This window comes from Rhynchophorus ferrugineus, unplaced genomic scaffold, assembly GCF_030347505.1.
Source record: "Rhynchophorus ferrugineus isolate W39M unplaced genomic scaffold, kcgeb_rfMv2 rfM8, whole genome shotgun sequence".
Lineage (NCBI taxonomy): Eukaryota > Metazoa > Arthropoda > Insecta > Coleoptera > Curculionidae > Rhynchophorus > Rhynchophorus ferrugineus.
Window position 1 is genome coordinate 34,789,908 of NW_027472587.1, and position 144,179 is coordinate 34,934,086.

A 144,179-nucleotide genomic window follows, 5' to 3' on the forward strand; every position below is an offset into this window, starting at 1 on the left:
AATACTGCCCTGCAATATTCCTGGATGTCTCACAAGCTTTTGATCGGGTTTGGCATTTGGGATTAATCTGTAAGATGAGCAAATTGTTACCGCGTAACTATTGTCAATTGCTGGAGTCATATCTTTTCGGAAGAAAATTTAGAGTATCGCACGAAATGGCGTTCTCGACATTTGAAACTATTTCGGCTGGAGTTCCACAAGTAGCGTCTTTGGACCTCTCCTATATCTGATCTACACTGCTGACATTCCAACAACAACAGAAACACTACTTGGAACCCTTGCTGACGACACAATTATTATGGCAAAAGATATATCTCTGCCTAGGGCAATAGAAAAAGTACAAGTGGCAGTCAACAAAATCTACAAATGGACGAAAGATTGGAAAATTCAACTTAATAGCTCCAAATCTGTCTACGTTAATTTTGCTTTGCGGCGAAATAATTAAAACTTAATTATATCACTCAATGTATGCCCGATTTCTCAAGCAGAATCAGCTAAATACCTTGGAATCCATATTGACGGTAGATCAAGTAGATCAACCCAAAACAACTAGTCATACAACGCTGTCAAAATAAGGTTCTTGGATTGATTACCAATGCCTATCGCTACGTAACCAACGAAAAACTGCACGATGACCTGGAAATCAAATGGATTTGCGAAGTTATCCAAGATTTTGCCTTGAAACACGAAAGAAGATTACTAAATCATACCAACGTGGAAGTAATACAACTTCTGGACAGCGCGCAGGATGTCAGAGACTGAAGAGACTGTATAAAGTGTATACCTTTAGTGTAAACTATAGCTATAAGTTATTATAATTTTATAATTGAGGAATACATATTGATGTATTTTCTCGCACTTGTCTTGCTTGTAAATTAATCCAAGTACAAATGAAAAGTAGTAATAATTTAATTGTAAATTAAAATTGTACTAAACGTATCTAATAAAGATGTTATAAAAAATGCAAATGAACCTGAAGTCTATTTAATATATAAAAATAATTCTGGATAAAACTAAATTAAAATAAACAAATAAACACATAGCGCATGTGTAAATAAATAAACCTGATATTATTAAAACAGCATATCATGTTATTTAGAAAATTATGAAAATTAGTTGGAACCGGATAATTGAATAATCATTCTATAACCGATATCGCCGAGTATTGCATTAAAATGACAACCAATGGAAATATGATAGACGGCCATTTGCAATTGTTGACCGACAAAATTCGTATTGCGTAATAAACGTTGTTGCGACTTCATCAATTCAAACAGGTCTAATCATGCCGAAGTCAACAGTTACAGTTCGTAAAATATACGTTAATTTTAAATAAAGGTTGGTTCGCGCTAATCGTTTAGGTACACAATGGCGACTGTTTAATAAACGCGCTGGTTGACCACTATCTCGTGAATGATGAATGCTAACTCTTTGGTTAACTAGTTCTGTATAGTATGATAGTAGCTCGATGTGTTGGTAGTATGAGTAATATAATAGTAAATTTTGTATAAAATATTTGTATATAAAAATACAAAACTTTGAAGGTTGTTTCCTTGATTTTTGTGATATCTGTGATGTTCTAATATTACTTAGGTTGAAACCTTCTTGTCTCTGAACGTTAACAGTTGTTGAAATCGTGGTCTTAACACGTGGGCTGAAAAGTCCCAAGCCTAATATATTGATGGTGCTAGTTTTATTGCATTTGCGCTTTTTCAGTTAGCACTAACCTTCAAAAGAAAGCTGTTATTGAGTTACTGTGTAGAGAGTGACACTATTATTTTTATTTTCGAAATAGTGAATCAAGAACAATTTCGTGTTTTAATTTTATATTGCCTCTTGACGGGAAAAAAATCCGTTCAAGAGAGGTAATGGCTTGAAAAATGTGATAAGGACTCCGCTCCATCAGAAACAGCAATGAAACGTTGGTTTGTTGACTTCAAACGTAGTCATAGAGACATCAATAATACAAAACGCAGTGGACATCCAAATGAAGTGGTAACACCAGAAAATATTTAAAAAATCCGCAATATCGTTTTGAATAATCGAAAAGTAAAGTTGCGTGAGTTAGCTAACAACGTAAACATATCAAAAGAACGTGATGGTTTTATATTGCATGAGCATTTCACTGTGAGAAAGCTCTGTTCCAAGCGGGTGTCGCGTCTGTTCACTGTTGACCAAAAACAAGAACGTGTTGATGATTCTGAACAGTGTTTAGTTTAAACGTAAAAAACCGGAATTTTTGCATCGATATGTGACAATGGATGAATTATGGATGTATCCCTTCACTCCGGAATCAAAACGATTGTCATCTGAGTGGACAGCAACTGTCTTTTGTGACTTGCCTATTTTGAGGCAAAAGATAAATCGTTGTACAAAAGAGCGGCGTTGGAATTATTATGTAACTCTTAATGGAGATTACATTGATGAATAAAGCCAATTTTGAATAAAAAATATCGCGTTTTTGACTGAATTTTTATGGAAATTACATATATGATATTCTGTACAGGCTGATTCGACAGACGTTGTCCTGTTGTTATGAGCTATGCATTTACAGTTCTAAGACGAATACACAATTAAAAAATATATGTTTCAACAAAATAGTGTTGATAACATGCTTGTTGATAGACATCATTACTATTTTTGCATTCTGGAACATTCTTTGCCATGGGAACAGTCGATATCTAACTGACTATATCGTGGTATTTAGCTGACCTTTTCATTTACATCACTGGTCGCATTACTGCCAGTATGCTGTTCTTTTTTGTCATTTCTTCAGTTCTTGTCATTCTCTACTTACACTTTCTCTGGCTTATATTGAGGATCAATAAATTTGTTAAATCTTTTAAAACACACAACTTGGTGACCTATTTAAATCACGAGTAAACATCCCTTAAACAATATATACCCTACAGATAATTCAAATTAAACTGAGAGGCAAAATAATTAACAACAGTACAAACAGAAAAGAAGAATCTTTACCCTGTAGGCCAATAAATATTTACAGTCGTATATAGTGATGTCGTATTAGTAAATAAGTTCCATTCATAAAATGGATATTTTCAATAAACAAAAAATATCGTCAAATATTTACGCTAAATATTATAAAAATATTAAGAGAAAACATATACAGTTTGATATATTTGATATTTGAGTTTTCTAATTCTATTAACAGTTTACAATGTAAATTTACCGAACATTTAAATTTTGAGTTTGTGTGGGCTGGTTTTCGCCCAATTAGTTTTACAATTCGTTGTCTTAAAACTTGTTTGGTCATCCGAGCTATTCTTTGCCATTTATAACAAAATAGCCAATTTTAAATGTTTGAATCTAAAACCGACAATAGGGTTATGAAAAAACAACATTACCGTAAGTTTCTAAAATTACTTGATAGGCTTTAGCATCAGATATTTTAACATCAAAAAACAAATGTAATGAATGCCCAAAATACAATTTTCAATCTTCCATTATTATGATATGTTGTTTATATTGAATAGCTGAATAATATGAAATAAAAAACCGCTATTTTATGTAGAGAAATGTTAAAACCATCGAACTTTACAGTTATTTACATTGACACTTTGCATTTTCTCTAACAGCTTGACAAAATTGCATGTGGATAGCACTTAACAGTTTTCCTACATTTTCTGTATCATGTAACAAGTACCTACAAGGTGCAAAATTAACCTTGTGCTAAATGGTGAAGAATAATTTATATAACAGTTTAAAACAAATAACTTGGTCTCCACAAGTATTTTAATTAAACTAATGGCGCTATATATAATTTTAAATCACGAACAAAAAGCCATTGAACAATGTAAACCATACAGATAATTCAAATTAAACTGAGAGGCAAAAGAATTAACAACAGTACAAACAGAAAAGAAGAATCTTTACGCTGTACGCTAACATATATTTACAGTTGTATATAGTGATGTCGGATGAGTAAATACGTTCCATTCATTAAACTTATATTTTCAATAAACAAAAAATATCGTCAAATATTTACGCCAAATTATATAAATATATTAAGCGAAAACATATTTAGTTTGATATATTTAATATTTGATTGTTCTAAATTTATTAACAGTTTATAATGTAAATTTACCGAACAATTAAATTTAAGTAAATTTTGAGGTTGAATGGGCTGCTTTTCGTCCAATTAGTTTTACAATTCATTGTCTTAAAACTTGTTTGGTCATCCGAGCTATTTTTTGCCATTTATATCAAAATAGCCAATTTTAAATGTTTGAATCTAAAACCGACAATAGGGTTATGAAAAAACAACATTACCGTAAGCTTCTAAAATTGCTTGATAGGCTTTAGCATCAGATATTTTAACATCAAAAAACAAATGTAATGAATGCACAAAATACAATTTTCAATCTTCCATTATTATCATATGTTGTTTATATTGAATAACTGAACAATATTAAATAAAAAACCGCTATTTTATATAGAGAAATGTTAAAACCATCGAACTTTACAGTTACTTACATTGACACTTTGCATTTTCTCTAACAGCTTGACAAAATTGCATGTAGATACCACATAATAGTTTTCCTACATTTTCTGTATCATGCAACTAGTACTTACAAGGTGTAAAATTGACCTTGTTCTAAATGGTGAAGAATAATTTATATAATAGTTTAAAACAAATAACTTGGTCTCCACAAGTATTTTAATTAAACTAATGGCGCTATATATAATTTTAAATCACGAACAAACAGCTATTAAACAATGTAAACGGTTTAGTTAATTCAAATTAAACTAAAAGGCTGAAGAATTAACAACAGTACAAACAGAAAAGAAGAATCTTTACGCTGTACGCTAACATATATTTACAGTTGTATATAGTGATGTCGGATGAGTAAATACGTTCCATTCATAAAATGGATATTTTCAATAAACAAAAAATATCGTCAAATATTTACGCTAAATATTATAAATATATTAAGCGAAAACATATATAGTTTGATATATTTAATACTTCAGTGTTCTAACATTATTAACAGTTTACAATGTAAATTTACCGAACGATTAAATTTAAGTAAATTTTGAGTTTGTGTGGGCTGGTTTTCGCCCAATTAGTTTTACAATTCGTTGTCTTAAAACTTGTTTGGTCATCCGAGCTATTCTTTGCCATTTATATCGAAATAGCCAATTTTAAATGTTTGAATCTAAAACCGACAATAGGGTTATGAAAAAACAACATTACCGTAAGCTTCTAAAATTGCTTGATAGGCTTTAGCATCAGATATTTTAACATCAAAAAACAAATGTAATGAATGCACAAAATACAATTTTCAATCTTCCATTATTATCATATGTTGTTTATATTGAATAACTGAACAATATTAAATAAAAAACCGCTATTTTATATAGAGAAATGTTAAAACCATCGAACTTTACAGTTACTTACATTGACACTTTGCATTTTCTCTAACAGCTTGACAAAATTGCATGTGGATAGCACTTAACAGTTTTCCTACATTTTCTGTATCATGTAACAAGTACCTACAAGGTGCAAAATTAACCTTGTGCTAAATGGTGAAGAATAATTTATATAACAGTTTAAAACAAATAACTTGGTCTCCACAAGTATTTTAATTAAACTAATGGCGCTATATATAATTTTAAATCACGAACAAAAAGCCATTGAACAATGTAAACCATACAGATAATTCAAATTAAACTGAGAGGCAAAAGAATTAACAACAGTACAAACAGAAAAGAAGAATCTTTACGCTGTACGCCAACATATATTTACAGTCGTGTGTAGTGATGTCGTACGAGTAAATACGTTCCATTCATAAAATGGATATTTTCAATAAACAAAAAATATCGTCAAATATTTACGCCAAATAATATAAATATATTAAGCGAAAACATATATAGTTTGACATATTTAATATTTGAGTTTTCTAACTTTATTAACAGTTTACAATGCAAATTTACCGAACGATTAAATTTAAGTAAATTTCTCCACAGCATCGCGTACAAGCAAGTCCCCGCCGGCATCGTACTGGGAGAATATATAAATAAGATCGGTCAACAAATAATACAAACAACGGCTACAAAGTTCAGTTTGGGTATTTCTTTGTGCTCGTATAGGTTATTGATTCTTTTTGTTTGACCGTAATTACAGCGGGACGATAATCGTCGCTTTTTCTACTTGATTTTTGTCAGGTCTGATGGCTCTATTTAGTCGATTTCGGTTTATTTTACCACTCACCGATATTTGCATTCTGATTCGTAGTTAAGCAGTCGATGTCGGACTAATTAAAACTATTATGGGAACGTATGGACGCTGTTTTGTTTACAATGTCGGATTGGTGGCGGTCGTTTTGTTTTCATTTTTTAATAAGCGTCTTTTCCTACGATTTTATAGTTGATTTTTGCGTATCGGTTTTAATAATTTAAACAAAAACCATCGTATAGTCTACGGCAATTTAATCAATCAAATAGCTAGATGATTTTAATGCCAATCACTATCAGTTTTTTTAAAAGTCTCTTTTTTACCTACGACGGTTTATCTGGAATGGACCTATAGTTTATCCTGCTCTGAACCACGGTTCTCGGAATTAAGCTTACCGACTGACCAACAACCAACTTAGAAATCATCATAGAAGACATCCGGTCTTACCCAGCCTGGTTACTGGCGTGACTGGGATGGTTATTCCTTGTCGGATTTTCCACTGTTGCCTACAAATAAATTTACAATTACAATCACAAAAATAAAGTACATCCATGGCCCAGCATGATTCGAACCCGCGAGTATCACAGCAGTAGGAGTACTGTCTTGTCGCCGTGACCACTGCTCCAACTGTCTCCAATGTCATTCAATGTGTACAATTTTGAGTGTTCCATGACTAGCGTTTGTATACACTAAAGAACTCAATAATATTCAATGGAAAACTACTATTTTACATGACTAAGGAAACGTGAAAACTATCGAACTTAACCGTTAGAATGCTGCTTACATAAAATTTTGGTGCATTTGTTTCCAAATTGTAAAAGGATTATAATATCTGTTTTTAAAATAAATTAGAGTTAATTTTATATAGAATACTGTATTTAATTAATTTGATATATTTTTGAAAGAAATAACAGTATCAATCAAGAATTACATATATTTAGACTTTTGCAGTCAGATTGTTTCTTTCCTTTCTTATAATTCACAGGACAGTTTCAGCAATACAAAGTAAGGTATTAATATGACTCCCCAAATAATTAATATCAGACGGAACCACTAATAACTGAAGCTAATTTATTTATTATCATTATTTTTTCTTATTTCTGTTAACAAGAAATATAACATTATAACTACATATACATCCTTAATTTAAAATACATTTTTGGAAAAGATATTGATTAAGATATTTCAGGTTATCTTAATATTTATTTATATCTGTATGTTTTGTTACTATTACAAATAATATATTATATATTAATATGTCATTGACTTCTTGAAAATCTGGCGCGGTGACTTTAAAAACATTACTGGTGTCTTAAAAAACACTGCCGTGATATTTTGGTCGTGCCAGCACAAGTGCCGCTGAACGTTTCACATGTGTAGTCGCCATGATAAAAATCCATAAATTGGACTATAAACAGCAACCTCATCCCTCATATTTTTCAGATTTAGTCTCATGCGACTATTTTCTATATTAGAAGATGAAGCCGATCTGCCCACCACAAAAATAGCTACTACAAATGACAACATACGCACACGACACAGAAAAAATATTGCCATAAAAATCCAGTCACAGCATCACTATACCTACAAACCTATCTGGAGCAAATACAATTATGGTTGAGGACGTGACGTATTAAAGCCAATAAAACAAAATCCACCCATGTAACATTTACCCTGCGTAGAAGCACATGTCCACCAGTGAATATCAATCATCGTCAACTCCCCCAAGCAGAGCATGTTAAATATCTTGGTATGCACTTGGATCGATGCCTAACCTGGAAGAAGCACATACTCTCTAAACGGAAACAACATGGACTAAAATTATATCAAATGTATTGGGTCATCGGGCGCAAATCCAAGTTATCATTAGATAACAAGGTATTGCTGTTTGAGTCTATACTCAAGCCTATTTGGTCATATGGAATCCAACTATGGGGTACCGCTAGCAAATCTAACATATCCATTATTCAACGGTTCCAAAATAAAGTATTGTGTGCCATTGTTGATGCTCCGTACTATATTTCAAATAAACTGATATAACGCAATATTCCTCTAGAACCTATAACGAGTATAATTCAGCGTGTTTGTGTGAAGTACTTCGAAAGAGTGTCAGTGCATCCCAACATACTCGCTAACCATCTAAATATGCGACGTGATAGTGAAGTGCGAAGAGTAAAACGTTTAACACCACCTGATCTGATTACTGGACATATATAGACTTTAGAATAAGCTCTAGAATAAGACTAATTAATTAAGATAATATTTTATACAGGACATCGCTTAATGAAGTGATTTTTTACATGCCACGTAGATATAATATAGACATAGGAAATATTTATTGCCTACAGGGCAGATTGTGGAATCACAAAGAGTAAAAAAGAGAATTTGAAAAGTGATAGGGTGGAAAGAGATTTGGATTAAATGAAGAGGTTATCACTGAAACAAGCACCTATTTTGATATAGAGTTTCATAAAACCTGTTATTTGTAAAGAATAGAAAATTTTGAGCAACGTTGGACTAAAAGACTTGAGATAGAAAGAGGTTATTTGGGAAATAAATCACTTTTTAATTAAAAAATATCTTTCAAAAAGTCATTAATGTATTAAATTGTTCTCGTCTATGTCTATTGCTATTTATATTATTATTAAAACTCACTTATAAATATAGGTAAATAAATAAGAATAAGATCAGCATGAAATATTATATTGGAAATAAACTACTTCATGGTTTTAAGTACTTTTTAATAATCGTAGGTTTCATGGCAAATCAACCCATAGAGATTAGTGATTAATACAATCAATTGGGACATATATAATAGGGGCATTGAACTTGATAAGAATTGAGCTATCGGTCAAGTTTAATCTATAATATACAGTAACATAAAAATACAAAGAAAAGTTAGTAAAAACTGCACCTCTTTGTTAGATATTCAAGAGAGGTCGTTAATCCATTAATTTCAATAAAAACATTTTGGTTTCAATAAGTGGTTTAAAGTTTAAATATGTTGAAGAAATGTTTATTGAAATAACTAAGTGGCTTTATTACATCATTGATTTTAGAATATTCCTAAACTCTAGAAGCCGCATTTTTTATTGAAATTGAAAAATGATCCCAGTCACACCAGTAACCTGGCTAGGTAAGACCGGATGTCTTCTGAGATGGTCTCTAAGTTGGTCACCGGCCGGTCGGTAGGCTTAATGTCGAGAACCGTGATTCGGATCCCACATCAAACTGTAGCTCCGGTCCAGATAAATCCTCCTTGGTAGAAAGGAGACTTTAAGATATTAAAATAATTGATTGACTCATCAAGAGCAAAGTAACAGATCCCAAGTGATCTTCTTGCATGATGTTATAGATACGAATGAGAAATGTATCCGCTAGACATTTTCAGGTCAATGTGGCGTGATTTTGTTGGTACATTGTTATGAAAAAGTGAAGAAGTGCGAAAAATGTCAAACATCACTGTCAAACCAATATCTTTTTTCTGACACCGTATCGTCATGTTACCAGAAAGATGTAGAAAATAATTGACAACATTTTCATTAATATATAATGTACCATTTGTTCTCAATGGATGCAATTTTAAAGTGAAAAAAATGATCAAAATACACGCAAACAATACACGCATCGATTGAAATACACGCACCTAATAATAAAAACGTATCATCCGTATTGCATTGTACAATAATTTTTAAATATTTATTAATTATACAGGTAAATAAATCCCAAATATACACACAATCACTAAATGAATTTTATTTGTATTTAGAAAACAAAGCTAATTTAACGTAAAAGATAACTAGCGAATACCTATAGAGAGGCTGAACAAATATATGAGATAAAGTTACCGATTTAAGAAATATTTGAACATAATCATTTTGTAAATTTATATGGCAAACTGTTAACACGGTGGAAAAAGTCAAATATTGATCGTTAAATACTTAAAACTATATGTTTTGCTTAACAAATTTATATTATTTAACGTAAATATTTGTATAAAAAATTGTTTATTGAAAAAAGCAGCGGCTTTGAATAAGTGACATATGTGGATTCTGATTACATACTAATAGCAAATATATGTATAGTACTTAGTGTATCTAGTATATAATGTATATTGTATATTTATATAAATTGCTAGTTGAGAGTTTCTAGTTATATGTACACAGTTTCTCTGAGCACAGGATAAGAGTTTATACTGGAATCTAGACGAGAAAGACGTACATTTGAAATTTGAATATGCTGATTATACGTAATATAGCTGATGCCTGTTTGCCTGGGCGTAGCTTCTAATATTTTACTATGATCAAAAACACCTTTTGTAACACAGGGGTAGGTGAAGTATTAATGGGAGTACCGTCAGCATGGAAGAAAACGATGTTTAAAAGGTGCGTTTATTGTTTTTATTGATTAACCGACTTCGAAAAAGGAGGAGGTTCTATGTTCGGCTGTATAACAGGTCAATTGAAAAGTCCCCGGCCTACCATAGTAAAACACATTTTTTTGGCAAAATTAGTTTGAGCAAAATTTTTTAATCAACATAATTCCCTTCAAGGGTGATACACTGATCATACCGACCCTTGAACTTTTCGATACCATTTTTGTTCTACGATTTGTTCTTTGCTTTAAAATAGGCCTCAGTTTCGGCGATCACCTCTTCATTCGACGAAAATTTCTTCCCAGCGAGCATTCTTGTGAGATCTGAGAATAGCAAATAGTCACCAGTGGCCAGATCTGCAGAATACAGTGGATGAGGAAGCAATTCGAAGTTCAATTCATGAATTTTTGAAACGGCACATTGTCTTAGTGAAACAGCACTTTCTTTTTCTTCAAATGTGGCCGTTTTCGGCGACTTCGTCCTTCAAACGGACCAATAATGCTATGAAATAGTCCCTGTTGATAGTCCTTCCTTCTTCAAGGTAGTTAATGAAAATTATTCCATGCGCATGCTAAAATACAGATGCCATAACTTTGCCAGCCGACTGTCGCGTTTTTCCACGCTTTGGAGCGGGTTCATCGTGTGCAGTTCACTCGTATGACTGTGGATTGGACTTCGAAGTAAAGTGATGAAGCTATGTCATCCATTGTCACATATCGATATAAAAACTCGGTTTTATTACGCTTGATCATCTTCAAACACTGCTCCGAATCATCAATCCTTCGTTGCTTTTGGTCAAAAGTGAGCTCGCGGGGCATCTACTTTGCACAGAGCTTCCTCATACGGAAATATTCGTGAATGATATGATGTACACGTTCAATTGATATCTTCACTTAATTTAGAGTCATTCAAAATCATTTTGTGGGTTTTTTAAATGTTTTCATCGGTAACAACTTATTTTAGGAGTCACCGCGTTCACCGTCTTCGGTGCTCATTTCAACACGTCTAAACTTACCATACCAATCCTTGATGGTTGATTTTCCTGGGGCAGTGTCCGGAAACTCAGCGTCAAGCCAAGTTTTTGCTTCAACTGTATTTTTTCCCTTCAAAAATCAATATTTTATCAACACGCGAAATTCCTTTTTATCCATTTTTTTCACAATAACAAAAGTTGCTTCACTCAAAATGCTATAATTCACAAACTGATGATCCGATAGCTGTCAAATTTATACACGTATCTTTTGAGGGTTAGGACTAGGTAAACAACATTTAGATTTAATTCTAGTAGCGCCAACTATGTGTCAGGCCGGGGACTTCTCAATTAACTTGTCAGTTTGTTTTTTAAGCACTAACTATAGCATATAAAACCTCGTAAAAATATTGTTGACAACTGCTTCTATTATTCTTCAATTTTTTGAGCGAAAACTGAAGAAGGTTTAATTAAAAGTTCTTGTTTTGTAGAGATAACGATGTATTGATTAGGGCGATAGTGTGCAAGATGAAGATATTGCTTTGAGATAGATGAATGACATATACAAATTGTTTTCTGAATTTTTTTGTAAATAATATTAAATAATATGTATGTAAATATATTTCAAATGATCTCTATACTATTGTGATATTTTTCACCTCCTTTTTCTGCAGATTTGCAATAAAATTGTCTAATAGAATGTTTTCCAAATTCTATTTACTTCATACAAAAATTACAACACTGACAAAATGCGTATTTTAATTAGTATTTAATTTAAAACAATTAATAAAAAATTAGTGATAACTTTTGATATTTTTATTATTGTCAGTTTTTAAATGTGTTCCCAGCACTTTTTTTACTATTGTAACATATGTTTGATTATTGCTTTTTAATTTCAAGGGGCTATGTTTATTTAAAACCAGTTATAAAACAAAGTATATGATCAGAGCGCGTTAGAAGAGCGCTTGTTCCCTCAGATTTTTAATTGAAATGAAAGAAAATGCGCATGTGCTGAACCGAAATTACATTCTGTTTACTGTAGGCTGCAATGTTATGAGTGTTGGACTTTCAAGCCATCTATTAGGAAAAATGGAATTAATTTTTTTCGCTAACATATATATTGTGCATATATTTGAAATGATAAACTGTAGATAGTATAAAACACATATATAAACACATAATATAATGCATAAATATTGGTTTGATGGTACAGCTGCAGTTTTTAATTATGTTAATTCATGAATGTTTATTTTTATTTACAGACAAGACTGCAGATTTTGATAACGATACAAGGCTTAGATACAACTATGTTTACAGTCAGTTAACTTAACGTTTTTTGCGTAATATAATCAAACAACCTTAATATACAAACTATAGTGACTGTATAATTAACTGTAGTTTAAATCCTTCGATAATATATGCATTATATGTAATATAATATTAAGAAATATATATATTTGATAACATTAATATTGGCTCATTATTATACAAAAGTCAAAGTTGACATCACGAAGTTGTGACGCCATAAATTTTGATTTTTCTTTTGGACGGGCTGTATCTGATGCAGCAACAAAAAAGATTGTTTCTGGAATCTAGATGGTAGATTTCCTTTGGTCATTTTCCACTCTATTGGGTTTGACGATGAAAAAACTCTAATAAAGCAATTACATAAAATAAACAAGTTATATTTTAAGAGAAAAGAAATGTTATAAATGGATAAAATAAATCTAATGTAAATAGAACGGTATCAAAGTAAAATTAATATATCCGGCTGATTCGGATATACTATAGGATGGTGTCAGTATTGAATTGAACTGAGAGTAATACCGAGTTGAAAATATCCGGCGTATAACTGAAATATTAATTTTAATATCTGTACATAAAATGGCAAATATGTACATACCATTGACCGTTTTTCTGTTTTATTTAAACAGTTATTAATTCTACTTTGCCTTTTGGTTAAATACGTTATGAGGATTTCTGTTTACATTTTTCGCTTTCTATTAGATTCCGATTTACGTAATAATTCGTGTTCGATCGAATAAATGTTGGAGCGATTTTTTACTAATAGTTTCCTATTAAACGGGACGTACAATGACGTAGGGTTTATTTTCGTAGTGATTTAATTAACTTCATGATTATTTTATCAAAACAAAGAAAAATTCAATAAGGCAAAAAAAGTGTAGAAAGTTGATTTAAAACGAATAAAACTAAGGATACCAAGAATACCACCTATTAAAAACAATTGGTTAGAAACAATAAAGAAAAGGCTGACATTTCCTCTACTGTATTAATGAATGCGTTTGAGCTTTTCTCCACCAGCTTCGTAAATTATCCACTTCAGACCGACCTATGCACTGAGAACATTACTGCCAGAGAAGTTAAATAAATAATAATAAGGTAGAATGGTTGTAAAATAGCCCCAGGATATGATTTAATCACGAAAAAACTACTTGGCAATTACTATGAGATAAGGGTGTAAACTTAACAACAATCATATTTAACACAATATTACGAGTGAATTATTTTCCCAGCATTGGGGAAATAGTACCGATAATACTCAGAACACGTAGAAAAAAAACCAGAATATTTATAATAGAAAAAAGCAACATTATTTTATATTATTAGATTGATATTTATAACAAGCACGGAACTCTAGAACGAGGGCATATATTGGTAAACAAAATAAAAAACAGCCGGCTTGGCTGGTGCAGTGGTAAAGGCAACAGGACGGTCCACCTACTGTTGCGATAGTGTCGGGTCCAAATCCTGCTAGGACATACCTACGAACAATCTAGGCAAAAGTGTAAAATTTGACAAGGAAAATGATTTCAGTCACGCCAGTAACCAGGCTGGGTAAGACCATATGTCTTCTTGGATAATTTCTAAGTTAGTGGCTCGCAAGACGATAGGCTTAATGCCTATAATGTATATATATATATATATATATATATATATATATATATTTCAGAGTTTTAATAAAATGTGGCCCATATTTGTAAAAAAGTGACTTCAAGCAACCATTATAGGCCATTTAACTCCATTACTATCTAATTATACCAACATATTATCAACTGCAAGATTTACGATTAGCGACCGATTACAGGAAATCGTCATCAATTGAATGCCATGTAAGTGTAACATCTAAAATCGTTGCTAAAATGCTGTTTCAAAGGTATGATCGGAAGTAATTTATGCATCGAATACTGACGAGTGATGAAAAATTGATTTATTTTGAAACCCCTAAGCTCAAAAAATCATGGTTATCAGCTGGTGAAGCCGGCGGATCGACTGCAAGGCCAAATTGTTTTGGTTTGGTGGGACCAGAATGGCGTGGTTCATTACGTATTGTTGAAACCTGGAAAACAGTTAATAGTGATAGTTACTGACAACAAATGATCAATTTGAACCATGCATTTATCGAAAAACGTACAGAATGTGCCAGAAGATACGGTAAAGTGATTTTACAGCAGGATAACGCGCCGTCTCATATAGCAAAACCGGCCAAGGAAGCGTTGAAAGCACTTGGATGGGACATATTATCTCGCACCCGCCGTACTCTCCAAACCTTGCCCGTCCGATTATTAAATTTTTGCATCAATGGCGTACATGCTTGCACAGCAGCACTTCGTCAATTTCGAACGAACTGTTTTGCTCAAAAGACAAATATTTTTTTTGGAATAGCATCTATAAATTGCCTGAAAGATGGGCATGAGATGTAGAATCAAATGGTCAATACTTTGAATAAACACGTTTTTCCATTTTCTTGAATATTATGTCGTTTTTTTCCTAAAAAAAAGACAGCAATGACTTACGGTACACTTGGTACTTGGCTGTATATTCTTTTCGAGTCTTGGTGATTTAACATACATTAATTTTAAAATATGGAAGAACAAGGGTAAGTGCAGAATGTAAGGATATATTTTTAAAAGTTACAAAATTCAAATAGAATCACTATTATAAATAGTGGGAATATTAGTTGCCAAATTTATAACAATCAATCAAATCAAATCAACGACAACAAATAGGTATCAACATATGTCAAAATTTAATGATAACAAGAACAGAGAAGAAAAAGATTCTTGTTGTGTTGGAAGTAGTCAAGTCATTAATGAGGTTTGTCCATCAAGAATAATAGCAAAAATTGTAGTAACTGGTAATAATTAGACATTCATTTTAAACAGAATATATTTTAGTAATGATTTAAATATTATTTTGTAGGTAAGATGTAGCTACAATTAGTTGAAAGTGAAAGTCGAAGAATGTGAAATTCAGAGAATCAGAGAAGAAAAATGTAAAAACAGTGTACAGTAATACTATGAAATAATTAAATTTGCTAACAAAAGTAGACATGCATCAAATAAACAAAATATAAAACAATTAACGACATCTTAATGATCTAACGACAAGGAAAATACAATGCATTGTTATATAAGAGTATGGGTAAATAAATTATTGTTTTGTAAACATAATGATGCCTTGACTGAGATTTCTTGCAGCTTACAAGTACGATCATCCATTCGTTTTAGGCTAGTAAATGTACAATATGTTAATCGAAAGCTGGAGTAGTCAATTCATTAATGGGGTTTATGGATCAAGAATAGTAGCGATCATAGTTGATCATATTTGGAGCTTTTTGTGGCTTTTTCGTTTGGGTTTAACCATATTGGCTGGATTTTCCTCTATTTATGATAATGTTTATTTATGTGATTTTTCGAGTTCTTGTTAATTGTTCAAATATGTAAATTAATTGAAATATATTTATATATTTTTAATAAAATATTTTGAGTAATGTATTCTGATAAACCCAAGCCCAAAAACCGATGGGTAATAAAATAAAGACTAATTTGTCGTCCATTTCGATCTAATCGTGATCATCAAATTATACTATAAAAAAACAATTGATAGCACATTAGACTTAGTACCGGGCTTGAAAAAATATTCACACCATTACGATGGAATACGCATTAATTTTAAGGGGGTGACGTTAGCCCGCTTCGCTTCCGGTTCGACGCGTTGCAAGTCACGTGGCCTCTCTGTCGGAGCAAAGGTCACGTGTCTCGAAGGTTATTATTAAAATTTCTGTCGAACGTAACCTCGTATTATTGTTTAATTATAGATAACCGTAGCATCGCAGTTACACAGTACTTCCTGTCACATCGCGTTGTTTTAGTTCATTACTAATGCAGCGGTTATACCATAGATTGGTAATCAATATAGCGTTTTACGGGTTACACGAGAAACTTAACTTAAATTGCTTTGATATTGTTTTGTTATTAGTATATTAGGCTATCACATATCACGATAACAAGCAAGGAATATTCGTTTTGTGAAATTTCGCTATAATTATAAGAATTTTGGACAACGATATTTTATATTCAACGTTGCCAACTTGTGAGAAATTCCCAAATCGGCGAGGAATATCATGTTGATATTTTATGAATTGGCATTATGCGGGGAAAATGCGGGGATTTTAACATTTAATCAACACATTCAATATATTACTGTTTATTTCCAATTAAATTTTTTAAAATTATTTTGTTAATAACGGTATTCAACATTAACGGCATTAACGACTCAATGCTACACATTTTTTAGCTTTAAACAAAATCAAAAACTATTGGATATTTTTGGAAGAAAGCATTGAAAATTTGAAATAGGACGAAACATACCTCGTGCTATTGCGGATTTCTAGAGAGTAGGTCAATAATTTTATATTACATTGACGCCAGATAGTGACCCTTTATTGTCACTTATATCTGTTGTAATCCCATCAGATGCTCAACAGATATAAATTAATGAATTATCTGTACCAGCACAAAAATTAGATGACCAGTAGCGAGCTATTCTAGATTTTGATCAACATGGGCTTGAACATCATGAAGACACCATTAGTGGTGAATGCTACTGTTAAATTCAGTTTAATTTAAATTGAAAAACTTGAAAACAAAGAATCGCAATCGACTAATTAGAGATACTGTAGTGTCTTCAGTTGCAACAGGGGAAGTGATTAAGTAATTGTATGACTGTGCTAAGTTTAATTATTATCAAACAGTGTGACGAATACACTGACCTACACCCAATACATTGGGGTGTTCTGCAGACCAGTGTTCTTGGACCATTGTTCTTATCTATTGTATAAAGCTGAACTACCGACATCAAGAAACACTACTGTCGCAGCATATGCTGACGATACAGCGGTTTTAGCATCACACGAGGATCCAATATTAGCCACAAGAAGCCACCATCTTCATCTTAACAAAGTCGAATTGTGGTACAAAACGTGGCGTATCAAAGCAAATGAGACAAAATCTACCCATGTGATATTCACCCTTTGTAAAAAAGCATGTCCCTCAGTAAAATTGAATAATCATGAACTTCCACAAGTAGACAAGGTTAAATATCTGGGAATGTATTTTGATCGACGTTTGACATGGAAAGAACACATGATGACAAAAGGCAAACAGCTTGGGCTTAAACTAAACCAAATGTATTGGCTGATCTAAATTATCATTAGATAATAAGGGTTTGTTGTATAAGTCAATACTTAGTACCATTTGGACCTATGGTATTGAACTGTGGGATACTACTGGCAAATCTAACAAAGAGATTCTCCGGAGGTTCCAGAATAAAGTGTTGTGAGTCCTCGTCGATGCCCCATATTACTAGTGCGAAGTACTCTGAAAGACTATTAGTGCATCCCAATGCACTCGCCAAACAGTTAAATGTGCGTGATGACAGTGTAGTGCATAGCCTCAAACGCAAACTACCATATGAACTGATTAATACACATAGAGAAGCTATAATAGTTTTTAGAATAAGTTAGGATAGACTTTAGAATAAGTTAGAATAGTATCTAGTATAAGATTTATATTATAAGTTGTACAGTAGATCACTTACTGAAGTGATCTTCTACATGACAGAATAGTTGTATTATATAACTGAAATCATATAATAAGAATATAGATATATAGAAATACCAGATAGTCAGTCAAGTAATCAAGAGAATTGTAAGGGGGCTTAGGAAAGACTCCATTGTCATGAGAATATTGAACTATTGAAACTTTTGGATACCACCAGAGTAGGACACAGTACAGTAATCAAAATAATCAAATCATCTGATCTTGTGTGGTGAGGTGAATATAATAAAAAATACAGTAGTGACATGTATAAACATTGTTTAACCAGAGACAGAGATAGGGCCGATGAGTCTTCCAAGTTATATACCTAGAGTTAAGTTATCATAAAAACAAATTGTAGGTTAGTCGGAATCGAGTTGTCACAACGTAATAATGAAATAATAATAAAATGTATATTTATATTTAATGCTCTGAAGTTGTTACAGTATCGAGAATAATATTACTATTGATAGTTTATTATAAAGTTCAGTGGTGTAATAGAAATTAGATTTAATTAAATGCCATTTAAATAAGGTATGTTTGTTACTACTATCTCAAGGGTAGTTATTATATCTGTTAATATACAGACATTTATTGTATTAATTAACGTTATATATGGAATACATTTCTGATCTTATATTGGACTGTGGTCGAATTTCGACTGTAACCATAAAATGGTAATATCAAAATTAATTATTAAAATCGTGTTTTTATGTCACCGATTACCCAAAATGGTAATTCTTGTATCTTGGGATTTTCGTCCTAATACGTCGGCTGTACAACACGCCTTTTCGTCGAAAACGCCAAGGAGAGGAACAGAAACTGGTCTGGCGGGCCAACACGCATGGAACGCCAACATGCATAGCGTTATGGTCCCATGATTTTATCAGGCCTGTCCCTGATTGGTTGTTTACACAAGGGGAAGGGCAGTCGGACGCCGAGCGACCGCTTCGCCTCTCGCCGTGTATATTTTCCGTTTGAGGTCATACGATATAAATGATGATGCCCCGGCTATACTGTAATTATCGGTGCGGCGTTGCCGCGTTTATCTATTTTCGTTAAAATTAATTGAAGGTCTATACTGAACAAAAATTATTGCATAATTGTTTTGTAGGCTGTTATTGTTATATAGTCGTTCCAATAAAACAGCAAATGCATGTCATAAACACTGGGAAACATATTGCCAAATTATGTATGGAAAAACGTAAAAACCCCTTTAAACTCTGAACATTTTTCTTTCTCATTTTACTAATTAATATTAGTCTAGTTAAGAAGAAGTTCCAAATCAATATTTTATTTACAGTCTTTTTTAAGTCAAGATAAACGAAAATTTAATTTTGGTGCAGCAACGTTACATCATACATTTTGATGACGTGCATTGGCTGTTTTGTTGAAAGGGTATATATAGTCTATTCAAAGTTATTTTGTGCATACGTCATCTAAATGCGTAACGTCAAACCGCAGCAACTCTGAGTTTTGGTTCAGTTTAGCTTTGACGTACAACAAAATTCTAATCTAAATAAAATAATTGAACAAATATGTTATCAAATATAATTTGTTTTAACATTATAGTACATCTAAAAACTACAGTTAATTATACAGCCACAATAGTTTATAGGTTAAAGTTATAACCTCTTATCATTATTGCTTTCAAAAATGTTTGCATACGTCTGACAGGCCGACGACTTTGACAGGCTCATTCGATTACGCGTTCGAACTAATCAGACATCATTGTGTCTCTTTTTAACTAGAATAAAATGGGAAGAAAAATATGTTCTAATTAATTAAACGAATTTACAATTATTAAATATCTTCATGACGTATGTACAAAAAACTTTGAATAGATTTTATATCTTTAATCTATCCAATAAAACAGTGAAGTCGGGTCATTTAAATTAATGACGTCAAAATATCGCGATGTTGTCGTATCTAACTTTCAGTTTATTTTAGCTTTTACATATAACAATATTCTAATGTAAATAAAATAATGACACAAATATATCATAAAATATAATTTATTCTAACATTACTGTACATCTAACGCATAGGCTATCGAAATATTTCAACTAGAGTTCAACATCTTCATGACGTATGTACAAAAAACTTTGAATAGACTATATATCTTTTAATCTATCCAATAAAACAGTGAAGTCGGGTCTTTTAAATTAATAACGCGATGTTGTCGTATCTAACTTTCAGTTTATTTTAGCTTTTACATATAACAATATTCTAATGTAAATAAAATAATGACACAAATATATCATAAAATATAATTTATTCTAACATTACCGTACATCTAACGCATAGGCTATCGAAATATTTCGACTAGAGTTAATTAAACAGCTACAATAGCTTGTAGGTTAGTATTATTTTATTATATTTAATCTTTTATTTACTCTATATTACCTTTTATTACTCTATTACTCTATCATGTCTAACTCTTTTATAAACTACTTATAGTATCCACTTAATTAACAATTTTATATCCAAGCAATGTATTTTGTTTTCATTAGAGAGCATATTTACCTTTTTATGTTTAGTTCTTGTCTTATTTTTGATGTTTTTCCTTGTCAAATCATTATACATTTTAACCAAATGTTCATATATGTTCTGAATAAATAAATCTTTCACACACTACAACAGGCTTTTCTATAGTTATCATTTATTAATTATATACTCTGTGTTAATTGTTTCCACTTTAATCACCACGTCAGGGTAATTGTCAGCATTGAATCATATCACATTCAGAAAGTTTTATTCAGTCACTGTCATATTCTGGATTTGAATTTAAAGTAAAATATTCTTTTGAAAAATCGGGCAACTTTCGGCGATTTTATAGGACGAAATTCACTCACTACCGCGTTAGCTATAATAATATCAGTTGAGGGCGTTGATCACTGATCAGATTGATGAAAATTTCCCACAACTTCAGCGTCACATCATTGATGCCAATGATACGAAATTCTATATGAAATATATATTTTAAAACAAATATTTCTTCTTCTACAAATAGAAATTCGATAGTTCTATAGAGGACATCTGCGCCAGCTTAGCGACAATATGATTTCGACAATTCCTTTTTACATTTTAAGATATTTAAAATTTATTTACGGCTTTTTTTTCGAATTTGTTAATATATTATTACCAATCGTTGCCGACTAACTTAAAATTTGCCTTGAGAGTGAAAACTAGGTACTTATTTAGGAAAATCAATTTGTTGTTATTTAGTTTCTAATGAAATTAAATAAAAGGTAGCAGCACTTTTCAGTGTTTTTATCATTTAATACACTTCATTACAAAACTACACAATATCACACGATTTGTTTATCTCGACGTCCTAGTTCAGTGTCATTCAAGAGTTGCAGTGCTTTGGATTTAACATGAGAGTGGTGTCACTCTCATATCTTGTTCCAATCGCTTAATTTCGTCTATGACAATTGAAATCCGAAGATCTTAGTGTAAGTAATTGTTCTTATAATATCTGGATGCATTCATAATACTTTTAAAGACTTGTGTTTTGAAATATTCGTATTAATTTTATATCACTTCTTCCAGAAGATCCCTGTAATTGTATTGAACAGCTCCATATAGGTCTTAGTATAGTATTTGCTTATATAGCAGCAAGAAATGCATGCAATTTGATATTTATATTTATTACTATATTTATTATGTTTACTGAAAATTACTTAATTATCGTTAAGAAATAGTATATTACACCACAAGGGCCGAAAGTTGACTTTTTTTGCTTGTCATGATTCCCACCGATGACGAGCAGGATCGAGATTTCAACTTTTGGCTCGTGTGGTGTATACGATTTTTTTCATAGCCGGTCGAAAGTATATTATTAACGACATTCAAAACAACATTGATGATTATTTTTAAGGTTAGAGGTAGCAACGTTAATGACAGCGGTAAACAATTTGTTGTAGTGACAGAATAAATAGTCCCTAGTTACGAGTATAAATACGCATAAGAAATTCTTTCCTCCCTCCGTTAAAGAGGCTGCGGGTGTACTTCTCACAGGAAGTAAATGTTTAACTTTCTTCCCTGTTATTAGGGACGAAAGTACGTAATTTTGACCGAGGTATGAAAAAAAAACATATAATTTCGGTATGTTTGCTGAAAATTTTAAGTGCGATTTAATATTAACTCGAGCTAGTGGCAACGTCGCCGGTGCTTTATCGGATGTTGCATTCAATTACGTTGGGAGGAAGGAGACCCCATTTCCATCTACCTACATATACATCCAACCGCCCAGATTGTTCAGTAATTTGATTCCGGTTTGCGCCGCTATGGACCTTTAATAATGGTTTTTGACGGCCGATATCAACCATTTTTTTAGTGCAATGGCGGCCAAGTAGGTATCGCTTATGCTTTCCGTCGCTAGCAGTGGTCTGATAGCATGGAATGATTTGTTTCTTTTTTCCTTTAGGATCATTGACGATAATTATTTTACTAAACTATATTATACTTTTTTATATTTTTACTGTTATTTCATCATGTGAAGGAGATAATTAAACAATGACAAATAGATGTTCTGAAATTCGTGACTGACTGAAATTTGTGACCCAACAAAAAATAAATATATATATATATATATATATATATATATATGTATTTTTTTTTGTTGGGTCACAAATAAGATAACAATGAATTTGATGAAAATCTTACCGTTAAAGGGCTTGGCTATCTCTAAAAAAAGTAATTCATGGGTTTTCTGAGGCACTCTTAAAGCTGAAAAACAAGCTGAATGAAATTCTACCAATCAATTATTTATAATTATATAATATAATATTATATAATATTATATTATATAATATTATATAATTATAAATAATTGATTGGTAGAATTATTTTTTTAGAACATTTCTTTGCATGCTTTACTTATTCCATTGTTAAAAACATTGTTTATTGACATGATTGTCTGACATGTATAAGACAGAATAAAACTGGAAAATCGTTCACGAAATATTGTTGTATGCTCTGTTTTTGGGACAAGAGAGTCACCAAAACCCACTTTGAATTTAAAGATTGGCCAAAAAGTACTCCCTTTGTTTGTGGCAAATAAAACGTTGAATATGACTCTCTTATTCCATAAGAAAATATGATTCTTGCACCCTTACATATAAAATTTGTTATAAGGAAAATTTTGTTAAGACCATGGATAAATGGATATATATAAAGGATTTTTTATTCGAAAACTATTCTCTAAATTAAGGGATGCTAAATTAAAAGAAGGCCTTTTTGTTGGGCCACAAATAAGATAACAATGAATTTGATGAAAATCTTACCGTTAAAGGGTTTGGCTATCTCTAAAAAAAGTAATTCATGGGTTTTCTGAGGCACTCTTAAAGCTGAAAAACAAGCTGAATGAAATTCTACCAATCAATTATTTATAATTATATAATATAATATTATATAATATTATATAATATTATATAAGTATAAATAATTGATTTTTAGAATTATTTTTTAAGAACAATTCTTTGCATGCTTTACTTATTCCATTGTTAAAAACATTGTTTATTGACATGATTGTCTGACATGTATAAGACAGAATAAAACTGGAAAATCGTTCACGAAATATTGTTGTATGCTCTGTTTTTGGGACAAGAGAGTCACCAAAACCCACTTTGAATTTAAAGATTGGCCAAAAAGTACTCCCTTTGTTTGTGGCAAATAAAACGTTGAATATGACTCTCTTATTCCATAAGAAAATATGATTCTTGCACCCTTACATATAAAATTTGTTATAAGGAAAATGTTGTTAAGACCATGGATAAATGGATATATATAAAGGATTTTTTATTCGAAAACTATTCTCTAAATTAAGGGATGCTAAATTAAAAGAAGGCCTTTTTGTTGGGCCACAAATAAGATAACAATGAATTTGATGAAAATCTTACCGTTAAAGGGTTTGGCTATCTCTAAAAAAAGTAATTCATGGGTTTTCTGAGGCACTCTTAAAGCTGAAAAACAAGCTGAATGAAATTCTACCAATCAATTATTTATAATTATATAATATAATATTATATAATATTATATAATATTATATAATATTATATAAGTATAAATAATTGATTTTTAGAATTATTTTTTAAGAACAATTCTTTGCATGCTTTACTTATTCCATTGTTAAAAACATTGTTTATTGACATGATTGTCTGACATGTATAAGACAGAATAAAACTGGAAAATCGTTCACGAAATATTGTTGTATGCTCTGTTTTTGGGACAAGAGAGTCACCAAAACCCACTTTGAATTTAAAGATTGGCCAAAAAGTACTCCCTTTGTTTGTGGCAAATAAAACGTTGAATATGACTCTCTTATTCCATAAGAAAATATGATTCTTGCACCCTTACATATAAAATTTGTTATAAGAAAAATTTTGTTAAGACCATGGATAAATGGATATATATAAAGGATTTTTTATTCGAAAACTATTCTCTAAATTAAGGGATGCTAAATTAAAAGAAGGCCTTTTTGTTGGGCCACAAATAAGATAACAATGAATTTGATGAAAATCTTACCGTTAAAGGGTTTGGCTATCTCTAAAAAAAGTAATTCATGGGTTTTCTGAGGCACTCTTAAAGCTGAAAAACAAGCTGAATGAAATTCTACCAATCAATTATTTATAATTATATAATATAATATTATATAATATTATATAATATTATATAAGTATAAATAATTGATTTTTAGAATTATTTTTTAAGAACAATTCTTTGCATGCTTTACTTATTCCATTGTTAAAAACATTGTTTATTGACATGATTGTCTGACATGTATAAGACATAATAAAACTGGAAAATCGTTCACGAAATATTGTTGTATGCTCTGTTTTTGGGACAAGAGAGTCACCAAAACCCACTTTGAATTTAAAGATTGGCCAAAAAGTACTCCCTTTGTTTGTGGCAAATAAAACGTTGAATATGACTCTCTTATTCCACAAGAAAATATGATTCTTGCACCCTTATATATGAAATTTGATATAAGGAAAATTTTGTTAAGACCATGGATAAAATATATAAAGGATTTTTGTATTCGAAAACTATTCTCTCTAATTAAGTGATGCTAAATTAAAAGAAGGCCTTTTTGTTGGGCCACAAATAAGATAACAATGAATTTGATGAAAATCTTACCGTTAAAGGGCTTGGCTATCTCTAAAAAAAGTAATTCATGGGTTTTCTGAGGCACTCTTAAAGCTGAAAAACAAGCTGAATGAAATTCTACCAATCAATTATTTATAATTATATAATATAATATAATATAATATTATATAATATTATATAATATAATATTATATAATTATAAATAATTGATTGGTAGAATTATTTTTTTAGAACATTTCCTTGCATGTTAAAAACATTGTTTATTGACATGATTGTCTGACATGTATAAGACAGAATAAAACTGGAAAATCGTTCACGAAATATTGTTGTATGCTCTGTTTTTGGGACAAGAGAGTCACCAAAACCCACTTTGAATTTAAAGATTGGCCAAAAAGTACTCCCTTTGTTTGTGGCAAATAAAACGTTGAATATGACTCTCTTATTCCATAAGAAAATATGATTCTTGCACCCTTACATATAAAATTTGATATAAGGAAAATTTTGTTAAGACCATGGATAAATGGATATATATAAAGGATTTTTTATTCGAAAACTATTCTTTCTAAATTAAGGGATGCTAAATAAAAGAACGCATTTTTGTTGGGTCACAAATAAGATAACAATGAATTTGATGAAAATCTTACCGCTAAAGGGCTTTGTTATCTCCAAAAAAGTAATTCATGGATTTTTAGGCACTCTTAAAGCTGAAAAACAAGCTGGAAAAAAATTAAACGATGTGGTGTAGAATGTCTTTAAAAATACATCTCTTCCGTTTCCATTTCGATTTTCTCCCTTAATCTTGGAATGGTGAGTGGCAAATACGGTGAATGCCTTCACCAGGATATAAAAGAGATATAAGGGCCTTATCATTAGAAGATTATAGGAAGTTATATAGGAAGATGGAATAGTAAAATTGTAACAGATTACTGCTGGTCTGTAATGAAAGATTGGAATTTTGTAAGAGGTAAAGTTAAGATTTCGTCATTTTCTTTCAGAATATATGGATCTTTTTTCCATTGACTACTTTAACCTCGGCTATTTTCACTGTCTTCAATTGTTTTGAGTTCACTGGCTATTTGTTAATATATATTTACAATAAAATTAATAATATATATAAATGCCGGCTTGGTGGCGCAGTGGTAAAGGCGATGGGACGGTCCTCCTACTGTTGCGATAGCCGCGGGTTCGAATCCTGCTGGGGCATGGTCGTAAATGTATGTTTGTGTTTGTTTAAAATTTGTGAATATTCTAGGACTGTAAAATCCGACAAGGAAAATGATCCCAGTTACGTCAGTAACCAGGCTGGGTAAGACCGGATGTCTTCTGGGTTGATTTCTAAATTTGGTCACTCGCCAGTCGGTAGGCTTAATGCTGAGGACCGTGGTTCGGAGCCCACGTTAAACTTTACGCCCTGTCCAGATAAACCCATAGTTGGTAAAAGGAGACTTTAAAATAAATACATATAAAAAATATATAATAAATAAATGTGATTTAAAATTTTCATACTGTCTAAAGACTTTATGAAACTTTCATTTATTAAAACTTTAAAATGGTATGTGTTACAAAAAATCCGTTTAAGTCTTTGTGTTTAGCGGGTAAAATTTGACAAAATGCCGTTTAATTTAATGTTATAAATAGTAAGTAATTGCAAATATTATTGTACTAATAATTATGGTGCTTTGCACATTTGATTAATTGTTCTTTTTGATATTAAATTAGATTCCAAATTTTATGTTTTTCTTGTGTTAAAGTAGAAGTAAATATTTTAAAACAAAAATTGAATGACAACAATCATTTTAATTTAATTTTTTGTGATACAAAATATAGTTTAGAATATATGAATTTTACCATAAAAAGTGTAGAAAGGATCTAAATTGATTAAGAGGCAAATGAAAGTTGTACTGAGCCACTTTTTGTGAAACAAGGGTATGTATTTATAGTAGAATTGTTGGGACATCACCTATTTATGCAGACATACATATTATGAAAGTATATATTTTTAGCAATGATCTATAACTGAATAAAATAATATTTTATTAAGTGAAAGCTATTTTATTTCGTAATTACTGTAGTTTTACTTTTAAAATCGATGTATGTTCGATTATAACCACACCATTTTGTTCCAGGAAAACTCCAAATAATTAAAATTAGTAGTAAGTTGCTGTTTAAGTTAAAGTCAAATTTCTAGATTCATATAATCCCATGGATTGCTCAATTTGGAAGGAACTACAAGTTTATATTTTAGTTCCAGGATTATTATAGCATGTTGATCTTTGAATAGTTTGTTAAAATGTAATTCTTCTGTCCGTGTGTATTTTGATGGCATTTTGTGTGTGTGTGTATGTGTGTGTATTTGGATTGATTGGATAATGATTTAGATTCATAATTGGACTCGGTAGGTGGCTGCGATAAGGTTTGAACATTTTTTTTTAATTTCAACCGGCGTGTATCTGTCACAGTGACACATTCATGGTATTTGTAGAAGACAATTAAATATTGTACTGATATATTATTTGTAATATTAAAAGTAAAAGGCGCAGTCTTCGACAGATCAAGCTATCTGAATTCCCATAACATTTTCAACAATTCTTAGGCCCGTGTGTATGTCACTGGACTATTCCTAAAAGTTTCGATATATTTGGATGAATTTTTTTGTCTGTACATTTCAAGAACGGTTTAGATAAAAACTGGTGTACTGTCCCGTAGGTGGTGTTGCGATAGAGTTCCAGGTTTTTATTATATTCCAAATATTTTTCATTTATAATTGAGTGGTATTGCTATCATCTTATAAATATAAATTATTACATTCAAACAAAAAGCCAAGTCTGTTGAGTTCTCTAGTAGGTTTGTAAAATTGAAAATGTCGTGAGATGCATTCTCTTTTTAGACACATTTATTGCTATTTTAAATTACTTAAATGATCCATTATATATCTATATATATATATATATATATATATATATATATATATATATATATATATATATATATATATATATATATATATATATATATATATATATATATAGTGAATATCGGCACATGCTGGTATTAGATTTAAGCTCCGTAATAATAGAGGCAAATGAAACATCAACCCTCGTTATTTGCTTAAGAGATCAAGACCAGTGTGAAGGGTTCTTCCTTTAGATGTTGGTGAGCTCCAACAGTCGATCTATAAGTAGAGTAAGACGACATCAGTTACGTGGGATCGAATAATGTAAAATTGCATGTAAGTAATTTATTATTGTTTCGTTTGACATATACTCATGTCATAAATTTCATTTCATAGTTTGTAGGCATTAGGATATAAATAAGGATAATGATGTGTTAGTATAAACCAAACCGATACTTTATTAGCCACTAATTTACGATTTATTATTAGTTACTAAAATCATCTGAAATTGTCGTTGTTCTGAAATGTTACTGACTTCACTGAATGATTTGTTAAGAATTACTAAGTACATATAACAAGTTAATTTCACAATTTACGTTTTACAGATAAAAGGCTTAATAATATTTACATTTGATGCAAGTGCGATTTTTATTATTTCAAATATGTAATATATGTTGATTGAAAGTTGTTGTGTATTTTATATAAAACCTTTTAAAATTGTTTAGTTATTCCTTTTCCTATTATATGTTACATTAGGTATGCTTTGTTAAAATTTTTAAAATTAATGTATTGATATTGTTTTCTTGGACTTGCATTAGTACATCACATCATAAACATAACAACCATATTTGCACATCATAAACCTGCTTTATATTGATATATTGAAGATTGATATTGCCTTTTGTTTAACATGATGTTAATAATTACCATCGAAATAGATGGTGAGGCATTTCGTCTATTCTGTGTGACTAATTAGGTGATATAATTAAGATTCTGTTAAATCGACGCAATGCAAAATTTACATGGATATATTTCGATCTATTAAGCTGTCTAGTCTCTAGTACATTTGTAGATCTTGTTGACTGCTACTTGTAGTTATTCTATAGCTCTACGCAGATATATTATTAGGATAGGATATCATTAGTGTAAAATATTGCAATGTGACTTTCTGATTATGTATGATTGCTTTTCGTGGCAATTCTTTTAATAATATAGGTGAAATATCAGCAATTCTAGGAGTTTTTTGCCATGTTCCACTGAAGAAACCGGCTTTGTAGCTATTTTGGGGTAATAAATACGTGATGTGTTTCCTATTTGAATTGTATTGTATCTATTTTGATGTAGAAATTTATTTGAAATATATTAGCTAGATGTTGTACGAATAATTCATCTTTTCCTTCATTGTGATGATTTTTTTAATAGACGACACTGGATTAATTGGTCATTTAATCTGTAAGTTGCCTTCCATAACGAATAATTTTGTCTGCATCAGAGCTGAATTCATTGACATAATTTTCGATGTAATTCGGTTTGCGTTCGTTAATCCTTTTTTTAATCCTGATTTTTCTGATAACTGATCTATTAAACATTCTTGCATTGCAGAATTTTGTTTTGAATATAAACATAATGTTGTGATATCATAATTTTTTTTATATTTTTATTAGATACGCTTAGTACAATCTTAATTTACAATTAATTTATGACTACTTTTCCTATGTACTTGGATTCATTCACAAGCAGGACGAGTGCGAGAAAACACGTCAATATGTATTCCTCAATTATAAAATTATAATTACTTATAGCTATAGTTTACACTAAAGGTATAGCCTTTAAATAAGTTCCCGCTGTTCTTTATATAGACATCCTGCGCGCTGTATAGAAGTTGTATTGCTTCCGCGTTAGTATGATCTAGTAATCTTCTTTCGTGTTTCAAGGTGAAATCTTGGATAACTTCGCAAATCCATTTGATTTCCAGGTCATCTTGCAGTTCTTCGTTGGTTACGTAGCGATAGGCATTGGTAATCAATCGAAGAACCTTGTTTTGACAGCGTTGTATGACTAGTTGATTTGAATTTTTAGAGCAACCCCATATTTGCACGTCATAGGTCCTAATTGGCTTTATTTTGGTTCTAATCTCTGTTCTCTAAGAAATTTTAAATATAATTATTATATATATTTATCAAATATGTTTTTAAAGAAAATGTTTCTTCATTACATAATTTGATAAATGCAAAGTTTACTTTTTAGTTATAAAATATTAAGCTGAGACTAAAACAAATAAACGATACAATAAATAAAACAGTGTTTTGTTTCCTGAATATCATTTTAATTACTAATCATTAATTATAATAAATAATTTTATTATTTTATTATTTTTTAACTGTTGAGTCACTTAATGTAAAATGCCAATATAAATAAATATAAGCTAATCTAAAATGTATGCAGCATGATCGTTTTTCATCTTAACCATATTAAGTATATTTGCTGAAAAATTACTCAAAAATACTCGATAAACACGCAGTTAGCTATATATACATATATATTTCTTAAAACAAAAATAGGTAAATAATAGTAAGTATCCAGTATTAATTAATTTTTGTAAAAATTATTATATTTCTCAAAATACATTAAAATATCTTCTTCATAGTTACAATGATATATTTTTTGAAACCCAACATTTAAATATTATTGCGTACAATCGCTATAAAGACTGCTTAAATTTATTTAGTATAATTCACACATGATTGTTTTGAATACATTTCCTAATACCAGCGTCGATGAATGTTAATGCATTCAGTTACATATTCATTATATATATAATATTGTTATAAGAAGGACCCAAATAATTTAATGATGGACAAACATTATCGCGATGACATTTAGAAAAGTCAAAACCGCATAACCTTGAGCAATCACTAATGTAACTTTATTATCTGTAAATCGTTGCTAAAAACATACAAAAATATTTGCACGTAATATATATGCATGGAAATAGGTAGTCGATTTCAAGGCCATCTTCTTCGGAATGTTTTTGAATATTGATGTTCCATTAATGTTAAACTCAGCAAATGGATCAATAACTAAATTATGAAAAAACAAGTCTCCTTATATGGTAATAATATTGACCATGAATGTTTTAATACAATGTGGGGAAAAGTAATTGAATTTTTTCCTAACACATATCTTAAAGTCACATATCGTCGATAATATTTTTCAGTGATACTGTACTATATCACATTTAAAAGTTAACAATTTAGAGAACATCTAGATGGAAATATCGAGTGATTATTTTACGGAATATTTATTGTACTGCCTTTTGAATATTGATATTTGTAATTTTTATCATATTTTAGCTTTTACTTGCACAAAGGGAAAAAGCTGTATAAGGTCATGAGTACTTAAGTTCCGTTAATGGTGGAAGACATTCTTAATAATATCGGGATATCTTTGATATTGCGACATCGCGATGAACTATTTACAAATAAGAACATATCAAAAGAAGCTCGACACTTACTACATCAATAAACACTGGGAATGAATTATTATGAGTATTGATTATTATTTTGTAGTGAAATTGGATAAGAATTGTTTATTTACAGCTGCTTGAACTTAGCTGTACTATAAAGCTGTACAGGCAGCAATGGAGAACTAAGAAAATATTGATTTATTGTAATAATATACGATAGGAAAAATATAGACAAATATATATTTTAATTACCAGTGTCTTGGCTAAGATTTTAGTACAAATAAATGCACACAATTATATACATACGCTTTTCATATGTATATTTCATATATTTCATACATGTATTGGTATGGATGTTAACATATATATGAAATAGATTTAAAAAGTGTAATGGAATTTTTATGCTATTGGTAATGGAAGGTGATATTCCAGACACACTAACCATACAATGTGGTAGAATATTGAAGAAAATGAAGCAGAAAATACAATAAGTATAACACTTGGCAAGACAATTGATAAGTGCAGCCTAAACAGTACTCAATGATAGATATGATAACCAGTTGGGAAGTGTGAAAACAGTATTATTTCAATATATCAAAGTGGTATCGATGGCAGATCTACTAAAAAACTTTATGATGATACATTTAAGATGGATAAGCGAAAAAAATGTATTTGATAATACTACCATAAGACTAATTGCTGGCTGTAATTAATAAGTAATCACAATATATTTTTTTTTTGTTTATATTGATTATATTGATTTGAAATTTGTAAAAAATGTAACATTTGGATGAATAAGATGATGGAATTGTAATTTTGAAGTTTATTTTTGTAAGCAGCTTTTAAAATTTATAAGTGCACATGTAATTACAATAATTCGTCAAATATTTTTAATAAATCTTTGTTTAAATATATTTTAACATATTAAATTAATTGTTATATTCTCAACATTAATTTTTATAGTATATATTTAATTCGTTTCTTTTATTTTACTGGGCTTCAGTGACAACCATCTGGGATTATACATTGTCTATACGTAATTACTGATCGAAATGTTTGAAACTTTTATCTCCCATAACACACAAACCAGGCTGTAAAGACTTGATAAAGTTACATTGCTTAACCAAGTATTTTATATACATGCAACCAGATATTTTATATATTAGTCATTTGTAATCTGGTCTGTTGTTTGGACTTGATTGACACTTTTAAAAGTATTTAATGTATTTGTGTGCTGATTTTGTACACACTTGAGAAACTAAACCAATCACATAATCTTAAATATAATTTTCCATATTATTTGGTAACAGGAATAATAATACAGTTATTGGGTGACACACTGAAGGGACAATATTATTTACCTCGATAGCATGTTTATAAGAACAGTGAAAATATAGTAAAAATAGGAAATATTTACATCAAAATGGTCTTCATGGAAAAACAAATTAACGATGTTGAAGTTATATCTGCTCGTTCTCGTCTTGCAAGATTTATATATATTTCTTTACATTTTTCGGCTTCCAAATATAACTTTCAAATCTCTTTTTTTTATTAGATGTTAATATTTATTAGTGCAAAGCAAACTCGTAAAATTGTCGCGAAATAGTTTTTCAAAATAAGTTACTTTTGTTGTCAATAGATAATGTGATATTAGAAGGAAATTATGTATCATATTTCTAGTCGTTGTCGACTAATCTATGATACTAACATGAGAATGGAATCTCTCATCATGATTCCTTGCGATTCTCTTCGTTCTTTGAGTAATAGCCGGCCTTTGAAGGTCTCAATATTAGTCATCTTAGGGCTTTATTGTAGAAAATGTCAATAAAGTATATTTAATACGTTACTTTTTGCTGAACATCCCCATTATTGAATTCCCTATGCCCATATAAGTTTTAATACTTTCTTTGAACTTAGTAATTTATTATGTACTGATAATTGTGATTTTCTTCCAACTAACCAATACATCTTTCTATATTTCAACTCCAGTTTTTTCTTTTTTTTACTATGTTGTTTCCAACTAAGTTTTGTATCAAGGGTCATTCCGAGATTCTTGGGTTATAGCAACATCTCAGTATAAGGAATGATATTATAGTATTATTTATTGCTGTCGGTGATTATGCGGTCTGATTATAGGTGAATATTGGTGAACTGCACGTACATAAATTTGCTTTGGTTCATTTTTATTTTCCAGGTTTGAGTCTAATTATTTATATTGTCACTGGTCTGTTGTAATTTTCGGGCTTATCTTTCATTGTTGTCTGCAACAGCTTGTGTCGCTGTATCATCAACAAACGTAGCCATTGTGATATTATCCATTTGCAGTATATCATACGTGTAAAGTAGGTAAAAAAAAACGGATCCAATACACTGTTTTGAAGTACACCAGCTTTAGTTTCTGTTAGTATATAGTAGATTTGCATATATTTAATTCTAAACATTCTGGCTGTGGTGTAAGACTTTCTTAGTTCAATATGTTGCTTAATATTTTCTGTAGCTTATGAACGGCGCCTGTACTGCATCTAAGAATAGTAGCTAGTCTATCAACTATTAGTTTTTTTTCTTCCCATAATCGGTTTTATTCGGTTCAACAAGAGTTTTTAAAACGCTTGGCTATTAACGGCAACAGTGAAATGTGACAGATAGTTATATCGATGGCCTAAATAGAGACTAGCCCGACTACTATTTGTAGTTGTGACATAAAATAAAAATGACTTGCGAAAATCAAATGTTCAGTTTTCCCCCTAACAGTAGCATCAGATCTACAGTAGAGAATGTAAGAAAATGTGATTGATCAAAACGACACATATATAATTGGTTAGTGTTTGAAATTCGTACGAATACATTTTTAAAAAATAACTAAATCCGCAAAATTTGCTCAACTCGATACCACTTAAGGCCGAGCACCAAGATATGGAAAATAGACACATTAATTATTCCTACAAATAATGTAAAAAGTAACTTTATATGATCATACTTTCTTAATCGTTAAATCATAAATATCATAACTCTTTAATAGTTTCAGCAATACGAGAGTAATCACACATAATACAAAATCTTAAACAACAGTACTTAAAATTAAATAAAATCATTTGATATTATCTTAACTTCCTCACATTCCGTGTAAAGTACGTACAACAAAAATGATGAATAATCTACTGTATTAGAATTGAAGCTAATATTTTGGATTTATTGCTATCGCTGCTTGTGCGGTCTGATTATAGGTGAATCTTGGTGAACTGTATGTGCACAAATTTACTTTGGTTAATTTTTATTTTCCAGGCTTGGGTCTAATTATTTATATTGTCATTGGTCTGGTATTGGAAGCATCACGTTAGACAAAAAGCAAAACATATTAGAACCAAAATAAAACAACTATACTGGTTAGTCGGAAGATACTCTCAACTTGATCTAAAATCAAAGAGGTTGATCTATAATACAATTATAAAGCCAATTTGGACCTATGGGGTGCAAATATGGGGTTGCACTAAAAATTCAAATCAGTTAGTCATACAGTGCTGTCAAAACAAGGTTCTTCGATTGATTACCAATGCCTATCGCTATGTAACCAATGAAGAACTGCACGATGACCTGGAAATCAAATGGATTTGCGAAGTTGTGCAGGATTTCGCCTTGAAACACGAAAGAAGATCATACTAACGTGGAAGCAATACAACTGCTGGACAGCGCGCAGGATGTCAGGAGATTGAAACGAACAAAACCATACGAACTTGTGTGAACATTTAGTGTGCATTATTAGTGTAAACTATAGCGATAAGTTAATAATTAATAAATAATTACAATTTTATAATTGAGGAATACATACTGATGTATTTTCTCGCACTCGTCTTGCTTGTTAATTAATCCAAGCACATAGGAAAAGTAGTAATAAATTAATTGTAATAATAATAATAATTAAGGTTGCGTATCTAATAAAGATGTTATAAAAAAAATTGGTCTAAGCGTATCTAATAAAATATCATCAACAAACATAGTCTTTCTGATATTTTTCATACGTGGAAAGTAGGTCAAAAAAATGGATCCAATACACTGTCTTGAGGTACACCGACTTTCGTTCCTTTTAGTATAGAGTAGACTTGCTTATTTTAATTCTAAACATTCTGGATGTGGTGTAAGGCACATTTATTCGGTTCCACAAGAGTTTTTAAAACGCTTGGCTATTAAGGGTAATAGTGAAATGTGACAGATATTTATAACGCCAAAATAGAGACCAGCCCGACTACCATTTGTTGTTGTGACACAAAACAAAAATGACTTGTGAAAATCAATTGTTCAGGTTTCCCCCTAAAAGTATCATCAGATTTACAGCAGAGAATGTAGCAAAATGTGATTGATCAAACCTACACATATATCATTGATTAGTGTTTGAAATTCGTACGAATAAATTCGAGTTAAAAAAAAATCATTAAAACCGCAAAATGTCTTTTTAAACCCGATATATATTATTAAGTGCATAAAATTGTTCCATGACAAGAAAATTGAGAATTTTTCTACTATTATCTTAATATTAGTTCATCAAAGTACATCTTACAGCATTTCTGTTGTTCACATTTTAACTCTATCTACGAACGAAGCCATTCATGATTCGAACGAGACTTTCGATACCATTTAAGGCCGAAGACGATGATCGTAAGGTAGCGCAGCCGATATTTTTTATATCTCAGGGTAGACGAATGGCCATTAGCGAGTACAGAGAGCAGATGTCTCTAGTAAATACGATATCGGTGAGTCTGGGTAAAAAGGATGTGTACATAGGACGACGAACAAACACATTTCAGTCTCGCGGATTCTCCCCGTCCTTATCGCCGCCCTACTTCCCTCTCTCTCCCGTCCGCGGCGATCCACACGCCGCCGAGAAGGAGAAAAACTACACCCGGAAGAACGCCGATACGAGGGACACGTAAAAGATCGGCGCTGAACTGCATTAGTGGGAACGTTGCTCGGCTTCGGCGAAATTATGGCGGCAAATTGATTTATTTGCCGTAATATTTAACTGAAACTTAATTTTCTTTTAATGTTCCCGGTCGGTTTGTTTAAGGAAAACACTATTAAAATTATTAATGGACCCGTTCGTGTTATTTTAGCTGAATAGGAGCGTATCGCCGAGGAAAATGGCACCATATGCGTAAGAGTAGCAAGAACGTAACTCGACGAAAGGCAATTAAGGATCCTTAAGGTTCGGTTAATTTGTTATAATTGTACGCCGAGCGAAACTCTTAATGGATCTCTCTAATTGGCTCCGAATCGGTTCATTTGTTCTACAAGGTATCTCTATAAAATAATTCGTTATTATTTTTAAACTTGGATGTCTCACAAGCTTTTGATCGGGTTTGGCATTTGGGATTAATCTGTAAGATGAGCAAATTGTTACCACGTAACTGTTGTCAATTGCCGGAGTCATATTTATTCGGAAGAAAATTTAGAGTATCGCACGAAATGGCGTTCTCGACATTTAATAATATCTCGGCTGGAGTTCCACAAGGTGGCGTCTTAGGACCTCTCCTGTATCTGCTCTACACTGCTGACATTCCAACAACAAAAGAAACACTTCTTGGAACCTTTGCTGAATGCACAGTTATTATGGGAAAAGATATATCTCTGCCTAGGGCAATAGAAAAAGTGCAAGTAGCAGTCAACAAAATCTACAAATGGACAAAAGATTGGAAAATTCAACTTAATAGCTCCAAATCTGTCCACGTTAATTTTGCATTAAAGCGAAATAATAAAAACTTAATTATATCACTCAATGGATGCCCGATTCCTCAAGCAGAATCAGCAAAATACCTTGGAATCCATCTTGACGGTAGATTAAATTGGAAGCATCACGTTAGACAAAAAGCAAAACACATTAGAACCAAAATAAAACAACTATACTGGTTAGTCGGAAGATACCTTCAACTTGATCTAAAATCAAAGAGGTTGATCTATAATACTATTATAAAGCCAATTTCGACCTATGGGGTGCAAATATGGGGTTGCACTAAAATTCAAATCAGTTAGTCATACAGTGCTGTCAAAACAAGATTCTTCGATTGATTACCAATGCCTATCGCTATGTAACCAATGAAGAACTGCACGATGACCTGGAAATCAAATGGATTTGCGAAGTTGTGTAGGATTTCGCCTTGAAACACGAAAGAAGATTACTAAATCATTCTAACGTGGAAGCAATACAACTGCTGGACAGTGCACAGGATGTCAGGAGATTGAAACGAACAAAACCATACGAACTTGTGTGAACATTTAGTGTGTATTATTAGTGTAAACTATAGCTATTAGTTAAAAATTAATAAATAATTGTTATTTTATAATTGAGGAATACATTTTGATGTATTTTCTCGCACTCGTCTTGCTTGTTCATTAATCCAAGCACATAGGAAATGTAGTAATAAATTAATTGTAATAATAATAATTAAGACTGTACTAAGCGTATCTAATAAAGATATTATAGAAAAAAATATTTTTAAACTAGCGTTATTCTCGGTTTGTGATGTGGGATTTACAATATTTTTTTTATTAATTACATCATATATTCTGTTGTACCGGCATTAATACACAAGAAACGCTAGTACCAGATTAATAACTACATCAGTATGTATTTCCCAAATTAAAATAAAACTAATCTACTTAAGCTAAAGTTAATAATACACCTATACAGTAAACAAGTTCGTGTGGTTTGGTTCGCTTCAATCTTCACTGTGCTGCCTCCACGTTGATGTGATTTAATAAACTTATTTCATGTTTTAAGGCGAAATCTTGGATCACTTCGTGTATCCATTTGATTCCGAGGTCATCGTCCAGCTCTTCGTAGGTTACGTAGCGATAAGCATTGGTAATTAATCGTAGAAGTTTGTTTTGGGTGTGTTGGATTATTAGTTGGTTTGATGTTTTAGTGCAACCCCATTTTTACATCCCATAGGTCCACGCTGGCTTTATGACTGACTGATAAACCGATGTCTTTGATCGAGATGAGAATATCTTCCGACTAATCAGTAGAGTTGCTTGACTTTAAGTCTAATTTGCTCTGCTTTTTGTCTAACATAATGTTTCCAATTTAACCTACTATCGAGATATACTCCGATATATTTAGCTGATTCTGCTTGAGGAATCCGGGCTTTCTTCAAGTGATATGATTAGATTTTTGTCATTTCGGCGCAACGCAAAATTAACATTGACAGATTTGGAGCTATTAAGCTGTATTTTCCAGTCTCTAGCCTATTTGTAGATCTTATTGACTGCTATTTGTACTATTTCTGCAGCCTTAGACAGAGATACATCTTCTACCATTATAATATTTATAATAAATTATGTTTTATTTGTATCGACGTTATTGTACTTGATATGTATGTAATTGTAGAGTTTTTCCAAAATGGCCCGGCCAATACTGAAATACTAAACATGAATCACTTTGACTGACTTTGACTGAATGACTCTTCCCCAGATCTATTAAAATTTGTGCGAAATTTTGGATTTTGTTTAGAGTTGGTGAATCGTAATTATTCCTTAACTAAAGGGTAATAGTTTTCAACAATCAACCCAATAGGCAATAGGTATTTCTTATTGTTTAGATGACATGTATAGAACATCGTATTTTGAATTTTACTCTAAAGTTTATATATGTCCATTCATACTTCTCTATAATGTCTTATTGTAGAACATTAATTTGGGTTTCGCAATAAGCATGGAACACCAGAACAAGTGCATAGACTTATAGACAAAATAAATATGGACTTAGACACCAACAGATATTCTTCAACTGCATTTTTAGATATATCTCAGGTTCTTTATAAAGTATGGCGTGCTATTGACGATGATCCGTACTATATTTCAAATGAGTGCGAATGAGTTTCGGTAGAATATCAGTGCATCCCAATGTTCTAGCTAATCAGCTAAATATTAGAAGTGATAGTGAAGTGCGTAGACTAAAATGTCTAACGGCATCAGTTGGATCCTTTTAAGCTATGGAAAAAGAGAAATCATGAGTGTATTATTGTCTTAACCATCTTATATACCGTCATTTTTGTGCTTTATGGTGCGTCACGTATTATGTCAAAAAATTTAAAAATCGCCTAGATAGAATTATAAATACAAAAATAATAAGTAATGGTAATGTGTGGTATTAAGAATTAATGGGTCACCAGTGTAGGAGTCACGAGAGTGGAAAAAATGAAACTAAAAATGTTCGGACAAACGAATGCGAGATATTTGGTTTTCAGAAGAGATACTTGTAAGAGATTATATTTTATTTAACTATTTTTAAGCCTATTTTACTGCCACCTAAAGAATTGTGTATAAGTCAACATCAACAATCGAAAGTATTTTAAATATTTTAAATAAAATGTTTATAATTTCATAGAATTTTATTTTGTATATATTTTTTTAAATTATCTCTTGAAACGTCAACAAACTACCCGTGGGCATTATTATATGATTTCCGTTATACAATATAACCATCCTGACATGTAGAAGACCACTTCAGTAATCCAAATCTTATTCTAGATACTATTCTAACTTATTTTAATGTCTATCCTAACTTATTCTAAAGACTATTCTATGTGTCTATTAATCAGTTCGTATGGCAGTTTGCGTTTGAGCTTACGCACTTCACTGTCATCACGTACATTTAACTGTTTGGCGAGTATTTTGTATAAAATACCATTTAAGTGTCTTTCATGAAACGTAAAACAGTTGTTTTTGGAAGGTGTGACATTCTTTGATGTATCTTAGTGCCCAATATCTGTAGTTTTGTGTATTTGCGGTATTCTATAACCTTACGTTATTTAGTGTATGCTTTCTAAGAATTGATTTTTTAATGGTGCAAATTATTGTTACAACATGACCATTTTCTGTTAAAGCATGCACTACATAAATTTTCTAACAATGGTTTTCTCTATAATGAAGTCACAGTCACCTTAATGTCTTAAATTAAGTCTCACCTAGCGTGTTCATTAGTGAACGATGTGGCATAGCTTGCCTGGAACATAGTTTCATATTGCTGAAGAAGTACATAAGTGGGTCGCTAATTGGATCCATGCCAAACCAACATTGTTCTTTCGATGTGATATCACCATGTTGTCAGAAAGATGAGCTAAAGTTGTAGAAAATTATAGAATATATTTTTGTGCCAATTGTTCTCAATAAAGGTCTTTTTAAAATGCTAAAACAGCGATCAGTATATATGCAAGTACCTAATAAATTGATAATATATTTTGTATATTGATAATTGGGTTGTGTATATAAAGCTGATTAAAACGTTCATTAAATATTTAAGGTTATTTAGAATAAAATGTCTAAGGAATCTTTTATGGGATTATTATTAAATAAACACTTTTATTGATAAAGCTAATATTTAAAGTGTCTAGTTTTCCTAAATATTTTTTACTCAAGGCAGTTTGTAAATATTTGAGTAGAATAAGGAAGAATGATTACGAAACAATTTGTGTTATATTGATCTTGCAATACATATAAAAAATTACATCAACACGATATTTTTATCAAAATGATTATCAACATTTTTATTTGTTGAATCCTACGTACTGGTTCGATGCGATATAAAGGGTTTTAGATATTAATATATATAAGTGCTTGCATTTATTGCGATCATTTTCCCACTCTACAAAGGTAATTCTTTTAAAAATTGCACAATGAATATTAATTAAAATATTTTGCTTAGAATATCGCCTATTAAAAATGATCAAAATCGATAGGTTCGACGTGAAATAGCTGAATTAGTCGTAGAACATTTAGTTAATGTATTTCAATAGCCGAATTTTATAGAATCTGCAATAGATTTAATCCTGTTTAACAGTCCTATGTAGCTTCAATATAACAGATCAATTGAAAAGTCTCCGGCCTGACACATAGATGGCGCTACTAGAATTAAATTCAAATATTTTTTAGTTAGCCCTAACCCTCAAAAGATGCGTGTATAAATTTGACAGCTGTCGAATTATTAGTTTGTGAATTATAGCATTTTCAGTGAAGCAACTTTTGTTATTGTGAAAAAATTGATAAAAAGGAATTTCACATGTTGTTAAAATATTGCTTTTTGAAGAGAAAAACTACAGTTGAAGCAAAAATTTGGCTTCATGTCGAGTTTCCGGACACTACCCCAGGAAAACCAACCATCAAAGATTGGTATGCTAAGTTTAGACGAGTGCCTAGAGTAAGAGCGGTCGTTGAAAATGCATTGTAAGAAAAGAAATAGTGCGCTGTAATATTTTTAGAGGTTTCACTACAAAATGAGCTAATTATTACCGCGGAATTACTGTCGACTACTGGAAGCATACCTTCTCTAAAGAAAGTCTCGCATGAAGGATAATTCTCAACACTTAAACCTATATCGGCTGGAGTCCACAGAATAGTGTCTTTGGACACCTCCGCTATCTGCTCTATATTGATATCCCAATAAAATACACCCCTTGGCATATTTGCCTACAACTCAGTTATCATGTCAAAAGATGTATCTCTGTCTAAGATTGTAGTATAAATGGTCTAGAGATAGTTAAATCGCTCCAAAGCCTTGCTTGTGAATTAATGCAAGTACAACAGAACATCAGCAGTAAACTAATTTGTAAATTAAGATTGTACTAAGCTTATCTAATGTAAGATGTAATTAATTTAAAAAAAATGCCATCATTCTCTAAATAATTTCTAGGGGAAAGACCAAGGAGACAAAAAAGTTCGAAAGCTAAGTTATGTTGGAGATATTCCCATAGAAGAAACATCATTTCGAATCGTTTCACACAGAAAAATTGATACTAAGGGGAATTACACCAAAATCAAATAAACACATATTTTTGTAATTAAATATATTGTGTAGTATTTCCTAGAAAGTTTACATATTTTTCGTAACATTTCCTAGAAGTTTAAAATGTTTTCAATAGAATTTCTTAAAATTTTGGGATATAGTGGTTCCAGTAGAATTCATTATTTTTCAAGGTTTTGAACTATACCAGCAAAAACGTAAAGAGTTAAATAATACAAAGTAGGCTAGTATGTGGAAGACATTTGTTTAACAAAGACCCACTTCTTATTTGTGATTTGAATCGTGAGTCCTTCGTTAAACAAATTATTCTGTCTGGAACAAATGTGTACAAGTATAATCCTTTTAAAGCCATTTTAATGGTAATGGAATGGATTTCAAACTGATGTAACATAATATGGGTTCTTGCCAAACACTCGAAGTAGTTCAACACCAGTGACCAAATTTATTCAAATTCGCCACAATAACTGATGTAACCTAACAAAGCTGGGGGCGAATTTTAATTTGTTATTGAATGAGGTGATAGCTTTCATACAAAAAATATGTTACAACACATTTTACTAATATTTTATACTAGGAAATACTTGTGGAGCATTCTCAATAATATATTGCATTTAGAAGATAACAATTCAGTGCCGTTTGTTTTAGTGGATTGGGATGGTTAATAAGATTGCAAAGGGCACAGAAAAGATTAAAAATAAATGGTCTTAAACATAACATATAGTCCATTTAATAAAGCGGTGAACTCACGTCATCTAAATTAGTATATTACAACCAGAATGTTTAGAGTCAAACAAGAATAAGCTTACTCTACAATAAAATAATCTAAAGCAGGTGTACCACAAGGAAGTGTACTGGGACCAATGCTTTATCTACTCTACATTTGTGATATACTATAAATAGAAAATATTACGATGGCTACATTTGCTGATGATACTGCGATTATAGCTGTCGGAGACAATAGTGAAGAAGCCTCACGAAAATTACAGACAAGTTACAATATAAATAATTGGACAGAAGCTTGGAAAATAAGAATTAGTGAAAGTAAAGCTGTACATATGCAGTTCACCTATAAACAGGCCGTACAAGCACCAATAACGTTAAATAATACTATCATTCCATATACCAACAATGCTAAATATCTAGGAATGAATCTCGATGCAAAACTTCGCTGGAAGGAACATATAAAGAAGAAAAGAAAAACTGGAATTGAAATATAGGAAAATGTATTGGCTAATTGGAAGAAAACCACAATTATTAGTACATAATAAATTGTATAATGTAAGCAAATACTGAAACCTATATGGACATACGGAGTTCAATTATGGGGATGTTCTGCAAAGAGTAACATAAACAAAATACAAATTTTTCAGAACAAAGTCCTGAGAAGTATTGTGGGCGCACCCAAATACTAAAGGACTGACTACCTACATCGAGACCTTCAGATACCCACAGTCAGTCAGGAAATCAAGATAATTACAAGGGGGTATGAGGAAAGACTCCAGATTGGGACCTCCTCCACTTTGGGATACCATCAGAGCAGGACATAGACATGAAATAATCAAACCATCTGATCTTATATAGTGTTGTGTAGTGAGGTGCATATAATAAAAAATACAGCAGTGACATATATAAACATTATTTCACCAGAGGCTGAGATAGGGCCGATTGGTCCTCCTAGTTATATACCTGGATATAAGTTATCATAAAGACAAATTGTAGGTTACTCGGAAACGACTAGTAACAATGTAGTAATTAAATAATAAAAATTAACGGAATTTCTGTGAGAAAAATTTATGGAAGGTTGTGAAGTCGCGATAGTTAGAGAGAGAGAGAGAGAGAGCGAGTCGGCTTATTTCGCACGATGGTATCCGATAACGAAAGCCGGAGAAGGCAGGCGGATGGGCCAGGCGGTCGCCTCGACGTGTGTTTATCGAAGGCCAACACATGCCGCCGCCATACCGGCACATAATTAATTCCCGGAACGCATTTCCTCGGGGCCGTCGGGCGGGCTGGCAGGCAGGCAGGCGGCGGGTCTCGCAGGAACGAACCGGTCTCGCCATAATGTGTGACCATAAACTAGTCTCGCTGTTTGCTTAAGATGGCGGCGGTTCTTGTTATCTTGTGCAACGATAAGGCCAGGTATGCGCGCCGTGTACGGTGTACTTAATAAATTACAGCATCTCTCCCATCTCTGATGTTTACCGTTCGTTCAACACCCTTGTTTAATGGCAACGGGCAATGGAGTAATATTCTACAGGTATTTCACACGACGACTCGTTACCGAACGGGGTTTTAATTAAAGGGACCGGCGGAGGGGGCGGGAATCGATAGCGGATGCGGAGATGAATTTATCACGCGAAACATACATTATCCGTATATGAATACGTGAAAAGACTCTTTTAGAACATTTTTTGTTTATGTCCGTACTATAGCCTATTCAAAGTTTTCTTAGTAATGCGTCATGGATATTCGTGACGTCGTAACATTGCAATGTTGCAGCATCAACTCCGAGTTTTAGTTCAGTTAGGTTTTGACATACAAGAAAATTCTAATCTGAATAAAATAATTGAACAAAAATGTTATGAAATATTATTTATTTTAACATTATAGTACATCTAGTAAATATATTATCGGAAGACTTGAAACTACAAATCAGAAAACACACATTGAACTATTCTCTACAACACCCATGAGGCAGAGTTTTTAGGCTCATTTTTTTATGTTGTGGTATTGCCCTGCAGGCCTAATCCACCTAATTAACAATTGCATATCTGAGAAACGTATTTTACTCTCACTCGAGAGCATGTTTACTTTTTTATGTTTAGTTCTTGTTTCCTTCGATGGTGTGTTTTCTTGTCAAATCATCTTGATATCACTGTATATTTTATTGCTTCTATTACTACTTGTGTACACAATTCTTGATAAAATTAATCACTGAATTCTGACTAATTCATTTATCGTATCTACAAAACAGTTAATATTCATTATCTCCTCATATGTTCTAACCTAATGTTCATGTTTAATTTTCAACAATTACAATCTATCTGTGCACACAAATCTTTCACGCCCTACAATACCATTTTCTACAGTTATAACCAGTTAATTATGTGCATACATTTAGTTGTTTCCACTCTCATCACTCGGTCTCAGCAATTTCCAGCATTGCACAGCATTATCACATATCCTGAAAGTTTTCTTCAGTCACTTTTACTTTCCGACTCACTGTCCAGTACAATCATTAAACTGTTAATTTTTAAACTGTCTAAAATATGTTCACGATTCCACCATTTATCAATTACTTCTTCTGTATGTCTTATCGAGTTCATTTAAACCGAAGGTGTTATGGTTGACAATGCTTCCTTCTACATATCCAAACAGTTTTTGATGGAATATCCTTCTCGATCAGCAATATATTGATATATGCAATTCATTATTAATAAATATAATGACCAAAAAACCTAATCGAATGCTATTGTAACTTTTTTACCTTTTTCCATCAATTTTTGTCAAGACATTTTGTTACTGTCTTGCCAAGAGTATCAGAATGAACCATTTTGAAAAATTCAAGTTTCATCGAGATATACAAATTCAAATAGTTTTTGTTCCATGGTCTTTATGCCTTTAAAAATTGAATTCTTATTAAGGCAATGTCTGGAAGTTCCATTAAACCTCTCCGAGGGTTATCTTTACACCATTTAAACCCTATGCCCTGTAAGAATATATGAAAAGATGTCTTACAACCCTCAAAAAGTTGCTTGTCTCTAACTCTTTGTGTATAATCTCCAGACATATAATTTTCTCTAAAATAATTTTATTAAATTATGTTTATATCGATAATATAGTTTGTGTATGTACTATTCTTGTACATTTCGTATATTTGGTCTCCAATAGAGCCAATATCAAGATGGTTAAGATTCGCCACCCACTTTGTATATAGACGGGCTTCCTGGGTGAATCTATCGTATTATTCTTCACCTTGTAAGCGATGTTATTCACAATACTAATTATAATTAGCTGTAGTTTTCAGATATACTATAATGTTAAATTAAATTATATTTGATAACATTTTTATTCAATTATTTTATTTAGATTAAAATTTTCTTGTATGTCAAAGCCAAACTGAACTAAAACTCAGAGTTGATGCAGCAATATTGTAATGTTTCGACGTTACAAATATCCACCACGCATTACTAAAAAAATTGAATGGACTATAGGTATCGATTATCACTCAGGAAATCAAAACAATCACAAGAACTCCATTTTCATGTTAATATCGTAAATATTGCAACTCTTGGGTAATATCAGAATAGGCCACGATTTGTATCCAAGATCTTGTATAGTTTAGTGAGGTACACTTAATAGAAAAACAGTACTGTAAATAGCCGGCTTGGTGGCGCAGTGGTAAAGGCGATGGGACGGTCCTCCCACTGTTGCGATAGCTGCGGGTTCGAATCCAGCTGGGGCATGGTCGTAAATTTATGTTTGTGATTGTTTAAAATTTGTGAATGTTCTAGGCAAGAGTGTAAAATGTGACAAGAAAGATGATTCCAGTCGCACCAGTTACCAGGCTGGGTAAGACCGGATGTCTTCTGGGATGAATTCTAGAGTTGGACACTCGCCAGTCGGTAGGCTTAATGCTGAGGACCGTGGTTCGTGGCTCACTTTTAACTTTAGGCCCAGTCCAGATAAACCCGTAGTTGGTAAAAAGAGACTTTAAAATATATTTTAAAAAAAGTACTGCAATTACGTAAACATTATTAGACCTACAACTCTTGCGAATATATAGCAGAGTTTAAACTATTGTAGAGACGAAATGTAGGTTACTCGGTAGCAATTAGTCACAATGTAGTAAAGAATAAAAAATGGCCACCACTTTTAGATAATAGAAAGCAAAACTGACCATTGGGATATTACTACAACAGCGTTGCTATAACTTCCTAAAATAGTTCGATGGGTTACTTGATGTAGAGAAATGTCAAAACAATCAAATTTAACACTTGTTTACATTTTTATTTCGCCTTTTCGCCAATAGATATCACTGATTATAAAACGTGTAAGCGCCTAATAGATTAACATTATCGAATATAATATACAAAAAATTAATACAAACACTGTAATGATAGAAAATATAAAAAACTGAAAAACATTATACGTCAAACGATGTATAGTATAATAAAATTCAAACTAAGTGATATATTAAATTATGTAAACTCAAGTCTCGACATATGTTGAAGTTTATTCAACACATTTTCCTTCTAATTACGCATAATATTTATTGGTTTTCTACACATTTGAAGACTAAAGCAAGCATACAAAGTATTTTATTTATTTAGCAAAACCTTAAGAGCGTTGCATCCAATGCCATGTTTATTTTATTCGTTTAATGGAAGTTTTATTGCAAAAATATACCTGAAACTGTGTAGTATTACGTTAATAAAAAATCACATAATATTATGGTAGTTAACTGCTCTTATGGGATCTCACACCTGATTTTTTAATATAAAATACATTACGTATTAAATATAAACTAAGCGCTAGAAATTTTTATTTAAATCTTCTAATAAATTAAGAAGTTATCTTTCGTCTATTATATTGGTTATTTATATTGGTATATCAGCTCCGAAAATGTTGGTACAGTTTATATGAATATGCTGAGAGACTTCGTCAGAACTTGTTGAACATTGAATATCATGATGCTATGATGCTAATTACCGGTTTTGGTTTCAACGATTTAGAAGTGATAGTTTTGAGGGTAATGAAAATGACAACAGTCTGGAAGACTAAGAAGGTTCGAAGCTAATAAATTGCAAGACTTGTTGGACGGAAATCCGGCTAACATTTTCAAGGGTCTGTTAAACAGTTGACTGAATTGACTGTTTCCAGATGTTTATATAGACATACGTTTTTACTAGAAATGTTATTTCGAACCGTGAATATGTTGATTTCATCACTTTCCTAGCAATTGTCAACAATTGTCTGTAGCGTAAAGTGAATTTACAGTCATGAAGATATACGAGCATATTATTAATCGTCTAAAATCACATAAGTTGCTAACAGAATCGCAGAGCGTTGTCTAACACTATTGTCTATGTTTAAACAAATAGGGATAATTAACAACATTGTAAGAGTAATCAATAAATCAAGAAATGTATAGAATAAATACCGCTGCCGTCATTGCAGACATGGAATCAACCTTCAAAACTTAAACAGGACTAGGACCAGGTGGTTTAGCAAGGACAAGTTTAAGCCTAACCCTGTTTATAATATTAATGGATCAAAAACTAATAAAAAATTGTCAAATGGGCTGATTCCACAAGATTGCATCTTAGGACCTCCCCTATATCTGCTCTACACTGCTGGCATTCCAACAACAAAAGAAACACTATTTAGAACCTTTGCTGACGACACAGTTATTATGGCAAATGACATATCTCTACCTAGGACAGTAGAAAAAGTAGAAGTGGTAGTCAACAAAATCTACAAATGGACGAAAGATTGGAAAATTCAACTTAGTAGCTCCAAATCTGTCCACGTTAATTCTGCGTTGCGGAGAAATAATAAAAACTTAATTATATCACTCAACGTATGTCCGATTCTTCAAGCAGAATCAGTTAAAGACTTAGACTACACCTTCACAGTAGATTAAATTGGAAACATACGTTAGACAAAAAGCAAAACACATTAGAACCAAAATAAAACAACTATACTGGTTAATCGGAAGATACTCTAAAGTTGATCTAACATTAAAGATGTTAATTTATAAGATAATTATAAAGCCACTTTTCACACACACTTATGGGGTGCATAAATGGGGTTGTACTAAAAATTCAAATCAACTAGTTATCCAACGCTGTCAAAACAGGGTTCTTCGATTGTTTACCAAAGCTTATCGCTACGTAACCAACGAAGAACTGTACGATGACTTGGAAAACAAATGGATTTGCGAAGTTATCCACGATTTCGCCTTGAAACACGAAAGAAGTTTACTAAATCAACTAACGTGGAAGCAATACAACTGCTGGACAGCGCAAACCAAACTATACGTACTTATATAAAGCGTATACCTTTAGTGTAAACTATAGCTATAAGTTATTATAATTTTATAATTGAGGAAAACATATTGATGTATTTTCGCGCACTCTCGTCTTGCTTAAGATCTTATAAATGGACTGATAATAACAACTGATAGGTCCAAAACAGCTACAGAATATTTTAAACAGAGAATAACCCATTATGATGGTATGCGGTAGAATAAAAATAGAACAAGTTAGGGGTGCAACAAAAATGGACAGGATGAGAAGTAGATAAATAGCAAAGAAACAATAGCAAATCGGTATATGAAACAAAATTATAATATTATTTTTGTATTGTTTGTTTTTGAATTATTACAATAGACAATCAGACAGGAGGACATTCAAACCAGAACTGTCTGGATTTATGGAAAGAGGCATTGTCGAAAATAACACCTTCGATTTGGATGAGCTCGATAAGATATATTGAAGAAGAAATTGACAAATGGTAGAATCGTAGGCAAGTCTTTGATATATTGGATATAAACAGCTTATTTATTCACATACTGAGTGTTTCTGAAAGTGACTGTGATTGAATAAAACTCTATGAAAGTTGGTTTATGATACAATGCTCACAATTACCAAGACAGGATGATGAAAGAGGAAACAACTAAAGGTCAGTATATAATTAACATACTTTAATTATTAAATTAAATGTAATTTTATCAAGAAAAATGTATACAGGTAGTAATAGAACAAACTGAGGAGAAATAAAGTAATATCAAAATGATTTTGCAAGGATACATTGAATCGAAGGAAACAGAACTGAGCGTAAAAGGTATGTAATGAAAGTAAAATACATTACTCAGATATACAATTGTTAATTCTGTGAATTAGACCATCGGGGGATACCACTACATCAAATACGCGCCCAGAACTCTACCTATACTTGTGTGGAAAAAAGTTCAATGTAAATATAATAAAATAACTTTAACCTATAGATTATTGTGGCTGTCTAATTTATAGTTTTAGTATTTAGATAGTATAGAATTTTGTTATATGCCAAAGTCCAAATAAATTTACACTCGGAGTTGGTGCGACGTTTTGACAGATCACGTGGGTTTACTGCTGTTTTGAATTGACTATATGTTTAGGTGGGTATTAAGCTAAATTGTGTGTATATAGTAGAATATAAAATACGTGTAGTAGATAGATGGAATAAGGTTTTTGTTTATTTTTATTTAGTTATTTCAACGATTATTATGTACATATTTTATATTAAAACGTTTTTTTTTGTTAAAAATCTGTTCTAAAAGTTGGTTTAATAAAAGAAAATGCATTAATGAGTTAAAATAAACGTTTACAAATTCATATTTTAATGTTTTGTTGTACGAACGTTATAAGAACTTACGGTAAAACGTTATTTGGATGAAAAAAGCAACGGTTTTTCGTTTTCGGCATTTCCCGTTTTTGACGACTTGTCATACCCAAGATATCGTTACATATACATACACACGACGAACAATGAGGAAATAAAAAGGCCGTCCGTACAATACAGGCGGCCATTATTATTGTAATAACAATTGCTAGCGCGCTTACGATCGAACCGTGGTTGTGACAAAGTGTACTAGATTAAAGTGCAAAGCTCCCTTGTCATTGTGGTCCTGTCACGGTGGCCACTCCATCAAAGTAACCGCGCGGCCCCGGCGACACGTACCACGCACCGAAAACGTCATTCATGCTTATTTTCGTTAATCTGAAAACGGCAACGCGAATATTACTGTCCGTACGGTTTCGAGTGGTCGTACGTTTTTGGCGGATTATGACAAACCGGCGAGGGTGATCGATGAGGGAATGTAAAGAGGTAGTTTAAATGGGTATGGTTTTTGATCGATCTGACAAGAGGTTGGGGATTTCCTTAAACTTATAGGATGCTAAACGTTTCTTATACTGTTTAGGTATTTATTTAAATGCAGTTTAAGTATTTTGTCACTATATCAGGTAGGTAAGAAAAGGGCCTAAAGTTTAGGTAAACCCTTGATAGTGGACGTGATATATCATAACACAGGTCGGCAACAAAAATGCTGCTTAGTATGCTTTATTGGTATGTTTAAAATTACAAAGTACTTATTTTACGATAAACGCTTAGGGCTTAACATCTATGTTATTGTTCTTAATGTGTACTGAATTTTACTAATAAATCCACTGAGCTACTGATTTACTTAAACCTACAGAATGCAAAAAATTATTTATACTATTTAGGTATTTATGTATATTTATTTTTATTGTTTTTCAAAGTACTCGCCACGATGATCGATACACTTCTGCATATGCTTTAATAAATTTTCAAAGCATTTATTCCATTCCGAATGAGGTATCTTCAAAACATGATTTCTGAATGCTTTTCAATAGCTTCTTCGGGCGATGAAAATCGATGACCACGCAGTTTATTCTTCACGGATGGGAATAAAATGAAGTCAGTGGGTGCCAAATTAGGGCTGTACGGTGAATGACCCATCGATTCGATGTTTTGAGTGCTCAAATAGTTCCTTGTTTGTGTTCCTTATTTCACCGAAGACTTCTAGCAAACAAATGGTTGTGTGTCAATCAGAATGTACTATTCTACAATTTTCTAGAGGCACTGTTGCAATATGACCGGTTTTCCCGAAGAAACAGGCCACCATTTTTTTTGAAGTGCTTCGCGAGCCAATGACTTTTGTTGGATTTGGTTCATCTTGGAACACCCATACAGTCGACTGCTGCTTATTTTCGGTCTCATACGAATGGATATACCATGATTTGGCACCTGTCATGATTTTATAAACATCTTTCGAAGCACCGCGATTGAATTTCTTAAGCATTTGATCAATCGACACGAGCCTTTTTTGAGCGATTGTCAAATTGTGTGGGATCCAACGCGAACATAACTTTCGCACAGCTAAGTCTTCATGTAAAATCGCATATATGCTGGTGGAACTAATGCTTAGGGATGCCTCAATCTCACAATAGGTACATCTCACAACAGTCGATTTTGGACGACCTTCACAAAACTCGTCGGACTTCGACGACCACGTTTGAATTCACTAAACCAGCGATACACGGTGATTTTTGATGGAGCTTCATCGTCAAAAATCAAATTAAGTTGATTGATGCATTCTTGTTGTGATAATCCAAGTCGAAAATTGTAAAAATCATCGCACGAAAATGTTCACGGTTTTGTTCCATTTTTTGCCGAGGCGAACTTTCAACTAAATATAAAATAAACAAATAGCGTCCGTGCGACAAAATATTTTGAGTACGTATATCGTCAAAAATGTCAAACTTTACGATAGAACCGTCAGATGGAATCACATGATAACAGTGTTGCCATTTCCCGAAATATAATAGTAATAACTCTTTACTAAACTAGATCAACTAGTTTTACTCTCTTTCAACTTCTGACTAAGCCATAAATGTGCTGATGGAGCCTCTGTTCGTGTCTTCAGACATAGTCCTTGATAACGTTTTCGATAGTTACTACTTTCAGGTCCTTATGCAGTTTGTCGTTACGTATGTACCATAAAGCATCAATAATAGCTGTCAGTATATTGTTTGGCAATATTTGTATGATATTTCTATTGCTTTGGCTGGTACCAGAGGTGAACACCACAAGTACACACAGGGTTCAAGATTTGTTGGTATATCAAAAGCTTGATTTCTTCATATTGTACATATTGCTTCCATCTGAATTTAACATCAAGATATTTGGCTGTATTTCCATACTTGTTGATTTATATATACTTGCATTTATTCTTTTGCTTTCTTTTTATGCCACTCTTACATTTTGTTCATTTCGTATTCATTTTGATGCGTTATTTTTCTGTCCAGCGCAATGTATTTCTGCAATAGCTGTTTGTAACTTTTCGAATGGTTCGGTGTTGTTATCTAAAATAACTACAGTTACCATAGTTCTGTGTAAATTAAAATAGGAAGATCATGGTTGACGAGTCTACCGCGATTTTAAAATTTAGTGAATGTTACTCGGGCAACCAAATTCGCTTCCTTTTTGCGTCTATGTGATAGCAGAGAATGATCAACTCACTGAACCGAAAAGACAAAAAGATCCGAAAGATCGTCTCAATGAACGGAATATACGAAGAATTTAAAAATTCAGTCGGATAGTTTGTGACTTATTTTACACGAAAAATTTTACACTTTTTCATAGGTAGTTTGTAGCTCTAATTAATTAATAATTCGAAGAATATTTTCTGATACTATTTATTTGTTGTTAAGTTCGTAGGAAAGTTGATTGTTTACTATTGAGCGATGAGAGGGAAATAAAGAAAATTCTGGTTCTACTTCTGAGAAAATCTTCAATCTGAAAAGTATTTGTTCATTGCCATAATATCCAAATATTATTAAAAGAAGCTTTTCAAGAAAATGATAAATCAATTCGTCATTTTTAACACAATATCACATTAGATTAAAAGCAGTGCAAAGTGGACTAAAGCTCAAATAACTGTATTGGTTAGTCGAATGATACTTCTAACTTGTTCTAAGATCAAAGAGATTGGTTTGTTAGTGAAATATAAAGCCTGTTAGGACGTATGGGATTGCATACATAGGTTTGCACAGAAATATTAATTTGACTAGTAATACAACGCTGCCAAAACAAAGTTCATTATTAATTATCAATGTTTATCGCTATATAATCAACGAAGAACTGCATGATGACTTTGGAACTAAATGGATTTACGAAGTTATTCAAGATTTCGTTTTAATACATGATATAAGCTTACTAAATCGTAGCAACCTGAAAGAAACACAGGCTAAGGCGAAGGCAATCAGAAGATTGAAACGAACAGAACCACATCAACTTATATAGTGTGCAAGTGTTACTTTTAAATTTAGTTTCATCACTCATCTTGCTTGTGTTTGATGCAGATACGAACAGAACAATGGTAATAAAATAATTTGTAAATTAATATAATACTAAGAATTTTTAATGTAAGATATAATAATTAAAAAATGTAACAAATATTATATACAAATTTCGTTCTTCTGAAAATTTTTACATAACTTTTAACTACGTTATCTGTCACACCTAAGTAATATTCTTAAAAAGACATCCTAAGGTTTCTCTTGACAAGTTAATATAAATATATTTATATAATTTTTTATTGGCTGTTATTTTGTTCAGTTGAAGGTGTACGAAGTATCAAGAATCTAGAGTGCCGTAGGGATTTTTATCAAGCGAGATACGTTTGTTATCAGGTATGAACGCGATAAGAGTCTTATGGCGATAGGAAGGTAACGCGCCTTGGTAATCTATGGTATTTGTATAGGACAATTTCATATATGTTGTTCGTATGGGAATTAAGTTGGCAAGGAACACATTTTTAATCAGATTTGACGAATTTATGATTTCGTAAATAAATAAATCAGCAGGATTGCTCAATAATTTCTCTCCCAAGGTCGACGCCTAAGTTGAAATGTGTTCAAATAAAAAATGTAACTTAATTTATTGATATCGAAAAAGTCAATGTATTCGAATGTTTATATATTACGTTTTGTTAAACGATATGTTAGCTTTTTTATTATTATAATATATATATATATATATATATATATATATATATTATAATATGGTATATCTTGTCTGGTAATATGGATATTTTTGCTCTGTTACCACTTATGTTGACTTACCGATCTTGATCTTAATTTTATGAGATTTTGTACAGAAAATTTTATTAACATTATATATTAGGTGTACATATAAATTTTTTATGTTTTATATAACAAAAAAGCAGGTGTCTAACATATGCGTGAAAATAATGTGAAAATATTGCTCCACATATTCCAACTGACACTAATCACTAGACAAATGTTAAACCAAAGGAAGAAAAACTGCAGTACTTCCATTATAATAGCCAATGCACGTCATAAATAGTGTCGAATATACTGAAAAGTGTACTTTGTAAAAATGAAAAATTCGTTTTAAACTCGGAGCCGATTTTTCTTTCTCATTTTACCCTAGTTGAAAAGAGACATAATGCTGTCGTGTAAAAGGATACACTGTAAAAAGCATTGTTTGCAAATTGCATCCTTTTGGCTAAACACCACCAGACAGACAGAGAAAGAAAATGACAGAGGGTGGAATTATTAACAACTATTTGATATGTTAGAAATTGACGATTAGCAATGGACTTGAACAGTGGTACTGACAGTAAAAGTGACTAAATAAAACTTTTTTGACGAGCGACTATACCCGAATGCTGATAATTACAAACATAGAGTGATAAGAGCAGAAACAACTAAAGATGAGTGTATAATTAATATAGAATAACTGTAGAAAATCATAAAGTATAGTCTATTACAAACAGTAGTGACACGGGAGACCTGTGAAAACGTCGCAATGTTGCCGCAGCAACTCTGAGTTTTAGTATATTTTGGCTTTGACATATAACCAAATTTTAATATAAATAAAATAATGAAACAAAAAAGTTATTTATTATAATTTATTTTAACATTATAGTACATCTAATGCATATATTATAGAAGAACTTTAAACTACAATTATACATACACAATAATTTATAGGTTAGAACTGCTTTTTATATATATATATATATATATATATATATATATATATATATATATATATATATATATATATATATATATATATATATATATTGAACTTTTTTCCACACTAGTATAGGTAGCATTCTAGGCGCGTTTTTTTATGTAGTGGTATCCGCCGGAGGCCTAACCCACCTAATTAACAATTGTATATCTGAGTAATGTATTTTATTTTCATTAAAGAGCATATTTATGTTTTACGCTTAGTTCTTGTTTCTGATGGTTTCTCCAAGTTCTTTAAAAGCTAATTTTCAAAGTACTGCAAAAACCAGTTATGGCTCATTTCTGCATGGTAGTCACCCTTGGACTTAGAGGAAAACACTAATTCTGCATCAGGAATAAAAGCATTCCTATTTCCAGCGTGAAAAACTATATGTCTGCAATGAATTATTAATAAATGTTATGACTAACAAAACCAACGTTTACGTTTACCTTTTTCCTTGAACTTTTGTTGTCTTTACACTATATTTCTATGTCTCATTTAAATATATAAATTAATATAATAATTCTTCCTTGATTTTGTTATGTTTTTAAAAATGGTATTCTTTTAAAAGCAATCTCTGGAAGTTCCACTAATACTCTTCTTTGGGGTTATCTTTACGCCACTTAAATCCTATACTACCTAACAGTGTGTGAAGCAATGCTCTACATCCCTCAAATAGCTGTACATGTTTTGGCTTTTCATGGAAACTTTTTCCAACAATTTCCTCTGAAGTAATTGTATTAAATTATGTTTCGAAAAAACTACTTACTGTTTTTACATTTCGTATATTGGATCTCTTATACAGCTAACAATGAGTTTGCTAGCTTGAGCTTGATTCGTCACCGCATAAACACGATTTCTTATTGGTGAATTTCAGGTTATATTGTTTGACTTTGGACCTTGTCCGTACTAATATTCAGTGCAGATGCAACGCGCAAAAATATTTTCAATAAAAATCATGGCGATTTGAAATTTATTAAAACAAAACATTAAAACATCGTTTGTCGGTTTATAACCCTTAATTATAATATTTTGAAGAATATTGCAGACGTTTGATAAACGAACAATTTTTGCAGGCTCTTTCGGTTATATGATCGAACTCCTCTAACAGCATTGTATCTTTTTTAATAGAATAAAATGAGAAGGGGAATATTGTCTGACTGCAAAACGAATTTACAACTTTAGACAGACACACACATGTTTTGAATTGGTTATAGATTGTGAAATATTTATATTATAGAGAGGGAGATATTTAATACTAATAGTGCAAATATGTTAAATATTTTAGGGAGATTATAGTGATTAAATTTAAATTTACAAAGGAAAGTGTACATCCAGTAATAGAAGAAACTAATGAGAAATCTAAGATATCAAAATATTTAACAAGGTAATACATGAACGAAGGACACAAGAAATAAAGGTAAAAAGGTAAATATGCTCTCTAATTAAAATAGAAACTACATTATTGGATATATAATTGTTAATTAGGCATCAAGGCTATACCACTACATAAAAAGCCTACCTAGAACTCTACCTCATTGATAGTGTGGAGAAAGTCACACTTAAAATAAACCAAAACTTAAATTTGATGTGGCAACGTTGCATTACAAATTTTGGTGACCTACACTCGCTGTTTTATTGGACGGAATATATACACAATAAAGACTTGCCTTAGGACCTAGTAATCGATAAAGTCAGATAAAAATGAAAACAGGAAGGTATGAAAACTCTGTTTCTTTTCATCATCATTTTCATCTTGAGTTTCTTCATCTACCAGACGGACAAGAAAACATTTTATTCGCAGACTGAAAGGGACCAAATCCTAGAAACTTTTTTAATAACTTACAAGTAAAACTGGTATAAAGCCAGTACTTGAGTATAAAGTGAGATAATGATACATGATCTATAGTAAGGCAGAATTAATTTAAAAATGTTGTAAGAAATTAAAAGAAATTGATCTAGGAGACCAGTTTTAACAAAAAATTGAATTTAAAAAAATATATAAAAAGGAACTAAACGAATATTAAGGATTAAGCTCCATTTGTTCGCCGGCTATCTAAATGCAACTGGTGAGGAAAAATGAGACTGGCGCCGAGGGGCTGTTGATTGAGCAAAGTTTATATTATGAATTTTACTGCCTTTTCGTAACTGGTAGCGAGGATTTTAAATTTTTTTTGTATACATTGCTTAATATACTGTTGACTTTTAGTTTTGCGCCAATATAACCGCCATTAAATATACAACGCGATTCAACAATAAAGTCATAATCTCGAACGGATTTAAATTCGCAACTTGGTCGGTACATTATTAATTTTTATTGGTAACGCAAACCGCGTGGCCGATTGCATTTGATTAGTCGGGAAATTATGCGCCGATTTCCTGAATAATGAATCGAGCCGATATAGTATTTTAATTAATGTTTTAATTTTGAATATACATACGTTTTGGTTCTCGTATCGAGTGATGAAGTTTTTCGATAGCTGGTTCATAATTTGTGGATTTAATTACGATCTTTTAAATTGTTTAACTGAAAAAACATATTAAATATGTACTTATACTATACAAATATTGTATTTATGATGTTAATGCTCATATCGATCTTTCATTACAGAGATTAAAATGTATGAATTAATGTTGAGGTATTTGTTAACTACTTGAATGTATTGGTGATGCTTTTTTATATCAATTCTCAATAAGAGTTTAATGGATTAACAATTACAGTGTACAAGAACAAATTAAAATAGAGAGAGACTTTTGGAATCAGAGATACAAAGAGATACAATGTTATCCGGTTGTCAAACGTCTCCAAGATTCTTCAAAATATTAGTTACAGTAACTATAGGTTATAAACCGGCATACATTGTTTTATGCTTCGCTTGTTTCGATAAATTTCAAACCACTGCTTGTTATTAATCTTATTGAAAACTAGCGACTTGCCCCGGCTTCGCACGGGTGCAATTCTGATACTAAATTAAATACACTACAGAAAAAATATGAACGTTGTATATAAAAACATAGCGGCCCGCTCCGACTTTGCACGGGCATAAAATATATATGCCTATGTCACTCAATGAAAACATGATTAAAATCGATCCAGTATTTTTGGTTCATTCATTACTGCCCTTGGCTTGCTCGCATTAAATTTGGAGTAAAACAATTCCTCTTCCCCTATACTTACTATGAAGATTTCCTGCTATCTTTGGAATATCTAAATTCATACAATTTTTATTACATTACACATTTTTAAACGCAAATTTTAAATTTGTAATATCTCCGAAAATATTTGTTTAATTTACATGCTGTAAGGAACCATATTGATCTATATTAATTGCACACTGTATTTAAGGTACTTAATTCGATAAGGATTAATGCCGTATTGCTTAAAATAGCTTCGAAAATAAGCCATTTTCTCACGTAAAAAGTAAACAATAAAAATGGTTAATGTGGGTTATCCCTAAAAGATAAACATATACCATCGCGGACTTTTTTGTAGACCTTTTTATGGTGTACAATACTGTAGTGCATTAATTTGATCTAACTCGTAGGGTTAGGCAGCGTTTTTGCTAATTGCTAAATAAGCCTAAAAAATAGGTTAATTTACGACATCACATTAGAAACCTCTAAAATTAGCAATGTTGCCTTAGTATATTATGCATGTATTATACATATAAACCTTCCTCTTGAATCACTCTATCTATTGAAAAAAACCGCATCAAAATCCGTTGCGTAGTTTTAAAGATTTCAGCGCACATAAGGATATAGGGACAGAAAAGGGGACTTTGTTTTATACTATGTAATGATAACATTTCTGTTTCATTAATTACAATTGTATTAAATACTTTATGAAAATAAAATACTATTTTTATAACAAGAGTTGTTATAGCGAATATTATCACTTAACAGAAATATCATATTAAATTCAGTTCGAAGTTTTGCACACATATATACGAGAAACAATGTTTGCTTTGTAATTATTACGTCTGGAAAGTCAAAAGTGAAATTTAGCAACATTGGGTCAATATTTTCCCTTTAAGATGGTTTTTAAATATGAATAAATACTCAACAACTTATTTAAATCAAAAGGAAAATAAACTAACTTAAATTTTAATTAGTAAAACACCTGGTTGTTATTCTTTAGATGCATTTAATACTAGCTATTTGATATAAAGAAATTAATACCTAAGGTAATGTCACTATGATCAAAAAAAAGCGAGACGTAAAGTTTTCTCAGTACGACAATGTTCTTTCACACATGCAACGCTGGTGCATTAGAACTGGCACCTATAGTTTATCCAAATTTATTTAGTACATACGTGATCTAAATTTGTGACGTCAAAACATAGCAATGTTGCCGCATCAACTCTGAGTTTTAGTTCAGTTTGGCTTTGATATATAACAAAATTCTAATGTATTAAATATAATTTATATTAACATTAGAGTATATCTAAAAATTACAGTTAATTATACAGCCCCAATAGTTTATAGGTTAAAGTTACAACCTCTTATTACTATTGCTTTCAAGAATTTTGAATGGATAACTAATGAGAAATCTGAGATATCAAAATATTTAACAAGGTAATACATGAACGAAGGACACAAGAAATAAACGTAAAAAGCTAAATATGCTCTCTAATTAAACTAGAAACTACATTATTGGATATATAATTGTTAATTAGGCGTCAAGGTCTACCTAGAACTCTACCTCATTGACGGTGTGGAGTAAGTCACATTTAAAATAAACGAAAACTTAAATTTGATGCGGCAACGTTGCATTATAAATTTTGATGACGTACATTCGTTCTTTTATTGGACGCAATATATACACAATAAAGGCTTGCCTTAGGACCTAGTAATCGATAAAGTCAGATAAAATGAAAACAGGAAGGCATGACAACTTCTATTCTGTCTAATTGTGACTAAATGTCTAATTTATTTTAACATTATAGTATATCTAAAAATTACAGTTAATTATACAGCCACAATAGTTTATAGGTTAGAGGTACCTCTTATCACCATTGCTTTCAAGAATTTTGCATACGTCTGACAAACGGACGACTTTGACATGGTCATTCGTTTACGCGTTCGAACTTATCAGACAGCATTGTGTCTCTTTTTAACTAAAATAAAATGAGAAGGAAAGTATTGTCTGATTCTAAAACGAATTTACAAATTGCGGCAGGCGATAAATTAAACGTATTGATGACGTATGTACAAAAAAACTTTGAATAGGCTATATATATTTTTGTAAATATCCTATTCACCCGATTTAGCTCGGTCCAGTTACTCTTTAAAATAAAGAAAGCGTCAGCATTGTATGTCAAAACTTTTACAACAGTGAATATATTTAACTTCAATATGTTTTTTTTATTGCATACATTTTTATATGTTTAGGTGCCGTGTGACTGAAACAGCTATATCTACTTAAATAATGTAAATTTTGAAAAATTCTTGGGTTCAGTTTTAAAAATATGAAAACAATAGATTTGAACTCCTTCAATTCATGTATTTTAGCTAGTGGTAACAATTTTATCAAAATATGTTAGACTATTATATGCGTTAAAATTAAATAATGCATAATTGTCGGTTACAATAACAACATCGTCAACATTCATCACCAGACATAGGTGACGTAACAATTTATAAGCTCGCTGACCTTATTCGTTCACCTTATCAGAACCTATGATATGGCACGTCTGTCGCGTCATTTGACTGCACCATATTATCGGTTTTATTCGATTGAACATTTCTCTATTTTTCTAGCCTAGATATTTGAAAAAATTGATTTTTTATATATTTAAAACTTAACATGTTAGCTGCCGATCTGGGATCAAATACTTACCCTAGAAGCCGACTATATTTTTTCTGATTGCGACAATAAATAATTCCTAGTAACGTTTTTTAACGTGTGTCCAGTCTAGATTTTACTATATATATAACAGTAACCAGGATATCCAGGATATGCACTGCATATATAAATAATGCCTTTTCTTTTTTTTTTTTGTAAGTAACAATTTTTACATTGCTTTCTCAATACCTTTCCTGCTTTCTTCTCTTCTCGTATTTTCAAAACATGTTGTAACTGCTCGGGAAGTAGGTTTGGACGGAGCTTTTAGCAACCTCTTTATGACAGATAATCGAAAGTCGAAAATTAGAATACGATTGCTTGAATGTTTAATGTATAATGTAATTAGGGCATGTTTCATATCTATTTCTCCACGTTTAGGACGAGAGGGCCCTGACATATCGATATTTTTCCCGCCATATGCAATTTTATAATACGTATGAATCAAAAAGGAAAAATCGAAACAAGCACGTAAATGACTCACCCATAGTCTTCAGATAATGCTGATACAACTATACGGGCACACTGCCATTGACCAACTAAATATAAGTCTTAGCAAGCGTTGTTGGCAGCGAGCGTGTCAACTTTTCTAATTTTTTATTTTACTCAGCTGATTTACTTTTCTATATATTCTTCTATCGTATTAAAGTAAAACCATTACAAAATTTAGAATATTAATACTTTTAAAAAGTGTAAAAGAGGTTATTTATTATATCAATCTAGTAAATTAATACTTACTAGTACTGCTAGTTCTAACACTTGGTTTTGAAATTACAAAATGTTTAATATATAGTGAGTTTTACTTATAAATATTGAACTAGATTAAATGGTTTTACTCTCTCTAATCTTCTGACTAAGTCATCATTGTCTAGGAGCTGGAGAACCTCAATATTGATGTGTTGATGGAGCCTCTGTTCACGTCTTTTGACATAGTCCTTGATCATATTATCGACAGTTTCTACCTATAGGTTCTTAAATGGATTATCGTTACGAATATGTCATGGATCATCAACAGCTTTTTACAATCCCAATGTTGAAAGCCATAAGTACACACTGGTGTCAGGATTAGTTGGTCAAGCAAAAGTTTATTTTTGTTGGTGAAATCATTATGCACTGATTTTGATTTTGATCAATTTGGGTGCGTCATTTTTTTGTCCAGCGTTGTAGTTCAGAATATGTAGCAACAACATTTTCATTGCATGTAAGTAAGTCCTGAGCGTACAGCAGATAAAAGATTGACCCCAGTACACTTCTCTGTAACACTGCTTGTGTTTCCTTTAAGTTAGAATACGCATTTTCTTGTTTGATTGTGAGTATCTGTCTCTCATATATGATTATAAAATTGAATGTTGGTTAGGGAGAAAAATATTAATCTTATGCTTTAATTCCTCATAGCACACTTTACCGAAAGGTTGAGCAACATTTAAAATATTGCAGAACAAGCTTTATTTTGTTCTACTAATTTTTCCATAACATTGGTGATTCTGTCAACACGCTCAATATTTTGTTTTGTATCTTTTTCGGTTACAGTTTCATATAATATGAAAATTGTCGGTAATAATAATATTGGCCCGTGTAACTCTGTTACCCCAGATGGCTTTCCTGGTTTAGGAATTATAACTATTTTAATCAACTTCCACAGTTTTGGTATGTATTATAGTCTAAATGGGACATTTATTGGTTAATGATTTTTATTAGTTTTTCTCCTTGGAAGTATTTTTCATATTTTTCCGATAATAATGCCAAAACCAGGAGCCATTTTGTACTAATACCATTTTTAACTTGAAGAATACGATCTCGAAAAAAAGAATTAAAGTTTCATTTTAGATACTCTGTTTTAGATAAAACATCACTTAAACATCAATATCTATACGAAAATAACTAAAATGTTGAAAAATCTTCTTAAGGACATTTTCTTAATATTATTAATAGTATAAATAATTAAAATTAAAATAATCTATGAATAATTTAACAAGATCGATCATTACTACATAAACAGTCTTCAAAACTTCAGCTGACGAGAATATTGTAATTATTCCGCTCTTAAAAGCATCCAAATCGGAATGAAATAATTAACAGCACTTTTAATAAGTAAAGCATGTATGACAAAAGCTTTTAAGGTGACTGCGAAAGATCCGAAGAAAGCTGCCCGCCTTCTCAAGACACCATTTTCAATTTTGCCTCTCGTATTTACATAAGAATTTTTTCCAAAAATCAACTCTAACCGAAAGTGTTTACTTATCCACTTCATGGACTAATTTTAATAAGTTTATTTGCGCTAGAAACTTGGTTCGGAGTTTTAATTAATTAATCTTGAGGATTTTTACGTGTTCCTGGGGGATACATTAGCATTTTAATTACTTATCGGACGCAGTACTAACAATGATAGGTCCATTATATTAATGAATCTCGTTATTTTTTTCCAAAAAAGTTTTTTCGGTTTGTTCCTATGTTATTAATATGTTATAATATAATATATATTAATAATATAATATTGTAATATTGTTATATTATATGTAACTAATTTGGCTATAGAATTTAATAAAATATTTAAATAAAGATCAACCGACGTTTAAAAATAAATAAGGAACTCACTAAAAAGTAAAAAATAATCAAATTTAGATTTTTAACGCAAAAAAAACCTTTTAAAATAAAATATCTATATAATAATAATCGTTGCAATAAATAAATAAAAATAAACAAAAACCTTGCTTAACTTATATACTACACGTAACACATTTTATATTCTATTATATAACAGGTCAATTGAAAAGTCCCCGGCCTACCATAGTAAAACACATTTTTTGGCAAAATTAGATTTTTTAACCTAATTCACTTTAAGGGTGACACACTGATTATAGGGAATCTCCAACTTTTCGATACCATTTTGTAGTACGATTTGTCCTTTGCTTCAAAATAGGTCTCAGTTTCGGCGATCACCTCTTCATTCGACGAAAATTTCTTCCCAGCGAGCATTGTTTTGAGATCCGCGAACAGGAAATAGTCGCTGAGGGCAGATCTGGAGGATACGGTGGATGAGGAAGCCATTGGAATCTCAATTCATGGATTTTTGCCATCGTTTTCACTGACGTGTGACACGGTGCATTGTCGTGGTGAAGCAGCACTTTATTTTTCTTCAAATGCGTCCGTTTCTTGGTGATTTCGTCATTCAAACGCTCCAATAACGCTATGTAATAGTCGATGCTGATGGTCTTTCCTTCAACGTAGTCAATAAGAATTATTCCAGGAGAGAAATGATGGAGCCATGTTTCATCCGTTGTCACATATCGACGCAAAACTCGGGTTTATTACACTTGATTATCTTCAAACACTGTTCCGAATCATCAACTCGTCATAGTTTTAGGTCAAAAGTAAGCCCGCGCGGCACCCATTTTGCAACATTCATCAAGTTCAGCTATTACGTGATATTCTTCATCAAGGGTAGATGGATCTATTTATTATATTACGCCCTAAGCTGGCCGGAGAGGTTAGGCGTGATGCTCTTGAACTATATTATGACCTTGGCGATATTCTTTATTGGCGTCTACATCGAGAACTATAAGAGCAAACTGGGAAAGGAGAAGAAATGTCTGAACGACGCAAACAAACAACTGATATACGAGAAGGTTCAAAAATCAAGTGACGGAGAGAAGGAAGAAGAACAGTCTAACGGTTTAACGAAATAAACAAAAAAAACAAAAAGGAAGACTGCTTTTATTTAAATTTTCCCTTCTCATGAACCCTTTCCAGAAAATTCTCGAGTTTGTTTGTATCATATACTTGAATTGCGGGATTAATACATCAATATATTACGAATCACTTTGGAACCCTGGTATTTTATACAGATTCGATACAAGATACAGCGCCCTCTATAACTTTTCTTCCTCTTTTCTACACTGGCTCTTGTATCGACACAGGTCACATATTTAACACAATATGTATTTCCAAATTAAAATAAAACTAACCTACTTAAGTTACAGTTAAGGCACAAAATACGGGGGAATTAGAAGTGTATCTCCCACATATAACCTGTGAAATTTAGCATTAATTTGCCGCTACAGAGCTTTCTCATACCCAAGTATTCGTGAATGATAAGATATTCACGTTCAGTTGATATCTTTAGAGTGTCTGCTATTTCATTCAATTTAAATTTACCGTCATTCAAAATTATTTTGTAAATTTTTTAAATGTATTCGTAGCTAACAACTTTTTTCGGGTGCCCACTGCGTTCATAGTCTTCGGTGCTCATATCACCACGGCTAAACTTAAAATCCTTGATGGTTGATTTTCTTGGGGCAGTGTCCGGAAATTCGGCATCAAGCAAGCCAAGTTTTTGCTACAACTGTATTTTTCCCTTCAAAAAGCAATATTTTATAAACACGGCAAATTCCGTTTTATCCATTTTTTTCACAATAACAAAAGTAGCTTCACTCAAAATGCTATAATTCACAAACTAGTGATCCGACAGCTGTCAAATTTTTACACGCGTCTTTTGAGGGTGACGGCTATCCAAAAAATATATGGATTTAATTCTAGTAGCGCCATCTATGTGTCAGGTCGGCGACTTTTCAATTGACCTGTTATATATAAAATACAAAGCGTAAAAACTTGTTTTCTAATTTTAAATTGCCCTGCCGGCACTTTGCGGTAGAGCGCTGCCAAATTTACGTCACGTACACGTTGGTAGTCAATTTATGTACAATAGAAACGGCGAATAATCTACCGTATTAGAACAGAAGCGGGCAGTGGCTCTGCCAGGTCCAATGAAAATAGAGACGATTACTTGATTTGAGCGTAATTCGTTTCATTAGAATTTACTTATTTGTAAGGCACACTACACAGAAATGGTAGGCCATAAAATTATTCCTCCGTATATGTTTTAACTGTGCGAAACTTGAAACTTCTCGGTGTTTTGTTAAGCCAAATAATATATGTATTTTTTAGAAAAATCTCAAGTTTATCGCAACTGATGTTTTATTTCATGTAATTCATTAAATCTTGTTAAGATGACATCGTCGGAAATAATGAAAACGCTCGTGTGAAAGAGCCGCGTCACTTGTCAGCTTTAGAAACGGAAAATTGATATCATGATCGAGCGTAATTTACTAAAACCGTTCCTATTCAATAACTTATCGGGATATAATGAGTCGCCCGGTCCGCACTAAATTTTTATTGAGGGGTTGCGGTCACGGGTCTAACACGCGTCCCTTTGAGGACCCACGTCGACTGGTTTCACCCGCTATCCAAATAACATGTCAATCAGATCGCTTCGTCTCGGTCGTGGTGAGTAAGGGAAACTTTTATTTAATTAAATTATGTATAGGTATATGTAACACGTATGCGCATCATAGTTTTGATGAAGAAATAACTTATTGAAAATGTGGAATAACGTTAGCCATCGTGTAATAGTCATTTCTCTCTTAAAAAAGTTGTTTTCTTGGGAATAGTTTATAAAACGTTACGAATTATTGTCCTAGAAATTGTTTAGTAAAAATATATTTGATTTTCATAGCCCTTAGGTGTTAGACATTGTTAGTTTCTATTTTTAACCGACTTCGAATAAGGAGGAGGTTCGATGTTCGGCTGTATATATTTTTCTTGATTTATGCTCGCCGATTTCTCCGTCAATTATGGACCGACTTTCAAAATTATTTTTTATTCGAAGGAGTGTACTTCCAAGATGGCCCCATTGGAACCAAGTCAGGATCTGGTGGGGGAAGGGGAGGAAATCGAAGCAAACGCTCAAATTTCAAAGGTACGAAAAAAGTTTTCACATATTTTTTATCTAATATAGTCAGATGTTTGAATATAATGTTATTGGTAAGCCGTGTGGAGGAAAATCCGAAGTTATTCAGTGCAGAAGCTATACAGTTCGTTTTTCTGAACGCTAACTATAACATATAAGACCTCGTAGAAAAGTTGTTTGTAATAGTTTCTATGTTATTAATAATTAATTGTTAAATCGTTTAGTTTTGTTCTAGTTTAGTTAGAACATTTATGAAATTACCTAGGCCAGGTAGCGGACCCCGGGGCCTGAAGTGCTCCTTATTTCCAATCATTGTTTCTTTAACCCTGTTTTTCTTCATACGAGCTGCACCTCTATTTGGCCTAGCCATTGTAATATTGAATAAAATAAATGAATAAACCGACTTCAAAAAATAAATAAGGAAACTAACTAAAAACTAAAAAAATAATCAAGCTTAGATTTTTAACACAAAAAAAGCATTTTAAAATATAACTTGCATGTAATAGAGGTTGTAATAACTAAATAAAAATATATAAAAACCTTATTTAACCTATCCACTACACGTAATTTATATTCTACTATATACAAACAATTTTGCTTAATACCTGCCTAAACCTATTAACTATTTATATTATATATATATATATATATATATATATATATATATATATATATATATTGTGACATTTACAGAAAATTAAATTACCAATAAAACAAATATAAATTAAGGTTGGTTCTATTTTTTAGAGTTAGTAATTGGCGTTTTTGTTTGTTAATTGTTTCGTATTTTATAGTATCTTTTAAAACGAATATCTTTAGTAAAAAAATACGTATATATATTATGGCATAACATTATATTGATTATTATTATTATTATTATTAAGATTGAATGACATAGAAATTAAATAAACTTTATATAAACATTATAATTAAACAATTTTAGATATAATTAGAGGGATATTTATATTGTTCTGAGTTAAAATTCAGTTATTTTTTTATTAATTAAATCTTACATTACTAAGGATATATCAGTACAATTTTAATTTACAAATGAATTTATTACTACAGTTGTACTTGCATTAATGGACTAGCAAGGCGACTAGAGGATCAATACATTGAGATGTATTTCCCAAATTAAAATAAAACTAAACCATTTAAGATAAAGTGAAGAATACACTTATATACTAAACAAATTTGTGGCGAATATTGGATCTATTTGTAAATCCAATTGATTCCTAGGTTATCATTCAGCTTTTATTGGTTACGTAGCGATAAGTATTGGTAATTAATCGCAGACCTTTGTTTTGCAAAAAAATTTAACAGAATATAATAACATGTCAAATGAAAACTACCCGGCCTAACATGTAGATAGCGCCACTAATAATAAATCCACATATTTTTCAGTTAGCCCTAACCCTCAAAAGATGCGTGTATAAATTTGACAGCTATCGGATGTTAGTTTGCGAATTATAATATTTTGAGTGAAGCAACTTTTGTTATTGTGAAAAAAAAATGGAATTTCGCGTGTTGATAAAATATTGCTTTTTGAAGGAAAAGAACCAATTGAAGCAAAAACTTGGCTTGTTGCCGAGTTTCCGGACACTGCCTCAGGAAAATCCACTATCAAGGATTGGTATGCTAAGTTTAGACGTGGTGAAATGAGTACCGAAGACGGTGAACGCAGTGCTGGCTACCTTGAAAAAGGAAGGATAATCAAGAGCGACTATTACATAACGATGGCAAAAATCCATAAATCTTTGTCTATATCCTGTTCTCATATCTCAAAAGAATGCTTGCTGGTAAGATATTTTCGTCGAATGAAGAGGTGATCGTCGGAACTGAGGCCTATTTTGAAGCAAAGGACAAATCGTACTACAAAAATGGTATCGAAAAGTTGGAGGGCCACTATAATCAGTGTATCACCCTTGAAGGGAATTATGTTGAATAAAAATAAACTAATTTTGCCAAAAAAATTGTTTTACTATGGTAGGCCGGGGACTTTTCAATTGATTTGTTTTTAAGAAAATCGAGAGTTATGAGTACTTCATTCTCATATTAATAATTATTGTAGCTCTTTCATAACAATCGAGAAGGATACAGAATTTTTTTTAAATTAATTTTTATAGGTCTAATATATCGTTTTAAGTAGTCATATTTTATTTAATTGTTTGAATGTTAGTGATAAAAGACGAACTTATAATATTCTAAACAATCCTTCAGCGTTTCCCAAGGAAATCAATTAAGTAATATCCCAGTAATCAAAATCAACCGCTTTGTTATTCGACAACGTTGATACCGAGCGTTAATAATAATACGAACCCCATGAGGAATCGATCTCATTAAAATAAATGAAATGTAGGCACGTTTCTACTAATCTCAATAACCAACAAAAACTTTTCAATTATCAGTCGGAGTCCCCCTTCACGAGAGCGAGTGCCGTGGCTGTGCGGACGAGGTAACTCTCCCATAAAAATCAAAACATTGCCTCGGTATTCCCCACCGGCCGCAGAGACAGTCTTCGGGGATTTCGTTCCGGAGGCGGCGGTCGCTTCTCCTCTATTGCATCTCTCGAACAAACATATTTGCCCGGGCGGACGGGGTTTACGCTCAAGAAAATTGCAACTTGAACGTTTCCGAAAAAATTAATTAAATTTAATTTTTATCTTCATATGTAGATATTGATCCCTTGTTTTCTCGGCGTTGTAACTCAGCATATTTATATTTATTGAAAAGATAATCGAAAAATACCAGTCCTAACAAATTACAACGCAAACCTTTTCAAAAAAATTAATTTATTTTATAACTAGATGTCGAATCCTTGTCCTCTCTTGTCCCCGACCTGACACATAGATGGCGCTACTAGAATTAAATCCATATGTTCTTTGGTTAGCCCCAACCCTCAAAAGATGCGTGTATAAGTTTGACAGCTGTCCGAGCATCATTAGTTTCTAAATTATAATATTTTAGGTGAAGTAACTTTTGTTATTGTGAAAAAAATGGATAAAAAGAATTTCCTGTATTGATAAAATATTGCTTTTTGAAGGGAAAAAGTAGAGTTGAAGTAAAAACTTGGCTTGACGCCGATCAAGGATTGGTATGCTAAGTTTAGACGTGGTGATATGAGCACGGAAGACGGTGAACGCAGTGGAAGCCCAAAAGAGGTTGTTACCGACGAAAACAGTTAAAAAAGCCACAAAATGATTTTGAATGGCCGTAAATTGAAAATTAATGAAATAGCAGATACTCTAAAGATGTCAACTGAATGCGTACATCATATCATTCACGAATTGTTGATAAACTACAGAAAATACTACCAGAACAACACACCGAACTATTAAATCTTACATTACAACCATAATGTTTAGTGTGAAACAAAAAGAAGCATATTCTGCAATAAAAGAAGCTAGAGCAGATGTACCACAAGAACGTGTACTGGGAACAATGCTTTGTCTACTCTACACTTGTGATATACCACAAATAAAGAATACTACGATGGCTACATTTACTGATCATACTGCGATTATAGCTGTCGGAGACAATAGTCAAGAAATCTCACGAAAATTACAACGGGCAAATAACAATATAAATAATTGGACACAAGTTTGGAAAATAAATATTAACGAAAGAAAATCTGTACATGTGCAGTTCACCTACATTCAGACCGTACAACCACCAATAACAATAAATAATACTATCATTCCATATAGCAAAAACGCTAAGTATGTCGGAATGAATTTTGATGCAAAACTTCGCTGGAAGGAACATATAAAGAGGAAAATAAATGAACTGGAATTTAAATATAGGAAAATGTACTGGCTAATTGGAAGAACGTCACAATTATCAGTACATAATAAATTGCTATGATATAAGCAAATACCGAAACCTATATGGACATATGGGGTTCAATTATGGGGATGTTCTGCAAAGCGTAAAATAAACAAAATACTAATTTTTCAGGACAAAGTCTTGAGAGGTATTTTGGGCGCATACAAATACTGTAGGGACTAACTACCTACATCGAGACCTTCAGATACCCAGAGTTACTCAAGAAATCAAAAGAATTGTAAGGGGGCATGAGGAAAGACTCCATTCTCATGAGAATATTGAAATATTGCAGCTTTTGGATACCACCAGAACAGGACATAGACTCAAAAGAATCAAACTATCTGATCTTGTATAGTGTTGTGTAGCGAGGTGGACAAATTTAGGTTAGTCGCAAACGACTAGTAACAATGTAAAAATTAAATAATAAAAAAATTTATATGTGGATATTGAACCCTTGTTTTCTTTTTATTTTTATTGAAAATGTAAATGAAAAATAGCAGTTTTAACAAATTGCAACCTAAACTTTTTCAGAATATTAATTAAGTTTTTTGATATACAAATGTTGAACACTTGCCTTCTCCGTTGAGTCTTTTAATATATTTATTTCTATTGTAAAAGTCAATGAAAAAATACAAGTATCAACAAATTGAAAACCTGAACTTATTCAGATAAATTAATTAAATTTTATTTTTACTTTCATATGACGATATTGAACCCTTGCTTTCTCGTTTTGCTTTTTCAACATAGTTATATTTATTGAAAAGATAAACTAACAACCACATATTTCTTAATTGGTACATTTTTATTATAACAATCAAGGAAATTAATACTAATAACCTATTTATTATTATCCTAATTTACTATGGTTTTTAAATTATTTATATTTATTCGTATAGTCTATTCAATTTTTTTTAGTAATGCATCATGGATATTTGTGATGTCGAAACATTGCAATGTTGCTCCATCATCTCTATTTTAGTTCAGTTTGGCTTTGACATACAAGAGAATTCTAATGTACATAAGATAATTGAACAAAAATGTTATCAAATGTAATTTATTTTAACATTATAGTAAATCTAATACATATATTATCGAAGGACTTAAAACTACAATTAAGCAAATAGCTATAATAGTTTGTAGGTGGTATTTGCTTTGTTTACATTGAACTCTTTTCCACACCACCCATGAGGTGGAGTTTCTAGGCGCATTTTTTATGTAATGGTATCCCCCTGGAGGCTTAATCCACCTAATTAACAATTGTATATCTGAGAAACGTATTTTTGAACATATTTACCTTTTTACGTTTAGTTCTTGTTTCCTTCGATGGTGCGTTTACTTGTCAAGTCATCTTGGTTGCACTGTATTCCACCTGTACCTGTACTGTACAAGTACCTGTACCATTCTTCATAAAATCAATCACTGAATTCTATCTAATCCTTTTACCATAGCCACAAAACAGTTAGTATTCATTCTCTCCTCATATGTTTTAACCTAATGCTCATATTTAATTTTGAATAATTACAATCATATCTGTGCACAATAATCGTTCACGCCCTACAATACCATTTGCTACAGTTATATTCTATTAATTATGTGTATACCTTTAGTTTTTTCCACTCTCATCACTCTGTCTCAGGTATTTCCAGCATTGAACAGTATTATCACATGTCCTTAAAGTTTCCTTCAGTCACATTCACTTTACGACTCACTGTCCAATTCAATCACTAAACTGTTAATTTCTAATCTGTTTAAAACATGTTCATGATTCCATTATTTATCAATTACTTCCTCTGTATGTCTTATCGAGTTCATCCAAACCGAAGGTGTTATGGTTGACAATGCTTCCTTCCCCATATCCAAACATCTTTTGATGGAATATCCTTTTCGACCAGCAATACATCTGTAATTAATTATTAATAAATATAATGACCAACAAAACCTTATCGAATGCTATTGTAATTTTTACTTTTTTCCATCAATTTTTGTTGTCTTTACACTTTTTGTGTTACTGTCTTGCCAAGAGTGCCACAATAAACCATTTTGAAATATTCAAGTTTCATTAATATACATAAATTCAAATAGTTTGACTTCCTTATTTTATTTTTTTGTCTTATTTTATACCTTTAAAAATTGAATGCTTTTTAAGGCAATGTCTGGAAGTTCCATTAAACCTCTCCGAGTGCTATCTGTAAGAGTGTATGAAAGGATGTCTTATATCCCTCCAAAAGCTGCATACTCCTAAATCTTTTATGTATACTTAGCAGACAGATAATTATCTCTAAAATAATTTTATTAAATTATGTTTATATCGATAAAATAGTTTGCGTACTTAGTGTTCTATACATTTCGTATACTCGAATAGAGCCAATATCAAGATGGTCAAGATTCGTCACGTTCGGAATTTTCGAAATGATGTTATATATTACGGAGCGATTTAAAATGTATGAAAATAATCAAACCGCTAAAATGTTTTGAATAATTTTGCGTACGTCTGACAACCGGCTGCCGTCCGTTTGTCAGGCGTATGCAAAATGAGTTAATGCAGTAGTGTTAAGAGATTTTAACTCTTACCTAAAACTTATTGTGGCTGTATAATTAGCTGTAGTTTTCAGATACACTATAATGTTAAAATAAATTATTTTTGATAACATTTTTGTTGGATTATTTTATTTATATTAGAATTTTGTTGTATGTCAAAACCAAACTGAACTATAACTCGGAGGTCTCCCGTGTCACTACTGTTTTGAATAGACTATATTTGATTTACTGGTTTAAAAATTCGTACTACGATATTACATCAACACAATCTGAATAAGCCCAATATGTTTATCTCCTGGTTATTCCCATATTTTGTAAATGTTTTGAAATAGACTGTCAATCGAAATATAATACCAGGGGGTTCCGCTTTGTTAAAGATCGTTCCCTGTTTATTTTCGAAACGGTCAAAGAACAAAAATCCCGCACTGTTCCTGCTGATCCAATAAAAACGGCGACACAAAACGACAATTATTCAAATCCGACGACAGCAACTGTCAGGAATTCGTCGGTATTAAGCTCCCCCGGCTCGAATGCTTGTAGCGAGCATTAAACGCTGGTGGTTTCGCGGATGCAGGAGGGTGAGCGCGTCGCCCCTACGTGGCCGATTCCCCGGTACCGGTCTGATCAACGGTCGGATATAATTTGTATTGGCCAGATTTACGCCCTCCGGCATGGTAATGAACGCACAATTGTCGGCTTAGTTCTGATTGCCGCCCTCGGCAGCGACGGCTGAGCGATCGTGTGCATCTTTGCCCCGGGGTGTGATATGTGGGGCTTAATAAAATATAGGTCTTCGGCCGGATCGCCCTGGCGAGAAGAAGCTTTAAGTTACAAATAAAGGGTGCTTTGTTCGCCGTTGTACGTTGTTCCGTTTGTTGTGTAGTTGATTTTAAACGGAATAATTTTAAATGTTTTGTTACTTAATATGTTCTTTACTTTGAACGTAAATACTATTTGTAGTAATACATTTTTTAAAATGTGTAAAAAATATAAGCCTATAACAGATCAATTCGAAAGTCCCCGACCTACCATAGTAAAACACATTTTTTTGGCAAAATTAATTTTTTTTATTCAACATAATTCTATTCAAGGGTGATACACTGATTATAGCGACCCTCCAACATTTCGATGCAATTTTTGTAGTACGATTTGTCCTTTGCTTCAAAATAGGCCTCAGTTTCAGCTATCACCTCTTCATTCGACGAAAATTTTTTCCCAGCAAACATTCTTTTGAGATCTGAGAACAGGAAATAGTCGCTAAGGGCCAGATCAGGAGAACACGGTGGATGAGGAATCAATTCGAAGCCCAATTCATAGATTTTTGCCATCGTTTTCACTGACTTGTGACACGATGCATTATCTCGGTGAAGCGGCACTTTCTTTTTCTTCAAATGCGGCTGTTTTTCGGCGATTTCGTCCTGCACACGCTATATAATAGTCGCTGTTGATGGTCCTTCCTTTTTCAAGGTAGTCAAGTTAAAGTATTCCATGCGCATCCCAAAATACAGACGCCATAACCTTGCCAGCCGACGGTTGCGTTTTCCCACGCTTTGGAGCGGGTTCATCATGTTCAGTCCACTCGGATGACTGTCGATTAGACTTCGGAGTGAAATGATAGAGCCTTGTTTCATCCATTGTCACATATCGACGCAAAAATTCGGGTTTATTACGCTTGATCATCTTCAAACACTCGTCGTTGCTTTTGATCAAAAGTGAGCTCGCGCGGCACCCACTTTGCACAGAATGTCATACCTAAATATTTGTAATGATATGATGAACCCGTTCAATTGATATTTTTTCGAGTGTCTGCTATTTTACTCAATTTCAATTTACTGTCGTCAAATTCATTTTATGGATTTTTTAAACGTTTTAGTCGGTAACAACATACAATCCTTAACATACCAATCCTAAATGGTTGATTTTCCTGGGGCAGTGTTCGGAAACTCAGCATCAAACCGAGCTTTTACTTCAACTGTATTTTTCTTTTCAAAAAGCAATATTTTATCAATATGCAAAATTCGTTTTTATAATTTTTTTTCACAATAACAAAAGTTGCTTCACTCAAAATGCTATAATTCACAAAGTAACGATCCGACAGCTATCAAATTTATACACGCATTTTTTGAGGGTTAGTGCTAAGTAAAAAAACTATAGATTTAATTCTAGTAGCGCCATCTATGTCTCAGGCCGGGGACTATTTAGTTGACATATAAGAATAAATTGACAAATGGTAAATCTTGAGCAAGTTTTTAGTGGATTAGAAATAAACAGCATAATTTTTAACTTGGTTAGTGTTTCTGAAAGTGGCAGTGATTGAATACATTTTTATAAATGTTGATTAATGATTCAATTCTGACAATTACAAAGACAGTGTGATGAAAGAGTAAATAACTAAAGGTCAGTATACAATTAATATACCTTAATTGTAGGGAATTGTATTATAGAGTGTAAAAGATGTTTATGTAGAGTTTATGAGCATATGTGTTATTGTTGAATATACATGAGCGTTTGGTTAAAATGTATGAGGAGAGAAATAATACTAACTGTTTTGCCGATATGGCAAATGCATTAAGGGCAATGCAGTGATTAAAATGAAGTGGAAAATGTAGTAACAGGATAAACTAAGGAGACATATAGTAATATCATAATGACTTTACAAGGAAACATTGCATCGAAGAAAACAATTTTTTCCTCATACGGACTGCAACTTTAATTGATCTGCCCATTGTAATACTTAACTAACATAAATGCGTTATTTATTGAGTAAGTATCTAGCACTAAAAAGAGAATAATAATCGTCGTAATAACTAAATAAAAGTAACCAAATCTTATTTAAACTATCTACTACACTTATTTTATATTCTAATATATACACACAATTTAGCTTAATATCTACCTAAAGCATTTTTCTATTTACAATATTATTTTAACTACTACCAATAGATCGGTTTAATATCTGTGCCGAGCCCAAAAAATACAATAATAATAATATAATTTTGTGTCATATACACAAAATTAAATTAGGAACAAAACATATTCAATTTAATATAATTGTTTGAGCCGAAGAATATTCGAAGTGCTACAGCACCAACAGTGTATTGACTCTTCATTTCAGCGATACACCCTTGTTTTGTTAACCAAATCAAGTAAAAATGTATGTGAAACAATCGTATATTTCTTGCCCGAGATGATAATTTCAAATTATAGTAAAACTAGCGACCCGCCCCGGCTTCGCACGGGTTCAATGCTGATACTAAATTAAATACACTACAGAAAAAATATAAACGTTGTATATAAAAACATAGCGGCCCGCTCCGACTTTGCACGGGAATAAAATATATATGCCTATGTCACTCAATGAAAACATGATTAAAATCGATCCAGTATTTTTGGTTCATTCATTACTGCCCTTGGCATGCACGCATTAAATTTGGAGTAAAACAATCCCTCTTCCACTATACTTACTATGAAGATTTCCTGCTATCTTTGGAATATCTAAATTCATACAATTTTTATTACATTACACATTTTTAAACGCAAATTTTAAATTTGTAATATCTCCGAAAATATTTGTTTAATTTACATGCTGTAAGGAACCATATTGATCTATATTAATTGCACACTGTATTTAAGGTACTTAATTTGATAAGGATTAATGCCGTATTGCTTAAAATAGCTTCGTAAATAAGCCATTTTCTCACGTAAAAAGTAAACAATAAAAATGGTTAATGTGGGTTATCCATCATATACCATCGCGGACTTTTTTGTAGACCTTTTTATGGTGTACAATACTGTAGTACATTAATTTGATCTAACTCGTAGGGTTAGGCAGCGTTTTTGCTAATTGCTAAATAAGCCTAAAAAATAGGTTAATTTACGACATCACGTTAGAAACCTCTAAAATTAGCAATGTTGTCTTAGTATATTATGCATGTATTATACATATAAACCTTCCTCTTGAATCACTGTATCTATTGAAAAAAACCGCATCAAAATCCGTTGCGTAGTTTTAAAGATTTAAGCGCACATAAGGATATAGGGACAGAAAAGGCGAGTTTGTTTTATACTATGTAGTGATATACGATTCGCACTAAAATTACGAGATGTTCCGAAGGATCTTATATGTTCAACTAATTGTTTGGTCATGTGTGATAAATGAAAGGTGGACAAATTCCTTACAGACTTCAGTAGCGAAATCGACCTTTTGGATAGAAGACACAGCGAACAGGCTCTAAAAAGACAAGGATCAAGATCATGGGAGGCTATCTGAAAAAAAGGAGACATTAAGCATTAAGTAATTCACCACTTAATGGACTGATCACCGTGATTTAGTGAAGATTATTCTTATGGTAACAGCAGTATATTGTTATAAAAATAGATACTCTCTTCAAACTATGGACTGATGATGACAGCAATAATATTTTTTTGGTACAACAACCGATTTTGGAGCTACGGAATGAATTAGTTATAATAATTTTTTTAAGTTCTATAGAATGACGATTTATTACTAGTCTATGTAGTCAAGTCAATTGTCTGTGAAAAATAATCGTATATATTCCTGCCCGAGATGAAAATTTCAAGTTAAGTAAATAGCGCTTAAATAACGAAATGTTCCGAAGGATATTCAAAGTTCAAATTAAAGGTAAATGAATTCCTCAAAGATTACTAGAGCTCTAGTATGATAAAGGCAATGATGTTTAACAATTAAAAATAAAAATTATGACAAAAATATAGTAGTAGATGTTTTAGACGTTATTTTACGAAATGTTCCGAAGGATATAATTTATTCAACAATACCATAATTATCAACCCCCTTATTTCAAGTATTATCCTGGAAAATCACTACAGGTAAAATAAAAAAGGTGAAATTCTCTAGGTTTTACCCAGCACTAAAGACATCGGAACATTTTCTCTCCGGATGTGTTTTTCGGAAACAGTTGGCGAACGGCCGCACCCTCGACGCGGCCGCTTCCATCTTGGCGTACGTGGGATAAGCCCGAACTGCAACTGCGGAGCACGCGTCCGTGTTTTCCATATCCACGTGCCGTGAAATGGAGCCCCTTTGTGTGAACGTGATTTCGACGTCGTCGAATCAAATCCCCGTTTAACCGTCCTTAATTGAAATCGTATTCGTTCGTATCTCGGTCCTCACTCTGTTCGTTGCCAAATTAAACAAAATGCCGAGTTTTAAAGGTCCTCATTAGGTCATTAATAGGTTTGACGGATTGTCTATTGTAACCGATGAGGAGGTTCTTACCCGACACCCACTAAGAACGGATTTTTAATCTACCATCTGTAAATCTAATATAGCCTATTCAAAATAACAGTGAACTCACGTCATCGACATGTTTGATGTATTGCCTGCCGCAATTTGTAAATTCGTTTCAGAATCAGACAATTCTTCTCATTTTATTACAGTTAAATAGTCGAAAAAGTTAAAAAGTTGTTTGATAAAGACGAACATTTAACCGAACCAGTCTGCAAAAGTCGTCCAGTTCTCAATCGCCGGCAAAATTCAAAATATTAATTATATTTACTACACATTATAAACCGACAAACGTAGTTTTAACCCTCTGCTTGTTTTGATAAATTTTAAGTGGCTGCTTGTTACTCGATCCAAACTGTTACTGTTACTGTTACTGTTACTTGGATTTCGTACTCTGATTCAAAATACCGAAGACAAACGAAACATATTGCCTCTCTAATCCGTTACTTTTAACAGAAACGAGATAATGGGGGCCCCATTGTCAGTAAAATACGTTATAGAGGTAAATATTTTTACTGTTAAATATTAAATTGTTGCGGTTTTTATAGAAATTGTTTAGCCTGTTGCAGCTGTAATTAGCATGGCACGGCCACTGATACATCTCAAAAAATGAAAATTATAATCTCGGATTCACCGAAAAGCAACCATCCTCGTACGAAGCGGGTGGGCGAAAGTTTGATGCTAGTTCTATTGGTGATCAAATATATGAAATGTATAAAAACAGTAAGAAGTTTTTTTCAATATAAAAATAATCTAATACAATTGTTTTAGAGGAATCTCTTAATCTGAAAAGAATCCATAGAAAGTTATGCAGAGATGTTAGAACTATGCAGATTTTTGAGTGACGTAGAACATCCTTTCATACATTATTGGGAGTAACATATATAGGATTTAAATGGTGTTTAAATAAACAACAAAGAGGAGCTTCCAAGTATATCTTTTAAAAGAATACAATTTTTAAAAGAATATAACAAAATCAAGGAGGCCTACTTATTTAAATGACATTGGATAATATTAGCTGATAAATGGATATTCCAGAATGGGACCAATATACCCAATGGTCAGTAACGGCAAGATGATAATAAAAATAGTATTATGACGACAACATATTATGGAAAAATGTAAACGTTGGAAAAACAGTTAATTATTATTTATTAATCCTAACATTTAAAATTACTAGCGACCCGCCCCGGCTTCGCACGGGTGCAATGCTGATACTAAATTAAATACACTACAGAAAAAATATGAACGTTGTATATAAAAACATAGCGGCCCGCTCCGACTTTGCACGGGCATAAAATATATATGCCTATGTCACTCAATGAAAACATGATTAAAATCGATCCAGTATTTTTGGTTCATTCATTACTGCCCTTGGCCTGCACGCATTAAATTTGGAGTAAAACAATTCCTCTTCCCCTATACTTACTATGAAGATTTCCTGCTATCTTTGGAATATCTAAATTCATACAATTTTTATTACATTACACATTTTTAAACGCAAATTTTAAATTTGTAATATCTCCGAAAATATTTGTTTAATTTACATGCTGTAAGGAACCATATTGATCTATATTAATTGCACACTGTATTTAAGGTACTTAATTCGATAAGGATTAATGCCGTATTGCTTAAAATAACTTCGTAAATAAGCCATTTTCTCACGTAAAAAGTAAACAATAAAAATGGTTAATGTAGGTTATCCCTAAAAGATAAACATATACCATCGCGGACTTTTTTGTACACCTTTTTATGGTGTACAATACTTGTAGTACATTAATTTGATCTAACTCGTAGGGTTAGGCAGCGTTTTTGCTATTTGCTAAATAAGCCTAAAAAAATAGGTTAATTATGTCGTAAACGTTAGAAACCTCTAAAATTAACAATGTTGCCTTAGTATATTATGCATGTATTATACATATAAACCTTCCTCTTGAATCACTCTATGTATTGAAAAAAACCGCATCAAAATCCGTTGCGTAGTTTTGAAGATTTAAGCGCACATAGGGATATAGGGACAGAAAAGGCGACTTTGTTTTATACTATGTAGTGAAGATGTAGAAATACAGTGGTATCAAAATGACTTGACAAGGAAATATAGAAACGCAGGAAACAATAACTAAACATAAAAAGGTAAATATACTCTCTGATGAATGTAAAATACATTACTTGGGTATACAATTGTTCGTTGAATAAGGCTTCCAGGGGATACCATTACATAAAAAATCGCTCCTAGAACTCCACATTACCTCATAGGTAACGTGGAAAAGAGTTCAGAAACTGTGGCCTTCGATGATATATGCATTAGATGCGTTGTAATGTTAAAATAAATAATATTTGATAACATCGTTTTTCTTTCATTAGTTTATTTACATTGGTATTTTGTTATATTGCAGAGTCGAAATAAACAAAAAGTTAAATAAATTACAGCAACATTGTCACGTACTGACAATACAAATTTTGATGATGTGAGGCAGATTAGTGTTCAAAACTTGAAAACGAATTGAAGACTTGTTGAAGCGAATAAATTTTATCCGAAAAACGTGAGAAATATTTATATTATAGCAGCGATTTATGTCCAAAGCCTAATCCTTTTCCGGCAGGAAGTTCATACAAATTTGAAATTCGAAAGTAATACGATGCGATGGTGGCGGTTAGGACAAAGGCGGGCCACAGCCAGAAAGAGCTTTCAAGTAAGTTCGGAAGCCGCAGTCCCGCTTTGGCGGACCCAATTTTCGGATTTTAATATTTCAGCGCGCTTTCTCGACAAACAAGACCCGATATTAGAATATTTCAATCTCCTCAGATTTAACATCTCGGCTATGCATATTCCCGATTTCCCGCGCCAAGCGGCGTAATACGTATTTTAGATCGGGATAATCCGTTTAAGTTACATCGCTCGAAAGATGTTACGTTATTTTAGTTCTTGGAAGCCGAACAGACGTATTTATGTCCCCTATGTCGGAGAAATTGTACTGATTTCATCTAAAATCAACAGCGTTAGGAACTATCGGCTGAAGACAGTCGAAACAGTCGATAGTCAGAAAGCTAGCAACAGAAAATAGTATTAGGCTAGATGCTTATTATTAAAAAATTACTTTTTCACAATTATACGTATTTACTTACACGGAATTAAAGTTATTTCAACAAAAAATATTAAATCCACGCCAAAATGATCCTAATCGGTGCTTGACATACTTGTTTTGGTCGTATTGGACGGTTTGTATCGATATAGACCTTATTTATTCATTATTTTAATAATTTTATGTCATATGTCATAATGAGACATCCTATTGTGTATCGATGGTGTGCGAAAATTGAAAACATAAATAAATATAACTATAAAACCATATATATTACATATCATGGATTGATAAGCATAAATTCAGTATGTTATTTTTAAGGTCAATTATATGATGGCAATGCCAGAGCGCTAAAAATAAATCGGACGGAAAATAGCGACCGAAACTCAATAGTAAATAGTTGTCAAATCAGTTGGACGGAAAATAGCGACTGAAACAGTCTATAGCAAGAAGTACTCAATTACTAAACTGCCATTAGTCGATTTCAGTCAATAAAGTTTTTTGGTAATATTCAAATTTTCATCATAACTAATTTGACCGTATTTTAAGCAATTGCTGATTGAAGGCCACATTTGTCACTTATTAGGAACGCTGCTACCAGTACTAGATGCAGATCATCAATTTTTATAAATTAATTTTATGAGAAATCCAGGTGCCGAAATTGATGGGCACTGACAATCAGTCGTGCCCATAATTCAACAGTGAAGCAAGATATTGTCCAAGAATTACAAAGATGTCTATGTAAGAGCAAATATTTAGTCAAAATATTCAAAATAGTATTGATTCAGATGCCATCTGATAACCATAATATCATTATAAAACCTGACAAATTATCTAGTGGTGAGCACGCAAGAAGGCTTAATTCAATGACAATCGACGAAATGTGACAAATTTGCAAGATGAAGTACCCAAGCCAATAAGATGTAGTATATTATGAGCTGCTAAAACCGAAAGAAAGTTTTACTGCAAATGTCTACCGATGTTATTGTTGTAAAAGGACTACCAAGAGCGAGTAACACACGTAAAATCGTCCTGTTGAGTAATACTCTTTTAAATGAATACAATAGGAAGTTCTGTCACACCAAGCATACTCAGTTATACATATAGTCAATACAAAATAGCAGTGACACGAGCATCAATATATGTATGTCTAAGGTTGTAAATTCGTATTACAGTCAGACAATATTATCCTTGTCATTTTATTTTATTTAAAAATAAATAGAATGCTGTTAGAGAAGTTCGAACATGTAACGGAATGAGCCTGCAAAAGTTGTCCGTTTGTCAAACGTCTGAAAATTCTTCAAAATATTATAATTACGGGTTATAAACTGGCAAACGTTGTTTTAACTTTTTGTTTTAATAAATTTGAGATCGCCTCGGTTTTTATTAAAAATATTTTTTGCGCCTTGCTAAAATATCTCAAAAAATAAAAACAGTATTACCTTAAATTCGCGAAACGCCAATTGACAGGATTTCTTGTATTTATGCCAAACAGGTGACGAATCAAGATCAATCTTGATGTTACAGAGATCAAATATACGAAATGCATAAAACAGTAAGTAGTTTTTTCAATCGAAACATAATTTAGTACAATCATTTCAGAGAAAATTGTTAGTCTGAAAAGTGTTTACAAAAATCTGAAAGATATACAGGTATTTGAGAGATGTAGAAAATCCGTTCATACATTGTTGGTAATATAGGATTTTAGTGGTGTAAAGATAAACCACGAAGGTGTTTAATAGAAGTTCCAGAGATTGCTTTTAAAATAATACAATTTTTAAGAACATATAATAAAATCAAGGAAGAATTATGCGTAGAAGAATATAGCGTAAATACATCAAAGGTTTATGGAAAAAGATAAAGTTGGAAAAACTATCGATTAGGTTTTGTTAGTCATAACATTTATTCATTGCAGACATATAGTTCTTCATGCTGGAAACAGGAATAGTTTTATACCTTGTGCGGAATTACGGTTTCTCTAACTCCAAGGGTGACTACCATGAAGAAATTAACCATAACTTGTCTTTGCAGTAGTTTGAAAACCAGCTTTTAAAGAACTTGGAGGAACCATCAGTTATTGTTATGTACTATGCACCATATCTACCATATAAATATGGTACACTGATGGAGAAAATCCTAACAAATTCATTAACAAAGGCTGCAATTAAGGAATCGCTTAAAATACATAAAATAAGTTTCGGGGAAGTGATGTTAAAGAATGAACTATTTCAAATTATTTCTCGGTAAATATAAATGAAATATTTAATTGCATTTTAGTATTACGTCTTCCTCCCTATCACTGCATGTTTAATCCAATTGAGTTGATGTGGGGTATTGCAAAGAACTATTACAATAGACATTCAGGTCGAGGAGGATATTCAAACCAGGACTGTCTGGATTTATGGAAAGAGGCATTCTCGAAAATAAAACCTTCGGTTTGTAAGAGTTTGATCGGACACATTGAAGTAGAAATTGGCAAATGGTAGAATTTTGATCAAGTTGTTAATAGATTGGAAGTAAACAGCTTGGGTATTAACTTAATTACTATTTCTGAAAGTGATTGTGATTGAATAAAACTTTATGAATGTTGTTTTTTTATTTAATGCTGACGATTACCAAGACAAGGTGACAAAAGAGGAAACCACCAAAGGTCAGTTTACAATTAATATACATTAAATGTAGGAAATTGTATTATAGAGCGTGAAAGCTTTATGAGAATCTGTGGTATTATTCAGAATATACATGGACGTTTGGTTAACATGTATGTGGAGAGAAATAATACTAACTGTTTTGCAGATATGGCAAATGCATTAAGGAGAATGCAGTGATTAAAAGTAGTTTTATCAAGAAAGATGTATACATATAGTAACAGCACAAACTAAAGGGAAATATAGTAATACCATATTGACATTAAAAGGATACATTGCATCGAAAGAAACTAAAAAACTAAAAGTAAAACATAAATATGCTCTCTAATGAAAGTAAAATACATTATTCAGATATACAATTGTTAATTAAGTAACATAATGAAGTTAACTGAGTTAAGTTAATTAAGTTAACTAAAACGCGCCTAAAAACCTACCGATATTAGTGTGGAAAAAATGCTCAATGTCCATATAATAAAACAACTCTAACCTATAAATTATTGTGGCAGTAAAATTAATTGTAGTTTTAAATTATTCGATAATAAATTTGATGTATTATATTGTTAAAATAAATTATATTTAATAGAATATTTGTTCAATTATTTTATTTATATTAAAATTTTGTTATATGTCAGAGTAGCTGCGGCAATATTGCGACGTTTCCCGCGTCACTATTATTTTGGATTGACTATAGATAGTTTTGATTGAGATTGAGATGTATTTACCGTATCTTTCCCCATTCGACGACCATTTGTCCATTTGTCTTTACAAAATTCCCCTGTATGATATAAACTTGCGTCAATTCGACAATATGACATTGGTTAGTTTACTTTTTCACCAAGTAGTAACGAAATTATGGTTTTAACAAAAAAACATTCTTAGTATTTGAAATGTAAACAAACAAACTTGCTTTAAAAAAACACCCGCACAACTTTTAAACCATGTCATTATTTCCAATAATTCCATATTATATTATAATTAATCAATCACGATCCAAATCCAATTGTGCCGATGAAAATTAAAGACCAATCAATTAGAAAAAAACACAGAGCGCTCGGTTCGTTAAAAGTCTTGATTTAAAAGTTGAGAATTACATTAACGGCGCTTTTAAAACTCCGTCTGTATTAGCTTTTTAGCGAGTTTATAATACAAATTGCCGAAATTCAAACAAGATTGCCCCTCAAGAGTTAATTCGTTAATTTCATTCAACCGCCGGTTTCTAATCGATTTTTTAATTTGGTCGGGACCTTAACACTCGATTAGATTTATTAATAATTTCAGTTACTTTAAGATTACGGCTACAGATTATGTTCGAATATCTTTATTACCATAATTGTCAAAAATGCCTCGATGTGATTTCCTCATTTACTTGTATTAATTTTTATTGGTGATAAACATAAGTTCGAAATTCGACCATAATTAATTAAATTAATCATGCTTCTTCCATAATAGAGTAAAGAAAATGAATTAAAAATCATATGTTAATGTAACTGAAACTTTTTTAACGATATTTTTAATATAAGATCAGAAATATACTTGATATATAATGTTAATCATAGCAACAAATGTATGTAATGTTAAAATATATGCTCAAGAACTAACACTATGTAAACTTATGACTTTTTTTTCTATATGACTTTGTATTTTTATAAAAACATCATATTATTAATTTACATATTTGAACAATTAACAAGAACTCCAACAACCATATGAATAAACATTACCGTAAAAGAGACCAACATCGTTTAGATCATACCCAGCCAATATATTTAAAACCAAACGAAAAAGTTTGCAATATATATGAAAGCAGTGAAATTTTCCTCAACATATCCATATATGATCAACTATGATCGCTACTATTTTTGATCTACAAACCCCATTAATGAATTGACTACCTCGAGCTTTCGCTTAACATATTGTACATTTACTAACCTAAAATAAATAGATGATTGTACTTATAACTTAAAAGTAATCTCAGTCAATATATCATTATTTTACGAAACAGTAATTTTTTACCTATACTCTTATTTAGTAATGCATTGTATTTTCCTTGTCATTAGATCATTAGGGTGGCGTTAATAGTTTTATATTTTGTTTATTTGATCCAGGTCTACTCTTGTTAGCAAATTTAATTATTTCATAGTATCACTCCACATACTTCTTACATCTTAGCCAATTGGTGTCTTCTCTGATTCTTTGTATTTCACATTCTTCAACTTTCACACCCAACAAATTCTAGCTACATCTATAAATTAACATCAATAAAATAAAACTTAAATCATTACTAAAACACTGTTACTACAATTTTTGCTACTATTCTTGATGGACAAGCCTCATTAATAACTTGACCATTTCCAACACAACAAGGCTCATTTTTTTATCTGTTTTTGTTATGATTATATTTTGGCATATGTTGATTCCTATTCGATTTCGTTGAAAACGATGTGTTATTAATTTAGCAGCTAACATTCCCACTATAAATAAAACAGTGTTCGGAAATACTGTTCGAATTTTATAACTTTTAAAAATTTAACCTTACACTCTGCACCTACCCTTGTATGTTTCTTAAATCACCAAGAATAACACAACAATTTAATTATTATTACTATATAATTATTAATGTAACACAAACTCTAAATATTCTAGATTTTCTTGTTGTTTTAACTTCGTCGCCTATATGCCGATCATGACAATATAGTTTATTCTTTTCTATGGTTTAATCTATGCAGCAGAGTGCGCAAATATCGGAGATATTGGTAGAGTAATATATCCTATTTATTTGTAAGAAATGTTATTTTTCATCATCAGTCTCAATATGCCATAGAAACATTTTTGAACGAAAATGAAACTAAACGTCTGGAAATAGTTTTGACCATCTGGGCCATTGTTTGCCACTGACATCCATATCATCACTTTTATATCGACGAAACCAAAATTGACAACCGGATTATAACAGAGCAGAATGACCATAAGTTTCTGAAAGTGTTTGGTGGGCTTCGATTGCATATTTTTTCGTGTTAAATATCAAAATTAAAGAATGTCTAAAAAGTAGCGTTGGGAACTATCGACTGAAAACAGCCGAAACCTTCGAAAGGATGGAGATAAATGCTTGTAACAGTTAATTTAAATGCAAATGTCTTCATATTCTCCAATGGTAGTATAAGCGAGACATGTATATATATTCATTCACTTGATAACTTTAAAAAAGAAAAGGAAAAAATAAATTATTAATTTCTATTATCATGTAATAAATAATATAATTTTATAGGAAGTAGGATTACTTTTATACTGAATGTTCTGTGGATGTGTAAAAAGGAAAGGAATAATAACACCACCAATGTTTTATCGTCTTTTAATATATTAATTGCTATTTTTAAATAACATAGCAAAATAAATATAAATAGTACAATACAACTCAATTAAAACCTAAAAACTAAAGATTTTCAATAACCATAACTATCAAATAACATGTAAACGTATACCTAATCATTGAAAAATCTAATCCATGATGAACCTAAAAATGATCATACAATAACCCTTTTTAAATAAAAGTTTTATTTATTTTTGAACGGAAATATTTTTAAATGACTATGAATATTGTCATGTTCAACTTTTCTTCCGTGAGGCGATTTCTTCGATCGTTAATTATTTTCCCAGATTTTGAAAAAACTCGTTCCAAAGGGACATATGTTGAGGATATAGAGGAATATTTTACGTGTAACTGATATAATTCAGGTAGTTTCATTTTATGGGTTTGCCAAAAATCCAATGGCATTTCTAAATGCCCAATAAATGGAATTTCCAAATACTGCTAAATCTGTAAAGTTGCTGCAGTATTTGGAGTAATTACTTCTTTCATTCTAGCCATTTTTTCTCAAAATATCTCCAGATGTCAATCCATTCTTGGTCAATAGTTTTGTCTTGAATTTCGAGTTGTGGAACTATAATTGTATTTTTTGAAGTTAGAATGGAAGATACCTCTTTTGTGATAACTTTTTATATCGCCTCGGTATTATTTGCAATATCAAATCCTGCTTTTTAAAATCTAGGATCTAAAAATGTGGATTTCCTGCATATCGTGTTCATTACTAAAATTTGCAGTTTTTTATTGATGACATCTAATAGATGATCTTGTAATTTTTGCCCCATTCGCTTTTTAAACTCTTAGATTTGATGGAATGTTGCAGTCCTCTTATTAACCGTATAATTAAAGACATCGTTGGGATATCATTCACCAGATAACTCGGTGGTCATTATTTCAATGGGCTTTAAAAGTTGAACATATTCTGTTAAGATAGTCCATTCTTTAACAAATAAAAACTGTGGTGCTCTTCTTAATAGCCAACGAATTAAATTGTTGAATATTAAAGTAGAGTTTTCCTATCAGAAAATGTATTTATTACAAATGTTAAAAGAAATTTAACAAGTGCTACAGTAAAAAACTCTTCAAATCTTTTGGATCTATGCAATTTCTGAAATCCTTGGAACCTAATTGTAGTTTTCAAGATTTTAGGAAAAAAGTTTCGACAAACAAGACGCTTTGACAAAAATCGTGAAAGTTTATCAAAAGTATTACCTATTATACCAGTCCAAAGTATTACCTATTACGCCAGTCAAAAGTACCTTATTATTTATCATTTACAATTTAATTTTTTTGCCCACGAAAACTAACATTCCAAAATGCTGCTATATTAAATTACAATATATCGTTATTCACAAGCAAACTACCAAAAAACATAAAACCACATATATTTCATATAAATCTATATAAGCATAAATTCGGCGCATTACTTTCAAAGTCGCGGCTAGGACGGAAGGCCAGAATGTTAAAAATCAGTCGAATGAACTAGTAGAACCGAAAACAGTAACTAAAAGTAAACGACTGAAACAGTCGATAGTAAATAGTAATAAAATCAGTCGGGCCGAAAATAACAACTGAAAATAGTTACTAGTGAAAACAGTCGAACCAAAAATAGCGACTGAAATAGTCGATAGTAAACAGTGGTCATCTACTGAACAGTCGATAGTCGATTTCAGTCGATTGTTCCCGACCCTACTAAAAAGCAATATTGACCATTCCATGATTAACGTTTGTATAGACTGAATACCTTAATAATAATAGATGGAAAACTGTTATTTTATATGGAGAATTGCCTGAACCATCTAATTTAACAGTTATGTTAGGTCACTACTGGATATCGCTTATATATCGCAAAATAAACGCAAGAATCTAACAATATTTTTACGATTTATTTCCATTGTAACTGTATAAGAAAAACACTCTCGACAAATACAATTGTATTTCAAACAATTTAAATATTTAAATAATTCTACTCGGGTATGAAAATATTCCATTTTTTTCCTCAACTAACGCAATTAAAAATCATATCGGACTGATTGCAGTTCATATTTACCGATCATCAATTAACTCGAAAAAAATTTCATTGGAGAAATATTGGTCCGAACTTTTCTGTTTACACTTTGCCGACTCGGAGCAAATTTTTGTCTTTGCTCTGAAATTATGGAGCGGAATTGTAGTCGATATTCACGGCGCGATTAGAATTGAATTTACGAAATCAAATAATTTTTAAACTGTGTGTTAAAGCTTGTTTAAATATGGCGGAAATATGACGTATGTTATTAGTGTTAAAGTATTATTCGAAAAGAATGTTGTAGCTATAGTGTAATATGTATAGTTTGACAGACAAAATGCAGAGCAGACACTTCCACTGCACCTAAAATCAAAGATATAGGTTTTTCAATTAATTATTTATCATATTTGGTCTTCTAAGTGCAAATATGGGATAGCGCTACACATAAAACCAACTGGTAATCTAACGACGCCAAAAAAATTCTTTGATTAATTACCAAAGTTTATCGCTACGTAACCAACATAGAGAAATAGAGAATTAACTTTATAGGAAATTTTGGGGAAAAGTTTCGCGACGTCCAACATGTAGATTTCGTTACTTTTAACATGTTACTTGTTTTAATCGCTATGCTAAGAGCCGCGACGGGATCTGATTGGTTCACTTCGTTCTATAGTTTGTTTATTTATTTTGTACGCCATTTTCAATGTGCTTTATATAGAGAACGGTGTGGTCAGCTTTTTATAACGTTTATAGATTAAATTATCATCTATCAACAATTCAGTGATGGTGAAAATAATACCACGAGCCCGGAATATGTACAATTGGAAGTGGATCAAAATCAAAGTTATATAGAAGGTAAATTGAAAGAGTAGGTCACATTTCTGTTCATAATTGTTACCATTAATTTCTAAACTGTCTTACTATATTTGTAGTGCCTATTTCCATCGCTCTAGGTCCACAACCAGGGTGTTCAAGTGTCATCGACATTTGAACAAACTCCAGAAGGTAATGGTAACTTTTGCATTAATTCAGCCAGTACCCCCCTTTCTGTTCATTCTTACTGTTAATTACTTGACTCTATAACTTCAGTTTCAGACGTTCCTATAAAAGCAAACAATGTTTTACGTTGTACCGTAGTGTATGTCAGGTTATTTAGTAAAACTTTTGATAAAGGAAATTAAGTGTGATTTTTGTTTACTTACAATTATGAAGAAATCAGTAGACCCACAAATTGAGGCTGATTTTATAGTAGCAAGACAATACCTCGTACCCCAGACTCCAACAAAATTGTTTTTATGTACTGTCAGTAGGTCTTTGAACTATGTCTTTATTTTATTCTGCAATTTTGCCACGTCGATAAAACATTTTTGTCAAATGTTAAAGAAAAGTAAATTGTTATAGATTATATTTATATTTATTTATTTTTACATATTATATTTATATTTAATTGAATTTTATTTAATAAATTTATTTCGGAAAAAAAGTGTTTTTAATTAAATTTCATTGGTCAATTTAACATGACGTTAAGGCTGTCATCTGTCAAACATTACTAATGAGCCAATTAAATGTGTTCATAGTAAAATATTTTTCTTACAGGTACCTATAATGGGGATTTAAATTGACCAACTACCTACTAAATATACGACTGCCTGAAACTCTTAGCCAAAACCTTCCAGGTGTCCTAACCAAGTTATTGTGTATACAGTGTACTAGTATCTGACTTGATATATACTTCGTGGCAATCTACACGCAATTAAAATCAATTCTGCCTCATGTTCATTCTTGTCATTTACTTATATGCGTATATTTGTTCTACCTGATGTACCATATGGTAAAAATAAATAATTCAAACTGTACGATTGGTGTTTAAAAGGGGTTAAACTGTATCGCTAACACATGTTATGTTAGAGATGGTGTACTGAAAGATATCAGATAGCCAGAGACAATAAAAAATGTTATAATTGTGCAAAGTTGTAATATTTAAGCAAAATGTTTTAAGTATTTTAATATTGATGTGTAATTAAGGTCTTCGCGTAATTCGGGTCAACGATTGGCCAGTCAGGAGCACGATATATTGTCAAATTACATCATTAATTATTTAGGTATTTACGTATTACACAAGGGTTAAATGTTCCAAACGATTTGAGTCATGCCACATGCAATACACTGTGCCCTCTACAAAAGCATGCAAATGGATATATATATATATATATATATATATATATATATATATATATATATATATATATATATATATATATATATATAGTAAGACAGTTTAGAAATTAATGGTAACAATTATGAACAGAAATGTGACCGACTCCTTCAATTTACCTTCTATATCACTTTGATTTTGATCCACTTCCATTTGTACATACTATGGGCTCGTGGTATTATTTTCACCATCACTAAATTGTTTATAAGTACTTAGAGGAAAGTTTAGATGTATCACAAAAATATCTAAATATCTATGGCAAACGCGGTAACGATCGTAAATCGGTTTCATGTTTAACCCAACGGAAAACGATGATGAAAATGCATCACATCTGGGCACACAACACTTCCCAGATCGAGAATGATCTTCAACTACCGACTTGTATATACTAATAAAATAAAATGATAATTTAATCTATAAACATTATAAAAAGCTGACCACACCGTTCTCTATATAAAGCATATTGAAAATGGCATACAAAATAAATAGACAAACTATAGAACCAATCAGATCCCGTCGCGGCTCTTAGCATAGCGATTAAAACAAGTAACATGTTAAAAGTAGCGAAATCTACATGTTGGACGTCGCGAAACATTTCCCCAAAATTTCCTATAAAGTTAATTCTCTATTTCTCTATGTTGGTTACGTAGCGATAAACTTTGGTAATTAATTAATTTTTTTTTGGCGTCGTTAGATTGCCAGTTGGTTTTATGTGCAGCGCTATCCCATATTTGTACTTAGAAAACCAAATATGATAAATAATTAACTGAAAAACCTACATCTTTGATTTTAGGTCCAGTGGAAGTATCTGCTCTGCATTTTGCCTGTCAAACTATACATATTACACTATAGCTACAGCATTCTTTTCGAATAATATTTTAACACTAATAACATACGTCATATTTCCATCATATTTAAACAAGCTTTAACACACAGTTTAAAAATTATTTCATTTCGTAAATTCAATTCTAATCGCGCCGTGAATATCGACTACAATTCCGCTCCATAATTTCAGAGCAAAGACAACAATTTACTCGGAGTCGGCAAAGTGTAAACAGAAAAGTTCGGATATGTATATATATATATATATATATATATATATATATATATATATATATATATATAATATATGTATATATAAAACTGTTAACAAAATAACCTAATGTAAAATGCGGCGAATTTGTCATATTTCTACACAAAATATAGTTTTCCATATAACATTATTAAAGCTTTTGTGTGATGGTGTTGACAGACAGGAAAATGTTGGTGATAAGGGCCGTCCTGGCGACAACCAAAATTCAAAGACTGTAAGACTTTTTGGAGGAAAACCAAACTACAGCCTTGGAAAAAACATTTGGCAGCTTTTCAGTTATATATCAACTACTTCCAGTGGATTTCTATGCAGTGTAAATGATTTAAAAAGGTTGGCGGGCAGGGAGTTGTAATGACTACTTCCTGAGATAGTGTTGACTGAATATGACATTTCGAGTTGTTGGAATATTGTAGTTTCATTCATTGTTAGGTAAAAAAGAATAGTTTTCTATGGCATACCTCGGTTGGTGAAATTGATCAATTAGGACAATCCCAAAGTGCAAAAAATTAGAAGGTAGTCTAGAAGAAATATCCACATCGACACCAAATTGTAATATTCCTGACCATAAACAAAAGAGTCAAACAAACAAAAGTAAGCTGTGCATTTTTGCAAAAACTTTGTCGACATTCCCTTGTCGACAAAGCTCGATCATACGTTGTCAAAGTTGTTAAATATATACTTACAACTGAGAATGAGTAGTACACTGCGTAGTCACTATTATTATTATTAGTTTAAATTATTAACTTTATTATTATTATTAGTATTAATATTCATTAATATTAGATATTCTGATCATCACTTATTCAGATTCGGATCGATGAGGAAACAACATTCCACTATTAACCAGAACCACCAATGTCACAGATCACTGATAGAATACAACACTTGTTCTGAAATATTTTTAGATATTCAATCTTTCGATAAAATGAGCCATCAGGCTTGAATTAAATTGTTTTGCCTTGAAAAATATTTAAAAAATCATTCAGAGTCACCATTCTGGCTTGAGTGAAATACAGACAGGAGGGCCACACGGAGGTGTATTATGGCCAGTTCTTTATCTGTTCTACACTGGGGTCTTGCCTACATTCATTGAAAATGTTGTTGCTACATTTGCAGATGGAAATACACTCTTAGTCATTATAGATCGGAGATCATGGCACTGAATCAACCGAAAAATTACAAATAACTAATCGATTTGAACGGAAATATATATATCATATAAATCAGCAAGTATTATCGGGTAGTAATACAGCTAAATATCTTAGAAGCCTTTGTGTTAAACTCAGATGGAAGCCACATGTTAAGGAAAACTGGGAAGGACTCAGTATGAACAAAAAAATATACTGATTATTCGGTAAATATTCGGCCCAAACCATTCGGCTAGGATTATGGTTTTTAACTCAGGAGTTGTACCAGCCAAAGAAATAGAAATATCATACAAAGATTCTAAGACGAGGTATTGCGAGGTATTGTTGATGCTCCATGGTACATTCGTAATGACAATTTGCTCAAGGACATGATGTTAGAAACTGTCGATAACATTATCAAGGACTATGCTCAAAGACATGAAGAGAGGCTCCATCAGCACATGGATGTTAAAGTTTTTCAGCTCATAGATAATGTTGGTTTTTGTCAGAAGATCAAAGATATTAAAATCATTGGAATTAGGTAGTATAAAACTCAGTGCACATTAAAACAGTGATATAGACATTAAGCCAAAGTGTCATCGTAGAATAAGTATCTTGTAAATTCAAAGTCGTAGTAAGTTAGGAAAACAACAAATAGTTTATAATTAAAAAAAAGCTTGTTCAGATCGATGCAGCCATGGTTTGGCTGGTACACGGTTTCAAATTTTGAAGAAGTGCGAAAATGGATCAATGATTGGGTCATTGCCAAACCGATATTGTTATATCGACAGGTTAACGCCATTTTACTAAAAATAAATTGAAAGATTTGTGGAAATTATTTTAATTACTCTATATTATATCAATTTATCACAGTAAACGCCTTGTTTAACTGAAAATTGAACTGAAAAAAAAATTAACTAAAATTAACAGAATACATGCAAGCATCTAGTAGAAAATTCAGTTGTGGCTAAATACCATAGAGCAAACAAACTATAAAATAACGATGGGTATTAATAAATCGTTACGGTTGACACTTGACGTTCGGACGAGGACCAATCCCACCTCGGCTCGTGTATCACGTGATTGCCATAGAAATAGAACTCACCACATAGTTGATTGAAAATCAATTCCGCTCCCATATAAATTTTAAATGAGCAAAAAAAACGCTTTTCATGCATGTCGTAATCAGCAATTACGGATCCAGAAAATGGTTCATAATTTCCTTAAAAATTCCATATAATAGTTCAGTTACTAGCATGCTATGGTAAATGTTACAAGAACTTTTCTAGCGGATAATCTAACACAAATTCTTAACTGGTAATTAGCTTCATTATTTTTTTTTATATTTTATAAAATTCTTACATAATAGAAGAAAAAACAATAAAAATTTAACTCCTAATGAAATTAACATAAAACGAATTCGTCGAAGCCGTTTCTTGAGTTTATTGAACAATCAGAATTCTAATAGAGCTAAATCACATTAATACAGCGATTGCGGATAAATTTAAGTTGTTTTTTTAATGAAAACAAATCCTGCTGATTAGAAACTAAGAGATATTTAGTTTATTCAAAACAGTAGTGACACACGTGATCAATATGAGTCTGTCGAAAGTTGTAAATTTATTTTACAGTCAGACAATATTATCTTTCTCATTTTATTCTAATTAAAAATAGACAGAATACTGTTAGAGAGGTTCGAAAATGTAACCGAAAGAGCCTGCAAAAGTTGTACGTTTGTCAAACGTCTGAAAAATTCTTCAAAATATTATAATTATGGGTTATAAACCGGCAAACTTTGTTTTAACGCTTTGTTTTTATAAATTGCATATCGCCGCGGTTTTTATAGAAAATATTTATTTACGCGTTGCAGCTGCACTGAATATTAATTAGTACGGGCAGGGTCACTAAAATATCTCAATAAATTAAAAACAATATAACCTTAAATTCGCCAAAAAGGAACTGTGATTATGCGAATCAGGTGACGAATCAAGATTAGCTTGTTGTTAGCTGTATCGGAGATTAAATATATGAAATGTATAAAAACAGAAAGTAGCATTATCAATAGAAATATAATTTAATTAGTTCACAGAAAATTGTTAGTCTGGAAAGTATCCATAAAAATCTAAAACATATACAGCTATTCGAGGGAGAGCATCATCCCTCATACATTGTTGAATAATATTGGATTTAAGTGGTGTAAAGAAAACCCATGAAAAGGTTTAATGGAACTTCCAGAGTTTGCTTTTAAAAGAATACAATTTTTAAAAACATATAACAAAATTAAGGATATAATAATTTATCAATTTATAGATTTAATGAGACATACAGATTTCAGAATGGTACATTGGGTCGCTCGACAACAAAAGTTTATGGAAAAAGGTAAACGTTGGAATAACAATCACTTAGATTTTGTTAGTTATAACATTTATTAATAATTCATTGCAGACATATAGTTCTTCATGAAATGAATAGTAACTTGTTTTTGTAGTATTTTGAATATCATATTTTATAGAACTTGGAGGAACTATCATTTAGTGTTATGTACAATGCACCATATCATAGTACACTGGTGGAGAAAATCCCAACAAGTTGATGTACAAATGCTGCAATTAAGGAATGGCTTAAAGTACATAAAATTAGTTTCGAGGAAACCATGTTGAAGAATGAAATATTTCAAATTGTTACTCGGTAAATATATAAGAAATATTTAATAAGCCTGAGAAAATATACATGGTAGATCAGATTACTAAACGTTATGGCCACAAAGTATTACGTATTCCTCCTTATCACTGCATATTTAATCCAATAGTGTTTATATGGGGTACTGCAATAGACATTCAGGTCGAGGAGGATATTCAAACCAGAACTGTCTGGATTTATGGAAAGGGGCGTATGTTTTTCATTATTCTGTTTAGATTAGAATTTTGTTATATGTGAAAGCCAAAGTGTACTAAAACTCAGAGTTGCTGCGGCAACATTGCGACGTTTTGACAGGTCACGTGTGTCACTACTGTTTTGAATAGACTATATGTTTATAATTCCAATAAAACAGATGTTACGTCCATAAATTAGTTTTATAGGTGTTTTTTTAAATTTGCAGCTACATTTTGTAAAATCGATAGCATTTTATTAAAGTAATTAATTGCTATTGATTGCCGCTAATTTTCCCATCTGTCAGTCAGTGTCTTCATAAGAATTGGAGCGCTACCCAAACAGGTTATGATTGATATGTTCGAGCGAGTAGCAATCAGAAGGGCCAAGGTCTGGAGAATACGGTACCAAACTGATCCTACTAAACCCATAGTGTTAGCTTGGAGCCATGGATATTCTGCTTTCCATTGATGTTGATGCATGACCAGGTCCCCATGATTTTTTTCGTTTTGGATTATCGTAATAGATCCACTTTTCATCACCAATATCAATACGATGCAAAGAACCTATCCGGTTCTAAAATGCTTTTCAATGTATCTTTTCTTCATCTTATACTCAACGAAATATTCAAGCTTTTATCGCTATATGGAACGATATTATTATTTATTGTTATTGGTGCTTGTGCGATCTAATTATATGTGAATTGCATATGATTAAAATATTTTTAACAAAAAAAAATTGAACCGGCTTCAAAAAATAAATAAGGAAGTCACTAAAAGGTAAAAAATAATCATTTTCAGAATAATCAATATATATATATATATATATATATATATATATATATATATATATATATATATATATATATTTCGAAGTTGGTTAACAAATTCATTTTTATTAACTTTTATTCTCCGACTGTCATAATGATACTGAAGTATAGTACACATGGATCTTGATGATTTTTTATTTACATATTCCAAGAAATTAATGTAAAATAATTTATATAACACTATAACACAAAAAATAGACCTGACTAAATATTGTTTTAAAGATAAATATATATTTAATTTTATCACTAAAAGGCACGTACTAGGAATATAAAATCAACTATCCAAATAAAAGATGATTATGAAAGTGTATTTATTTATTTTAAGATGATTAATTTAAATAGTAGATTTGAAGGCAATAAATTGTATTAAAAGAGCAGTCCATGAACATTTTCAAAAAGATAAACACCCACTGTTAATGTAAGAAGTCTGTCCGTCAGTTTTTTATGAGATAAATAATGACGAAGAACTCAATAAAAAGCTCCATCTCCAGAAAACACAAGCGGTAGACGAGACCACTTGATCATCTGCCATTCGGGAAAAGCGTAGCGGGGGCTTTGACGCGAAAACAAGTGAATATTGTGCGAGGGTGAAGTAGAACGATTCACGACAGACGCGGCCGCCTTTGTTCGCGGAAAACAAGCGAGTTATTGAACGGTATATACAACAGCTCACTCCGTTATAATAAACCGCTTATTGCGTTTTGTTTGAAGCATACTTAGCGGATTAAAGATCAGCATTCGGTATGCGGGGACCCCCCCACGGAAAGAGGGTGGATATGAATTTTTATTAGTTCATCAGTGGCGATATGTTAGTATGTATTTCTTATGACGTTTTATTAATAATCTATGTATAAATAGGCATAGCGAAAATTTTTGTCTCCCTTTTTGTGAAAAACGAAAGTACCGCGAGGCGTGAAAGTTGGCACGATTAAATTATGTACGGAAGAAGAATATATTTTTTTAAATTGATCTCCTAGAACGTCAACATTCTGCCCGTGGGCAATTAGTATTATTATATGATTTCCGTTATATAATATAACCATCCTGACATTTAGAAGATCACTTAGGTAAGTGATCTGCTGTATAACTTATAATTTTATTCTAGATACTATTCTAAAGTAATTATTTTAAAGTATGTCCTAACTTATTCTAGAGATTATTAAATCTCACTCTACGTGTCTATTAATCAGTTCATATGGCAGTTTGCGTTTGAGCTTATGCACTACACTGTCATCGCGCACATTTAACTGCTTGACGAGTGTATTGGGATGCACAAATAGTCTTTCAGGGTACTTCGCACTAACACTCCGAATCACACTCGTTATGGGTTCTAAGGGGATATCACGCTGAATCAGTTTGTTGGATACGTAATATAGGGAGTCGACGATGACTCGCAACACCTTATTCTGGAACATCTATATTAGATTTGCTAGTAAAACCCCACAGTTCACTACCATAGGTCCAAATGGTTCTAAGTAATGACTTATATGGCAGAACATTGTTATCTAATGATAATTTAGATTTCCCCCAATCAGACAGTACATTTGGTTTAGTTTAAGCCCAAACTGTGATGTCAAACGTCGATCAAAATACATCCCCAGATATTTAACGTTGTCTGCTTGCGGAAGTTCATTATTATTTAATTTTACTAAGGTTGACATGTTCTTCTATAAAAGGTGACATGGTTAGATTTTGTCTCATTTGTATTGATAGGCCACGTTTTCAATAACAATTTGAGAAGAATATTTAAATATTTAAGCAGCTTTTTGTGTAATATGCCTTACAAATAAAAACATTCGAATACAAAGAAATACATTAAAATCAAGCAATATTGTTGAAGATTCTGTATTACTTGCGGTTATACCTGTATTGTTGGAACTAACAGGTTAATTGAAAAGTCCCCGGCTTATCATAGTAAAACACATTTTTTTACCAAAATTAATGTTGTTATTCAACATAATTCCCTTCAAGGGTGATACACTGATTATAGCGACCCTTCAACTTTTCGGTATTATTTTTGTAGTACTAGTTGCCCTTTACTTCAAAATAGGCCTCAGATTCGGCAATCACCTCTTCATTCCACGAAATTTCTTCCCAGCGACCATTCTTTTGAGATGTGAGAACAGGAAATAGTCGTTGGGAACCTTAACCTACAAACTATTATAATTGTGTATTTAATTGTAGATTTAAGTCCTTTTTTTGATAATATATGTATTAAATTTACTGTAATGCTAAAATAAATTAAATTTGATAACAGTATTTTTGTTTAATTATTTTCTTTAGATTAGAATTTTGTTGTATGTCAAAGCCGAACTGAACTAAAACTCGGAGTTGATACGGAAACATTGCGACTTTTTGACGCCACAAATATATCAGCCACCATTATTGCGTCGTTTACCATGAAAATGTCACTCCGATGCAGGCGTCATACGCCAGTTAAACTTAAAAATATTTTAAAAATCGTAGAACCTTACCGCAAGCGCTTACAAGATTCAGATGTGACGATGAACTGTTTTTAAATACACGTAAATACACACAAAAAAATTTCTCGAGATCGCTTCAGCCGTTTAGGAGAAGTTCAGTTACATACACAAGGACTGAAGAATTATATTATTATATTATATATATTATTATAATAATAATATTATATATATATATATATATATATATATATATATATATATATATATATATATATTATATAATACAAGAGATGTAAAGAGATGTGTAGAGACTGATATTAAATTAGTAAAATTAATAGAGTAATTAGTAGATATTAAATGTAAAGTTAATATAAAAAATACTTTTACCATTATTGTCTTTATACTACATAAAAGTAATACGTTTAAAAAAGCAATAACATTACTTGGCTTTTTATAATTTCTATATACACGCCGCACATTTATTTTCACATGCAAATATATAATTTTTACCTCGTAAAAGTTTTTTTCCTCGTAGGTCCTTAATGGCGGTGTGAATTCTTGCATGTCTGTTGATTTTTCTTTGTTTAAACTGTGTCACAGCGTGTTTGCGTTTACTTGACTGAGTTATGGTCTAGGCTGGGTCTTTTACACGCGGCATGGGCTGGATAACAATTTTTATTGCTTTCTCTGAACGCTGGTTATTGCAGAATGTTTCACATTTAAGGAAAACCACTAATTAGGCAACTTAAACAAACCCGTGTCATTTTCTCAATATAACTTGTTATTTTTAAATCTAGCTGGACGTACTCTTCTCTAAAGCAGTTATGAATAATGTCACCAACAAAGCTTTATTTGTTTTATTACATATGTTTGGCTGGCATCCTCTGGTACATTTTATATTGTAAACATTTTTGTTTTAGAATATTTTTTTCTTTAGTTTGGAAAATTTTAATGAATAGTATGAATTTATTGGTATACAGGGGATAGATATAAATATAACAAAATATAAGTTTTTAGGGTAAATTGATATGGCTCTGTGAATGGAGGTAAAACGAAATGAAACAGTGGAGTTTACATTATGTGACCGTTATTTATTGGCAACATAAAACATGTAGAAAATACAAAATAAATGAAACAGATGACAGCGGTGTTACCTGGCGACGAGTCTTGGGCAGTCGATGGTGGCACGTCTAGACTGAACGGTGGTCAGAGAGTGAATGATGGAAATAACCTTCAATAACATCCCAGAGAAACGTCTCGGGGTTCCCTGCTATTCGTTATCGTGTTCTATTTGTCGCTGCTGGAACCCTGCCCGTGTTCAACATCTGGGATTAAATTTCTGGGTACTTTGTTGACCGTTATTCCACGATGTAAAATTCGACATGCCTTAAAGTCGCTACAAGTCTATATGTTAAGTTATCTCTTTGCTTTGCAGCGGTTAAAACAAGTGATCGGTCAAAAAGTTGCTTAGTTAGAGGGAACATCTGTGATGAAAATTAATTGTTTATCGTTTCACGATCGACAGTATCCATTTTAATGATACCATACTAGAAGTATGATAAAACATCATTGGCAATGAAGATGAACATGGATAGTGGACGGAACCCAAAGTTAACAGTCTCAAGATGACTAGCATATTGGTGCCAAATACTGCCATATTCCAAAATGAAATCTTGGTTTGAGGAGCATAAGAATATAACTATATCAACATCTTCCCTGTACCGAACATAATAAACCGTTATGGAGAATTTTAGAACAGAAAGTGAATATATTTCCATCTCCAACATCATTGAAGCAATTGTCGTAGGTTTTGGTAGAAGAATGGTTCAATATTGAATTGGAAACTATTCGAACACTCCACGAATCTTTTCCAAGAAGCACAGTAGCTGTTTTAAGAGCATATAATAAAAATTTTGTGTATATCGGCTCTTCATATTATTTTGTTCATCCTATGTAAAAAAACTTTTTTTGGTAAACTTATTGCACATATCTGGGTGAAAAATTGAAGTAATTTCAATTCACAATTACGCGCTTCAGCAATTTCTCTTAGTTTGTCGTTAATATTTGTCTCAATAACGTTGCCAGAAAGAAAAGATTTTCGTTATGCATCATTTCAGTTTTATCAGTTTAAATCTCATTAGATGTTGACAGTAAAAAATGTATTAAATGGTTTGATCAGGACCAAACAAATTCACTTCCAATCATTCATCCCTTTCTTTCAATCATATCATTATCATATGTTTCGTCGCTTATAATAATTTGCCTCAATAATATCTCTATTTCATTTCGTTTCAACAGCGATTGGCAAAAGAAAACTCAGCCCATTTCAGCAAATATCGAGCTTCTTTTAATATCAATAGTTCAAAAGTGTTTTCTGGTCAATATTTAGTTGCATGATCATATCAGGAGATAAAATATGTCCATCTATATCGATGTTTTAAATAATTGTATCGACTTTTTCAAGACTGAAATTATGATACTGGCTTTCAATTGAATACTCATCTTCATAAACTTCACAACGTTTTCTATAAGCCTTCATTACATCCGTCAACGGATATACATTTTCAATGAAGCTATCTGAGTTTGAGGATAAGTATCACTAGGATGTAGAGCCTTAACACCATATATAAGAATAAATCAAAATTACATATTTTTAAACTCTATATACTACAATACACAGATACTAGTTAATTTACATAAATTACATTATCAAAATAAGTATTTTCTTTTAAATAGTAGGGCTCTAAAGCAATTTGGATTTTTATGATTCATAATATATCACATTCTATCACTATTTTTATAATTATTTTCATACTAAACTTTTGTTAAAACTTTACTATTATAAATAAATTTTATCACTATTTTGCTATTTTACAAATGCTTAGTTCTTAAATTATGAATAAAAAAATAGAATTGGTGGTTACATTTTTAGTGATATTTTAACAAAATGATCTTCTAAGATAAAATGTCGTCCCCAGGCAATTCAATATTTATATTTGGGAATTGGCAACACTGTTGTCATGTGAGTCCAGCTAACGATTCCATCGTAAAATTTGACATTTTTGAAGATATACGTAGTTAGAGCATTGATTGGCATCCAATAACTTCTTTTTGTTCCCATCCGTGAAGAATAAACTGCGTGCTCAACGATTTTCATCGCCCGAAGAAGCTATTGAAGCGTTCAAAAATGTTGTTTTGTAGATACCCATTCGGAATGGAATAAATGCTTTGAAAATTGGTTTAAGCGTATGCAAGAGTGTATCGATCATTCTGGCGATTACATTGAAAAACAATAAAAATATATTCGCTGCTTAACTATTTGGTTTTTATTTCTAGTCGCCAGGCCTATTTCGCTACTACCTTCAATATCAAAGCTATTTGAGAAGCTGATATATAAACGTGTTAAACATTTGGTAACAATACCAGATTTCCAGTTTGGTTTTCGAAATCACCATTCAACTATCGATCAAGTGCACAGAGTAACTGCGGCTATTGAAAGAGCGTTTGAAGAAAAGAAATACTGCCCTGCAATATTCCTGGATGTCTCACAAGCTTTTGATCGGGTTTGGCATTTGGGATTAATCTGTAAGATGAGCAAATTGTTACCGCGTAACTATTGTCAATTGCTGGAGTCATATGTATTCGGAAGAAAATTAGAGTATCGCACGAAATGGCGTTCTCGACATTTAAAAATATCTCGGCTGGAGTTCCACAAGGTAGCGTCTTGGGACCTCTCCTGTATCTGCTCTACACTGCTGACATTCCAACAACAAAAGAAACACTTCTTGGAACCTTTGCTGATGACATAGTTACTATGGCAAAAGATATATCTCTGTCTAGGGCAATAGAAAAACTGCAAGTGGCAGTCAACAAAATCTACAAATGGACAAAAGATTGGAAAATTCAACTTAATAGCTCCAAATCTGTCCGCGTTAATTTTGCATTAAGGAGAAATAATAAAAACTTAATTATATCACTCAATGGATGCCCGATTTCTTAAGCAGAATCAGCAAAATACCTTGGAATCCATCTTGACGGTAGATTAAATTGGAAGCATCACGTTAGACAAAAAGCAAAACACATTAGAACCAAAATAAAACAACTATACTGGTTAGTCGGAAGATACTCTCAACTTGATCTAAAATCAAAGAGGTTGATCTATAATACAATTATAAAGCCAATTTGGACCTATGGGGTGCAAATATGGGGTTGCACTAAAAATGCAAATCAGTTAATCATACAGCGCTGTCAAAACAAGATTCTTCGATTGATTACCAATGCCTATCGCTATGTAACCAATGAAGAAGTGCATGATGACCTGGAAATCAAATGGATTTGCGATGTTGTGCAGGATTTCGCCTTGAAACACGAAAGAAGATACTAAATCATTCTAACGTGGAAGCAATACAACTGATGGACAGCGCACAGGATGTCAGGAGATTGAAACGAACAAAACCATACGAACTTGTGTGAACATTTGGTGTGTATTATTAGTGTAAACTATAGCTATAAGTTAATAATTAATAAATAATTATAATTTTATAATTGAGATACTGATGTATTTTCTCGTATTCGTCTTGCTTGTTAATTAATCCAAGCACATAGGAAAAGTAGTAATAAATTAATTGTAATAATAATAATTAAGATTGTACTAAGCGTATCTAATAAAGATGTTATAAAAAAAAAAATTTCTAGTCGCGAAATAAAAATAGTAACCCTCGTAATGCCCTTTCTTGGTAGCAATTGTCCTGTCATTAAATCATAGCCTGTTTATTTCTTTGGTTAATGTATTAACGATACTAAATGTTTGGTTCTATTGTCGTTGAGATGATCGCGAGTTCGAATCCTGCTAGGGAAGAGCCGTAAATGTATATTTGTAATTTTATTAATAATTGTGATTGTCCAAAAACCAAACAACCAGGATGGGTAAGAGCGAATGCCTTCTGAGATGATCGGCGACCGTGGTTCGGAGCTACGTTAAACAGTAGGCCTAGTCCAGACAAACCCTCGTTGATAAGAAAGGAGACTTTGATATTACTTTAAAAAATCAAACTATTTCCGAATATGATTGAAGTTCCTATGGAACTCTATACAATATTTGGAGTTATAAAAGTATCGCCCTCGACAAAACCCGCCTATTTCAATAATAATACGGCGTGTAAATACTAAGTAGGCATTTACACAATCCCTAATTTCCCTAACTGCACAACAATACCGTTAATAGACGTCGGGGTGTCGTTCCACCCCCCAACAAGATAAAGATACAATCAATCTGTCGCAATAGCGGGAGGGCGAGCCCTTTCATGCCTCCGAACCGGGCCATATGGTTTTGTAAATTGCATTTATTTATATCTTGTCAGGATTTATCGGTGACAGTTGAAAGAGATAATAATTTTATATGAGCTTAGTAGGCCGGGGCCGTGCCGTGTCTAGTGAACAGTCGTTCGTTTGTCTTTTCTTATTCGTGCTCATGGTAAAGGAGACATATAAATGGTCGTAAATGTAATTTGATTCGTCATTCATTCATTGACTTGTTTTATCAGGCGTGTACTGGATTTTCATAATTTTAAATTCGCTCGTGTAGTGTCTGTCAATATTTCTTTTCGCACTGAGTCATATCAGACTAAATCGAAGTCAACAAGATGTACCAGGGCAATTGAAGTCCACGGCCTGTCATAGTAAAACACATTCTTTTGGCAAAACTAGTTTTTTTTATTCAACTTAATTCGCTTCAAGGGTAATACACTGATTATAGCCACTCTCCAACTTTTCGGTACCATTTTTGTAGTACGATTTGTCCTTTGCGTCAAAATAAGCCTCAGTTTCGGCGATCACCTCTTCATTCGACCAAAATTTCTTCCCAGCGAGCATTCTTTTGAGATCTGAGAATAGGAAATAGTGGCTGGCGGATAGATCTAGAGAATACAGTGGATGTATGGATTTTTTCTATCGTTTTCACTGACTTGTGACACGGTGCATTGTCTTGGTGAAGCAGCACTTTATTTTTCTTCAAATGCGGCCATTTTATCTCCAATAACGCTATGCAATAGTCGTTGATGGTCCCCCCTTTTTCAACGTAGTCAATGAATATTATTCCAGGCGCATCCCAAAATACAGACGCCATAAACTTGTCAGCAGGTTGCGTTTTCCTACGCTATGGAGCGGGTTCATCTTGTGCAGTCCACTTGGATGACTGTCGATTAGACTTTGGAGTGAAATGATGGAGCCATGTTTCATCCATTGTCACATATCGATGCAAAAACTCGGGTTTATTACGCTTGATCATCTTCAGACACTGCTCCAAATGATCAACTAGCCGTTGTTTTAGGTAAAACGTGAGCTCGTGCCACTTTGCATAGAACTTTCTCATACCCAAATATTCGTAAATGATATGATGTACGCGTTCAGTTGATATCTTTAGGGTATCTACTATTTCACTCAATTTCAATTTACGGTAATTCAAAAGCATTTTGTGGATATTTTTGATGTTTTCGTTGGTAACAACCCCTTTTGGGCGCCCACCGCGTTCACCGTCTTCGGTGCTCATTTCACCACGTCTAACTTAGCGTACCAATTCTTGATGGTTGAACAAAAGAAAATGAGTGTCCAAAAACTCGGCACCAAGCCAAGTTTTTGCTTCAACTGTATGATATAGTAGGGAAAAAATACAGTTGAAGCAAAAACTCGGCACCAAGCCAAGTTTTTGCTTCAACTGTATTTTTTCCTTTCAAAAAGCAATATTTTATCAACACGCGAAATTCATTTTTATCCGTTTTTTCAACAATAACAAAAGTTGCTTCACTCAAAATGCTATTATTCACAAACTAATGATCCGATAGCTGCCAAATTTATACACGCATCTTTGGAGAATTAGAGCTAACTGAAAAACATATGGATTTAATTCTAGTAGCGCCATCTACGTGCCAAGCCGGTTACTTTTCAATTGATCAAAACACCATTATGTGCCATGGTTGACGCCCCGTGGTTGATTATTCCAGTAACAGCATAATTCCGCGCTATCTGGAAATATATTATATATACTATATTCCCCTGGAAACCACAACTAGTGTGATCTGAAGTGCTAGTGTAAAGTACCCCGATAGTGCACTTGAATTCAGTCGCCAAACAATTAAATGTGCTCGATGTTAGTAAAGTGCGTAGATACTGATTAACAGATACATGAAACAGTTCTAGTTATAATGTTTTTTTAGAATCACCGGTTACTTTTCAATTGATCAAAACACCATTACGTGCGATGGTTGACGCCCCATGGTTGATTATTCCAGTAACAGCATAATTCCGCGCTATCTGGAAATATATTATATATACTATATTCCCCTGGAAACCACAACTAGTGTAATCCGAAGTGCTAGTGTAAAGTACCCCGACAGTGCACTCGAATTCAGTCGCCAAGCAATTAAATGTGCTCGATGTTAGTAAAGTGCGTAGATGCTGATTAACAGACCCATGAAACAGTTTTACTTACAGTGTTTTTTTAGAATCAGCCAATATTTTCCTCCTCATTTTATTCTAGTTAAAAAGAGAGACAGTGCTGTCTGATTAGTTCGCACATGTAACCGAACTAGTCTGTCAAAGATGTCCTGTTGCCAAACGTATGCAAAATTCTCCAACACGATAGTGATAAGAGGTTATAAACCGACAAACATTATTTTAATGCCTTGCTTGCTTGTTCGCTGTTAATTATTACTCTGATTAAAAATCCGGAAGCCAGACAGAAAAGATTGGGTCTCTAATTAGTTACTTCGAACAGGAACGAGATAATGGGGGCCTCCTCTTGCCGATTTGCTGCGTTTTTTATTGAAAATATTTTTACCGTGTTGCAGCTCCACTGAATATTAGTATGGACACAGCCACTGAATTATTTGAAAATATTAAAAATATATTCTTGAATTGTTAGAAAAAAACGTCCTCATACGAAGCGTATGAGAAAGTATCGAAAGGTAAAAAAAGAAAAGTATCGAAGAGGTCAAACGAAACTTTCGGATATTGCTTTTGAAAGAGTAAAATTTTTAAAAGCATATAACTAAATGAAGGGCACTTTCAGAATGGGACCAATATACCCAACGGTTTTGTCATAGTAAGATGATAAAAATAGTGTTATGGCAACAAAAGTTGATGGAAAAGGGTAAATGTTGAAATAACTATTGATTAGCTTTTGTTAGCCATAACATTTATTAATAATTCAGTGCAAATATATTGTACTTTGTGCTGTAAACAGGAATGGTTAAAAACACCTTCGTTTTGGATGAAGATAAGACACATTGAAGAAAAAATTGACAAATGCTGTAATTGTGAACATATGTTAGATAGATCGGAAATTAACAGCTTAGTTATTCACTTGAATATGACAGGGTGATAAGGTTGGATTGAAGTAATGGTGAGTATATATTTAATATATAACTGTAGGAAATATTCTTGTAAAGTGTAAAATATTTATGTGCACAAATATGTGTGTAATTGCTCTTAATATACATGAGCATTTGTTTAAAATGTGCCAGGAGAGAAATAATAGTAACTGCTTTGCAGATATGGTAAATGCATTAAAGAAAATGCAGTGATTATATCTAGTTTTATCAAGAAAGATGTATACAGGTAGTATCAGAACAAACTAATGAGAAATATATTGATATCAATATGTCTTTGGACAGGACACGAGAACTAAGTTATAAAGGTAAAATTGTTCTCTAATAGAACTAAAATATATTACTTGGATATTTAATTGTTAATTAGGTGTATTAGGCCTCCAGGGAATCCTTTGATAATATATTTATTAGATTTACTATAATGTTAAAATAAATTATATTTGTTAATAGTATTTTTGTTTAAGTATTTTATATAAATTAGAATTTTGTTGTATATCAAAGTCAAACTGAACAAAAACTCAGTGTTATAATAAGGGAATAATAATAATAAGTAAAAGATTATGCCAAACCTGTTTCACGTAAGGTGTAATTAAGAAAATAAAATTATCATGTCAATGTAACATTTTTTAATCGAATATATATGTTTGTATATTTATTTTAATAACTTTATCGGCAAATATATACAAAAAATATTACCAATAAATTAAATATTTTCACCGTGCGAACGTAAATGTTTTTCGTACCAATTTTATTTGTTAAATTCAAACAAAAATATTAACCATTCCTCTCTCATTCTCTCTCTCCCTCTCATACGCGCGTTGCAGCACGCTTTTTTCAACACAACTTTCAACTTATTATTACGTAAATATTATTTCTGGCTCCCGTCGAAATGAATTGTATCTGATAAATTGAAAGTCAAATAAAAATATTTTAAGCAAAATATATTTACCGAACTAATGTTTGCGCTGGAACTAATTGTTGTTTATAATTTCAACAAAACGGTAGATTTATTAACTGATGTGAGTGTTGGTAAGACAAATAAGTTCCGAACTACTTGTCGCGCGTTTCGGTTTTATTTGAAAATTAAATAACATAAAATAATTAATTTTGTCAATAATTGTTTTGGAAGATATACGAGTAGGTACGCGGGCGCGCTTTCGGGTTTGCGTGTGTATGCGTTTCGTATTCTTAAGAAAACAGAATTTTCGCTTTTATAGACCGAATGGAGGCGTACTTTTATTTGACGAGATTACAACAATCCCTGTATAGATATTTTTGGATTACAATATGTTTAGCGTGAGATAAAGCTGAACCTGCACATATTCAGAACGTTTACTTTATAAATAGTCGCTTTTCTGTAAGAAAAACTTATTTATACTAGGTTATTCGATAAGTTAGTTCTATAGAGTAATTTTCATTAGTTGCAATATATATACAAAAGCTTAGTTGTTAAATTATGAGCCAAAAATAAAGAATTGTGTCATGAATGGTGTCAATTTACTATTATGAATAATGTTCATGAATTGTAAGCTATTTTACTATTTTACAAATGCTTAGTTCTGAAATTATGAGCCAAAAAAAAATTAATTTGCATTTTTAATGATATTTTAACAAAACGAATCTTCAAGTAATTCGAAATTTTTCTCCATACCAGTTAGTTTTATCCGGACTATATTCATCACTACATAGTATAAAACAATGTCACCTTTTCTGTCCCTATATCCCTATGTGCGCTTAAATCTTTAAAACTACGCAACGGATTTTGATGCGGTTTTTTTCAATAGATAGAGTGATTCAAGAGGAAGGTTTATATGTATAATACATGCATAATATACTAAGGCAACATTGCTAATTTTAGAGGTTTCTAACGTGATGTCGTAAATTAACCTATTTTTTTAGGCTTATTTAGCAATTAGCAAAAACGCTGCCTAACCCTACGAGTTAGATCAAATTAATGTACTACAGTATTGTACACCATAAGAAGGTCTACAAAAAAGTCCTCGATGGTATATGTTTATCTTTTAGGGATAACCCACATTAACCATTTTTATTGTTTACTTTTTACGTGAGAAAATGGCTTATTTACGAAGCTATTTTAAGCAATACGGCATTAATCCTTATCGAATTAAGTACCTTAAGTACAGTGTGCAATTAAAATAGATCAATATGGTTCCTTACAGCATGTAAATTAAACAAATATTTTCGGAGATATTACAAATTTAAAATTTGCGTTTAAAAATGTGTAATGTAATAAAAATTGTATGAATTTAGATATTCCAAAGATAGCAGGAAATCTTCATAGTAAGTATAGGGAAAGAGGAATTGTTTTACTCCAAATTTAATGCGTGCAGGCCAAGGGCAGTAATGAATGAACCAAAAATACTGGATCGATTTTAATCATGTTTTCATTGAGTGACATAGGCATATATATTTTATGCCCGTGCAAAGTCGGAGCGGGCCGCTATGTTTTTATATACAACGTTCATATTTTTTCTGTAGTGTATTTAATTTAGTATCAGCATTGCACCCGTGCGAAGCCGGGGCGGGTCGCCAGTATTACATAAGAAGCAGCTTAGTTTCTTTCCCTCTATTAAGATACTAACCGCAGAACCGTTAGCAAAAGATGGCCATTCACAATAATTAGTTAATATTAGATCCTCCTGAGTAAATTAAAATGAAAGGGATTAAGTGCTTATTTGATCAACACTTCATTGTTATCACATCTTCGAGGAGTTGAGGAATTGTACTATATTTACCATTCAATGAGTTCTGAGCACAATAAACAAAACAACAAATTTTAGGTAAATCCCAGCTGTATTTATCAAGATACTCTTTTTTAGGGTGGAGACATTCAATGCAGCTTAATCAGTCCTTCATTTCCCGTCAAGATTCGAGATACTTAGCATTGCTATATCGAATGATATTATAATTTATTATTGTTGGTGCTTGTGCTGTCTGATCATACGTGAACTTCACATGCACAGGTTTACTTAATTTATATTTTCCAGGTTTGGGTCCAATTATTTATATTGTCACTTGCATGTTGTAATTTTCATCTGGCTTCTACGCTGCAAGGTACACGATAGCAAGAATGGAAGAGTCATATCAGTAAATGTAACTTGGGATATAAATGGCATCTTCGTTAATATTCTTCCTTGCGGTAAACCTGCTTTAGCTTAATTTATTATAGAGTAGGCTTCCTCCTGCTTCATTCTAAACATTATATAAGTAGTATAAGATTTTAATTGTTCATAATGTTGTTTCGGTAATATTTTCTGTCGATTTTGAACAAGCTATACTATACGTTATTCTAGCTGAATATACATCTTTACTTTCATAGGCTTTTTCAATTACATTTGGTGTACAACAGTTCCACTGTATTTCAACAGGAGTTTTCCAAATTACCTAGATTTTACTGGTAACAGTAAACGTCATTTCGCTGAATTTCGTGGGTTAGTTTAAATGGTTAATATATATATATATGTATATATATATAAATACAACAAATACAAACAACTTTTTAAAGGGTAACAAAACTTTTCATGTTCTATAATCACATTTACCTTCAATGTAATTTGGCCATTGCCCAATTTTGGCACATTTTGGTTTTAAAGTGTGAGTAATGTTTTCATGATTTCTTCTGTTGTGTTCCTGTATATAATAATATGAATTCAAATGCCCTATGTAAATAACTGTATACATACCAGGTAAAAGCAATGCTATTTTATTTAGTTTTTACATATTTTTCGTTATGATTTAAACATTATATCGGCTAAATGGTGACCGCGATTCGCTATGAAACTTTCGGCTCTTTTTAAGGCATTTTTCATGACATCCTGCAACATCTGAGGCTGAATTTCTTCAATTTTATGACGAATATTCTCTTTAAGATGTTGAATCGTTTAGAGCTTATTCACATAAACTTTTGATTTTAAAAAACCCCACAAGAAAAAGTCTGGTGCTGTTAAATCGGTACTTCGCGAAATTAGTCTTCGTGGGGAAACGTCATTCAATAATTGAATTGTTGAACGAGCTGTGTGTGCTGTGGCCCCATATTACTGAAATCACATGTCCTCTAGTCCTTGCTCTTCCATCTCAGGCACAAGAAAATTTCGGATCATGTCTTGGTACAGTTCAGCAGCAACACCTTGGTCATTTTCAAAAAAATAGGGACCAGTGATGTTTCCAGCATGAATACCATACCATACAGTTCTTTTTAGTGGATCCAATGATGTTTCATGTATTAATAGAGGATTCTGTGTTCCCCAAAACCGACTGTTCTATTTATTGACGTGGCCAATGAGAAGAAAATAGGCTTCGCTAATTGAGATGAAGAATCTTCAATTTCACCAGGCAGCCTTAGGATTGCATTACTGTACTCAATTCGTAGATCGAAATCTTTCGGTAACAATTTTTGGACTAATTGAATTTTGTACGGGAACACTTTCAAATCAATTGTTAAAATTCGCCTTAAACTGCGTGTAGAAATGTGTAACTGGGAACAATGTCTCTGAATTGATGTTTCTATAAACTCTGCAACACTATCGCACACTAGAGCTACATTTTCAGCGTTACGAGACATCCGTTGTCTTCCAGAACGAGACCTGTCTGTTGTCGTACTGAACTGTCGAAATGTCGTTTTGATTGAATAAATGTTAGTCATCAATCATGATTAAAAAGTTCGATAACATTGAAACAGAGTTGACACATGTTCCATTCATTCATAGACAATTTTGACAGTGTATTCTATTATAGAATATATCAATAAGTCAATCTGTCAACATTCATAATTATCAATAAGTTTTCAACTTATTGAAAACCCTTGTATATAATATTATAAATAACACAGTATTATATAGAAGTCCAGCTTAATTACTAGTAAAATATTACCGACTTTGTTTTATAAAACTGGTAATATAACATCAAATATCAACATATATTAAGATGATTATAAGCTAGCACGATTTAAGAAACTTAATGGTGCGAAAGTCTGGTTTAGAACAAATATGATTAAATAATCACACCATTACAAAACGTTAACATTCTGTTTTAACGTTATAATAATGAATTTTTATGTCTTCTTCTTTTTTTAAAGAAGTCGTACCGTTATCTAACTGTATCGATTGCACTTCTTATGACCAATGTGTATATTGATTTTATGATTTATCGTTTTGTTGGTTGGCTATATTTTTTACCAATTAACGTTCATTTAACACATAGACAGATAGGTGACGCAACCATATAACCTCCATAAATCCAATCTAGTAGTCTTAAGCTTAAAATGGCATGTGTCAATATCTCATGAAAAATCAGGCGCTTAGTTTAAAAATTGGTTTCAGTTATGATAAGCACAACAATGAACTAGGTCAAAAATCGTTGGTAATGATGGTTAAAATGAACGGAATTGTTTTACCAGCATACAATCCAGATCTGCTACCCAGTGATCACTTGTTAATTAAATAAATCAAAAGAATACTCAGTTGAAAGAAGTTTGGTTCAAATGAAGAAGCCAGGTGAAAGGACTGAAGAAGTTGAAGCTTATTTTGAAAGCATATACGCTTCTTAAAAACTTTGTCAAGGCAGCATTTCGACTAAACATGTCCCAGTTGTTTGGAAGATGACTGAAATTGTTATTATCCCTAAACTTGGACAATGATCAAATGAATTAAAAGTTAACAACACGTCAGTTTGGGTTTATTAACAAACATTCAATTCAAACAAATGTTCAGATGCATAGAATAATAGATGACATTTAGAAATCCAATGAAGATAAATTGTATTTTCAACTATATTTTTAGATATAGCGTAAGCCTCGTAGCCTAAACATCGAAAGAACAAGTAAATTACAACAGTTCAGTGACAAATTCACTAATTAGACTCAAAACTGGATAATAAAAACTATTTGTTTTGAATCCGATGAATGATGACTATAGTCTACTCAAAGTTCTTTGTACATACGTTATCAAGATGTTTAATGTATTGCCTGTCGCAATTTGTAAATTCGTTTTAGAATCAGACAATATTTTCCTTCTCATTTTATTCTAGTTAAAAAGAGACACAATGCTGTGTGATTACTTCGAACGCGTAAACGAATTAGCCTATCAAAGTCGTCCGGTTGTCAGACGTATGCAAAAATTCTTGAAAGGAATAAGAAGTTAAGAAAGGAAGTGATAAGAGGTTATAACTCTAACCTATAAACTATTGCGGCTGTATAACTGTAATTTTTAGATGTACCATAGTGTTAAAATAAATCAGAAGGTTCTTCTTGATTTTTTATAGAAAGGTATTAAATCACTATAACTGTTTATGGTTATTTCATATTGTCAGTTATTGTTATTGTAGTTATTATTGCTATATTAGTGCCGCTAATATTTTTTAATGAACAACAGACTTATAAAAGCATAAATCATCGTATACTTAGAAAAAAGTAAAGCTTGTTTAATTATTATTGTTGGGTGTATTCTGCTTATTTTGATGGAGTCATATAAAAAATTAAATTCGCAGAATGAGACTAGGATTTGGTGGGCAATAACAGCTCGTTGAATGTTTATTGTCCTACACATGCTTTTAGATCAAATATGCGTTAGATTTTATCTGTTAGTCATTATTTACTAATATTAATCTTAGATTTATAATTTTATCTATAAACTTTGTGAATTAGTTTTGATTGTTGCAACCAAAAATGGATTTCTTGTATTTTTATTATATGGATTATTATATAGGATTAATGGGATAAGAAGGGGTGATTTATTAGAAATTATCGTAAAGTGGTCAGATGGTATTAGTGCGAAACTTAAAAGTTACTAATCAAATACTTTTATTGAGAACCTAGATCAGAAAATGTCATTTACTGGACAAAGATGCACCCAAGTGACATGGTATGGAATTCCCACAAATGGCATAACAAGACTCCACCATAGAGTATATATAGAAGTTTTCCTAAAATAAGCGAAACAAGGAAATGTTTTTCGTGGTCCCTTCAGTGCTGGCTCTGAGACCACTTTTTTTGATTGGATCACATGAAATGACCTACAAAGGCATTTGATTGGCTCATTTCTATAACGCTATTATTTGTTTCAGTTTGTTCGCGACGTCATTTTTGTGTGTCTGATATTATATTACGAATTATATTATGATACGATCAGTATTTTTGTGTCTTAAATATAACCACTATTATTGAATCATAATGTATCTTCATTCCCAAAAGTGTTATGTATCCAGTGTATGTGTGGAAATAATAATCCAAATGTAGTTTTTCTTGGAAGAAACAACAAGTTAGCTAGATTAAGAATGTGTGTCTGTGATTTAGTATTGCTTTTACCTATACGTATACTTTATTATATAAATTATTTATATAAAACCTTTCTGTTGATATGTATTATTATTTATACCCACACTTTAAAACCTGTGGTAAAATTACGTTGAAGGTAAATGTGATTATACTACATGACAAGTTTTTGTTACCCTTTAAAAATTGTTTGTAAAGTGCCATCATTATAAAACTTAATTACATTGAAGGGGTTCATTTACTTGAAACTTAAAACCCCTTAACCGAGATAGCCTTTCCAACAAGGAAGTTAATAAAATATGTTAATACAAAATAATATAATACAGTTTGTAAACCAACAAGATGAGCTTGATTATATAGACAAGATATTATAATGCCTGTTTTATTAGATTGTTAATAATAGATGCTTAACCTGTCCTTTTAATTCCTCGATTTTACCATAATAAGAAGACATCAATAATTAATATAAATCATACATTTGAAGTTTTTGTTGCTAAGTATTATTTTTTGGTATGTTTTCTCAATTCTGATGTATTTCATACGATAGAACTGTTTTAATTATCCGTTCCATAATTTTCACAATAACATTGTAATAATTATATCTTGTTTTGTCGAACAAGTAAGTAAAATATTAACAGACACCGACTTTCAGGTGTGCTGCTCTGCTTTCAGTATGACGGAATAAGAAGATAGAAGCTTTAATACATCCTATTTGAACTAATAGCACTAAAGAAATATGGAAAAGGGAAAAAGAGCTATAGACAATTTTGATTATATTTGCAACAAGATATGTTATATTTTCAATTATATTATAGCCATTTTAATATCCACATTTAGTTATTTTTTTTATTTATTTATATTTCATTATTATTTATTTATATACATTATATATATTCTTTATATACTTATATTTTAACTTTTTGATATTTCATAATATTAATAAATTGTTTTGAAAAATTACATTTTGATTTTATTTGAAATTTAATTGGTCAGTAGAATATGACGTGAGAGGTTAGTCAAGTGGCATCTATGAAATCGTCGACCAATGGAATAATATAATATTTTCATTACAGGTGCCTGTAATAGTAATTTAAACTAACCAATGAAATGCAGCGAAATGACGTTCTCAGCGCCTTAGTGCTAAGACCACACTTCTTACAAGTAATACGTATACTTCAAGATTATAATTCACTTCATTAAATTCCTTGGGGTCACAAATTAACTGAAAATTTCTCTGTAATTAATGATTAGAGTGTTACTTGATTAATTAATATCATTAAAGGTAAATTTTAAGAGCAAATATCTAAAAGATATGTTTAAGATTTTAATAACTATATTCATGATATGCAATACAAATTTTTACTTTTTTATGCAAGTTTTATGACGATTTTCCTCTATGACGTTAACTTCTATAATATTAACATTTACACAACTTCTTTACATATACAGCAAATATATAACTTTGTGTCAAAATCAAAAAAAAAATAATTTTTTTTCAGAATATTTCATATTATCGGAAATAAAACGAAAATAAGGTTAGATATGCGATAATAAATGTAATGTATTTATCAATATATAAATATAATAAAAATAAACAAATGTTATATTTCTTAATCAACAATAAGTGTTAGCATGTACTTCGATTATTTTTCTTTAAATGATCCATTTATTGAACAAAGTTGTTATATGTTGGGTTAGCAGCTCTATAACCATTTTCTCACTTCTTCAGCATTTGGCAACAATGTGTTTGAAAATCCATTCTGGTCTGATTCTGATTCTGACTGATTCATTAACAGCTAAACTATCTGAAAGTTCTTCAAGAATGTCAACACTTTTAAATCGTTGAAACAAAACAAAAAATTGAATTTGAATATATCAAAAATTCTAAATAGAAAATTGTAATATTATATAGACAAATGCCAAGGTCATAGATTTTAATGGTTCTTCACATTTTCATCATCAAATGTGGGTTATCCACTAAGTTTCACCTCTTTTAACCATAACTAAACACTCCTAACATCATTTCTAATTTTTATACAAAAATCTGCAAATATTTGGCAATAAGTTAATGAAAATATGTGTAATTTATATCATTCATATAATAGCTTAGAATTGCTTTGTCAGTTTACACCTTTGTTTTTTGTTATCGGAACTTTTTGAAGGTAATATATATTTATTTAACCAAAAATCCATTTACTTTCTTTCCTTTGTTTCAATATGCATATGCTTTATACAAGGTAATTCCTAACAAACTCCAAATCCAAAACAAGAACAAAATAGAAACTGACCTTAAAATTATAAGATAGGAGCGTTTTAGCTTAGTTGGCCCACTGGTAAAGGCGACAGGACAGTCCTCCTGCTGTTGAGATAATGTTAGATTCGTATCCTGCTGGGACATGGTCATAAATTTATGTTTGTGATTGTTTAACATTTGTGATTGTTCTTAGTTAAAATTCAAAATGATTCCAGTCACGCCAGTAAACAGGCTGGGTAAGACCGGATGTCTTCCGGGATGATCTCCAAAGTTTGTTATTCGCCAGTCGGTAGGTTTAGTACCGAAGGCCGTAGGTTAAATTAAACACATTAAACAAAAGGTTCAGTCCAGATTAAATTATAATTAGAAATGATAATAATTTCTTTCAAAACCTAAAAATTTCAACCCTACAATACAGATTCTATTGTTCAACTGATGCTTTAAATGTATAAAATGTTCAGTAACCTTTTTAAGAACTTTATAATATACTTACTCTTTGTCAACTTTATAGTGAATCAATAGTACATGTATAGTCTAAGGACCTTCATAAATATTGCATGAATGAATAGTACTTGAATTGATAAAAGAACAGCCAATAGAAATTGTAAAAATGTTATGAAAGCTTACATTGGGAACAAAAGTAACAATGACAGTATTTGAAACTGTCCCCATGAGAAATGTCATTGTTTTAATGGGTACCATATCAGTGTATATATAGTCCAAGGAAAAAAAACTAACAAGAATAATTAACCTAAAACTAAAAAAGTCATAACAAATGTATTGACAACAATTGTCAAATCGACTGATCTCAATCATTTCAGATCAATCAGTCAATAAATCATCCGTATCACAGATTGAGAATACATAAGGTATGAGAAACTCTCCTGTCAGTTACATATTATAACAGTATATGTTATACATTAATAATGTTGTTATTGTGTTATCCTTCCTTCTTTGTTCTGGTATGCATTTGAAGTTTCGTTGTTCATAAAATTGTGCAAGCTTCTAATTGTATTTGTAAAAAATTATCATTATCAAAACCCATCTTAAAAAATAAAATAAATATGCTGTTCGTTACAAAAGCGTACATTTCTGAATCTTGGATTTATATTGATAGATTTTCGCAATAACTTGGAATGCTTTGTAAGTGTAATGATTTAACTGGCAGTTATCCCAAGGTCGATTGCAGCCACTATATGACATTTTATTCTTTAAACTTTGTATCAATTGTTTTGACTATATACTTCAAAAGTTTTGAAAAATAAATAGATAATTTAATGATTATAAAAACATTCCTTTATTTTATTGTAAAAAATAAATGACCTAATTGTGTTCGTTATTGTTTTAATGTACGTGCTAAAGTCAAACATTAATTTCAAAATAGTTCTATTTATTTGCCGGCTTGGTGGTGCAGTGATAAAGGCGATGGGGCGGTCTTCCTACTGTTGCGTTAGCAGAGTGTTCGTATCTTGCTGGGGAATGGTGGTAAATTTGTGTTTGTGATTGTTTCATATTTGTGAATGTTCTAGGCAAGAGTGTAAAATCCGACAAGGAAAATGATTCCAGTCTCGCCAGTAACCAGGCTGGGTAAGACCGGATGTCAGCCTTAACATCGAGGACTTTAGTTCGGAGCCCACGTTAAACTTTAGGCCCAGTCCAGGTAAACCCATATATATATATATATATATATATATATATATATATATATATATATATATATATATATATATATATATATATATATATATATATATAAAATAGTTTTATTCATATATTCTCTGTTTTAATATAAAAACATGTATTACTTCATTCAAAGAAATATATATACTTACATTTACATTATCTGAAGTTGTTAAGTTCTGAAAATAATCTTATGGTACTGTGTTACACTGTTCAATGGTGTAGTAATTTAAACTTATCAATACTTTCTTGATTATTGAAACCTAATGGAAGTTATATTTAATTAAATGTCATTTAAAAAATGTTAGTGGGTTTAACACCCACTTCTTGAGTCAGTTATTTTAATATTCTTTAATATAAAAATATTTATTGATTTAATTAATACTATATATCAAATATATTTCTGATCTCATATAGAAAATACTGTAAAAACAAGTTGTAGTGATATATCATTCCCTTTATTCTGTTATGAGAGAAATTGTTGTCGAATTCAACTACAGGGCGACCACCAGTTGACATATATTAAGTTTCATTTATACCACATGAATTTTTTTTTCTATATTTACTATTAGATATTTTTACTTTTCTTTTTTAACAGTACCTGAAATTCGTGTAATAAAAAAGGTATGTTTGTCGTATTTTATATAGTATTCTTGAGAATTGCAACATAGAAACCTGATATTTTCACAAAATATTGCATCATAACAGCGCATTTTATAAAACCGTGAAAAGCGAAAACATATATAGAATGTTAAAGATATATTAAACGATTAGATAGGCCGTCTCTCGGCGTAAATGTTCAACATTTTGATGGTACTGTACTACCTTGTAAAGATAACGAGTGTTATCAAAGTGTTGCCTTCATCGTCACTGACGCAAATAAATCATAAAGCCTTCGGTAAACATCTACATCCTTTATGTTTTAATTTAAATATTTCGTTGATCATGAAGAATTCACAGTTTTAAATTCCCGGTAACAAGTCGTATATTTTTTGTTGTTGTTGAGGAAATGTCCTAGATAAGATTTTTTTTATTTGTTTATCTGCTTGTTTGTGTCTTGTAGTCTACAAAAATGCGTTTCGAAGAAATTACTGTATAAATACATAAACATTTTTTTGACAGCATTAGATATCCTTATTCATTATATATAATGTACTAGCGACCCGCCCCGGCTTCGCACGGGTGCAATGCTGATACTAAATTAAATACACTACAGAAAAAATATGAACGTTGTATATAAAAACATAGTGGCCCGCTCCGACTTTGCGCGGGCATAAAATATATATGCCTATGTCACTCAATGAAAACATGATTAAAATCGATCCAGTATTTTTGGTTCATTCATTACTGCCCTTGGCCTGCACGCATTAAATCTGGAGTAAAACAATTCCTCTTCCCCTATACTTACTATGAAGATTTCCTGCTATCTTTGGAATATCTAAATTCATACAATTTTTATTACATTACACATTTTTAAACGCAAATTTTAAATTTGTAATATCTCCGAAAATATTTGTTTAATTTACATGCTGTAAGGAACCATATTGATCTATATTAATTGCACACTGTATTTAAGGTACTTAATTCGATAAGGATTAATGCCGTATTGCTTAAATTAGCTTCGTAAATAAGCCATTTTCTCACGTAAAAGTAAACAATAAAAATGGTTAATGTGGGTTATCCCTAAAAGATAAACATATACCATCGCGGACTTTTTTGTAGACCTTTTTATGGTGTACAATACTGTAGTACATTAATTTGATCTAACTCGTAGGGTTAGGCAGCGTTTTTGCTAATTGCTAAATAAGCCTAAAAAATAGGTTAATTTACGACATCACGTTAGAAACCTCTAAAATTAGCAATGTTGCCTTAGTATATTATGCATGTATTATACATATAAACCTTCCTCTTGAATCACTCTATCTATTGAAAAAAACCGCATCAAAATCCGTTGCGTAGTTTTAAAGATTTAAGCGCACATAGGGATATAGGGACAGAAAAGGCGACTTTGTTTTATACTATGTAGTGATTTACGTTTGTAATATTTTTTATACAGGCGGTACTAGCCAACCCGATGGATGTTGTTCTGTTCTAATGTCATTTTTCATACCGAGTGATGTGTAATCAAGTTTATTAACGATTTGAATTTTCGTTTGAACACACGAAAAAGGTGTTAACATTATCCTATAGTCTATTCAAAGTATTTTTAGTAATACATCATGGATATTTGTAACGTCGAAATATTGCCGAATTAACTCTAATTAACTAACTAATTCTAATCTAAATAAAATAATTGAACAAAAATATTACGAAATATAATTTATTCTCAAACTATCTATCCAGTATTCTCAAACTCTTTCACGCCTTACAATACCATTTTCTACAGTTATATTCAATTAATTATGTGCATACCTTTAGTTGTTTCCACTCTCATCACTCTGTCTCAGGAATTTCTAGCTTTGCACAACATTATCACATATCACATATCCTGAAAGTTTCCTTCAGTCACTTTCGCTTTCCCACTTATTGTCCAATTCAATCACTAAACTGTTAATTTCTAATTTGTCTGAAACATGTTTACAATTCCACCATTTATCAATTACTTACTCTGTATGTCTAATCGGGTCCATCCAAACCCAAGGTGTTATGGTTGAAAATGCTTCCTTCCACATATCCAAACAGTTTTCATGGAATATCCTTCTCGACCAGCAATATATCAGCAATTAATTATTAATAAATATAATGATTAACAAAACCTAATCGAATACAATTGTAACTGTTACCTTTTTCCATCAATTTTTGTTGTCTCTACATTTTTTTTGTTACAATCTTGCCAAGATGGCCACAATGAACCATTTTGAAATATCCATGTTTCATCAAGATTTCTTTTTAAGGTAACGTCTGGAAGTTATATTAACCCTCTCCGAGGGTTATCTTTATACCATTTAAACCCTATGCCCTGTAAGAGTGTATGAAAGGATGTCTTATATCCCTCAAAAAGCTGCATGTCCCTAATTCTTTTATGTATACTTTTCATACAGACAATTTTCTTAAAATAGTTTTATTAAATTATGTTTATATCGATAAAATAGTTTGTGTTCTTACTATTTTTATAGATTTCGTATATTTGGTCTCGAATAGAGCCAATCTCAAGATGGTCAACATTCGTCACCCACTTTGTATGAAGACGGGTTTTCTTGGGTGAATCTAACTTTTTATTCTTCATTTTGCAAGCGATGTTATTCACAGTACTCACGGTAATATTTAACCCGGCAGCAACCCGCTAAAAACATTTTCAATACAATTTTAGGGACTTATATTATTTAATATCATCAATAATTACCTCTCTAATGGAATTTACCAGCAAAAGGGACTTCCATTATCTCGTTCCTTTTCGAAATAATCTATTAAAGCCGCAATCAATTTGTGACCCTAAACATCTATTGTTCTCGGAATTTTCAAACAAAGTAATATGATATATTACGCAGCGACTTATCGAAATAATCAAAAGGCTAAAATAATGTTTGCCGGTTTATAACCTGTAGTAATTATAACTAATATTTTAAATAATTTAGCGTACATCTGATAACCAGACGGCGACCAAATTTGACGGCTGTCAAATGTATGAAAAACTCTTGAAAGCAATAGTGATAAGAGAGTTTAACTCTTACCTATAAATTATTGTGGCTGTATAATTAACTGTAGTTTTTAGATTTACTATAATGTTAAAATAAATTATATTTCATAATATTTTCCTTCAATTATTTTATTTAGATTAGAACTTTTTTGTATGTCAAAGCCAAACTGAACTAAAACTCAGAGCTAATTCGGCAACATTGCAATATTTCGACGTCACAAATATCCATGATGATTTACTAAAAAAACTTTGAAAATACTATAGTTTGAATTGCATGTAAGTGTGATGAACAAATCTGTCAAAAGTCATGATTCCTTGAATATATTCTTGCACATTATATGGACTAACCGCATATGATGGTGGAAGAATATATACGGTGCTGATATTGTTGATACAAGTTGTTATGATGATGTTATCGATGATCAGGAAACGAAACTTCGCTTGCTTAAACTTAGTGCTTAGCAATCGTTCATTTTCAGTTTTCGCACACATATCATCACTGTATTGATGAAATAGCTAGCGATATCTGATAATATTATTATATTAATTAATATGGATCATCAGTCGGTATGCGTAGAAATTCATCGCGCTAACTTTCTTATTAATTTCTGCTGCTGAATAATAAACAAATAAATGTCCTGTACTTTGATTGCTTTGTTTAATGTATAAATTATATTCATCTTCTGTTTTTAAAGTATCTATATAACTATGTATAGTCTATCTAAAGCTATTTTGTTGCATACGTCATCTATATTTGTGACGTCAAAACGTCGCAATGTTGCCGTATCTACTCTGAATTCTAGTTAAGTTTGGCTTTGACATACAACAAAATCTAATCTAAATAAATAAATACAATACCCATATCAAATATAATTATATTATAGTAAATCTAATGCATATATTATCGAAGTATTTAAAACTGCAATTAAGTACACAGTTATAATAGTTTGTAAATTATGGTTGTTTGATTATATTTACATTGAACTATTTTCTCTTATATAACATTTTTTCACAATTCCAACATTTGTCAATTTCTTCTTCAATGTTCTGTTTCCAGCATGAAGTACAATATATCTGCAATGAATTGTCAATAAATGTTATGACTACTAAAACCTAATCAATTGTTGTTCCAACGTTTATCTTTTTCCATCAACTTTTGTAGTCATGCCACTATTTTTATTATCAACTTACCATGAGTGACCATTGGGTATATTTGTTCCATTCTGAAATATCCATGTCTCATGTAGATACATAAATTGAAATAATAAGTCTTCCTTTATTTTATTATATAGTTTTGAAAATTGTATTCTTTTAAAAGCATTATCCGGAAGTTCCATTAGACTACTTCGATACTTTCAAACAGTTTTCTTTGAAATAATTGTGTTAAATTAGGTTTGTATTGAAAAATACACAGTGTTTTTATATATTTCATATATTTGATTTCTGATAGTGCTAACATCAAGCTGATCTTGATTCGTCTCCCGCCTCGTATGAGAACGATTCTTCTTCAATGAATTTAAGATTATATTTTTCATTTTTTGAGATATTTCGTGACAGTTTCCATAGTGATATTCAGCGTAGCTGCAACACGCTAAAGATATTTGCAATAGAAATCGCAGCAAATTAATATTTAATAGTAAAAATGCCTCTCTACCTCTCTAACGAATTTTACTGATAACAGGAGGGTTCATTATCTTGTTCCTGTTCGAAGTAACTGATTAAAGACGCAATCTGTTCTGTCAGGCTCCGGAATTTTCAGTCAGGGTAATAATAATCAACGATTTGAAATATATCAAAACAATAAAATGACGTTTGTCGGTTTATAATCTCACACCTCTATTGTTTTGACGAATTTTGCATACGTTTAACAACCGGACGACTTTGGACGGCTGGATCGGTTACACGTTCGAACTTGTCAGACAGTATTGGGACTGTGTTTAACTGGAATAAAATGAGAAGGAAAATATTGTTTCTTTCTAAAACAAATGTCGGCGTTTAAATGGGTGGCCATCCATAACAATTATCAATTCATTAAACGCTAGTATATTGTTTATTTCTATGTTCTCTTCATGCGATAGTTTGTTTTGTTTAATGATAACAACGTTGTAATATATTGGAAATGGTGTTGAACAAATATACCAACTGGTTATGGTTTTGTAAAATATTATTATTTTATAAAAATCGATAAATCATAAGACCATTTTACAATTTTGTCCCAACTTAGAACCAGAACCCAAATTGTCAAATTTCGATAATCCATATCTCGGAAACTATAAGAGATAATGCAATTTAGCAAACGGGAACGCAATTAGCATGCCGAATATTACTTGGAATGTGCATTAAACGAAGTCGGTAATTTATAAGACCATTTTACAATTTTACCCTAAGTTAGAAACAAAGCTCAAGGTGTAAAATTTTTATAGTCCATACTCTTTTCTTAGCAATTTAAACTAGCCAATCACAAGTTACGATAGCTCAAGGTCGCCTATACACTCATATATTTATTTTTTCTATGATGAACTATTTAAGAGTGTTATTGATATCGGTTTTGAACTACGACTATATAGTAATGGCTAATTTTGGAGAATCATAGCCGGAATTTGGAAAATCTCTAATACGAGGAGACATATGAAGATATTCCATCCAGGTGCGTATCTATCAATTTTTATTTTTATTTTGCAAATTGGCTGAAATTCTACACCAAATTCATTGTACTCCGTAAAATTCTGCTCAATCTGCTCGACGCGGTTATATATACAGAGTTTTTTTAATATGTTGCTTCTCGTCATCCAAAAATGTTGCCATTGAACACAAAGAACCAGTCTGATGGCGCTGAATCTTGACGGCCATCCTCATTCTGAATGAGTTTTGTTGCTTTAAGTGCTGTCATTAGGAAGCAAGAATCAAATTTACGAAATTTACACAAAAACCAATTTGAACTAATTTGAAACTAATTGACATATGGCTGCAGCTAATAGTGTTTTCATTGTGTTATTTTCGACCTTCATTTACACCTTAGTCTCTTAAATTTACATTATCCGTCAAGTGTTCTTCTATTGCTCTATTTAACCGATAGTTACCGACTATTTTTGCTTTACGTGTACTTTGACCAATAAACAGTTTCCATCGAATGCTACGTTTCCCCGAAAATATGGCGTTTTGTTTTGATAAATGCACAATAATTAAATATAAGTAACGTTTAGAAAACGAAAATATCACTAACATAACTAAATGTTTGGGAGAAAAACTGACAATGTAGCTATAAACTAGGCAATGTTGTCTTTATTTTTGAATATATTACTGTAAATTAATACACACTATATCCTATGAAACACAAAGAATCAGTCTGATGGCGCTGAATCTTGACGGCCATCCTCATTCTGAATGAGTTTTGTTGTTTTAAGTGCTGTTATTAGGAAGCAAGAATCGAATTTACGAAATTTACGCAAAAACCAATTTGAACTAATTTGAAATTAATTGACATATCCCTGCAGCTAATAGTGTTTTCATTGTGTTATTTTCGACCTTCATTTACACCTTAGTCTCTTAAATTTACATTATCCGTCAAGTGTTCTTCTATTGGTCTATTTAACCGATAGTTACCGACTATTTTTGCTTTATGTGTACTTTGACCAATAAACAGTTTCCATCGAATGCTACGTTTCCTCGAAAATATGGCGTTTTGTTTTGATAAATGCACAATAAGTAAATATAAGTAACGTTTAGAAAACGAAAATATCACTAATATAACTAAATGCTTGGGAGAAAAACTGACAATGTATGTATAAACTAGGCAATGTTGTCTTTATTTTTGAATATATTACTGTAAATTAATACACACTATATCCTATGAAACAGCTAAGAAATTATGAAGGGTGGTTGAAAAATATTCCAATATAATTATGTATAAGTGTAAAATATAAATATAAGTATGAAGTACGAAATGTATGAATTATACAATATTATTATAAATAATAGATAGTTCCTAGTCCTGTATCATAGTTGTTTAACAGCTTTCATAACACTTTTTTTATTCACAAATTTTATAACCAAAATGGAATATGATAAAGCAAATAATTTGCAATAGATGCCAATATTATAGAAATTTGGAGTAATTTCAATGATCTGTTGACGAGAGATCGGCGATATATATATATATATATATATATATATATATATATATATATATATATATATATATATGTATATATATATATAGATATAAACACATTTCGGGGGTTCATAACAATTAAAAATAAGACAAAGGACTAATAACTATCTTAAAACTGCAATTTTCTAAATTCTCACATTAGTGTCAATGCCTAATAGTGAGAGGAAACGTTGCAAGGTGTCGTCGTAGTTTCTGGAAGGCGCATGATAGGTAACAAAGTATATAAGGTAAAAAATAACGTCTAAATAAACAGGTAGATCCTAGTTGAATTTTATTTTATTAGTTTTAACAACCAACCGTCTGATGGTTTTATTATATTATAATTATATAATCTACCGCGGAAGTTTAAATATGAAACACAGTTTTTTTTTTGGGTAGTACCTTTCGAGCTCAAATATTTTCGAGAAAAAGCGGCGGTAAATTACAGAATTTTCCATTTTTTTAACTTAGGCGCCGCTAAGATGTACCACTGGCATCATTTCGAGGAAAATACGTGATATTATCTAAGAAAAAATGAAAATTAATGATATACTATAAACAATTATTCTTTATTACATGAGTATTAATTTATTGCTATAATTCTGTTGTACTGGTATAGTGAGATACACCAGATTGTATTTTCTAAAATAAAATAAAATTGTTATATATCGTATTTCGTGTGCTTTGATCTTCTGATTACTTGCGCGTTGTTCAGTAACTCTGTTGCTTCTACGTTGTGGTGAACCCGATTTCTTTTTTTACGGCGAAATATTGGATAACTTCGTAAATACATTAGATTTCGAGCGATAAGCATTGGTAATTAATCTGTGAAAGCTTCGTTTTGGCAGTTTTGGATTATCAGCTGGTTTAATGTTTTCTAATACCGTATCGCAACAACGCTAAATATCTCGGAATGATTTTTGATGGAAAACTTCGCTGGAAGGAACGTATAAAGAAGTTTTCTTTTCTTGAACTGGGTTTCAAATATAGGAAAATATATTGGCTTTTGGAAGAAAATCACAATTATCAGTACAATATAAATTCCTGGTATATAAGCAAATACTGAAACCTACATGGACGTACGGAGTTCAATTATGGAAATGTTCTTCAAAGAGTAACATAAACAAAATACAAATTTTTCAGGACAAAGTCCTGGGAGGTATTGTGGGTGCACCCAAATACTATAGGACTGATTATCTACATCGAGACCTTCAGATACTCACAGTCTGTCAAGAAATCAAGAAAATTGCAAGGTGGTATGAGGAAAGACTGCATTCTTATGAGAATATTGAAGTATTGTAACTTTTGTATACCACCAGTGCAGGACACATACTCAAAAGAACCAAAATATCTGATCTTGTGTAGTGAGGTGCATATAATAAAAAAATACAGCAGTGACATGTATAAACATTATTTCACCAGAGATTGAGATAAAGCCAATGGGTCCTTCTAGTTATATACCTAGATTTAGACTTATCATAAAGACAAATTGTAGGTTAGTCGAAAACGACTAGTAATAATGTAATAATTAAATAATAATAAATAATAATAATAATACCATAAGTCCAAATATGCTTCATAATCGATTGAAACGCCTATATCTATATCTATTGTATAGCACTTTGATTTTGATTTGTTCTGCTTTTTGTTTAACGTGATATGTATATATAAATAGAAAATGAACAGTTGAACAGTGGAAAGTTTCAATAACGTTTATATTAAAATCTAATATATTCGCAATATATACTACAAATAGCAAATTTTTTCAACGGTAAATTATTGTTGAAAAATTTATAAAATGCTATATATATATATATATATATATATATATATATATATATATATATATATATATATATATATATATATATATATATATATATATATATATATTTAACAATTAATTTTAATTAATACACTGAACTTTTACTGCTGTTCAAAGCAGACTATTTGTTCTCACAAAACAAAGAAAAATATATAACCTCAAATCCTCAACAAGTGCCAATCAAGGCAAAATAAAATATCTTGTACATGAAATAGTTTGATATAGATCACCAGGCTAAGGATAAGTTATATATATTTGATTAAACAATGTCATTTAATCAATTTTTACAGCCTGATGTGAGATGCATTTGAGTTATGGTATATGTATGTACACTCGAACTATACGCATATATAGACAATATATGAACCGAAATGTTGTTACTGAAACCAAGTAAAGTAAAAGAAACTAATCAGAAATCTAGTTTAATAATTTATGAGATAATTTAGTATTTTAAAGTGTGCCTAAACACGGATTTTTTACATAATAAAGTATTATAATTGCACATGCTCATAAGATTGTAAGACTAGTATTAAAATGAACCTCAAAATTATAATTTGTTCATTTTATTTACCCAAATATTACAAAGTAATTTGATACAACACAAAGCTGTTAAAAGTTTTAAAACATTCCTATCAGCAAATGTATAAAATTATAGGGTTTTCGAGTTTTGTAATCACTATCAACTATGTAAAAAAATATTTCTTCTATAGGTTTACCATCGATACAATTTGGATTTATATTAACAAATATAGAGAACTTGGTTTCGATAATGTTAGAGTCACATTTCCAAGTGGCGATTGTGCTATAATTGGGTACTCTTTACATTTATTACCAACATATATTATTTTTCTTTCCAAGTGTTATATTGATAGTATTTTTACTTAATATTCTACCACATTTCGTGGTTAGTGCGTCTGGAATACTCAGTCACATCATTTCTATAAATGTTCTAATATTATTAAAAAAAAATTTGAATTGCGGTCATACACTATAGTTGTTATCAACTAATCCATTGGTGGTCAGTTTAGGATATTTGCCTTTATACATCTTCTTTTCCTTGGTTATACAAATCAAATTTTAAATACGTATGTTCGTTTTAAATTACATATTCATAATTTTAGAAGATCAATAGTTAATTTAATGATGGTAAAGACATTTTTGTAATATATATTTCAAATATCAATTTCAAAATTGTTTTATTCTTATATTCTGTGCTTTAATATACAGTCATATGTCGCTTCATTTATATGTCATTCTATACTTATGTTTACAACATAAAAGTAACGAAAGATCAGATATACTTGTATTTAATACTTTGTCAGTTGTTAGTTGTTAAAGTTCTGAAAATAAACTTACTTAGATATTTTGTTATAATGTTCAATGGCGTAGTTAATGAAATTAGAGTTAATCGAAATTAGATTTAATTAAATGCAATCATAGAGAGAAAAAAACCTAATACCAACACACCAGTTTGGGTTTATTAACAAGCACTCAAAAATTGACCAAGTCCACAAAATAACAAATATTATTGCAAAAGCCTACGAAAGTAATAAAGTATGCTCAGCTATATTTTTAGATGTAGCACAAGCCTTCGATAAGGTTGGGCATGAAGGCCTTGTTTATAAACTACAGAAAATGCTACCAAAACAACACACAGAACTATTAAAATCTTACATTACAACCAGAACGTTTAGAGTCAAACAAGAAGAAGCTTACTCTACAATAAATGCGGCTAAAGCAGGTGTACCACAAGGAACTGTACTGGGACCAATGCTTTATCTACTCTACACTTTTGATATACCACAAATGGAAAATATTACGATGGATACATTTGCTAATGATACTGCGATTCTAGCTGTCGGAGAAAATAGTGAAGAAACCTCACTAAAATTACAATAGGCAAGTGACTGGACACAAGCTTGGAAAATAGGAATTAATGAAAGTAAATCTGTACATGTGCAGTTCACCTACAAACAGACCGTACAAGCACCAACAACATTCAATAACACTATCATTCCATATAGCAAAACGTTAAATATCTTGGAATGAATCTCGATGCAAAACTTCGCTGGAAGAAAACATATAAAGAAGAAAAGAAAAGAACTAATTGGAAAATCACGATTATCAGTACATAATAAATTGCTATTATATAAGCAAATACTAAAACTTATATGGACATACGGAGTTCAATTATGGGGATGTTCTGCAAAGAGTAACATAAATCAAATACAAATTTTTCAGAACAAAGTCCTGAAAAGAATCAAATCATCTAATCTTACGTAGTGTGTATAAACATTATTTCACCAGAGACTGAGATAGGGCCGATGGGTCCTTCTAGTTGTAGACCTAGATTTAAGTTATTATAAAGACAAATGTATGTTAGTCGCAAACGACTAGTAACAATATGGTAATTAATAATAAAAAAAGTTTTAAAAAATTAAATGCTATTTTAAACAAATTTAGTGGATGATTCTGTTTCTGTTTCTGTTTCAGTGTCTGGGACAATTTACATGTATTTTAAAATGTTTTAATATACAGACATTTATTATTTTAATTAATGTTACGTATCAAATACATTTTTGAGAAACCGTGAAAATAAATTTTAGTAACATAAAATGTTTAAATTAGTCATTTTATTCTATTATGAGGGAAAATTTAAACATTGTGGGCGATTTTCGGCCACAGGTCGATCACTAGTTGTTGTTAGAGTCACTACTTTAATTAAAAAGAGAGATATTCTTAATCATATACACATGCCCCATACATATGTAATAGATATGCTTACAGAGCTTTTTCGGTAATATTTTCCAAATTCCAATATTATTCAATGAACATCTGTAAACTATCCGCAACCTGTTAATAACCATTATTTGTAAAAGGTTTATATCGTGTAATAAAATAATTTTAATACCGTTAGTTTTTCAGGTTATAACAAAATTTCGACCAAGTTTATTACGCATCAAACAGCATGCGCCGATGTATTCATTCATTCAAGACCGAGAAAAGGCTGTATAGGCGTCAGAAAGGCTGAAACCAAGTTCGAAACAGTTTTTATTTGATATTGCTAGCTGTAAAAGTTACCTTATGTTAATTAAAACGGAAATAACAAATCATTTATATTCTAAACTGTAAATATTAATTGTCGTACGATGGTCGCCAAAACTCGAGAACTCTTGGACCGATTTGTCCAATTTTGGGGGGACAGGTCAATTGAAAAGTCCCCGGCCTACCATAGTAAAACACATTTCTATGGCAAAATTAGTTTCTCTTTATTTAACATAATTCCATTCAAGGGTCATACACTGATTATAACGACCCTCCAAGTTTTCCTCCTACGATTTCTCCTTTGCTTCAATATAGGTCTCAGTTTCCGCGATCACCTCTTCATTTGACGAAAATTTCTTTCCAGCGAGCATACTTTTAAGATCTGAAAACAGAAAATAGTCGCTGGGAGCCAGATCTGGACAATACTGTGGATGAAGAAGCGACTTGAAGTTCATGGATTTATGCCGGATGACTGTAGATTGGACTTCAGAGTGAAATGATGGAGCCATGTTTCATCCATTGTCATATATCGACGCAAAAACTCGGGTTTATTACGCTTGATGCTCTTTAAACACTGCTTCGGATCATCAACTCGTCTTTTTTTTTGGCCAAAAGTGAGCTTGATCATCTTCAAACACTGATCCGAATGATCAACTCGTGGTTTTTGGTCAAAAGTGAGTTCGCGCGGCACCCACTTTGCACAGAACTTTCTCATATCCAAATATTAGTAAATGATATGATGTACACGTTCAGTTGATATCTTTAGAGTGTCTGCTATTTCATTCAATTTTAATTTACGGTCGTTCAAAACCATTTTGTCCATTTTTTAAAGTTTTCTTCGTTAACAACCTCGTCTTCGGTGCTCATTTCACCACGTCTAAACTTAGCACACCAATCCTTGATGGTTGATTTTTTCTCTATAAAAAGTAATATTGTATCAACACGCGAAATTCCTTTTTATCAATTTTTTTCACAATAACAAATATTGCTTCACTCAAAATGCTATAATTCACAAACTAATGATCCGACAGCTGTCAAGTTTATACACGCATCTTTTAAGGGTTAGGGCTAACTAAAAAACCATGGACTTGGTTCTAGTAGCGCTATCTATTGACACATAAGCCGGGGAATTTTCAATTGTGAATAAGATCCGAGTATTGCAGGATAAAGTATTGCGTAACGCAATGAATGCGCCTTGGTATTTACGCAAAGAAAATTTCCATCGTGGAATGAAAGTTCCTACAATCAACGAAGAAATTAAAAAAATTTGCTAGGAAACGAGCCCAAGCCAACTATAAATTGGTACAGGATAAACTATAGTGGTAAATTTTAATAATAATTGTTACCAGTTAATTCATGGCTGATCATGGAGATCATGTTAAGTAATAAATATACTTAAAAAAGACTAAACCATTGCAATCTACTGCTCTAAATGTGTTCATAATCTGTATACTCTTTAGACATATCTTCTAATTATTCTACTTTTTACTTATTTCCAACCAGAGCTGGAAGTTAGTTATTACCATTCCTTTCATCTATACGCACCATTTGACTTCAACTATACATGTTATTTTCTTCGTCCGTGTCATTATTACCAAATATTTAACTAATGGTCTTGCTTCAACCGGATTTAAAAGAGCGGGCTATCTGTCAGTTGTCAATACTTTGGATTTTTTAAAATTAATTTTTAAGCCATATGGCTCTGTAATGGGAACCATATTGTGAACAATATTTGAAGCCTCAAGATCTATATCAACTAATACATCGCTATCGTTAAAAATCAATCATTCATTTGTATGATTTTCTTTTCTCTCCATAACGTTGACATAGAAAGTAAAAAGTATGTATTTTCACCAAGTGATAATTTCTGCACATCCTTTGCACGAGCTGCAAAACAATTTCGGTATCCATGGCTTGTCATTTTGGAGTGCATTTGTTATGATTTTTCCACTTTTACCAACCATATAACATCAAAAACATACCAAAAACATTTTGAATCGATATTGTAACGTTGTCTCCGCATTTTCACACGGTCTGAAGCACAGTCGAAGCACAAAAACATGTTCCAAATGATGCTTAATTTAACGTCGTTAAATGATATGAATCGTTATAAGATCGCAGTACTGCCACTAGAACCAATCTTGACACAGGGATTGAAGAGTAATGATCAGGACATCAAATAACGTTAAGAATTGTTCTTATCTGTTCGGGTCCGAAAGTTAACCTGAATTTATAAACTTGTGTCATTAAATACTTAGTCACAATTAAGAAACTGAAATGAGACAAATAATAATTTTAATCACAGAAAGGTTAAAATATAAAAACAAATATATGTTTACTTTTTCGAGTTCTTCTGGGACTCGCAAATCTTAGCCTTCGCAAACTTTTCACCTATCTCGATATCCTTTTTTAGTATTTCCATCGCCTCGCAGAACATCTTCTTTTCGCATTCGTCCACTTTTCCCAGCCCAAAGTTCTTTTCAATGCCGCATTTCCCCAGCAACAACGGCGAAGCTAGATATTTTACCTCCGGCATTACGTCGCTCTTAACATAAGCAGATTCGACGATCTCCTTTTCACCATCGGCAGCCCTAAGGATGGAGAAAATCAGTCTTGACGCCGCGTAGGCCATGGCTAAGGTGCAGGAGCCCTTTCCAGCTTTCGCCTTGACTACTTCGGTGCCGGCTTCTTGTATTTTCTTTATCATTTTCTGTAAATCGTCACCTTCCAAGCATGCTGGAGGATTTGATCTAGAAATAAAAAAATATTAGTTTAATATAGTGGTTTTTATCAAACAGCTTCTTTGTTTAAAAAAAAAAACAGCCGTGTAGTCAAGATTTGTCCTCTAGAATCTACTGATTATTAGCAGATGTCTGCAGAAGGAGGTTCGAGTCAAATGAGGAAGTGAGTGCCAAATTTAACGCTTATTTTGAGAGCAAATATGATAATGGAATAAAAAATTAGAGGAGCACTGGAGTCATTGTATTATTCTTAACATACTTAGGAATGTATCTTGATTAATATAGTTGAATTTTAACAAGGGTTTGACAGTAATTGAATAACTTGTAATTAAAATACATGTATATACATTATGTATATACATAGGTGGTATTTGTTATTCAATTATCAACTTCTGTGTAATATACTTTTAATTAGTATTTGAAAAACCGGACTCTGATGCATTTTGTAGTTAGTAAGTGTTTCAAAATCTTATGGCTTCAAAATACATTTGAACATACAATTTGCAGTACGTTCTTAGCAAATATTGCTCGAAAGTAGAGCTCTTGTACTGTACATTAAATTGTCAAGTATCTTGTCTATTAACATTTTCATACAACGTGGGGTTAAAGTAACGCTACCATTTTGATTGCCTATAACTTTGCTCAAAGAAAATATAAGTTGGTTTGGTTTTTATGAAAAGTTTATTTGGTCTTTACATTTTCTTTCGTTATAAGTAAAAAATTATATCGGCTAAATGGTGACCGCGACTCGCTATGAAACTTTCGGCTTTTTTAAGGCATTTTTCATGACATCCTGCAACATCTGAGGCTGAATTTCTTCAATTTCGTGACGAATATTGTCTTTAAGATGTTGAATCGTTTGGGGCTCATTCACATACAAGAAAATTTCGAATCATGTCTTGGTATCGTTCAGCAGCAACAGTAACTGCAACACCTTGGTCATTTTCAAAAAAATAGGGACCAGTCATGTTTCTAGTATGAATAGACCTGTTTTTAGTGGATGCATTGATGTTTTCTGAATGAATTGAGGATTCTGTGTTCCCCAAAACCGACTGTTGCGTTTATTTACGTGGTCACTAAGAAAAGAAATTACTTCATCGCTCATTATCGTTGATCAGGATCTCTCGGTAGCAATTTTTAGACTAACTGAATTTTGTACAGGAAAATTTTCAAATCAGTTTTTAAAAATCGCATTAAATTCCGTGCAACAGTATCTAACTGAGAACCATTCTTCTAGACGTGCAAATTTTATTATAGAAAAATATATGCCAGGACAACGAGCAGAAACTGTGACAATATTTATTGAAAATAATCGTTCTATTATTGCCTCTCAGTGGAAATTGTGTGAAAAATAAAAATGGTAGCAGGACTTTTGCATCACGTTTTAAATGCGAGATTTTCTAATTGTATTAATTAAGAACCAATTAGGACAATAAGTAACCATAAATGTATATATAAAGATCTGTAAGCGATTATTGCTAAAACTGAATTAACCTGGAGATTAGGGGGATAATGGTATTTCCGGAATGACCACCAATTATGGGCACGTCCACTGTTTTCGGATCTTTGCATATCGCCTCACCGACGAAAGTGGCCGCTCTGACCGAATCCAGGGTGGAGCATCCGAAAACTTTTCGAGCATTTAATTTATTGGCTTCTTTTAATACCTCGCAGGCCAGTGGGATCATCGAATTTAAAGGGTTCGTTATGATTATGAGATATGCGTTCGGTGCAGCTTTCGTCATGCTCTACGAAAAAAAATGTATATAGTTCCTTCAATGAAACAGACGATGTACTTCATAAGTGACGTCGATTGTAGTGAAAAATTCAGTTTGTAAAAAAGTCAAATTCGTTTTAAATTCGGAACTGATATTTCCCTCTCATATTATTAATTAGCATTATTCTAATTAAAAAAGCATGAATGTGAGAGCATGTAACCTAATCAGTTTATAAAAGTTAGTATTTTTTTCGATATAAACATAATTTCATACAATTATTTCAGAGAAAACTGTTAGTCTAGAGAGAATTTAGGGATATTCCGCGATGTAAGCCATCCCTTTATGCACTTTTAGAAAATAACATTTGAATGATGTAAAGAAAACCAGGATGATTTTTTATTTCAATTTATGTATCTAGATGAGACAGGGATATTCTAAAATGAAACATTGGAACACTCTTGGCAAAAAAGTCTAATTTTTTTATTAATCTCTTAGAACTTCAACAATCTGCGTGGACAATAAGTATTATTATATGATTTCAGTTATAGAATATAACTATTCTGACATGTAGAAGATCGATTCAAGAAGTGATCTACTGTACAGTTATAATCTACGTCTTATTGTAGTAGTATTCTAGCTTATTCTAAAGTATATCCTAACTTATTGTAGAGATTATTATATTTCACACTATGTGTCTATTAATCAGTTCCTATGATAGTTTGCATTTGAGCCTATACCCTTCACTTTCATCGCATACATTTAACTGTTTGGCGAGTGCATTGGAATGTAATAATAGATAGACTTACAGAGTAATTCGCACTCCGAATCACACTCGTTATGGGTTCTAATGGGATATCGGGCTGAATCAGTCAGATCAGCCAATACATTTGGTTTAGTTTAAGCCCAAGCTGTTTGCGATTTCTCACTACATGTTTTTTCCATGTTCTTCTACAAAGGGTGAATGTTATATTGGTAGATTTTGTCTCAATTGCTTTGATACGCCATATTTTCAAACACATTTCGACTTTATTAAGATGAAGTTGGAGGTTTCTTGTAGCTGATATTGGATTCTTTTGTGATGATAAAACTACTGTATCGACAGCGTCATATATAAATAATACTAATGTTTCTTGAGGTCAGTAGGTCAGCTGTATATAATAGATATAACAGTGGACTAAGAGCACTGCCCTTCGGGACACCCGAATATATTGGGTGTAGGTCAGTGTATTCGTCACCCTGTTTGACAAAAAATGTCTATGAGGCATGATTTCGGTAGTTGAATGTGCGTATGGAATAAAAGCCTTGTCGAAGGCTTGATATATATCGGAAAATGCAGCGAGGCAATATTTACAAAAAACGCAGAAGGAGACTAAAATATAGATTTTGTTAGTCGAAGTATTTTTTTATAATGCATTGCAGATATATTATTGTTCATGTTAGAAATATGCATGGCTTTATTGGTGGAGCTCAGTTAGTGTTCAAAGTCACTCAGCAAAATATATATCAAATGTTTATGTTTTAGGTAATTGAATTCATTGCAGAAATAAGCCCGAGAAAAAGACATACTGTAGAAAGAAGCATTGTCTACAATAATACCTTCGGTCTGGATAAACTCCATCAGACACATGGCAAAATAAATTGACCAACGATGGAATCATGAAAAAGTGTTCGATAAATTAGAAATTAACAGTTTGGTAAATAAATTGTACAGTAATTACGATAGTGAAAATGGCAGTAACTGAATGTAGTTTTATTGTGGGCTTATGGGCTCAATACTGATAAGAGCAGACAAAGTTAAGATAAGCATATTATTAAAACAGGATAAATGTAGAAAATCATATTGTAGAATATGAAAGATGTATGTGCATAACAGGTCAATTGACAAATTGAAAGTCCCCGGCCATAGTATAACACATTTTTTGGCAAAACTATTTTTTTACTCAACATAATTCTTTTCAAGGGTGATACATTGATTATAGCGAGTCAGTGAAAATTATTCTCTGCGCATCCCAAAATACAGACGCCATAACTTTGCCAGCCGACTATTGCGTTTTCCCACCCTTTGGAGCGGGTTCATCGTGTGTACACCACTCGGATGATTGGATTTCGGAATAAAATGATGGAGCCATGTTTTATTAATTGTCACATATCAACTCAAAAAATCGGGTTTATTATGCCTGATCATCTTCAAATACTGCAAATACCGAATCATCAACTGGTCGTTGTTTTTGGTCAAAATTGAACTCGCGTGGCACCCACTTTGCACATAACTTTCTCATACCCAAATATTCGTGAATGATATGATGTACACGTTCAGTTGATATCTTTAGAGCGTCTGCTATTTCATCCAATTTCAATTTACGGTCATTCAAAATTATTTTGTGGATTTTTAAAATGTTTTCTTCGGTAACAACCTCTTTTGGGCGTCCACTACGTTCACCGTGTTCGGTGCTCATTTCACCACGTCTAAACTTAGCATACCAATACTTGATGATTTATTTTCCTGGGACAGTGTCCGGAAACTCGGCATTAAGCTAAGTTTTTGCTTCAACTTTATTTTCTCCCTTCAAAAAGGAATATTTTATCAACACGCGAAATTCCTTTTTATTTTTGGTTGTTTTTATTGAAAGTTGCTTCACTCAAAATGCTATAATTCACAAACTATTGATCCGACAGCTGTCAAATTTATACAGGCAACTTTTGAGGGTTAGGGGATAAAACAACATATATAAAGTGGATAGAACTCTAACTCAGAGGTGGTGAGGGAAAAAGTACAATGTAAATATAATAAAACACGAACTTACAAACACATTTGTGGTTGTTTAATTAACTGTAGTTTGAGACCTTCAGTAATACATTTATTAGATGTACAATAATGTTAAAATAATTTATAGCATCATATTTTTTTAGCTATGTTATTTATTTCTTTATGTTGTTATGACAGAGTCAGTATAAACCAATACATAAATTTGATGCGGCATCATTAGGACGTTATTATGTCGTAAGTTCTTTACATAAAGTAACAGCTATGAATATAATATTTACTCAGTGCATACAAACGCTCAAATTTACATTACTTTTATCGTTTTATTTCAAGAGATCTACATATAGCAAATAATTTTAGAAACTTATGGCCACACTGATATCTTGCTTTAAATGATTTAAAAGTGGTAGTTTTGATGTTTTAAATGAAAAATAACCTCATGAGTTTTTGATGCCATTTGGGACTAATCTCTAACATAACCAAATTGTTACCGATTGAAATATGTTCGATCGAAAACTTATAATCTCGTATGAAGGATAATTATCAGCATTTTAACCTATTTCGGTTGAAGTTTTCCAGGATAATGTCGTGGGACTACGCCTGTATCTGGTCTACACTACCGATATCCCAACAACAAATGGAACAGTACTTGCGATATTTGCCGATGACACATTTGTTACGGAGAATGTTATATCTTTGCTTAAGGCTGTAGAAAAATTCGAAGTTGACTAGAGACTGGTAAACTCAGATTAATACCTCCACATCAGTGTATGAACGGTATAATCGATAGCTTAGTATATCAAATTAATATCTGTATCTTCTAACCGATAAAATATTTCCATATAAATGTTTTGGCTTTATTTTAACTGGACATAGAAAGAAAATATTTCTTTATCGGTTTCGACAAGAGGTTGTAAATTTCGCAACTAAACAACGGTGGTAGTTAACGTGTTGTACTATGTAGGTACATATACATAGAGAGCAATGTGTCAATGTATATCCAAGGTGTATGTGTAGTTCGACAAACAAGAAGGACCAGTACAATCAAACAGGTGAGCAAACATGCGAAACAAGAACATTCAAATACGTTTTTCATAAATTAGATTAGTAAAATTGTATATTAGAGACTGTAGATTAAATCATGTAGATGTAATCTTTTAACAACCTGCTAGGGTATTTTGAAAGTCATATAATCCGGATCTTTCTCTAAGAAAAATAACGTAGGCATAGTAATTTTGTAGATGATAACAATTGGTATATATATATATATATATATATATATATATATATATATATATATATATATATATAAACCGAATGACTATAAACACCAACTAAGCTCCAGATATAAAATCATGCCTGTTTCCACCATGCACAAAACACTAATAAAACCCAACATTATTCTAACTTTGTTTACAAATATTGTTATTGTTTTAAAATATCATCTATACCTTAATTTTATTATACTTTTTAAAATGGCATTCCTTAAAAATCAATACTAAATTTCGATCAGACTTCTTCGTGGGTTATTTTACACCATATAAATCCTGTTTCCTAAAAGTGTATGAAGGTATGATTGACATCCTTCAAGGAGCTACATATATCTAAGTTTTCTATGCATGAATTCCAGACTAAGAGTTTTATCCTAAATAATTGTGTTAAATTTTGTATATATCGAAGAAATTACTCACTGTTTTTACTAACTTTGTTTAAAAATATTGTTGTTGATTTAAAAATTCAATGTCTCATCTGGATACATAAATTGAAAGAATACATATTCCTTAACTTTATTAAATGCTTTTAAAATGGCATCCCTTAAAAGCAATATTTTAAATTTCCATCAGACTTCTTCGTGAGCTATTTTACACCATATAAATCCTGTTTCCTAAAAGTGTATAAAGGGATGATTGACATCCTTCAAGGAGCTACATATATCTAAGTTTTCTATGCATAATTTCCAGACTAAGAGTTTTATCAGAAATAATTGTGTTATATTTTGTTTATATCGAAGAAATTTCTCACTGTTTTTACTAACTTGCTGCTGATGATACAGCGGCTTTATCATCACACGAGGATCCAATATCAGCCACAAAAGACATCCAACTTCATCTTAACAAAGTCGAATTGTGGTTGAAACGTGGCGTATCAGTCTACAAATAAGACAAAATCTACCCATGTGACATTTACCCTTTACAGAAGAGCATGTCCCTCAGTAAAATTGAATAAATCATGAACTTCCGCAATCAGGCAGCGTTAAATATCTGGGAATACATTTTGATCGACGTTTGACTTGGAAAAAATATATAGTGACAAAACCCAACACTATACGTTTGGCATAACAACAGCTTGGGCTTAAACTATATCAAATATATTGGCTGATAGGGCGTAAATCTAAAGTATCATTAGATAACAAGGCTTTGCTGTATAAATCAATACTTAACCCCATCTGGACCTATGGTATTGAACTTTGGGGTACTACTAGCAAATCTAACGTAGATATCCTACAGAGGTTCCAGAACAAAGTGTTGCGAGTCATTGTCAATGCCTCATATTACGTGTCCAACAAACTGATTCAACGCGATGTCCGCATAGAATCCATAACGAGTGTGATTCAAAGTGCTAGTGCGAAGTACTTTGAAAGACTATTAGTGCATCCTAATGCACTCGCCAAACAGTTCAATATGCGCTATGACAGTGAAGTGGCTCAAACAAAAACGACCATTCGAACTGATTAATAGACATAAAGAGTAAGATTTAATAATCCCTAGAATAAGCTAGAACAGTTTTTTTAGAATAAGTTAGGATAGACTTCAAAATAAGTTAGAATAGTATCTAGAATAAGATTTAGATTATAAGTTGTACAGTAAATCACTTACTGAAGTGATCTTCTACATGATAGGATGGTCATATTATATAACGGAAATCAAACAATAATACTTATTGCCCATGGGTAGATTGTTGACATTCCAAGAGATTAATAAAAAAATATACTTATTCGGTTACATGTACCGACGCGTCAAACAGCATTCTGCATCTCTTTAACCAAAGCAATGTTGTTTAGGAAAATGAGAAGGAAAAATCCTCTCCGAGTTTTACCTCTTCACAAACTGACTTTGGCGCTATATTCAACGTCCTCTGTTTTATTGGAAGAACCACATTTAGTTTTATACCTTCGTAACATCATAAACAATCTGTGCATTGGTTTTAAATAAATCTTCACGTTTCATTCCAGGTTTTCTTGGTAATCCTGCCGCTAGTACGATCATGTCCACGTCTTTCAGTGTAGCTCCAAGATCACTGCCTCCTGCTACCACTTTAGTCGCTGTTTCAATGTGCGATAAGTCAGCCACGACCCCTGGGGTTTAAATATTTTCGTACCAAAGAAATTATATCAAAGAAAATTATTTACCAGGAACATCTTTTAAATCGTGAAGTCTCAACTCAACAATTGATGGGTTCAGCTTCAGTAAAAGGGATAAAGGTTGTCCAATGCCTCCTGCTGC

At 31.7% G+C, this 144,179-nt stretch overlaps 1 protein-coding gene and 1 long non-coding RNA gene across 2 annotated transcripts in view; one reads left to right on the forward strand and one right to left on the reverse strand.

The window, feature by feature from the left end:
* Window positions 1-2,495: 2,495 nt before the first annotated feature.
* LOC143201161 (uncharacterized) lies at window positions 2,496-65,859 on the forward strand. Its single transcript, XR_013006894.1, has 2 exons — window positions 2,496-2,500; window positions 65,573-65,859. It is a non-coding gene; the product is annotated as an uncharacterized LOC143201161 (long non-coding RNA).
* A 69,883-nt stretch (window positions 65,860-135,742) lies between these two features.
* The window catches only part of LOC143201149 (malate dehydrogenase, mitochondrial-like), an 8,605-nt gene continuing 168 nt past the window's right edge, over window positions 135,743-144,179 (reverse strand). Inside the window, exons 1-4 of the mRNA XM_076412039.1 lie at window positions 144,086-144,179; window positions 143,847-144,031; window positions 137,689-137,942; window positions 135,743-136,203 (exon numbers count right to left, since the gene is read on the reverse strand). The exon at window positions 144,086-144,179 is cut by the window's right edge and continues 168 nt beyond it. Of these exons, the coding sequence (XP_076268154.1) occupies window positions 135,789-136,203; window positions 137,689-137,942; window positions 143,847-144,031; window positions 144,086-144,179 (948 nt within the window). The 3' untranslated portion in view covers window positions 135,743-135,788. The remainder of the gene's footprint in view (window positions 136,204-137,688; window positions 137,943-143,846; window positions 144,032-144,085) is intronic.